Source organism: Actinia tenebrosa, unplaced genomic scaffold (assembly GCF_029948245.1).
Source record: "Actinia tenebrosa isolate PJP-AT-01 unplaced genomic scaffold, QUT_ActTen_1.0 PGA_scaffold1__47_contigs__length_23844297, whole genome shotgun sequence".
NCBI lineage: Eukaryota > Metazoa > Cnidaria > Anthozoa > Actiniaria > Actiniidae > Actinia > Actinia tenebrosa.
This window is the reverse complement of record NW_028292578.1, coordinates 17,271,316-17,393,211: the sequence shown is the minus strand read 5'-3', so window position 1 is coordinate 17,393,211 and position 121,896 is coordinate 17,271,316. Positions and strand designations below refer to the sequence as shown.

At 37.8% G+C, this 121,896-nt stretch overlaps 11 protein-coding genes and 3 long non-coding RNA genes across 21 annotated transcripts; 8 read left to right on the top strand and 6 right to left on the bottom strand.

Moving 5' to 3' along the window:
• Positions 1-1,334: 1,334 nt before the first annotated feature.
• On the top strand, positions 1,335-15,029 carry LOC116308024 (uncharacterized). Its single transcript, XM_031718373.2, has 7 exons — positions 1,335-2,070; positions 3,889-4,000; positions 4,284-5,831; positions 9,483-9,579; positions 10,733-10,770; positions 11,146-13,137; positions 13,495-15,029. Exons 2-7 carry the CDS (start codon positions 3,961-3,963, stop codon positions 14,253-14,255), a joined length of 4,476 nt encoding a protein of 1,491 aa, XP_031574233.2. The 5' UTR covers positions 1,335-2,070; positions 3,889-3,960; the 3' UTR covers positions 14,256-15,029.
• Positions 15,030-15,386: 357 nt separating this feature from the next.
• Positions 15,387-25,416, bottom strand: LOC116308036 (uncharacterized). Of its 3 annotated transcripts, none has more exons than XM_089032991.1 (17): positions 25,289-25,416; positions 25,044-25,137; positions 24,261-24,312; positions 23,962-24,003; positions 23,213-23,376; positions 22,771-22,809; positions 22,071-22,326; positions 21,621-21,790; positions 21,023-21,181; positions 20,610-20,676; positions 19,765-19,843; positions 19,215-19,278; positions 18,656-18,900; positions 18,037-18,209; positions 17,429-17,521; positions 17,245-17,342; positions 15,387-17,035 (listed from the first exon to the last, which is right to left on the bottom strand). In XM_089032991.1, the coding sequence occupies exons 1-17, from the start codon at positions 25,372-25,374 to the stop codon at positions 16,988-16,990; spliced, it is 1,929 nt and encodes a 642-aa protein (XP_088889117.1). In that variant the 5' UTR covers positions 25,375-25,416; the 3' UTR covers positions 15,387-16,987. The 3 variants fall into 3 exon arrangements, with proteins under 3 accessions (XP_088889117.1, XP_088889118.1, XP_088889119.1); XM_089032992.1 differs by having other exon boundaries at positions 19,765-19,831; XM_089032993.1 differs by lacking the exon at positions 22,771-22,809.
• Positions 25,417-26,388: 972 nt separating this feature from the next.
• On the bottom strand, positions 26,389-50,020 carry LOC116307714 (RNA-binding protein Musashi homolog 1). 2 transcript variants are annotated; one of them, XM_031718015.2, is made up of 16 exons: positions 49,863-50,020; positions 49,652-49,692; positions 49,394-49,475; positions 49,174-49,258; positions 48,795-48,836; positions 42,245-42,337; positions 39,192-39,240; positions 37,465-37,547; positions 37,045-37,138; positions 36,899-36,970; positions 36,547-36,645; positions 36,006-36,167; positions 34,189-34,409; positions 33,263-33,285; positions 32,767-32,794; positions 26,389-32,132 (listed from the first exon to the last, which is right to left on the bottom strand). In XM_031718015.2, the coding sequence occupies exons 1-14, from the start codon at positions 49,913-49,915 to the stop codon at positions 33,280-33,282; spliced, it is 1,182 nt and encodes a 393-aa protein (XP_031573875.2). In that variant the 5' UTR covers positions 49,916-50,020; the 3' UTR covers positions 26,389-32,132; positions 32,767-32,794; positions 33,263-33,279. The 2 variants fall into 2 exon arrangements, with proteins under 2 accessions (XP_031573875.2, XP_088888489.1); XM_089032363.1 differs by having other exon boundaries at positions 37,057-37,138; positions 49,863-49,930.
• Positions 40,923-43,367, top strand: LOC116307717 (uncharacterized). The gene is made up of 3 exons (XR_004198438.2): positions 40,923-41,158; positions 41,254-41,311; positions 43,144-43,367. It is a non-coding gene; the product is annotated as an uncharacterized LOC116307717 (long non-coding RNA).
• On the top strand, positions 43,595-45,667 carry LOC116307715 (uncharacterized). Its single transcript, XR_004198437.2, has 3 exons — positions 43,595-43,783; positions 43,958-44,055; positions 44,918-45,667. It is a non-coding gene; the product is annotated as an uncharacterized LOC116307715 (long non-coding RNA).
• A 2,125-nt stretch (positions 50,021-52,145) lies between the features above and the next one.
• Positions 52,146-54,366, top strand: LOC116307718 (uncharacterized). Its single transcript, XR_016120277.1, has 3 exons — positions 52,146-52,168; positions 52,236-52,284; positions 53,602-54,366. It is a non-coding gene; the product is annotated as an uncharacterized LOC116307718 (long non-coding RNA).
• Positions 54,367-59,293: 4,927 nt separating this feature from the next.
• On the top strand, positions 59,294-63,238 carry LOC116307723 (diamine oxidase [copper-containing]). Its single transcript, XM_031718022.2, has 2 exons — positions 59,294-61,245; positions 62,047-63,238. The coding sequence occupies exons 1-2, from the start codon at positions 59,509-59,511 to the stop codon at positions 62,686-62,688; spliced, it is 2,379 nt and encodes a 792-aa protein (XP_031573882.2). The 5' UTR covers positions 59,294-59,508; the 3' UTR covers positions 62,689-63,238.
• A 2,054-nt stretch (positions 63,239-65,292) lies between these two features.
• Positions 65,293-69,106, bottom strand: LOC116307720 (uncharacterized). The gene is made up of 8 exons (XM_031718019.2): positions 68,915-69,106; positions 68,397-68,615; positions 67,483-67,580; positions 67,332-67,396; positions 66,830-66,944; positions 66,620-66,681; positions 65,845-65,969; positions 65,293-65,671 (listed from the first exon to the last, which is right to left on the bottom strand). The coding sequence occupies exons 1-8, from the start codon at positions 69,098-69,100 to the stop codon at positions 65,360-65,362; spliced, it is 1,182 nt and encodes a 393-aa protein (XP_031573879.1). The 5' UTR covers positions 69,101-69,106; the 3' UTR covers positions 65,293-65,359.
• A 1-nt stretch (position 69,107) lies between these two features.
• On the top strand, positions 69,108-75,225 carry LOC116307719 (putative tRNA (uracil-O(2)-)-methyltransferase). The gene is made up of 11 exons (XM_031718016.2): positions 69,108-69,537; positions 69,886-70,018; positions 70,463-70,700; positions 70,796-70,864; positions 71,082-71,189; positions 71,504-71,575; positions 72,058-72,164; positions 72,382-72,442; positions 72,714-72,836; positions 73,275-73,929; positions 74,410-75,225. The coding sequence occupies exons 1-11, from the start codon at positions 69,165-69,167 to the stop codon at positions 74,649-74,651; spliced, it is 2,181 nt and encodes a 726-aa protein (XP_031573876.1). The 5' UTR covers positions 69,108-69,164; the 3' UTR covers positions 74,652-75,225.
• Positions 75,226-75,357: 132 nt separating this feature from the next.
• LOC116307721 (TBC1 domain family member 10A) lies at positions 75,358-86,165 on the bottom strand. Its single transcript, XM_089032824.1, has 13 exons — positions 85,619-86,165; positions 84,603-84,702; positions 83,900-84,007; positions 81,547-81,650; positions 80,886-80,952; positions 80,366-80,413; positions 79,541-79,606; positions 79,122-79,196; positions 78,953-79,014; positions 78,509-78,561; positions 77,987-78,065; positions 76,881-76,947; positions 75,358-76,790 (listed from the first exon to the last, which is right to left on the bottom strand). Exons 1-13 carry the CDS (start codon positions 85,750-85,752, stop codon positions 76,710-76,712), a joined length of 1,044 nt encoding a protein of 347 aa, XP_088888950.1. The 5' UTR covers positions 85,753-86,165; the 3' UTR covers positions 75,358-76,709.
• Positions 86,166-87,260: 1,095 nt separating this feature from the next.
• LOC116307724 (tyramine receptor Ser-2-like) lies at positions 87,261-94,202 on the bottom strand. 3 transcript variants are annotated; one of them, XM_031718023.2, is made up of 3 exons: positions 94,126-94,202; positions 89,460-89,536; positions 87,261-89,026 (listed from the first exon to the last, which is right to left on the bottom strand). In XM_031718023.2, exon 3 carries the CDS (start codon positions 88,997-88,999, stop codon positions 87,701-87,703), a length of 1,299 nt encoding a protein of 432 aa, XP_031573883.2. In that variant the 5' UTR covers positions 89,000-89,026; positions 89,460-89,536; positions 94,126-94,202; the 3' UTR covers positions 87,261-87,700. The 3 variants fall into 3 exon arrangements, with proteins under 3 accessions (XP_031573883.2, XP_031573885.2, XP_031573884.2); XM_031718025.2 differs by lacking the exon at positions 94,126-94,202 and adding an exon at positions 89,681-89,925; XM_031718024.2 differs by lacking the exon at positions 94,126-94,202 and adding an exon at positions 89,709-89,925.
• Positions 94,203-94,916: 714 nt separating this feature from the next.
• LOC116307725 (citramalyl-CoA lyase, mitochondrial) lies at positions 94,917-99,207 on the bottom strand. 2 transcript variants are annotated; one of them, XM_031718027.2, is made up of 7 exons: positions 98,987-99,207; positions 98,558-98,746; positions 97,825-98,122; positions 96,788-96,841; positions 96,123-96,247; positions 95,455-95,570; positions 94,917-95,373 (listed from the first exon to the last, which is right to left on the bottom strand). In XM_031718027.2, the coding sequence occupies exons 1-6, from the start codon at positions 99,197-99,199 to the stop codon at positions 95,469-95,471; spliced, it is 981 nt and encodes a 326-aa protein (XP_031573887.1). In that variant the 5' UTR covers positions 99,200-99,207; the 3' UTR covers positions 94,917-95,373; positions 95,455-95,468. The 2 variants fall into 2 exon arrangements, with proteins under 2 accessions (XP_031573887.1, XP_031573886.1); XM_031718026.2 differs by having other exon boundaries at positions 94,917-95,570.
• Positions 99,208-101,590: 2,383 nt separating this feature from the next.
• LOC148909982 (uncharacterized) lies at positions 101,591-103,474 on the top strand. Of its 2 annotated transcripts, none has more exons than XM_089032973.1 (3): positions 101,591-102,343; positions 102,508-102,739; positions 102,837-103,474. In XM_089032973.1, the coding sequence occupies exons 1-3, from the start codon at positions 101,801-101,803 to the stop codon at positions 103,250-103,252; spliced, it is 1,191 nt and encodes a 396-aa protein (XP_088889099.1). In that variant the 5' UTR covers positions 101,591-101,800; the 3' UTR covers positions 103,253-103,474. The 2 variants fall into 2 exon arrangements, with proteins under 2 accessions (XP_088889099.1, XP_088889098.1); XM_089032972.1 differs by having other exon boundaries at positions 101,591-102,397; positions 102,837-103,473.
• Positions 103,475-103,695: 221 nt separating this feature from the next.
• Positions 103,696-104,902, top strand: LOC148909981 (uncharacterized). Its single transcript, XM_089032974.1, has one exon. The coding sequence runs from the start codon at positions 103,829-103,831 to the stop codon at positions 104,642-104,644; it is 816 nt and encodes a 271-aa protein (XP_088889100.1). The 5' UTR covers positions 103,696-103,828; the 3' UTR covers positions 104,645-104,902.
• Positions 104,903-121,896: the final 16,994 nt, after the last annotated feature.

The following is a 121,896-nucleotide window of genomic DNA, read 5'->3' as shown; positions in this document are numbered from 1 at the left end:
TGCTGCTTGTGCCTGCATCATTTTTAGCTGAGGTATGGCCGCTTCTAAAATGGTTTATAGTTCTATAGACTTGCGCTAGGTCGCGATCGTTAACACATCCTGGGAGGTAAGCGCATGGCTTGACTCTGAGAAAATGATTCTTGTGTTCGGGGAAGCTAAGTAAGACTTAGAGCAAGTCTACTGTTGTGACTTCATGGTAGTTTTAATGAACTATAAAAGATAACTCAAAGCATTCTTACAAAATTTCCATTTGTATTTGAGAGTGGGTTTGTTTTTCAATTTTTTTCAGTTTTTCTTTTACTTCAGAATTTAATAAGCAGTTTTATACTTTTAGGATTTTCATTTCCCTTTCTCGAGCATTCCTATTTTCCATTCCTAGAAATGTTTTCATTCATTGCGGTGACACGAAAGAATAGATATGGCATAGTCAAGCGATTCAAATTCTTTAATCGCTGGTTCAAAGATCCTTTAATCCACATCTACCAGTTTGAATTAAAAGAGCACGGGTCATTACATCCAGCCTTGTCGAGTGGTTTGGCGCCATGCTGCCAAATCACCCGCCAACTTATCTAAACGATTTCTAATTACTTACTGGCTTTGTCTCTATCCCCTCTAAAAAATTGTGCTCTTTTCAGAATAGGTTTATAGAGATTAAGGTCTTATTCCAGTTTATATTGACGGTAAAAATAGGTTTAAGCCCATTTGGTAGTTAATGCCTTCAGGCCCAAAGCACGCCATCAAAAGAGTGTCGTCAAACGATGCGTCAAACATTAGCCAAGCTTCAGTACTCTGAAGTGTCAGGTCTATCTTGCTGAGTATATATTTATCGTTCGGCCATCAACTGCCCTTACCGTGGTTTAATTAATTTGTGTGTATAAAAGTTTTCAAATGATATGACCTGTAAAACATTTCTTTGGCGCGCGTGGTTTTCTAATGACGGAGATCCATGATAACGACGTCTTTTACTAGTGACGTTTTCCCCCCGACTTTTTTCCCTAGAATTGTTCATGTGCGTTCTTTTAGTTTGTAGATATTACTGTTTTGTAAACTAACACAGCTAGTTACTGGCTAGTAAAAGTATTTTTTTGGAATTGTAAAAGAAAAAAAATATATTTATTTTTATATATTCTGAGAAACGTGTCGAAATGTTGCTTGAAGTTTAATTGCTTCCTGCGTCTAACCAACGTCGTGGAACACCATGTTTCATGTCGGTAATACACTAAATCCACTTCTCGTGTTTTGTTTACTGGTCACACTAGAGACCCAAGATTTAAAACGACCTTTGATGGTCTTCATTCGGTACTCGTAGCAACATTGATCTTCACTTGTTTAAACAAGCCGTCCAGAGGAACTTAACAAGGTATAATGAAAAAGAGACAGAGGGGTTTAAAGGTCTTTTCTATATAGTTGGCAGATGAGTTATTTACCTATCAGGTTCACGGTCGGTCATGCCCCTAGGGACTGCTGATGCATTCTGGTTTATACCAAGCCTGAATAGCGTATCATAGTGTTATTATTTACGGCTGTCCATCAAACAACATGTTGTGGTGATCAGGATCATTGGCTTTGGTTTGCAGCTCGTCACTTGTCTCGTCCCGCGGAGGAAGAAATATATGCTATATCCGAATCCAAAAAAGCTGTGATTCAGCATATAGAGGAAGGTATAACACGCATACCAAGCATTCCAGGATGCATTGCACCCAGTGAGCTACAGCAACATAACTTTGTACATGAAATTTAAACGTCGAGTTTGACAAGCTCTATCTATCACTGAGGAAGACAATTTGATCAAATAATAGTGCATCGAGGAAAAGGTTTCTTTCTTCGTGAAGTTGCTTTATGGATTAAACAAGTGCTGAAAAATCAAAAGATTTGTGCATTAATAAGTTTGATGTCATTTTCAATCCTACGGGGTCTGAAAGCTGATCTCCTTGCAAGAATATTTCGTGAAGGATTATAGGTGAACTTCAACAAGCCACCAGCGGAGGGCATACTAGATTCCTTGGAAAACAATTCTCCTAGCTCCATATTCGTCAACCAAGCTTCAGATATCCATCGCTCAAAGATAAGGTGAGTTGAGATTGAGTTCTTGTCGTAGTTTGTACAGTGATGTTACTGTTCATGTACTTTAGCCATTACTAATTAACCAATTGTGTAACACAGCGATTTTAGTGTCATTTATTGTACCATATGTCAATGAATCCTGCTCGATTCACGAATAATAAATGTTCTAAACCTTGTTTGATCAGATTAATTATACTTTAGTGTGTAATACTTGAAGTTTGGTCGTAATATAATATATATTCGTTGGGCCTCGTATACTAGTCTTTACATAATTATTATGGCCTAAACTTTAAAGGGTCAGAAATCCTACACTCTTTCTGGTTTTCTCGGTTCTGTTCGTTATATAGTCGCAAAGAATTGACCCAACTTAATATCGATAAGCATTTTGACAAGTCTTATGCTCAAGTATTGATAGACTTTGAAAATCACATCTCGTTAAAGGTTTTATTGTGTAATTTTGAAATTAATTATGCTACAACAGCTGTTAACTGAATGTCATCCTAACTTACTCGTTTAACGTGCGACACGAGTTGTTGCACTTTTTCAGAATCTTAAAAAAATGTCTTATAAATCTAAAAGCTTTGAATTGTGAGCTTTCAATAAAGGCTCCCGTATGAAATTTTCTAGCGCTTGCATTTTTTATTGTTGAAGATCAGTAATCGTTATTGTCATAATGTGCCAATCGATTCGTCGTATTGTGCAGTCTTGCTTTACGCTTTAGCAAACCGTGAACTTTGGTCTGTTAGCTAAATTGATATTTTATTGAATTTATACAAATACGTGCAAAACGAATTAGCGCAAACATACGCAAAAAACTATGATAACTGAGTATTTTCGGAGTTAAAAATTTGAGGTGCTTCTGGAATGATATATTGACATGCAGAGAGATTGCTAATAGGTTTTCCGATTTTAGCATTGTTTACAAAGACGTGTAAAGCAATGCTTTGTTTAAAATTCTGTCGATGTTTGGTCGTAAGAAATGACGGAAATGTGTCATATATAGTCTTACGTACTCGTGGACCAAAAAAAAAAAAACGTGGGAATTATTTATTTTACTTAATTATTTATTAAGAATCTGTTTCTGGTTTTAAAGACGTCCTAAAAACTCGACTTGTCTTGAATTTTTTGGAATATAAAACTGAAGAAGAATGCAGGTAGATAATTATTTGCCATTTAAGACTCAGCAAGGTGAAGAGATTTGAACTGGCAAGCTGAATCAAAACATCGTACGTGCTTGGAAACGATATCTTGAGTTCTTTCTCGGAATCTTTTTATTGGTAAAAATCATTGGTTAATCAAATAATTCAAAGATATTATTCCATTACAGAAGTTTGTCTTTCGTTTGACAGCTTAAAGTACATGGTTATCAAACTCAGTTTTACTTTAAAATTCCTTAATTATTAATCTTTAATATTATCTAATAATCTGAGTGTAGGATTCCACAAAGGTACGAAATTCCGTAATAAAACCGGATATTACTGATTTATGTATGATCAAATTATTTCTTAAGATTTCATTGTTTTGAAGACGAAAAAAAAAAGCATTAAACTAAACAAGTCCAAATTAGGAGAAAATAAAGATGAAAATTAAACTAAGTGATAATATTATCATTAGGGAATGTTTATATTTTGATATATCGATGTCTGTGACCGAGTAGATTTTTCAGACATGACGCTTATCTCCGAACAGGAGGTACTACCACGTATTTCAATTAAAAATGGGATAATTCTTCATTTTCGAGGATCAGAAATGTGGTGATACCACATGTTTTAGGTGTTTTCTGATAAGTTTAGGCTCAAGGATTCTATATCTGGTTATTTCTAGGTTTCTAGACAGAGAAAGTGCAGTTCTGCGCAACAGACGTAAACCTTTGAGGAGAATAGTAGTCACGTGACCATGTTCTCCAAATCTACTACAAATTCTAATTTTGACATTGGTAAGTTGAGCAGTTGCAGCTTGTCACATGACTGTACGAAGTGAAGGGAGTCATTTTAGGTGGGGCGCCTAAAAAGAGTCATGAGAGGGGTCCCAGTGATGAACCTGGAAGGAATCCCAAACTAGTGCCTAAAGCTTAGTCTCCTGAGCTTTCGAAACTGATCTGTTCTTAGCTTTCTGATCTGATGTGTTGCGGGTTCGTTACAATTCCTTCTCAAACCGGTTGCCACAGGATATGAGTTTGATGAACTGGATTTAGACTCTTGTTTTTTTTTCTATTCTAGGAAATCCAAAGCCGGCAATTATCAAGAAAAAGGCAAGGAGCACAATTCTTAATGTCCTAAACAAGCGTCAATCACAAGAGAAAGCTTTTACAGTCGAAAAGAAAGGTTCATCCATTCAAGAGCGAACAGCATGGCGCCCCGAACCAACAACTCGTCCAAACGAGCATGGTGGAATGAAAACAGGAACGAGGGACACCATAGGACATTCTCCTAAGGTCGTTACAAGCCCCGTCCAGAAAACGGTCCAGCAATCACCAAGGACACCTTCGACCACCGTCCAACAATTTCCAAATAAACATCAGGGATCGGTGCAAACTCGGAATTCCGATCAACCCACGAAGATTGGTGACAGACAACGAATCACGAAGCTGGTCGCAGAACCAGTTTTGTATAAGACACCGGCAAACACTTTTCAAACTCCGAACTCTCCACAATCGCCCTCTAGTATCTCAAATCTGATACACAAATGGGGGCGCAACGAGGGCTCGAAAAGCCCCGTTCAAAAGACCCCACGCAAATACACTCCGACGGGATACGATAGCTCTCCGAAAAACGCCAGCTCGCCTGGAGCCGTTGACAAGTTATCGCCCAGATCTCCCCGAAGATCGCCAGACGATACAGAGAAGGGTTTTTCGATGATAGTTCAGAGCAGCACGAGTTATCCGCCCCCTCTCCGTCGGAAATCGTCTGCTGATGTGATTCCGTATAATCTCACAGTGAATACCATTAGGATCTACGAGGCAACTCCGAAAATGGTCGAAGCAGATCCTGAACTGCTCTCACGTTTGGAAAGGTACCCAAGCAGAGAACCGCCAGTTATGTCTCCATCGTCTCGGGAGAGATTCTTATGGGAAAAAGATCAGATAACTGGAATAGAAAAGGAAAAGAGGGCAGTGGTTAGAGCAGGGTTACCTATTAAGCAAAACACCGTGGCAAATACGAAGGCAGACGTATCCAGTCCTAAACTTGTATCCGATTCGGTCCAGGTTTCGATCCCGTTTGGCGTGCCCGCATCACCCACCTCTCCACGAAACTCCGATTCGGGATCCGACTCCTGGACGTCCTCTGTCTCTGTCTGCGTGCCTTTCCAAGTTACTGAAGATGACGGCGTCAAAGCGCTTCCTGTCAAGGGTGGTACAAGACCCCAGTCCCTTCCACCTGCGGATGGCACTCTGTCAATTGAGGCACTCAGAGGACTGGGTACAAACAGTGATGCTGGGTCTTCCCCAAACTCGCCAAATCTTGAAAACCTCAGCCATCGGTATGACACCTCTGCGGAGTATGAGGATTTTATAATCGGGAAATCTCAGTCGTATAGTACCAAAGGTACCGGAGACGGGTCCCCCGGGGAGTTCTTCCACGGACCCAAACTCGTGACAGTACGTCGACGACCCGTCGAAGAGACGGTACAGAAGATTATTCAGTTCGACGACTCGTTACTTCAAGGGCAGCCAGAACATAGAGGATTAGATAAAGAAGATGGGATGAGCATGTCAAAGCATGGCAAATATTCCTTTGTCAGTCAGAAATCTGACCAAACAAGACCAGGTATTTTGTTATTAGTTATCTTTTTGTCTTGCGCAGTGTTATCGTTTAATCCTGGTATTACTGCATGTTCACTTCTGCAGTACGCTCTTCCTTCTTAGTTGTTCCTTCTGATCATGAAAACTTAAATCGAGGCTTTGCGGAAACTCTTGAGACCATTAAGAACGTTAGTTCAGTACCCAAAATAATCCTTTCGCTGTTACCAAACTTTGGACGTTCGTCCATTTCGTTACCAAACCAGACCAACTGCATGGTACTGCGACGTAGGTACCAAAACCAGACCAGAACAGACAAGGAATTGGTACAAAATTTCTTACCCTTTTTGGGTACTCAAACAAGCACCAGCTATTCGTACCCAATTCACTCGTACCTTTTACTGGTACCCAATCCAGACCAGCCATTGGCACTCAATACTCTTTATGGGTACCCAAACAAAACAAGCCAATGGCACCCAGAACTCTTTGTGGCAACCAAACAAGACCAGCAATTGGCACCCAATTTGTACCTTTTATGGGTACCCCAAGCCATACTAGCCATTGGTACCCAATCCATACCCTTTGAGTACCGAAACAAAAAAAGCCATTGACACCCAATCTGTACCCTTTGCTTTGTGTGTGCTTAAACCAGACAAAGTATTAGCACCCAATACATATCCTTCGTGAATACCCAAACCAGGCCAGGTAATGGCATACAGTCCATATCCTTCATGGATACCCAAACCAGTCCAGATAATGGCATACTGTCCTTATCCTTCGTGGGTACCGGGAACCCACACCAGACCTTTCTTGGGTGGTACTCAAACAAGACTCCTTGTTTGATACTAAACACTATTATCATTGGTACCCAAACCGTACTCGTTTTGGGTACAACCAACATTCCCTTTGAGAGTACTCAGGGAATTTCCTCCACTGTTAGCTATACTAAACTTACCAAGGTTTATGTTTGTCCACCTATAGTTCTTGTGAGTTATCTTGCGATCTGAATTTTTATACTAGCTATTTGTCACTTGAAGCTAGGCTGGACTCTAAGTATGTCTGCACTCGACATAAAAAAGCAAGCAACGAGTCACTGTCAAAACATCCAGTTGTTAGCACAGCTTTGCCCTTTTGTTTTTCTCTTTAGACAACCTTCCGAACCACGACTCTCTTCGAGATCAAAACTATAAAGACCCCCATCCTGGATACCAAGTTCAAATCCAAATCAAAGCGGAATTTCTAAAATTATCCTAATCCGCATAACGAAAAGCCGGCGCGAAAGCCAACGGATTCATTTAATCAAATTTAAACATTCCTTTCCGGAACCTATCACAACTAACACACCGGCCTGGAACGTTGTCGGTCTAGTCTATTTAGATTAACACCAATTAACCAAAACAAAGAGCTTTCCATTCCGACTAGTATTTTTAATAAGAAAACGCGGCAATGAAAGGTTTTCATTGTATAGTAACGCAATACAAGCCGGTCTAGTGTCCTTATAGGCTGAGGGCTGGTTAATGTGGCTTGTATCAAAGCTATGGGAGCCAACACATCCAAAGGTCAGTCATGATCCTCGTCGAACTACAGCTATTATAATCTTGCGCTTGTCGGGTGCCATTTTTTCGCTGGATAGCCGTTCTTCTCAAATAATGTGTTATTCATTTAGAAGAAAGGATAAAATACAATTCCAAAAAAATAATTGAATCATTCAGCTTTGTCCCCCATTTTTCAAATATTAATTTTTGGCAAAAACGTTTTTGTGTGCTGGATTTTCATTTTCATTTGCGTCAAAGTTCCTTTTCGTATTCCGCGCGCCACTTTGTGATCACTTAGTACACATCCCACAGTATGTAATAAAAGTTCGGATCAAATGATATCGAATGAATAAGCAATTAAGTTTGTTTTAAGATTATATTATTTACATTTTTTGTATTTCTAAACGTGAACGGTTTTTAAGTAGTCCGGCTGTATTTTCACTTCTCCGTGGAAGAATCAAGGAAAAGACTGCAGTGAAAGACGTTTATACTTCGTGTCAAAGAACTTTTGTATATATTTTCTTTTTTATTGTTCATTTAAGATTTGTCGGAACAGTGTACGTACTACAGATTAAATTAATATGAATTTATGTTAAGTAAACGACATTGACAAGTATATTTACTTCCTCTCGTCTTTGTACTGCATGCAAACTCTTCACCGAGGAGCTCTTTCTCCTGTCTTAGAAATGTCAAAACTGGACATTTAAGTCTTCAGCGGGCTGTCAGCTAAAGAATAGTAAGTAATATGCGTTGGAATCTCGATTGACATCTGATCTAAGTGTTTCCAAACACGGTGTAATGGTTTTTGATTGAGATTCCGAACTCGTGGATCTGTGTCCATCTGTGCTCTTCATCTACCGCCTTTGCGGTCTAATCTTTCTTGTTTTTTCCCAGCCTTGAACAGAAGATTACATCTGCTACATTTCCTCCCCTTACAATGAAATTATAAAACATTTCAGAAATTTATTCTTGCATTATTATCTGAGCCAATATCCGACTTATAAAACCATTAATTAGTCAGTGGACTAGAACATCTAGTTCACGATACGATGAGCATAACTATGATACGATGGACTAACAACTCAAATTCTGTTTCCTCAAAACTCTCTCAGACTTTACTTATGTATTTGTTGCTCGGTTGAGAAAATGAAAAGGAGTTTTGTTTCTAAATCTGCCAAGTACTCCGTGACTAAGAACCAAGATTTCATTCCCGAGGGAAGTCCTTCCAGAGCAAGAAACACATATGTCAATGATGCAGGTATCTTTTATAAAAAAAAAATTTCATGTCGCGAGGAACAGCTCCAACCCGGTTTTCGGCGTCAAAACATATTGTTTTATTGCCCTATAAATGGAGATTCTTTTGAGGACTTATAAACTAAAGACAGCCGTGAATGATTATGTTTATAATAGCTTCATAGTTGGCGTAAACGAAAGTTCCAGAGGCGTTTGCACGAAAAACTTCTGAAAATTCCAGCTTCTTCAGTGGTAGAGTTGCCATACGCCAGTGCTTTAAACTTTTCTAACTTTTTTCCTTTGTATCGTAAGCGTTGTTCCTTTATCTTAGTAGTTTTAGTATTATTTACTATGAACTTTATTTCTTATTCTTATTTGCGTATCGTGGTTTTAAAACGGTTGAATGACTTAGGCCGGACGGTGTTTTAGAATTCGTAGTACAGTCATCTTGTAAATACTTTTATTGTTTGTTAAGAGCTTGTATTCAAATGAATACCAAACAAAACGAGCAACTATTTGTTGTCCAGTTTGAAGCCTCAAAAAGAAAGTTCTAATACTGACTCTTAAAACACTAAAAGCCAACTTTATATTTTATATTTAACAGCTCATTGTTTATAGCGTCTGCCAATAATTAAATGTCTTCCTTTTTGGTTTTTGCATATTTTCCCTAGAGTTACTCCCAAACAGTCAAAGATATTCAAATACGAAAAAAGCCATTTAGTTTGCAAAGAAGCCAGTTTAAGTGGAATATCATCACTTTTTTAATTGACTTTAAAAATTTAAATTGAATCGACTTTAACTGCACTTCAAGCATAAATTCATAATCACAGACACCTCATTAATCAATTTTCAAGTATTCTACGACTTTCCCTTAGTATTTATGAACTGATTTAATCCATTTTTACCCCCAGAAACTCCCGACAACTCTTCCGTTGTAGCAAAGTCACATCTGGATAAACCCACAAGTTCAACCACTCCTTCCTCGCCAGGCACGCGTCGTGCGCAAAGGTAAATATATTATCATATTATCAATAAAAATATTTCCACACAATCAGATATTCTCTCCGACCTTGGCATAATTTTTTTAGCCTTGCTTACTCTGTGAAATATTAGAGTATTACGTGTTAAGCATGGTATTGGTATCAGCTGTTCTTTTGTCTTGTCACCTCGCTGTAGTTATATTTAGGGGCGGATGACATCATTGGGCGTCATGTAATAGCCCATGGATCGGGTGTTGATATCATTGACGTGGTCTAGTCATGTAGCTCATTGGGAGCGGCATGAAATCTTGGGGTCAAAAATCACGCTATGAAAGGAATGAAAACACTAGAGCAAATGACGCATGACTGTGAAATACGGAATGGACGACATCTGTTTAACCAATAACAGCCCGCGAGGTCACTTATCCTGCACTTATTATGCACAGATACGGCACTATCACGGTCACAGTACGGAATACACATCTATTTAACTAATAACAGCACGCGAAGTCACTTATCATCCAAGGAGAATGCACAGATACGGTACCGTCACGGTACGGAATAGACGACATCTATTTAACCAATCACAGTGCGCGATGTTACTTATATCATCCAATGAGAATGCTCATTGTCACGGCACGTTTGTATTGTGTTGTTTCATGCAAAATCTACTTTAGAATTCCAGAATTCAAAAAATTATGTTATTTAATTTGCTTGCGCGCGGCTTGATATACACAACACTTGTCGATGAATTTGTAGCTTTAGAACTGGTCTTATACTCGTGCACTGATACTAAACAGGGCATGGCTGTTATGCGCAAATATCAGATAATAGCATATTCAAACCTTACGATCAGAGTGAAGCTGAGTAAAAAGGTGAAGTGATACTTAATAAACGTTCGCGCATAAGCCAGTACTTCCCGCAAATTTTCTTCAACATTTATTCTGAACTATTTGCGCGGCGGCCAATCTCACGGGTTACAGTTCTGTTATATTTATATTATAAGTTAATAATTTGCATGTTCAATAAATACTTATTCTAATGCATGACTTAACGATGCGTGTGCTTAGGAAATTGTGCTGAAATACTAATCTCTGTCTAAGCATTTCTGTGTTATATTTTTATTATTTGTTAATTGTCCGAAAACTGAATCTTTGACTCTTTGTTATCATTTCATTTAGTCACCTACCGCAAAAAGCTTCGACTTTACCAACCACAGGTAAATCATGTTGATTAATGTTGTTAGAGAGGAACGAACGGACGAACAGACTGACAGACGCCTCGTACAAACGGACGAGGAACGAACAGGCGAACGAACGGCGGACAGACGGACTGGTTTCGGGTTGGGGGAGGACGAAGCGAACGCATAAAAAATCGTCAAATACAAACCATTTGCGTGTGTAATAGACCCCTTGTATGTGATTTCAAAGCAGTTCAATTTGGAGGACAAAACAAAAGAATTTCCGTCTCCTGAGAATTGGAAACCTATTGATATGTCGTCCAAATTGGTCTATACAGAAGTTCATAACTATAGTTATGAACTTCTGGTCTACACCTTTCCATGTAATAATAATAAATGATATTTTACGTTCAGGTAAGGCTATCAAGAAGGACGAGATCGAGATGTTGAAAGCCAGAATAAGACAATTAGAAGAAGAACTAGAACAAGAGAGAAAAAGACAAGGACCAAGCGAGAGAATCTTGGCTTCCATTCCAATACTTGAAAAGGAAAAACTACGCTTGCAGGCTCAAGTGAACGAAACTTTACAAGAACTTTCCAAGGCAAAAGAACAGTTACACTCAGCTACATATGCTTCCAATAAACACGAAGCTGAAAAGGATATACTTCAAGTAAAATATAATAAATTACAAAAGGATCAAGACAGAATTAAAGCACAAAATGAAGTCCTGGAATACGAGAGGGACCAGCTTCTTCGGGAGAAAAAGAATAGAGAAAATCGAGCCAACGAGGACGAGAAAGATCACGAAGCAAATCTTATTACGATTCAAACACTTTCGAAACAAAACGACGAGTTACTTGAATCCGAATCTAAGCTAAAAGAACGCATTTGTATATTAGTGAAAGGACTCCGTGAAGTGAAGGAATCTGTGATGAACGTACGAGAGGAGAATGTGTTACTTCATGATGAGATTGTCGACAATGGTGTAGCTATGTCCGAGACGATGAAAAAATGTGTACAAGGTCTTCAGCAAGTCATTGGGAAAGTGAATAGTGGGGGTGAGAACAAGAGCGAGAAGGGTGACAGTAATGATAACGAAGAGATTGCGCGATTAAAGGAAGAACTCGAGGACAGTAAGACGTGCTTTCATGCACTTTTGCAGCGGGTTATTGAACTTGAAAGTGGCGAAGGCAAATCAGGTGATGGCGAAGAGGCGAAGAGTAATCACCGAGTGAACTACGTTGGGTGCCCTAACTGTGCGAAACTTCAGGAAGAATTGAGAGAGCTTAGTTCGCAGTACGAGGAAATGCAACAAGAGTTAGAAAAAATTGAGATCAAACATGAGGAGATGAGCAATGACAACGAAGACTTGCAACAAGAAGTGAAATACCTAAAAAAAGTTCTCTCCTATCGCACAGATGTCATGCAAGTACAAGTGTCGGAGAGAACGACTCGTCAGATGCAGAGGTTAGAGACGAACCTAGAAGAAGCGGAGCGCAAATGCAAAGACTTGGAGGATGAAGTTGGTCGATTGCATAACCAGAAACAATCGTTACTCGTAAATATCTTAAAACTGCATGAAGAAGAGGTGGCGGCAGCACAGAATGGAGAGGAACCACATGAAGATGAGGAGGAGGACGAAGGAAGTGATGATGATGGCATGAGTGACGATGATAATGGAAGATTGTCTTTAAATCGATCGAAATCAAGCGGAAAAAGATCCGTTTATGGGAACAGCGAAGCGGAGTTCAGCTCTGGGGCGAGTTTTTATGAGAGCGAGAGCGAGAGTGAAAGCGATGAGTGGAGCGAACTTGACGATACATCACAAAGATTACAGGACTATGTCAAAGGGATTGTATCTGAGAGAAAACGTTTGCGATCAAACATCAAGGAACTCATGGCTGAGAAACGTAATTTGAACAAACGAGTTGATAAGTCGTCTAATGACTTCAAGTCGGTTATGAAGAGAATGCAAAAACTCGATGCAGAAAATGTCACGCTGAGAGAAAAGGTGAAAAAGGAACGAAGAGATTTAAAAGCCAAGTTGAAGAAAGAAGAACAAGAGGCGGAGAGGTTGCGAGAGAAGCTGAAAGAAACAGAAAGTGAGAAGGATGCTTTGATGAAGTGTATTGAGATGAGGAGTGCAAGTGAACCAGCAGAAGCTGTAGACACAATAGAGGAGTTAGACGTGGATGATGTGAGCAGATTGATCGCCAAGGCACAGGCGTTTGCTCTTGAGGAGAAAAGTAAGAGTGATGAAGCTAGTGAGGAATCGGAGGAAGAGGAAACTGATGGAAAGGACGAAGCAGACGAAGAAGAAGAAGACAAGAAGGAGGAGGAGGAGGAGAGTGAAGAGGGAAGCTCGTCTAGTAGTGAAGAAGAAGAGATACTCCCAATACTTAAAAGTATGGTATTTTCATTATATTGCAGCTTGCGAAAAAGGAGCGGATTTATGGGAGGTACTTTTTAATTGGTGGTGGAGGTTGCGAGGGGGGGGGGGGGGGGGTAGGGGGATAAGATCTTGGGGATTCGCAGTAAACTTTTGAAAAATGGTTGTGGCCCTCACCCAGTAAGAAATTAAGTCAACAAGTAAACAGTTTTTGGCAAAATAAAAGGTTTGACCCTCCACAGTAGTTTTTATTGACCCTCCCCTCTGAAGCCCCACCCCTCCCCCCCCATAAAAAACGTACCTTCCCTTAATTGGTATGATGCACAAACAAGCATTGAAATACCACTGATATATTTTCTTTTATCGTTTCCAGTGAGCAGACCAAGGGCCAAACCACAACCAGTTGACGAGGAGGAAGGAAAAAGTGACAGCGATGAAGAACGTAAGAGGAAAGAAGAACAAGAACGAAAGGACGAAGAGAATGACATCGTGAAAGACGAGATGGATGATTTCATCAAATCCCCGCCACCACCACCTCACGCGCGCTTGCTGCAAAGAAGAGCATCAACTATAGGAATCAATATGGACCGCGTCAGTCGTGAGAAACAACACTTAGAAGAAGAAGTGGCGAGTCTTAAGAAGTACTTGAACAGGAGCGCATTTCGCCGGAGGTACTCTACGGTAGAGACCCCTAAGACACCTCCACTAGGAGCCATGAAGACCCTAGAATCTCTCTTACAGAAGTCCGACATGGAACTGAAGGAGGCCAACGACAAGATCTCAAGGCTCCAGTCAACTAACGCGGACTTGGAGGAAAGAATAAAGGACTTGGAGCTCATGCATGATGATCTACGCCAAGCCGTCGTGATCTCGAACAACTACGCCGCAGAGGAAAGAGAGAAGAACACGGCTCTAGAGGAAGAGAGAGACCAGCTGCTACAAAAGATAGAGCTCTTGAAAAAAGAGAACAGTCGTTTAAAGAAGTCGCGTGCGATAAATGCCGTCTACCGCAAAGGAACCCGATCTGTTAAATCAATGTCAGCCAATGAGGAAGACGTGCCGGATAGCGACGGTGCTGATATTGAATCGGATTTTTCTTCGTCGAGGAGATCAAGCAATGCGAGTGACATTTGACACGAGTGACTTCAATAGATGAAATAGTAGAACTCGCTATAATATCATGGGTCGGGTGGGTGAGCTGAAATGTGACACAAAATCGGAATTCCGCAAAGTGCGCATGCGCATACTCAATATTAGATTTCGTGCGACTCTAAAACACTTACGGACAAAGCCTCTTTACCTTGAACGTATCGAAGCACTGTTATTGGAACATCAATCAGCTTGAAGGCTGAAATTTGTCTATTGAAGCATCATGATGTTCCACATTAATACACAAACTATTCTAGGATTTTTTTTAAAAGTGAACAAAAAGTTAAAGGATAACGTTTTCCCATTTTAGACTATTGCCTGAGTATTATTTCATTTCAGACCATGTGTCATTCCCTATACCAGTATTTCTTTGTTTAATGGTGACACATGAGAATATGGTGCAATTCAACAATGCCAATCTTATTCTTACGAGAGTGACACATGGTCTGAAATGGGAAAATGATATATTGTCTACATGAAGCAGACATACTTCATGAGCGGTTGTGTACAATGCCAACCATTTCCCACTCACATTGAATTTGCTCTTAAAGCAAGCAAATTAGTTATTTCAGTCTCCTTTCCTTACCACCCAAAACTTGAATGAGCAAACTTAATACACTCAGTTCTGATGGTGTACTAAAATCGAAAGAGTTAGCCACTCATGAGCCTTTAAAATCTTAATGTATCACTTTTCTTTATATAAAAAGTGAAGTATTTTACATCCTTAGTTTTTTATGTAAATAAATAAGATTATTTTTATTTCATGGGCAAAAGAACCCAAGGATTAATGACAATTTTTGTATCTTGAAAATCAATGTATTTGAAATATATTTCTTATGATAAATAATTGAGGTCATATATTCAGGCTTGCACTTAATACACCCCTGGACTCCACCCAGCAATTGGACATCTGATTACCCCCCTGGAATCCACCCTGCAAATGGGGCATCTAATACACCCCTAGATTCCACCCTGTAAATGGGGCATCTGATACGCCCCTGGACTCCACCCTGTAAATGGGGCATCTGATTACCCCCCTGGATTCCACCTTGTAAATGGGGTATCTGATACACCCCTGGTCTTCACAAGCCTTTAGAAACCAATATAGTACTTAAAGGCAGTAACAAAAATGCTGTTTATTTTCCATTACTTATTAACGAGATCTTTTAAATATACAACCAGAGACTGGCTAGCAAGGTAAATGAATCTGCTAATGCTTCAATGTCAAACAATATTTTCACTTGAAATAACATATACAATGATTGATTGTGAGATATATAATCCAATGTAGGCTTCATTGCTTACTCCTGATTAACACAAGTCGAAATGTTTTGTTTTCACTCTACATGATTTTTTCATGTTTGTAAAAGTGGTGCTGCTTGGTAAGTTCTCGCACACCAAAGTAAAGTTACTCTATTGTATGGAGACCTAAGTTTGAATTGAATTAGTCTCCTAAAAAACAGAAAAACTCAACCAATTTTCAAAGCTTCCACACAATCGTTGTGTCTATTATTTATACAAACACAATGTATATATAACTTATGCATCTATACATATACAGTGTATTTCAATAATGATATCTACATCTATACAAATATAATGCATGTATTATGCTTTATACATACATACTAAGGTGGTTCATATTATGTGAAATTTCTAGTAAATAATTAAGGTATACAAGAAAACTGCAACAGATCTCAAGGGAATGAGGAGCCATCTCAAAAAGGTCGCAATGGACTAGTTTCCTTTACAGCTGCTATTTGTGTTGTTATTCTACTAAGTGTTTTGAATGTTACTAGTTAAAGAGCATTCCATGGCCATTGTTACAAACATCATCCCTGGTTAGATACGAGGGTAAAATAACGACTCGGCATCATAAATGTCCAGCCAGAATTGGCATTTATCCTGTCAAATCTTTGAAAGTCATTTTGATCAGTAAAGCATCTTTCATTAGGTCTCACATGGCAATTGTGTTTTTGTTATTTGACTCTCTTGGGAGCACTTGCAAATCATTATTTACAGAAGTACATTAATACCTCGGTATATTTGGGCCTTAATCTCTATATTTCATTCAAATTTCAATTCCATTTTTTCCTTCAAAATAGAATTCTATAACTGTTACATTAAAACAAATATGACCTATTGGTAAATATAAAAAATATTAACTTAGTTTAGAATCAAAAAATTCAAGTTTGACTACTACTAATGATATTATTGAATGACTCCCCAGACTCACTCAGACCTCAACTTCAGGTAAAGATCTGTGTTGCTCTGCAAACATTTCTTTTTCTGTGACCAATGCATTTTCTCCTTGTAGGTCCTCTATATTTAGTTTGTGTGCTTCCCTCTGAAGCTACAGGCATTTATAAACACCTTTTTCCTATTCTGTCTGTTCTGTGTTATCTCAGGACCTCCAAATTTAGCTGTTCCTTCTGCAACCTCTTGCAAAAATGAACTATTCTTTCCTTTCTCTGTCTTCTCAGACCCCTTAGTGCACTTGTTAATACACTGATTTAAATAGCTAAATGGTCGAGCCACAATGGAAGGGATACTGTTTCATCTAAGTACATATAGGTACTGGTATCATAACTGTGTATCTTGGATACCCCTTATAGCTTTGTTAGAGGTACATGCTAAAAAGCTCTAATGTCTATTCTTTTTTTTTCCATCTGTTTATAACCAGATTGTAATCTGTAGCCTGAACAGTCCTCCAAGGCCTATTTGACTTCCACTTCAGACATACAAGCTAATCTTATACTTGCCTCCTATAATAGTATGCAGAAAAACAAGTTAGTACTAATGAAATATTAAAGAAATATGGCTTATTTTACTTTGGCATAATGTTTTCCATCTCAGACCACATCGTAATAATATTCTTTCTTATTGAGCATAATAATTTCTGGTAAAGAAATGCAACTAGAAAAAAAAAAAGAGAAATGCATAAATGGGAAATGAGATGATTTACTGAACTTACCCAAGCACCTAACAGAGAAGTGACTGAATAAAACCCTGGCATTCTTCTCAACTCTGACAGTAATTGACTACGAATCTTGAGAAGAAATGGTGTTGTCTCTGTGAATTGATAAAACATGACAATACCATCAAAATTTGCTTAGAGCCATCTTTATACAATTATTGATATTCAATGTAATACTTACCATATGCATTAGCATTGCATCCTGGACTAGAATGCGGATAGTTTTGCGGTACTGAAATCTCTATTGGTGGAACGGCAGGCAGAAATTCATCATCTGGAACAACAGGGTTTTTTATTACCAATATTTTTGAAAATTCATATGAGTGTTTTTAACCTTTCATTTTATTGAACCCTGAAATGACCTCTGGGCTTATTTTAGACAGGGCACAGATAACTTATAGATCAAACCCTGGAACAACCTCTGGGCTGATCTTAGACAGGGCACAGATAACTTACAGATAAAACTCTAGAACAATCTCTGGACTGATCTAAGACAGGGCACAGCTTACTCACAGATCAAACCTTGAAACAACCTCAAAGCTGATCTAAGTCAAGGCATGGCTAACTCACAGATCAAACATGGGTAACTCACAACCTTAATTTATCTTGGTAGCTTTTGTCAAGGAAGGAAAACCATAGGAGTTGAAGAGACATAGGATTTGAAGAGAACCACCAACATATTCTGGGAGTTTACTTCTATTTTTAAAAAAATGAAGCTTAGTCCCCCCCCTCCAGTTTTCACTAAATCCAAACGTGGGTTTCCTGTGGAAAAATGAAAGAATTACTTACGTATGGAACATCTAAGTAAAGTAGACCTCTGGCTATTACCAGTGTAGATCTCTGGTTTGATGGTGAAGCGATCACAAAGTCTTGCAAGTTCACCTTGAAGGGTGTGTGGTAGAGAACACTTCTTCTGGGTCACTTGAGTCAGGCGTATCTTCTTCGTGGGTGGCGGGGGAGGACTGGAAGTAGTATGATATTTAATATTATAAGTAGACTCAGTATTAACACACTACACTACACTACATCATCCAATACTATGGCACTCTACACTGTACCACATTACATCCCAGTATACTTCTCCAGATAACACCCTACCACACCATAACACTAACACTACAACACTACATCATAGAATACCACTACACTACACCGTACCACACTACATTACATCCCACCATACTTCACCACACACCACACCACACCACACCACAAGACACCATGTCACACTAACATATCATACACAGCTACGATAAACTACACTACAACATAAAAATTATCACAATATACCACACTACATTACACCACATCACACAACATGCTACCACACCAAACCTACACTACACCAATCAAACAGCCTAGTACATAACTTGACTGTGTGTTCCTGATATTATGGGGTTAATCTTACCAGATAGGAGGGCCTTCCATTGACTGTACTACAGGCGAGAATGTCCTCTTCAAAGTATGAGAAAACAAGGGTGACTTAAGGTGCTTGACGACAGTCTCAAAGAGTGCCTGACCACTAATCTGGGGGTGGTCTTCTGACGAAGGAAATGCCTTGTTGGATGCTGTAAGGGCTGCGGCACTGGCCTTTGCTACTGCAGTGCTCTGTGTTGCAGTTGTTGGTGATGCTGTTTGGGTGGTTGTTCGTTGCTGTTGAACATGTTCATCAAATTATATAGTTTTGACTTGATTCATGGCTTAACAACTACTGTGAAACACTAAACAGCATTTCTACTGATAATGCCTTGTTACCAACATAATTAGCCATTCCAAGGGTGAGGGAAAACGTGTGTCGAGTTGCAGTGCTGTGTGCAGTTATAAAGAACTTGGAGATTGGCAGAACACTCGCTGTGCTTCCCCATGCATTTTATAACAGCATGCAGAAAATGTCTGTCTAGTATTTTCTTCAGCATATCATAAATTATTCATCTGATTCTGTCTGAATAAAGACTGTATCTACTCACTGGAGGCTTTAGATTCATTTTCTTTAAGACTTGTTCACACTTTTCTAAAACAGCTAGTGAAAGTCTGGGTAAAAAATTGTCATAAGAATGATTATCAGTAGTTAAACATAATGATGAATATATGAAAATGTTAATGATTATCATGTTAATATTTTATATCTTGTAGTACACTCAACGAAATTACTCAACTCTGATTGGTCGAGAGGAGTACAATTATAGCGTTAATTGTACTCCGATGTCAAAACAATTATTTTCTATCATTTTGTACTTAAAAAACATATAAATAAAATTTTAAAGCCGTAAGAACTAATCTTTTTTATGCATTTCAGTTGCACGATGGACTGAAAATCGGCCGCCAAATAGACAAAGATAAACGGCGTTGCTTCACATTTTTTACTGAAATTTTGTTGAGTGAACTATAAACAAAAAATCGCACAATCTTCTTGTACAGTTTGGAATTAATAGACACTTGTAATGTTTTGAAATTTCTTTAATTGCACTCACCTAAAGGCTCGTGCGATTACTACTAGTCAAGTGTGGAATATATTACCTTTTGGAAGGATTTGTTAAGATATCCAAGAAATTTTTCAACTTCTTCAGGTCATTGGTACTGTGCTCTGCAAATTTACCTTCAGTTGTATTAGAACTCGTGTTATTGATAATGTAGAAAATATCTATAAGGGGGCATGGTTGTGAATGAAGATATCAAGTCTGGAATAATATAGCCAATAAGGAAGCCATGAAAACTATTTAGTAAGGGGACCAATTTGTGGCTCGGCAATGTAACAGTCATACTGTAATATTAATAGAGCACAAACAATAAATCCATGAAATAAAAGCAAAATTGTTATTGAGTGATTTAGTGATTTTTTATCCTTTAGTGACTATTAACTATTCTCACTCATCCAGAACAGTCATTATTATCAACGCGAGATGACAACAAACACAAAAGAGAGAGCTAGAATAGAACCAAGTAAAAATGACAACGACCTGTTTCTTGTGTATTTGACTGTTCTGGTTGACTAACAGTGACTAGTAGCCACTAAATAAAGCTGTTTTAGCACCTATCGATATTAAACGGTAGATATACAATAGCCACCACCCGGCTAGCTCAATTGGTAAGAGCGTTGGTCTGTTGTGCGGGAGGTTGTTGTTCAAGCCTCGGCCAGACCAACACTCAGGGTCTTAAAATAACTGAGGAGAAGGTGCTACCTTTGTAATTACATCTGCAAATGGTTAGACCTTCACGTGGTTGGGATGATCACGTTAATGGCGGTCCCATCCTTAATTAACTAGAGACGTTAACAGAGGACCACAAGTTTATCAGTTGAATTACTGTCAAGTGTTATCCTCTATAAACAAAGTTAATTATTATTGCAGAGAGTTAACTAGTACCTTGATCTCTGTTCATCTTGTTAATCATTCTGTTCAAGGGCTCTATGTACACTGATAACTGCTTGTGCTAAAAATAATGGATTCAAAATAATGGTAACATTATGTGAATCTCTGCTGCATTTCTTGTTGTTGATCACTGATTATCATTTATTTTATCATTTATTCATTCTCACATTTCTTTCTTTTCATCATGACCAACAACAAACCCACCCATCCATCTATCCTCCCCTCTATTCCAAATCTTCAGGTTCATCTATTTCTTTATTCCTAAGTTTTCTTGTATCATTTGATACAACCAGAATAGAATACAAACACTTAAAAATCAAAAGAGATTGTGTTTTTCTGTCATCCAAAATGGCTGTCAGTCACGATCGTACAAACACCCTATTCTCCCAGTCCAGTCATATCATTACCTTTTCTAAGTACGCCTGTTCTTCTGCTGCACTTAATGGAGCAGGGCTGGCAGCTGGCGGTCCAACTGAAGCTGGGTTTAATATTGACGCAGGTGACTGAACATTTAGAGTTCCTGGAGTCGGCACGGATGATGTGGCAGGAGACTGTGGTATCATATGCTGTAAATAGAAGGGGGAAAAATGACACATCTCACTCTGAGCATAACAATTCCATATCTTTGCATTTTACTGTCCTGAATCTTGTGCGACACAACCTTATTCCATGAAAGAGAGATAAAGTATGTACCTTATTATAAGTGACACAGTGTCCCAATCAAACAGGGTCTAAAATATCAACCTTCAGGCCTCAAGTTTGACACACTAATTAATCGGCTGCTACGTCTCTCATATTAGCCACACCAAGGTTGAGGAAAAAAATGAGTCAAGTTGGCATTGCAGTGCAGTGTAGGACAGTTTGAGGAAACAAAATATATGATCCCCTAAAAGTCCCACAATGCACTGCAATGACTAATCACATTTCACAGCACTACCACACTACAATATTTGTATATTGCATATATTAATATGAAGAGGAAAGTAAGAGACCCAGGAAACCAACCTGTTGTGGGGAAGGTGTCATGCCGTGCTGTACCCCAGGAGCTGGAGACGGGGTTGGTTGGTAGGCTGGTGAAGGAATAATAGGCTGACTGGTTGCAGGTGAAGGATGCGATGCTGGTGTCCTCATTGCAGGTGACGGCACAGTTTGCATGCGAGCTTGCATCTGCGACACTAAAAATAGTACCAAATATGAATCTTATTAAATGGACAATACAAGCCTTTTGTTTTCTTTAAATCGTCCTTGTTTTATGAGGGTAGCACTTAACAGCCAATGGCTGATAAACCTATGGCCCTCATTCTATGATTGAATTGGAATTTAGAAGTTGATTTTTGTAGAGGGAGAAAAACCAGAGAACCAGGAAGAAAACCCTCTAAGCACAAAAGAGTTAGTTTCTGTAGACTCCCCTTATTTTAAGGTAAACAGGGCATTTCAATAACCTGCACTTTATACCTGTGGATGATACAGCATGTGACTGCTGTCCATGTTGTGAAGAAACCATCTGAGGAGAAGGATGCGACTGGTTCATAGCAGAAACAGTTGCAGGGTGTCCATGGACAGGCTGTTGCTGAACCGGCTGAGATGTCACCTGCATTTGCTGTTGATTTGGAAGGTTGCTGGTGTATTGCTGATGTTGTTGCATGGCTTGTGTTAATTGTGCCATTGTTTGTGCATTCATCGGTTGCTGCTGCTGTTGTTGCTGACCCATCTAATAAATAACAAATGCTATTCAATGCTGGATTTCAATCAGTAAACAAACGTATATTAATACTCCAGTTTTGAATTCTCTGTTGTACAGGATAAGTCTTGATTTCGTACAGGATTACTTTCATATGGTATGTTTTGCGCTGTCGAAGTTGTGCCTTCTTTACTATACTGTTAGTATTTGTGGAAATATTTTGACACTGTAATAAGGCTAATCCAGAGTAAATGAGGCTATGATCAAAGATTCTAAATTGTTCTATTTTATTATCTGGTCCGAATAGTGGTCAAACACTTCCACCATGTGCTGTCATTCCAAAAGAATTCTATTGAAAACTTGTGGTTCAGCTGATGAACATTCTGCACAAGACAGGAAATTACATCAAGTAAAACCCAGCAATTGAACTAAGCTGTGAGGACAGAAGAATTCCCCAGCTTCCTTAGCACCTACCATACTGTAGATAAGTTTTGTGGAAGCCATGTTGTTCTCCTATGGGGAACAAAGTTTCTTTTAAAATCATTGGACTGTTTTGGTGGTAAAATCCCTCTGTTACAGAAGTTACCCTGCTAAAATTATACATTAAGGTGGTTGCCTACTTTAGAAAACTGAAGCAACTGTGCATGCTCCTATGCAACAATAATGATGCCATTATTTTGAGCTCATGATGTGCGGGCGCACTAAAACAGCTTAAAACAGCCAATGATCTTCAAACTTTTATTGAGGACCCATATTTTATTGAGGACCCATATTTTGAGATACAACATGGCAAAACCCAAACATTTTGAACAGATTTGGGTTCAAAGAATTGTGATTCAAAACCTTTTTCATGGATTTTTTTGTAGTAGCCAGCCACCTTAACCTGGAATCATGAAAGGTATATTTGGAGACTTACATTTCTGAAGGTCATTTGATGGGGTTGATATGAGGCGTTACTGACTGACGTCATTGGAGCTGTACTTATTTGTGGCGTGTACATTGGTCTCATGCCTGACACTTGGTTTACAGTCTGCATTTGAACTTTGGGAACCATTTGTGGCATATTCTGACCTGGCTGACCTATCAATTATACACAGAGGTTATTGACCAAATGTGAGGTAAGGTTGGGAGATATTATTCAAATATAGTTATGTGATTCATACAAAAAATTATATCAGTTCTATATCTACTGAACCAGAATGGTCAATGTTTTATTGTCTTAGCATCGACTTTACCATCGTATTGATCATAATTATTGGTTATTATCAGTATTGTCATCATCATCACTACCTTTACAAGCAATCTCCTTCTCATCAGCATCAGCATCATCATTAACATTACTAACATCATTCTCATTGGTCATCATCATCATCATTGGTATCATTATCAGCCTCTCCATTATCACCATCATCATCATTACCATTGCCATTACTGTCATCATTATCCTTCATCAGCATCATTATCCATCATCAGCATCATCCCTATCACCATAATCATCAATACCACACCACACCATCATCAATATCATCATCACATAGCAATCTATCATTTTCAGTGTCATTATCATCCTTGAGGAAATAGCCATGTGAAAAATAAAACCATCAATGTTCAAGTAAACAAAAATGCTATTCATGTACAAGAGTAACATAGTTATTAATACTTAACCTGGCTGAGGGCCTGGTCTACCTGGTTGACCCCTTCCTGGCCCTGGAATAGAAATTAAGTTGCATATCAAGGTCAAAAAGTATACTTTTTTGGTGCATAGATTTGAAGTGATACAATGTAGGCTAATTGAATGGTGACCACTCTTGAGCGCTAAAGCAGATACTGCTGATTTGGGCAACTTGTGTTTAAGCTGATACTCTATGGTAAAAATCCATCATCTTCCGACCCTCCTAAGTTTTAACCAACCCTGATGGCAGGATCAAATAAGAGTGGTAGTATTTGTTGGTGAAAAATCTTACCTACGTCACGTGCAAACACCAAAACACGGGCAACATAACACATGTACTCATCCTAAAAAATAACAAAATAATTTTCTTTAGTAAGATATCTTTTAGTACTACTATCTTTGTTTATGGAAATTCCCAATGGTTTATTGATCTTCTATGAAGGAGAGGTATTGTGAAGAAAGAGAGTAATTGGAATTTCTGAGTGGTGAGGAGAGGATTCCTTCTCTGAGTAATGAGGCTGAAAAATCTAAGGGATGTGGGATAGTTCTATCCACCCTTCGTAGAACTGGGCCCAGACAACCAAGTATATGGAAAGCATTCAAGATGAAAACGACATACTGTATGCAAATGCATGACATATGCAAATGAGCAATGTACTGAATAAGTAGTTTTCATTTAATTTGAGGCATTAATCGTGTTGTTGCCTATGATCATCTAATAAACACCGAGTTAATAAAAAAGAAGTGCCTTCTCACATTTATTGATAGTCACTTTGGATCGACAAGCTTTTCCCACAGAAAATTTCCAAATCAGTCTCAAAATAATGAATAATGAAATTTTGAACAAGTCATGGTCTTTAGGAGTATCTTTAGAATGATTATCTTAGGTTCCGACTCAAAACTCGACTACTCTACGAGTTTAGCACTATTTATTAGCAGTAGTTTATTAAATTTAGTATTTGTATTTAATGACAGAACCCTTGGTCGGTTGTGGATAGCATGTGTCGAGAGATTTAGGGACAAATAAAGGTTTTATGGCAAAGAGGGATATATATCAGAGAGAAAAATAGTTTACCCTAGATTTCGCTTTAGAAAACACATCTCTTTCGATATCAGCAGCATTTCTTGTCATCATTTGTGGGTTACCAGACTTCCGCAAAGCATCGTCACTGCAAAGGAAGTTTAAAAAACAACCTCCTAAAGCACAACATTGACAACAAATTTTACACATATTCGTGGTTCATAGCCCAGTATTCAATATTCCTACTGTTTCCTTATTCCCTTATCTCACATATTTCCGCCAAGAATAATCTGACTTACATTTGGCTTGTTACTTTTTGGCGAAAATGTGGCGACCGCCAATCTTCTGTTTCGCTGTTCGCCATGATGTCTGCGACGTCATGCATGATTCAAAGCACAACACAGGGATCCCATAACCAATAATACGACACTTTCGAACTAACGGAGGAGTAAATGTATGTAAATATATGTCGGACTAATTTTTAACTCCCACACATCAGCGACCAAGCGATACATCGGATTTCTGGGTTTGCTGTAGCCTGTTGCAAAATCAGCCGCCCTTTGTTTATCTTGACTCGCCAAATTCTCGCTTCGCTCGAGAATAAAAAACTGCTCGGGAGACAAGACATGTCGACTTGTGGCAAGTCCAGGTTTGCTGGACATAGCAAGGGGTTTATCATATCTCCGGCATAGCCGTATGTTCCGGCTGCCATTGGACGCTTCAGCACTTTCCTGCGGAGCAGCCCACAGTAATCGTGGGGTTGGTAATCGTCCCCCTCTGAATCCCTACCCCACAATTATTGAGTGCCGCTCACCTGGCTACTTTACCACTCGACGACTGGAAGTATTGTCGCTGTTCAGAGGCGGATTTAGGGGAGTAGGGAGGCGAAGGGACCGCGCCCCACGTTTAGTCTACGATGCATTTTTCCTACCCTTATTTGTTCAAAATATCCCGAGAACGCAGGAAATAGCATTTCTGAAAACCATATTTTAAGAATTTCATTGGGATCTAGCCTGCGTGCAGCCGAACGTAGCTAACTGTTATAAGTCCGGCTGCAGGCAGGCCAATTGGGATCATGTCCCGGGAACTTCTGTTTTTTTTCGTCAGTTTTCAGTCAGCGGTGAGATTCGTCAACTGAAAGCTGAATTTTTACGGCCCACTTTCGTACGTTCCTGAATACGGCGATTTCACGTACCTCAAAGTACTCTCGTGATATATGTGATTGACAGCACTTTAGCTAATGCCAATTACCCTGTGAGACGATTTGTCTGGATCAGCGTGTGGCAACCTCCCCCCCCCCCCCCCCCCCCCCCCCCCCCCCCCAATGGTAAGAGCCCTGCATGGCTCATCCGTCCTAAATGTCGAGCCTCAAATATTAAGATCAAAATCTTCAAAGATATATATACAAATGTATTTTATTTCAGTCAACGGCCAATATACACGTTCGGAGGACTAGATTACCGACAACTGAATAGTAAGGTTTGACAAAAGTAGATTAAAACTAAAATATCCACCATGCCCCTGATTATGATATGAGGATGGTTTGGAACCAGGTTTTGTACCAGATGTATTCTATAGCTCGAGATTATTTGTGTAAGGTCTGATGGCTACAGTGTTTAACTTCATCTATCTTGTGGTTTTATTTGCGAGAAAACGAAGACATCCAATGCGCACATCGCTAGTGAAAGCCACTTTAGTGCTAATCGCGCCTAAGGTCGAAGCCACTTCAGTGCTACGCGTGCCTTAGAGGAAGCTACTTGAGAGCAACGCTTCCCTTAGGTGGGAAGACACTAAAGTCTCTTGCCCTCGTTGTAGAAGCCACTCCTGTGCTCCAAGCGCCTTAAGTGGAAGCCACTTCATTGCCACTCGCGCTTGAGTTGGAACCCACTTCAATGCCAGGCACAACTTAAATAGTAGCGCAAAATAGATAGATGAAGTTCAGTTCACTCTAGCCACAGATATTCTACCATATCCAAGTTCTTAATAAACAAACATTTATCAAAGAAGAAAACGAAGAACTAAAAATTTACAAGAATTTATCAGAACCTATGTGAGAATTGAAGTGGTCTCCTGGCAACATGGTTTGAAAAAATCGTTTACTTCTTCGATAAACATAGAAAACTAGACTAAGGTATCAATAAAAATTTAACCCTAACTTCGTTTGAATTTTTCAGAAAACTTTGAAAATATATGCTCGATTTGTTTTGGAATAAAATATCCTTTATAAGCTTTGTTTGTTACCAAATGGTTTTTCCCTCATGTGAAAGAAGTATCAACAAAGGTAACCCAAGCATCGAATTTTGTAAACATGCTTGGGCTACCTGTACCCCAAATAGGATTATTAAGGTTTTTAATGGAGCAGTACGTTGCTGGTCAACAGTACTTCTTTCACACGATGCCACTAATAAACACTCGTATATTTATTTATACATTATATATTGATAGATACATAGATAGTTATAGGAATGTTCTCGGAGCTACGAAATATCAAATCCAAGTTTTAACTAATGGTAATATTTTGAAGTTTTAATCTATTGTCACAGTATCAATGCATTTCTTACACCGATGCTGTAGCTTTTGAATAACAGCAGAAAACCGGCGTAGGGAGTTGAAGCTAACAGTTTTGTTCCGGTGGTGTTCTGTTTTTACCTAACGGTAAAGGAAAACTACTAACCATACAGTAGATTTAAACGAGTGTGGAATGCAAGGTAACGGTACTCTAAGACTTTAAGTGTGGACCAATCAGAAGCGAGTAAATAAACGCCGTCCAATAAGGAAGCCATTAGAAAGCTGTGCTTTTCTCAACTCGTATTCAATCTACTGGGTTCGCATCCGAACTTTGGCAAGTTAGACGAAGACAGAACATTTGAAGTTTCAGAAAGATCCAGGTTAGACTTGAATCTTCAGCAAGAAGCAACAGTTATACGAAAGGAGGCCGTAACTATGCTAAAAATACCACGACCTTGACCTTCCTACCGATTGCTTCTGTTGTCGATTTAGAGGCATTATTTACCCAAAATATTAAGCAGAAAAGTTATCACTTTCACTACCTGTGTAAAGTAATCCGAAATGATCGGCTCCAACCTCAACTAGAGTAGAATCTGGGTCCTTGTTACCAAGGTTACCGCCTTTTTTCGGGTTACTTCACATAGTGTGATACTACAAAGATTTCAGATAGAGATTGTTCTGTGTGTGACCAACCAAACGATTGTTAATAGATTAGCGAATCCTTATGTGGTCACACCCAGAACGCACCTCCCTTTTCTACGGATTAAGAGCGAATTAAATTTACTTCGGACTAATGATTCAGCTTATATAGTTAATCAATTAGATATTGGACTGATAGGTTAATCAAAAGCTACAGATGGTGCATTCCATAGGGAAAGCACACCCCCTTGAAAGTACAGTAAACAAGAGAGGTTAAGTGGGGGGTGAGGTGCGATCGACATGATAAGGAATCAGGGGGAGTTTTTCAGTTTACTATCTCTAAATCCATTGCACTTCAACAGAAAAGTGAACCCTAATTTCAAGTTTTAGATGCTTATTTTAGATGTTAAAATTCTAAACTTTTTTAAACAGTGCCGAGTACCTCGTCTGTAAGATTTGCGTTCTTGTAATATCAAAAAGTAAATGCTAAAGAAAACAGGGTTAGCAATTAGGACACCTTTCCAAGCGTGTGTTAAGGCTAGGAGAAGCTAAAGTTTATGCATATGAATACTCTAAGATACATTATTATGTCGACCTTATGTAAGATTAATCACGAAAAGACAAAGTTACCTCACCCGCCAGGAGAAAACTAGAGGCTATCACTGACTACGACACTAACATTTGAAGAGATACGACAACACAAGCTACTCCTACAACCAAGTTGATTGTAAAAATCGTCTTTTGCAAAAATACAAACTTTCTTTCTTGTTTATTCTTCTTCTTACGAAGCTTTTATTGTCAGTGACCATCTCGTTTGGAGCCTGTTTATACTCGCATTGGGGCGAGTCTTTAAACTAAACTAGTCTTTCTTGGAAAGATAGCTCTCGTTAGTCGACTCACTGACATATGAATGTAATCATCTTGGGCGCGAATAAGTGATTGTTAATAAGGTATAATAAAGGAACAATATTGATAAATTATTAGGCCTTTAATAAGCGATCAAACTCTAGAAAGAAACATGCGTCGACAGCTTGTATATAACCCCCTCGCAGTGTAACGAGGGAGTCCTCGTTTATAAGTTAGTAAGCACTTGTTCACAACTTATAGGAAGAATTGCAAACTGCCTAGAGGATTTTTGCGTTGAGCAGATAATTTCATTTAAAAAATGCATGAAGTGGAAATATGATAGAATTTGTTGAAATCTCTGCAATGCGAAAACTACTTTTCAAATGCTCCAAAGCCACACCCTCTACGAGTGAGGTCTAACCTACGAATATGGTTGCCGAGCTGTGGCTTTGGCAAGATGGAATACACAGGGGAATAAACAGTAGAGTTTGATTGTTTATAAGTTGGGCCAAAGACTATGGGAAGAAATTATTGGAGGGAAGATGAATGAACGTGGAATCATACACAAACATGCGCGCCGTGCAATAATCTTATATACACATGCAATACTGGCTAATATAGTGCATGCATGTCTGTGTATATGACAAACGTATGGTACGTATGCGCATGACGTCGAGAATCACGTGACAAGGCTACTTAACTCATGGTCAAAGACAATGCTTCGATACCATTATATATCTCGTGCAATATAGTCAAAATAAACGATAAAAACGATAAGACAATAGATAATTGAAGAATAGAATAATAAATATAATACACTCGGCGTATGGAGTGCACATTTCTTAAATTCTTTTCTTTGGGATGAAGAAATATTGGTTAGCCAGCCAGGCCTGACTGGAATTGACTGACCCTAGACAAGGCCCGGCCCTGACAATTTATGCCAACTCTATGAAAGATGCTACCATACTAGTTCCAAGCCACTTGTACTGCACCTCTATCTATTAGCCATTTCGAGGTTGAGGAGAAAACAAGGTTGTAGTACATTGTGGGACTGTTTCAAGGGACATATCTTCGAAATGGAGTCTATTTTGTCCCCTAAGACAGTCCCAAAATGTACTGCTATGCTAATTCGACTTTTTCCCCTCAACTTTGGATTGGCTTATTGGTTGCATATAATGGTGACATAAATTCCAATTTATAGTTTTTAACGAGGTGTCTCAGATTTATAAATTATCAGGGCCCGCCCTGTGGACAGACAATGGTATCCCTTTCCACCACTTTTAAATATCTACACCAATGCTGATAACTTATTAGAGTGGTGTGTTTGGTGAAGATTGATTCACATTCTCTCACTCTCTCTCTCTCACTACATTCTCTCCTCTAATTCATTCACTCTCATTTGTTTTGCATAATTTTCTTGGCCTGGCTTTGTATATATGTTGGGGTTCATTAATTCTTCAAATTGAAATTTTCTTTTGAGAAAACTTAAATACTCTTCCACAGACTTCTACACTAAGAAAATATCCATGCCTAGTCTTGTTTAAACATGTACCCAGCCTGCCTGCACTGCTATACTGGAGTGGTGTTCCCTCACATTGTGGGCAACTTCCTGTAAGTTTTCTCAAATAAGCAAGAAAGGGCACCACCAAACAGAAATATCTACACAATGTTGACAAAATGTTGGTGGTAATGCGATTAGCCAAATGTATTTACAATTGAAAATATCATTTGGGCTTCCTGTGCTACGCAGGGAGTTTGGTTTATTTTTTCCCGTGCATGTAGATGTTGCTGTTTGGCGATTCCTTAGCTGCTTTATAATCCTAGGAAAGGTCAGTTTTTGAAACTGACAAAATAATGATATGACATAATTATGCACAACACACTGTAATGAAACATATAAACTCTGAGTTTAAGAGAGACTGAATGACAAAAAGAAGCATTTGATGCTTGACACAGACATGCAGATGAACAGACAGACAGACACAAAAAAGACTGGAAGAGCCGGGGGTGTGAGGGAAGATCTCAACCCTATATTTATATATATATATCTAGTCCTACGGCATCTACTTTGCATTTTTACCTTATGGAGGGACCATGCTTACCAAAACATAACTCTCACCCTCGTCAATGACAGGGAAAATTAGAGTGGACAGACAGACAAAATCTTAAGCCATGGAGGCTAATTCCACTTACACTCAAACTTTTGAGGATATTTGATAGGGATTTAGAATATGGGTGAGAATCCATCTACACAAGGAAGCAATGGTTAAGTGAGATGAATCAAGGCATGATTTTGGCAAGCACATGGTCTAGAATATTATCTAACAATGACGTTCCATACACCAAAATTACCTTAAATTGACTAAAATAAGTTTGTACAGTGATTACTATAATTTTCAAAATACATTAGACCAGAAAGGAAGATTAAGATTCGTTTTCCACATCCAGGTTTGGCTTTGAAAGCATTTACTAAAAGAAATTGAAGTTTTCTATTGCTTAAATGGGGCTAGTGCCATGGAACACACTCGTCATAGACATCTTGAATCCTGCTGTCTGGTTTGGTGACAAAGGATAAACATATTTCATATACCAATTCATGTCTTCTTGAAAGAGACTGAAATAAAATAACGGCATGACAGCTTCTTTGTCAAGTATGACATCCAGACAAGCTTTATTGTAGTATATCAGCAAAAATTTGCATAAGAAACAGACAAAAGCATTGTTGAATCAGCCACCATGAGCTTTTAAGTCTCGTATCATGTGTTTCCACAGCACTAGCTTTGAACATGCTTTCAAGACCAAACCATCAATAGCAGGACTAAAAACTACGCTAAAATTTAAAAGCAATTTGCCTTTTTCTACAATAAATCAATTTAAAATCACTAAAAATAATAATATTGTTGGCTGTAGACCAACCTCATGTAGTCAAATAACATGCCAGCCAAGTGTAACATATAAGTACAAACATAAAAGAGAACCTTAATTTAAAATTGGACAAATGTCATATTGTATGACTTAAAACAAATTGGTTTTTGTGGGTGTAGGCCATCTCACCTGAGGCTGGATAGTTTGACTGTGGTCTCTATTGGGTTTGGCGTAACATTTGGCTCCTCTTTTCAAATAATACCTTTTGTTTGTCTTGAGTTTTCACTGAAACAAGACATAGAGGATATTACATGGGCGCGCGAAGATACGAAATTTATCTTCGAGTGTTGAAAAGATCTCTCGCGAGTGAGCGCAGCGAACGAGTGAGAGATTTTCAACACGAGAAGATAAATTTCGTATCTTCGCAGCGCCCATGTAATATTCTGTTTATCATATAATTATCAATGAAGTATGTTATGGCTTTTTCAGGCAATTCTTTCCTTGTATTTTTGAATAGCCATCGCAATGGTGTTATTTTCACGTGTGAAGATATCAATTTTTCGAAAAGGAGAAAAATAGATATTTCATTGGTAATTATATAATAAATAACAATATCACATGATAAGAATGGGATAAAAATAGGAATAAGGAAGAAACATGAAATAATTGAAATGGGAGGAGATCTGAGCCTGACATTTATTAATAAAAATATATCAAGATAGAGACCTTTTTCAAATTATTTTTGAATGACACTAACAAGAAAATACAAAAGGAATTACACTTTTTCATGAAAGTTGTGCCATTTCTTTTGTATTTTCTTCTCACCCTTGAATCTAAGATAACTAAGATAACTTTTGAAGGGGACTGTAGGGCAGTTAAACTGTTTATTCCCAATAAACTGTAGTCTTCTAGCACTTACTTTGAAGTCAAGAAATTTTCATTCAAATCTGGAGAGATAAAGAAGATTGTTATTATACAATTGAAAAATAATTAGTGTTAGATCCTTAGGCAATTTGTTATTGAAAACCTTATATAATCATATAATTAGAATCCTTCAAAAATAGAAAAGAAAATTTCCCCATTCAATTGGTTTTATTGTTGTCTTATTTCAATAATTGTGTAGTTCCAAAAATCATCCATACCCCCTCATGGAGGAACTTTTTAAAGACACCACCCTACCCCCCGGAATTTCCAATTTTCTTCCATACAAACTCTGTAATTTTTGTTCTTTCTCTGACCCCCCTACTCTTCCGAAATTCAAAATTCCTCTGTGGGGTGGGTATGGATGATTTCTGGAACAACACATTGTATCATCATTATCATCATTATCAATGAAATTATTAATCCTAAAATATTTATTATACTGAAACAGTTTGGTTTGGTTGGTTTCAAAATCATCAATTTTTAACACTTACAGTAGTGATTTCTTCTTTCAAAACTGAAATACAAAAATTATTAAAAGATGGTTAACTATAAAAATCCTGGTTATAATTTGGATCACCCACTTGTCTTGCCCTTCATGAGCCATTATCAATGAAAGCATCAAGGTGTCTTCCTAACAAGGGGTCTGCTTAATACATTAGTCAATTGAAACTCTGACCCCTTGACCCCTGCGACAAGGTGGGGAAGTTAACATTTACATATTGCTGTTAAAAACTGTTGAAGTTGTTGATGTTGAAATTGTTTACAGTGAATTTCATATAACTTTTGACAAACAGGTTCCAAAGTTTGTTTGGATGTTCAGAAGTTTACCAACGAACCTCGTATATTCGTTAAGAAGTTTGAAAATAATTAATAATTTTTGATTAAATAATTTAAGAAGTTTGAACCAAATTACTGAAGTTCAAAATGATGTTCAGGATGTTGGTTCCAAGGTTGGAAACTTTCATAAACATGCAAACTCTGTAGCTGCAGGCTGCTTGCTGAACTTTTTTTTTTTTGCTGCTGCCAGTCAAAAATATGAAAGGTACCGACTGATTTGTCAGTACTATACAAAAACTGGGTAAGTCATTCATATATGGCACACTACACCATTTGCATATTTGATTATAAAGCTAGCATTAAATACTAAAGTTACAAGTTCAAACAGATGGTTAAATAAGTACTGAACTTACAAAAAAAAAAAAAAAAAGTAAAAACAGAAATATGAAAAAACAAAAGTGCAAAGGGTGCAGCTAAACAGAATGTGTAATCACCAATTAATGATATTAGAGGTTTTCCATTTTCCATTATGATATTCTAGTCTGTTTTCTTCTTTTGTAATAAATAGTTTTGTTTGGTAAGTTTTTTGATCATTGCAAGAAATGATTCTCAGTTATTTTAAGACCCTGAGTGTTCATACCTGCAAGCCTGGATTATATGCATTTGGCTGGGGACTAGTAGCCGTGAACCCAAGCTCACCAGCACCACTTCCTCCAGCTGCTGACATATAGTTCATTTCTTGACCAACGTTGACTGGACCAGGACTGGTGGCTGCTGCAAAAGCCCTTGATACTGGTGAGGTAGGAGGAGGTCCATATCCATGCTGACCTTGGTGATATCCATTTAATGCTTGCATCCCACCTGACAAGCAACATGTTAGAAAGTTTTAGTGAGAGATACAATGACTTAAAGTAATTTTGGTTGAGGACTGTTCATTTTTTTCTTGGAGGGAGGGAGGGGGGTTTGTGGGATTTGCTTGGTAACCCATACAACAAATCTGATCCCCCTCTCTGTTGTTTCTTAAATATGGCCCCTCCCTTGTTTTCCATTCTTGGTGTGCATATTGCTTTTTACTTGTATGGTCCCCCTCTTGAGCCTGATTTTTGTTAATGACCTCTTTGTAAATCCCACCCCCCACCCCCTCCCCAATAAAAAAATGAATTTTCTCTTAATGGTTTACTCCAGTTTCCAGTTCTCGGTTGCTTAAGGTTAGCCTTCAGAATATTTACATGTTCCAGTACACATAAAGTCAAAAAAAGATCTTTCCTTTGACTAACAAATAAAACAGTTTTTTCCATGCTCTGTTAAGTAATAAAGCACACAGGAAGTGACATAAGCATGAAAGAAATGTAAGGAGAAGCAGTAGCTTTAGGCGAAAAATGAAATGCATCCCGGACAATAAGAATATCTACTAGTAATAAAAGCTTTGTCAGCACATTTTGGCTCAAAACCAACAGAAAAAAATACAAACAGAACAAAATACCAGGCATATTATACACTTTGTATAAAATTTTCTTCATATTTTCAGGCTGCACAATATTTTTTACTTCCTGGACCATAAGAAAGAGTATATCTGTAACTAGCCAGTGTTGAAAGGTTTGTCAGCACATTTTGGCTCAATACCAACAGAAAACAATACCAGTAATAATGTAAATTTTCTTCATAGCTTATCACACTTTGCTAATTTGAAACTGTTTTTATTATAATGACCTTTTTCATGTTCTTGCCAAGATAAGACAAGGTCAAATCCTCTTTCAAATTTATCCCTTTCAATTCTTTCACCAGAGAACATAAGCTATCACCTCACAGATCAACCCTGAAGATTGACATTCCACATGTTCATACAGCTAGCTAGTAACAAGAGAAGCGTAATACTATATGAGAGTACCACATACACAATGTACTATCCTACAGGCCTAATTCATCTTGGAGACCAAGTGTCATTCCAAAGAGTATCATTCTTTTGTTTAACAGTTGCAAATAAGAAGGCAATATTTCTTTTCATATGCAAACTACATTTGTAAAAGATAGCAAGCTGAGCAGTGAAATTTTATTTCAGCCATTCACAGCATGTTTAGCTGTTTTTGTGCTGGCCCTCATTCCCAGGCTACTGCAATCCAACTTTTGCATATTTTTCTGTTTTCTTTTGACTAAAACAATATATGTGCCTACAAGAAGCAGAAATATGGAAGGGAAGGATAAAGACAATCTCATTTTACTGACAGGTTTGGTTTGTTTTTTCAAGCATAAAAAATGCTTTGGGCCAGTCATTTTGTCCACTTATGCTTTGCATGCCGCATTGCACTGCTCAGTTGGAAAGTTTTGATATCAAAGTAACACAGCTGGTAAAAGAGACACTGGTTTGCATACCAAGCTAATCCACTGGAAAAGGTCTTGATTTCATCTGCCCAAATGAGTAACCTAAGCAAGTGTCATAATCATCGTTTATATAATCACCTCCATAATCCTGATAATCAGGTATTGTTTCAAGCTGTTGAACTTCATGTCGTGGGTTATTTCCCCTTGCTCCTGAGTTACCAATAGCTGCATACTCTGCATAGTATTGCCCTCCGGCTGGTCGTCGCTGGTCTCCTTGGTTTACAACATAATTTGGAAATCCTAAAATAAATTGGTAGTATAATAACTGTCTTAATTCATGGGAAACAGAATGATGAATTAATGTATTACTTATTATAAAACTCATAAATAATCGTGGTTGTATATCTGATACAACACGGCTACTCATATTGTATATATTACATAATGATAACGATAATGATAATAATAGTATTGATAATGATAATGATAATGATAATATTCATAACCTTGGCTGTTGGTAAATAGTACCAATAAACTATACTAGTTTTGCACCCTGATTGGCTAAACTACTCATCTATTTCTCAGAGTTCATAGAGGATAGAAAAAACAAACATGCAGTCTTGAAATCCCAAGATTTAAAATATCAAGATAAGTATGAAAAATAGTTTCAGTAGCTTACCAATAGCTCCTGGATAGCCAGTGATAAATCCCCTTCCTCTACCTCGGCCTCTACCCTGTGCAGCAAAGGCTGCATAAGCTGCATAGGCAGCATTATAACCTGCAATAACATAAAGGAAAAAATTGATTTTCTGGCCGGACTTTGGTTCTTTATAAAATAAATTTAAAACATGGGGTGGTATTATCAGTTTTCATCAGTTATCATCAAAGAGGTTTCATTGCAGCAATGATGGAGGGTTCTATATAAAATAAATTTGAAACATGGGGTGCTATTATCAGTCTTTATCAGTTATCATCAGCAATTATTTAAGCCATGCAGTATCCATTAAACCCCTCTAAATAGTTCCATATACCTTGAAAGGGATTTGCACCTAGTCCGGGTACTGGGAATCCTTGTGTTCTGCCATAACCAGGAAGTGGATAAACTGAAGACGAAAACACATAAAATCAATAAGCTATAGCACTGACCACATTTATATCTATTGGCAAAAAAACTTACATATTCCCCTACCAAACATTCCTCCTCTTGCACGCCCTCTTCCTCCTTGAAGACTATACATCACTTCCTTGGGCTGTGCCTTCTTTACTTCAACCTGGATTTTTGAAATGCAAGGTCAATTCTTTTTGGATTCGTGTAGTTCAAGGAAATATTTCTGTCACCCCCAGCCCCCAGCCTCCCCCCCCTCCATTATCAAAAAATATTTAAATCAAATATTGAATGGGTGGGAAGAGAGTGGGAAGTATATTGGTACTATTTATGATGTGGGATCATCCATTATTTTGAATTTCTCACGAGAAATTTATTTCCCTGCTATGCATCATGGTTTCCTACGCTTCTCTGTGTTCTCTTGGCATCCTGCATGCTTAAATCAGAGTATCTAAAACGGAAAACTGTTATATATTTTTTAAATTTCCTAACCTTTTTATTGTTGATTAAATGGAACTGGTTCCCACATGCATCATCCGCACTGCTTTCTGAATCAAAGGTTACAAACCCAAACCCTGAAAACAAATAATCAAAACCATTTTACTAAGCATACAAGAGAAAGCTAAAAAAGTTTTTCAAATGCTCAGAGCATTAGATTTAACTATGTATAGACAGCAGATCTTGTATATGTGTCTGTATTCAAAAATTTATGTCATGCATATGCCATACCCAATCAATATTTTTTATCATAGCAAAAATTCAATAAAGGGGGAAAAACAAACAAGCGAAAAGGGCATTATAGTTTCAGAAATTAATTTCTGTAGTTTCTCATTAGTACAATTTGACTTAGTTTGACTGGTCTCCCACGCAATTAGTCTATGAGACACCTGATGGATGGATTTTTGTTAATTTATTCACTTTGCTTTTCTTCTGCACCTTTGTGATTCCTTACCAATGCAACTTATTTTCAATTTTATACTTTGAAACAAATGAATGGCTTGATTTTGAGTGGGGGGAATTACACACAACAGCGTTTGATGTTGGCCCAAACAAAATTAATATTAATGATATATAGTAAACTGATGGATATAATATAAAAGGATATATGAATAAGGTAAAAATATATCAACAAAGCAAATAAAAGTGCAATAATTTATTACAAGGTTGGTGATGACTTATAGACTGATGGATGCTTTGAATGTTTTACTCAAAATTAAAGCTAACAGTAAAATGAACTGTATAATAACCTAATTGCCCTTGAAGTAAACCATAATGATTTCTTAGGCATCATTCTCATTTCTTTTATTTTAAGATTAACTCTAAGCACGTTTTTATTTAGAATATACTCAAGGACAGGAATTTTGTCCTTCAGTACCTTGGAACTTTTTCTCTAAAGTCCAAAGAAAGTGCAATTAATTTCTAACATCTTTTGTATCATTCTTGACAACCACAGTTAACCAGTACTTTATTTATTTCCAAACATTAGAGCAGTTTTCGTATGACTGTGAAAAACTTGGTGCTGAATGTGTACCTTGCCGTGAAGTAATGTTTTCTGGAATTTTAATTGGCTGATTTTTTTTCTTCGGCAATGTCATTGGTGTGGCAGTGACATGGCTTTGGCATGGCTTTCACATGGCTTTGCTATTTCATAAGTGCTACGCAGTCCACATATTCTTGTGTTCCGGACATTTTATTGCATGGAGTAAATTCTTGACCAATGTGATTGGTCTGGCATATGCCTTGTGCTTTTGCCACTGCATTCCTGCCACAAGCTTTTTACAGCCATATGATCTTTACATCACTATGGATATTCGTACTGTTGGTGCCAATGACTATTAAAAGCCTCTTTATTCCAGTCATATATACCATGCCATTAGGCACATGTTGTAAATGATAAGACACCTTTTGGTAAAGAGAATCATGTGTGCCACACCCCATTGTCAATACAGGTACATATGCAGGAAGATATACGACACCTATGCCTACATATATATATACATACATAACAAAAATACTACTACCCATAAATACAAATAATATATTTGATAATATATAATTTGATATTTTTGTAATAGCGCACATGGTATTTAACCCTAGCCAATAGTTATTTCTTCAATACTGCAGGTGGTACATAACGATTAGTCCTAGACACCCCTTTGACAATGAAGAGAATTGTCTTGATTTTATTTAAATTAGGTATAATGCTCAACAGTACTCACCTCTGTGCCGCTGAGTTGCTTTGTCAAACATCAACATCACTTCTGTTATCTGAAATCAATGGAAGTCAAAGTTACCCACTAGTATTGTCTAATAGTAAGATTAACAAAGTAAACTCTCCATGTGCCCCATGTCTGGGCTAGCATAATAGGAAATTTGATGACAGTTAAGCCTCATATCAAGACAGATATAATTAAGTTGCAATGGTGCTGTCTGGAAATTGGCCAAGAAATTCCAACCTTTGCATAAAGGGATGGCTATCTGTAACTTTCATTTAAAAAACCTTGAATCCAAATGTCATCTTGCCTAAAGGTGAACCTTTCAGCAAGTGCTAGTCAACAATACTATTGCCAATGATTACTTACAGAAATATACAGGAAAGTCATTAACATAAAATATCCTCTGGTTTTTCAGACTGATTGTATAACTTTACATATTATTGCAATTTATAGTTATTACGATTGATTATTGATGGAAATAAATAAAAATAGAAATAATAATAAATAACAAAAGATGGAAATAGGAATGATAATAATAAATAATAGAATAATAATATTATCGTTATTTTATTGATTAAGAACAAACCAATGTTACACATAGGATAGAAATAAAAAATATATAAGTAAATAAATATGCGCAAGTAAGAAAATTACAATGTCGATAAAAACAAGTTAATCTTATATTGATATAAAAAAATTAAGAATATAATAAAGATAATAAACATGAAAGTATTGTAAAAGCATTATTTGGTAATGCTAAACAAACTACAAACAAATAAATGGTTGAATAGATGGACAGAGGCATGGATGGTTGGATGGATAAATAGATGGATGGATAAACGATTGAATGGAATGGAGCATATAAATGAATGGAAGGGATTAGATGGGATGCAATGAAAAAGGGATTAAAAACTATCATAAATATATATACATGAACACATAAATGAATTTGGAAATAAATTTGACACTTCCAAAGAAAATACTAACTAAAATTTCTACTATTAGGATTGTCAATCTGTCATGTGCTTGGGTTGTGACATAAGACACCAGAAAACAATGCCAAATAAACAGGAGATTATCAGTAAAAAGGTTGGGATTATAACATGGCACCCATTATAAATGGTCAAAGGTCATGACAAATTTCCTTGAGTTCTAAATTAAATAAAACTATCTTGTTATTTGAAATACCAACTAACCATAGGTCTTGCCATGGCAACTGTTTGTCAAAGCTACCTTAAATTTACATTCACAAATTTACAGAAGCACCCAAAGTATGTTTGCATACACTTTAGATTTTTTTACTTTTTATATATATTAAATATCAATATATTTTTACTCCCCTTTTGCATAATACAGTGCATAGATAAAATAAAATAAATCATCCAAAAGTAAGGATCAACACAACTTGAAAAACTAAGAGATGCATCCTATGGAGAAGCGAAGTGTGACATCATCAAATTGCAAATTATGCAATTCAGTTTTGAAATGTTCATAGTTGAAGAGAACACGAAATTGTCTATCAGTTTCTTAAGATGACATCAAAATCCTAAAGGTCTAAAAAATTATTTTGTGTCATTATGGCTAACTTTGCTAATCTTTATTTACTTATCCCCTTACAAGGACACTGCAATTTTTAGCAGTCAACTACATGACAACATTTCTATCTTTTTGGTATCACAAGGTCAATATTGTTACAGACTCCCTAATTCTCTGGGCCTTCAAAGATTTCTTATCCTTTCTCCATGGCTTGACATGTAGGAAGTAAATCAAAGATGCACTTCCCCTGGAAATACCCCCTAGATGCAACAGTGACATACGGACTTCCCCTTTGCATTACAAGTTACACCATTAAGAAAGATAAGCTAAGCTTCAGACAATGCTGAAAACTAGGTTTCAGTCTCAGGATATCCGTCAAAATTACTTTTGAATGATCTAGTGTTACACATTTTTAATTTACTGACAAAAAATAGGTAAGAACAAAAGAAAAGAATATTTATTATTATTTTGTTATTCTTTGAGTGTTGTTCCTGTCAGCAAGTTCAAGCCTATGATTGTTTTTTCCTAGTGACCTCTTCTTCTCCATGTGCAAGACATCAAAAATTTCAAACCTCACAGGTATACTAGTAAGTCGGACTAATGCTGCCCTAAATAAGAGCTATTCATAAGCCAATTAATGTATGAACTTAAATATTGTGGTTAAGTTTCAACTTTGAAGCTGCAGGAGCACAAGACTGCATGCAGAAATTAACGTAGTAGTAATAGAAAATAAACTTAGCGATGTAACTGGGAAAATTACTCTTAAGCAATACAGTAGGTAAAAGACTTATGGCATGCCTTAACTAATGGATTGCGTAGACCCCTTACTGCATATCTGCAGTCCAGGTCAATATGTAGGACAAAAGATGGAATCTAACTCTCTTAAACAATATAGTTCATTGCCGTGCCTCAATATTGAGCTAAACTGGATTCACTCAAAAGGGTCTATACATGTTGAAAATTAGGATACAGAGCTAGTACAAGTACATGCCAAGAGTGACGTGCAATGCCATACATATTGCAAAAAATATCAGTGATTTATATCTGTTCAATATATTGCATATATGCAGCAAACATTCACGGGCTTTTCTAGCTTTAGGTTTCCCTTTACCCAAATTTATGACAATGTGTATTTTAGTAGGAGTTTTAATGGTAGTAATTGTATCAACACTCTATAATCCCATATAAGCAACTATTTTATTATTTTCAAATTCTCTTTCCAATTAAAGATTAATTTGGATCGTTTCCATTTGCATTCTTTAGAGGGAAAACTATGACTTATGGAATCAGTCTAACATTGTTTGGGATGGTATAATTAATCTACAATAGGACTACATGTCTTTGCAAATAATTGAATTAAAAAAACTCCTCTGACTGCCAAATTGGACCTTGGCCTCTTCCAATTTTGTCAGTTCCTCAGAATTTTTTTCATTCAATTATTTCCAAATTGGAAAGCATGCAGTCATATTACCTATACTAATTTGTAATAGTATACATCTCTGCATAAAATTGGGTCATACCGTTCCAAACTTTCCAAAGTAATTTTTCATGTCTTCTTCTGATGTGTTTGTTGATAACCCCCCAACAAATATCTTCTTTGTTGATGTAACCATCTGGGAAAGAATTCAAATCTTGTGTTAATATTAGGTCAGCTTCTGGACCTATTTTTAATGTTGGCCGATAACATTCTGCTGTAATGATTGATATCAGACACCTTTGCCTCACAGGCTTAGCCTCACAATTCATTTTTTTACAAAAGGTAGGACAGAAAAATTCATTTTCTCTGAATTGGGTCTAACCTATTTAACAGGAACTCAACATTTTAAAAGTTGCATTGTTTAAGAATATAAGCCTATGGTTTCTTCTTTAGGTGTCTTCCTTCTGGATATATATACATTCAATTATAAAATCTGCAATCCCTATTTCTTTTATTACATATTTGTACAATTATTGTTAATAGAATTTTGAATACTTGTTACTATATTTCCAGAAAGGTAGATTGAATAAACTGATTGATTGATTGTTTGGTAATGTCTGAAGAGCAGATATAACTGGGTACTGGAAAAGGATTGTATAAAACACACACTAATAGACTCTTTTTACTTGGGCAAATATTTTCCCATTTTATACCATCTATCATTCTCTTGGACCAAAATTCTTTGTCTGAGTTGTATCCATATACGTTTGCCTTCTGATGTGCAACGGTTAAACAATGAAAGGATATTAATTAGGGAATGACACATGGTTTGAAATGGGAAAACATTAGGCCCAAGCTGAAAGGGTCCATTTAAGGGTGTAGAAAAAAAACTCACATGGCAAGGGAGAGAATATGAAAAAATACTATTAACATTTGCATTTGCAAAAATCAAACCAGCAACGGTTAGCTATCAAGAAAATAAGTTACTTTTTATCCTTTTAGTAACATGATGCAATAAAGTCAAGTCATAAACAAATTAAGAGCTGAAGCCAACAGGACATTGTTGGAATTACAGGAAATTCTGGATACGTCACATAACTTCCTTAAAGAGTTCAAATTCATGGACTAGGAAGAATCAAAAATAGAACAAACAAATTACCAGGATTTTTAAGGATTATTTATCTGATTTATAGTTTCTTGAGGTTATTGTGAAATCAAAAAAATATGTTGTAAGTAATGAACAAACATCTTGTATATTTAGAGTCCTGTTGTAATATTTGTCAATCATTAAATGAAATAAATGTTACCTCTAAATTACTGAACAAATTCTTTACAATGTGTGAAGGATACTAATTCCAGATATTATCCTATTCGTTGTGCTACAAAATCCAAAAAAAAAATCACCATGAAGGCAGAGTTCTAGACAATCCTAGTAGATATTATCCACCCGTTTGTAGTGGAAATGACTACAGCCCCATGAGATGACTATTAACCTTTGGTGCTATATTTCACAAGACATGGCGATAATCACGTGCGAAAGGTGAATATGGCTGTCACTTTTTTGGAACTTGAGCAATAATTGATAGAAATGATTGAGCAAACTCAAGATGTATGAAATATGCCACGTCATACAAGGCATAAGGTAGGAAAAAGTCAGTTATTTCAAAAAGGTTTAGTTAAACGTGTGGTATATTTAGTGTATACCATAAAGTGTATACAGAAATATTCAATTCAAAATCTTCTGAATCATGTTGCAGCTGAATATTTATAAAAATGTGAGATGTTATGGCTTTTGGTTTGGTTTATATTTTGAAAGGGGCATGCCAGACATTTTATAATAGTTCAATCAACCCTTGTGTTATCTGACAAGATAAGAAGTACTCTAGTCTAAAGATCAGGCATCTCTAAGTCAAGGTCAGTCACACTACAAGAGTTTCTACAGTGTCTTAAAGCTGTTCTTGCACAATATGAAAATCACATTTTGGTTGAAAGTCCTAATTATTGTAATTAATAAGCTTATAATAATTATTAATGGGTTATTGAAATACATAATTACTTAATGCCTATTTTACACAGTCTACCCCCACAACCACCAAACTATGTATTCTGTGCATGCCTAATAGTGAATATCTTGATAATCTTTTAATACCAATAATTATTAATGGCCTATTTAAATATATGAATACTTGATGCCCATACTACACAGTCTACCCCCATCACAACTAGGATCTGTATTCTGTTCTTGTCTAATAGGATAGCACATTTCTGGTGATTATCTTAATAGTTGATAATATTTAAATAATTATAATAGCTTATTAAAAGACAAGATATACTTGATAATAATTATAATAGCTTATTAAAAGCAAGATATACTTGATGCCCATTCTACTCAGTCTACCACCATGTCACCAATGCTCAACTCCCCCCCCCCCCCCCATTTTTGACACATCACAAAGGTAATGCAGTGCAAATGAATTTAAATGGAGAGAGTTAAAAGTCATCCAAAAATATTGTCTAAAGTAGCAACCATATTAATTATAAACACTATATCCAAGTAACTTGTTACTATGCTTCATTTATCCATGAGTTAAAATGATGCATCACAAAAATACTGATATAAAATTATTAATAGAGACCATTAGTTCTGTACACCTAAAGTAGACTTCCATTACCATGGTCTAAGTACATCTTGAATTACTAACTCTGTGCTCTCATTGTAAATACAGCTACCCAAGCTTAGTATAGACTAACAACAAATGCCCCCATTTTATTAAAGATACTTTATCAAAGCAAGCCAAAGTCCAAAGAAATGGCATATGCTATGTGTATGGCAGCTAGACTGACTCAATGTTGACAGCTCAAAAGAGCTTCTGATACATATGAAGGAAATTAATGACCTGTGAGATCAAGAACATCACAAAGATAAAGAGCTGATGACAGGACAGGAATTGTATGTAGCATTGTAAATAAATTTCAATGATACAGAAATGGGACTTCCTTGTTAATACCCTAAATCTTGCATATCAATCAACAACAGAAATAAACTGTTGACATAAAATAATACATTCATTTTGATAAACTAATTGTGGCTTTGTTTTTAATATAATAAGGCATAAATAACCAATCAATAGGTTTGTTTGAAGTAAATCATTGTGTTGAAAATAAAATAATAAAGGTCAAAAGAGATAGGCTGTGTGCACATACTTTATTCTTGATTCTTCAAATCACTTACCCTGGGTTTCAAAGGGATATTCCCCACAGATTTACTGAAAGCAGCAAAGCTGTAAGAGGTTTTTTGTTTTCATCCTCTCACTGTTTTGCTGCTTACCTTCACAGCTTTGCCGCTTTCAGTAAATCAAGAGAAAAAATTCCAGTGGAACCCAGGGTACAAAATTACTTGAATGAATTTTAAATAAGATTCCTATCAGATACTTATAAATATACTCACAACTTTAAATTTTGCTGACAGCAATGTTACACAGTTACATGAATAAAAAAGTAGATCTGGTTTGACACAATAACATCATTACTGGTTATTAATGCTGCCATGATGGTTGCATGAATTGAACTATATATTTATAGTTAGGCATTATCAACCAATATGTTATTAGACAAAGTGCATTATATTCTCAAAAGTATGTATAATTTGTAAAATTTACAAATTTTGAAGTACAATTAAAATGATGAAATATAGAATAACTTGGTCAATACCATCTCTATCAGTTACTAGCACAAAGAAAAACTGATAACAATGAGGATATAGCTTGGTCCTAACAAGTCCTTCATTAACTTAATAAACGAGCCATTGTCATTAAACTTTATATTGAGGAAAGAGACACAGATTATGGTACACTGCTTTTTAAAGCTGTTAAGACAAAATTTAGCTTTAACCTCAAAACCAAGCATATGTAAAGGAAATTTGAAAATATGCTGGCAGCTGAAAATGTAAACATCAACAGGTACAAAGTATGAGGATTGTTTAATATATGAATTAATTCTGGATGGGGAAAAAGTGGAACTCGAACAGGCAGAAAAAATTTCAATAAATTTTTTCCTATCTTTTTGCATAACAGGAACCTCAGGATAGAGAATGCTAAAAGTGAGCGACTTTGAACTCTACAAAATGCAAGTCAAAAGAACACGTCTTTTCAGTTTCGACTCAAGGATTCATGGGTTTTGTTCATTATCCAATATCTATCTGATCTGGAGAAAAATTTTGCAGACAAATTCATAAAAGTATGAGTGATTTAATTATTCTTTTGGTACGATTCCAAAAATCTAATTTGACAGAAAGCATCCCATTTGTCACATCTAGGGTACAGCCAAAAATAAGTCTTTTGGGAACCAATTTTCATGGCTCCCGAAAAAGTAATGTCGCCTCTAGGTATTCATGGCAGTTAGAAAGACGCTTACAAAGGCATATTACAGTGTCACTATTTGACCAATCAGATCTCAGAAATGACTCAACTCTAAGTTTAGCTTCACTATAGGGGTCTTGATGTCAGGTCAAAGACTCAAGCAAAAGAATTACTAAACAATAGAAACTTAAGCACTGAACAGATCAGAAAATGTCTGAGAAAACAAGCGATCATCTTGCAGAAAGAAATTCTTGAGCAAAATTTTAGAGTAAAAGAAAATCATTCATTTAACTAAAGATAATAATTTGAAGTATGAAAAGTATTAAATTCATGGTAAAGGTTAATATTTTAAATTAATTTCTTTAACAAAAGGCTATCATATCTTCATAACTAAAAAAAATACTAATCCACATATTGAAATTACTTTAGACTTACATTATGGACCAAGGCAAGAGACATTATAGAACTTCATTATATATAATATTACTAATAACATATTACATGTACAATTATTTGGGTTGTAACTAGCTATGATGGAACATGTGAGTTAGAGGAAAATGAAAATATGATACAAAACATTAAATATTATGTTAGCATATACTGGTACTTTCCAACACTTTTTAGGGAATGCAGGAAGCATTTAAGAACTTATTCAGGAAATAGGTATTTAAGTGTATTTACAATCCAGTCACCAAGGTGTCAAAAAGACTCCCGACCGGGCCGAAGAAATATTAACACATTTTAGTAATGGGTTAGTATTGTAATAAGTACCGTACTCAAGAAGGATTATAGATTCCTTAACTGGGATCAATATGAAATGAGGTAGTCCCACTATGAAGAGAAACTCTGCTTTAATTTAATGTAACTCTTAGGCGAATATAAACGATATTAAGCAAGAACAAATATAAGGTATTAGGGGTCTAGTAGGCGAAAGTAGGCGGTAAATGAATTTTCCAAGGTCTCGCCACAAACCAACGACGATATCCTTAACAAACTTTAATTACAATTTATCAAGTTTTTCTTGCTTGATGGAAGTTAGTACTAGCTTTATAGTTATTGTGTCTTGTATCCACATGACGTACTTGGCCGTGTTAGAGCGGCGAGTACTGATCTTATTCAGACTCGGAATAAATTCAAAACTCCGCCATTCAAAATGTTTGTATGCCGACTGGTTACAGCACTTTGTTTTGAAAAAATAAAGTCAATCATTTGCGAAACAATAGAATAACAAACTAACGAAATATGAAAAAAATACCTAAACCCCGGTCCAGGATTCGGACGATACAAAATTCTGGCGGTAAAGATCGGTTTCCCGGTAACGTGCGGAGTGTTGGATTTCGCTTTCATTGAACTTCCTTTCCGATAACCAAATGCAAATCACTGTAAAAATCCACACAACAGGTACGACAAAGCATCACCCGTTCTTTTGTTCTATTTTATTCACCACGAATTTCGAGGGCTCTAATCAACCAATTTAGTCCAGAATAAGGACAGAGCACACATAGATCAAGTCTATTATCTGAGGTCTTTACGGCGAATAATCGACTAGAGCCCGTCGGCGTGCAAAGCGCATTCGCGTGCTTCGATTAGCGGAGTTTCCATAACACTTCTTACAACCGACACGAGATCAAACTGTAATCGAGCTATACTAGCACATTCTCGATTGCTTCATTGCCTTAGTCGAATCAGGACGAGTTTGTTTATTTGCGAGTGGGCGTCGCAAAAGAAACAATGAAAAGTTCTGAGCAAGCCGGCCGCAATTTATGTATGCAGCGGCTTGCTATAGTTCAGTCGAATCAGCTTCGCTTGCCTTTGTGCAACCGCTCAAATAAATCCTTTGGTACCCCAGCTAGCCTCCACACAAGACATTCCCAGACACTAGCAAAGCCCAACACAAAAGCCTATCTTAGTCTTATCACGACTTGAGAATAGAAATCCATATCAGACTCCAAACAATCGGTTATGGTAATGTGTTCATCGCGAGACCAACGGAAACGTGGACGAATCCGTACGTCTAGAGTCTTGCTGCTAAGCTTCGCAGCATCGCCAGAAACCTTAAAAGCACAGGGTTGATGGCTGAGCATTCATAACGTTTGCATGCTAGCACTTGCTTGGCTTCCCAGCGCAAGGAAATATATTTGCAACACTATTACAGACAACCCTGTGCTACCACAGCTGGTTTCTGCCGTCTGACTCGCAATGAAATAAACATACTTCCTTGAAAACAATTATTTCGTGTTAGCAGAAAAAATCTTTTTTGCAATGTAAGAATGAAATCGAGAAATGTCCCCTTACCTTTGCTGGAGCTCGCTTGGGTACGGCGACTTTAGGATCAATCTGCATGTAAATTCAAGAAAGTAAAAATGCTATTAGTGGCAATACGAGGTCACACAAACCCCGGTCAAATCGACAAACTCTCGCTGAAGCCTTCGTTTCTTTGATTACCATACACAATGAAAACACAAACCAAAGCTTCTTTCGATTTGGCAGGATTTCTAAGAGCTAGTAGAACAATAATCACGACTTCCTATGCTCGAGAGGAGATAATATGAATCCTTGTGGAGCAGGCGAGCGTGATGCGAGCGAATCAGACAAGCTCCAGACAGTCCTTTGAATTCACATCAAAGCGAACATTTCTCTTGTACCAAACACACATAAGTAAACGTCTTCTAACCTTCTTCCCATCCAAATCGTGCGGACAGCTATTAAGTACCACATCGACGCAGTTAGGCTCGATAAAAGTTACAAACCCGAACCCCCTGAGAAAAGGAAACACAAAAACATTTCATAAACCATCGCTGTCTTTGCACATTGCTTTTTTCCAGACATGCTATGTACGACAGAAGCGATTTGATAGAGTCTGAGCCAACAAGGCGTAGATTTATTCACTGTACCTTGATCGTTTTGATACAGGATCCCTCATTACAACACACTCCTTCAGTTCCCCATACTTGGCGAAATACTGGCGCAATGCCTCTGAAATCGAGAACAAAAACAAAACCGTTACTAGACGGCCTGAGTCGTTAGGAAATACAGTAGCAGGCCCGCAGGAAAGTACAAGAAATATCCTGATCAAATACATGTACAAGTTTTGGGCAATCCATGGCGTTAAAGTGAAAGTGTACAAGGTAAAAAGTCATGGGAAGTCAAACCTGCTGTGGTTTGCCAGCTTAAACCTCCAATGAACATCTTCCTGAAAAATAAATGGTCATAGAGACATTAAAGACCTGGCTCCCATGAGAGAACGGTTAGTTTTGTTTGCCCGGGGAACAAGAGGTAGGCAGTGAAATAAAATCATAGTTACAGCTGCTTCGAGCTGCACTTCTGACGATTCAGGGGCTGCTTTCACAGCTCGTTACATACCCCGGATCGTTCGAACCATCGTTCTTGGAGCTTGCGGAGGAGTTCTCCTCCATTTTGTCCTACAACTACAACTATACAAGCGATAGGCCAACGAATCCCGACACGTGGATATGATATTCGGATTGGTCGGTGCGTTCGTGTTGGGTGGTAATTTGGCGCCATTTGAAAAGGCTCCTAAGCTGTTGATTGATGTGCTTAATACTGGACGCTGATTGGTCAGGATTTTTACTTCGCGACGGTAACATTAGCCCTCAGTCACCTGACCAGTTTTTCAATGCTACCCGCCTACTCTTTTGTTTGTGACCACGCCTGGGCTTCATTCTCGTGTCTGATTGGCTCGTGGGGTTTTTGATGCACTTGAATGGTTGTCGCTCAAGAGAGCGTGACGGGTTTTCGCGTCCCATTTGAGTTGAAAATCTGTAACTGAAAAAACAACAAATTTAGAAGCAATGTAACAACCAAAATAAAGGAAAAAAAACATAAGATCTTGAAGGAATAAATTTTAAGGTTTCCTTTAATTAATGTAGCGTAAAAACAATGAATAAAGATGACAAAAAATCGAGACGAAACCAAACGTTATTGAGTTTATAACTTCTTAAGAAAACTAAAATCACGCATTTGTTAGGCACTTGAGGTCAGACAATGTCACAGTTAAGAAGTGAAAAGATGAGGAACAAAGTAAAGTAGAAGCTTTGTTTTAAACTCATCTTTATGATTCAATTACTAAGAATCACAGAGGTGTATTCTCAATGTGATCGTTCAACCAAGAAAATAATTTACAATTCTTAGAAGCCGCGAAAAGAAAGATTACAGATCCCAAAATAGAATAAAAACCTTGTTTTCTTTGGAAAACAAAATTATCTATTCAGGTAACGTGGCGAAGAATAACATCTACCAGAAATCTCAAAGATCAACCAGTAATGTTTTGATTCTTTGGCCTTCAACGGGTGCTATTGTAGACAGAATCTGGAGTACAGCACCTGTGTAGGGTTGATAAAAATGAGTTGAGCTAAAATGCTTCCAGACAATAAGATTAGTCTACTTTCTAATGATTTTTGTGTTTGCTTGGACTATTCATAAAATTTGAGGGTTTTTTTTAGTAAAGACAAACTTTCGTTGAAGGTGAGCTAAATCATTGGCTTGCTGTGTTAGTATGTGATTTTTTTCCATACAAATAAAATATATAAAGTGATGTAAGTAGTGGCAGATTAAAAATAATTTTTAGATCCTTAACACCTGCTTTCATTAAAAATATTTTATTTTAAAATGGGCTATGTTAAAATTAGAGCACTGAGATGTAAAAATACAAAGATAGAGTTGTTTTTTTTGACAAGCGAGTTGATTAAAACTACAAATAAAAGTTAACACTTAAGTGGTATTCCAACTGCCACTCTAATGGTATCCCACTTGCCACTCAAATGGTATCCTATTCTTTCATGAAACTGTGAGTTTTGCTGTTCCTCTTCCTTTCTTAAATCAGGTATGGTTCCACAAGCCAATGAAAGCCTTTCAAAGCACAAAGAGGACCAAGAACTTCAAAATATCACGGCTTAAATATTATACATGTATTGAGTTTTCATTTAAAAATGCCTTGAAAGAAGCAACGCCTTGAAAGAGGCAACATAACCTCGCACCGGCTACTTTCTTTTTCCACTTTGAAAAGACGGATGCGAATCAGAATACCTCCATACTCCTAATGAAATAACTAGATATTAAAGGCATCAAAACATTCCACCTATTTGGGAAAGAAGATCCGTAAACAAGAAAAAATACTTGAGAATATTTTTTTCGGAAATGCGAATGTAAGATTTTGCACATGCGCAATAGAAACGCAGTAAGGTAGTTAGTTGTATTCTCCCTATCCTCGACATACAGAAACCCAAAATAATTTGAAATTTTTCATATCTTATCATGGATTTCTGGATGGCTGCATTGATATAGTTGCCTTGATACCGCTCTGACAACTTCAGTTCTCATTCGATTGTTGCGCGGAAGAAAAACGACAAGGAAATTTTCCAAGGCAATTTGGACGTCTACGGGAAACGATCAAGTGAATATTCAGACGGATGTTGGATGACCAGGAAATAAGAATAAAAAAAGGAGGAACTGAATGGATGAATGAAGAGGGCAAGGCACAGGAGCACGAGTCCGTGAATGAAGGAAGAGGGAGACATAGAAGGGAGGGAATAAGTAAGGATGGATGGAATCGAAGGAAGCAAGGGAGGAAGAAGGGACGAAGAATAGGCCATACAATACACGCATGCGCACAATCATTAATATGTAGGCACCTTATCAAGCATTCGAATGTACGTCTTAGCTGAATTATGTTGGATAAGAGTTTATTTGAATCCAAATTTTATTCTACTTTTACAGGTAAACTGGTATCAGATTGATAAAACATTTTGATCGCCGGCAAAAAAAGGTGAGTATTTTTTTTCTAGAGATGATTAAAGCTCAGCTCTGTCCTATTAGCAGACCACATGTGGCCAACTCATAAAATCGTAGAAGTTAATAAGGTAACAATATTTTCCAGCAATTCAACTTATGAAAAATAAATTGCAGATAGAATCTCATTTCTGGTACACGTTTTTTACCCTTTAAATTATCATTATCCAAAATATATATTCAAAGACGTTTAGTCCTAGACTGGCTCGTCTGACGGCTTTTCCTAGGACAAGCAAATATGTCTCAACTACCTATCCAGAAATATAGTCATTAAAAACCAGGGACGAGCACGACAGATCTAAGGGGGGAAGGGGAGGGATGGGCTGAGCCCCCAAGTAGACCATCTTGATGTTATCGAATCCCCAAAGATTAGGACAAACCTCCTATGCTAGAAATATTTTCCTGTTTCCCCCCAATATAGTTTGGTTCGCCAAAGTACACTTCTTTTATTGTCACGGTCCAGTTCGCCAGTTCAAACCCCCTAGTGAAAAGCCTCAAATCTTCGTGATACTAGAAGGCCAATTCAGTGTCAAAACGGCTCGACGTTTTACATAATGCCTGAAAACTATGAAAAAGCATTAAAAACTCATACCAAAAACCCTTTAAGTGCAGGGCTCCGTAACGATCGATGGTTATAATTAAATCTTATAATACAGAACACAGATAGAATACAGAATACAGTTCAGTGTCAGCATTTTACATAATGCCTGAAAACTATGAAAAAGCTTTAAAAAAATCATACCAAAAACCCTTTAAGTGCAGGGCTCTGTAGCGATCGATGGTTATAATTAAATCTTCACACTAGAGGCCAGTCAGTGTCAGCATCAGTCTTGAAATGCATTTTCGATCAATGGCACGAACACTATGGAGACGCTCCAAAAACTCATCCAATAAACCGTTTAAGTGCAGGACTTTGACAAGGGCTTTGATTAAATCCTCAATGGATTTTGTATATGTCAGCTTTCCATTGTGGACTGTTGGTTTAGTTTTCAAGTAATGTCAAGCCCTAGACCAGCATTTCACTTCCATGTCAGGGACTAACTTGAATCAATCAACCAGGTTTTCATTAAACAGCACAGAGTCATTAGACACTAGTCCTCAAGTGACAGCCAACTAGCTTTTGTTTGTTTGCCTCTGACTGGTATTCAGTGAAATGTGATTGCTAAATGTCAAGCTTCCCGACGACGCACTACGTTCGACCAATTATCTGTGGGGTTATAATAGTATCCTGTATTTTTACGTTTGAAATTGGTAGACATTTTAATTTCTGAAGCGAAAACTCTTTATTTTTTAGGAGAATAAGGATGGAAAGCCAGATGTCCCTTGACTAGCCGGTATTCAGTATGACGAACATGCTTCTGGTGAACACGTGTTTTGACGCAGCCCAATCAACACTGCCAAGTAAAGCATACGACTACAAGATTAGAAATGAGGATTTCGAGGTTTTTTTATTTATTTTTAGGTCTGAAGAAGAAAACCTTTACATTCTGATTCCCAGAGTAAGTAAAAATTGAAGGGAAAAAATTTGTTGAAATTTTTATTTTAGCGCGGTTCTGGAACAATGAATATTTTTTGGAAGTGGGCTGTGTCCCCACGCGTTTTCCTCTCGTTATTTACTGGCGACGAATCTTTAGTTTACTCAACTTCTCTTTCTGTCACTACTTTGGTGTCACAAAAAGTAAGGAATTCTCTGTCAAATATTTTCGTCACAAATGCCAAGAAGTGTTGACCTTTAAATGGTTTCCGCAGTGCCCTCAGGATAGTTTGGCCGCCGGAAGTGCCTCAGAAGCCAATTTACTTAACAAGGTCAAAAATGCCAGGAAGTAGGAAAGGAAATCCTTTTATTCCATTCGATCCGTGATTCTATCGTAACTATCCAGTCATTCTTTGGTATTCAAACCGGATGTCGTTCTGTACACTTTTAATAAATTAAAATTTACATCGTCTGATTCGACTGATGTAGCATCGAATTTGCTTTTCCCTTTCGGTGCAGCCACTGCGATTTTGCGTTTTTGTTTTTTGATCGTTACTCAACAGTTTCAAACTTTTTTACACTGTGTACGAGCTTCTTTCTTACTCACTTTGTTGAAAATAAAACTTGTTGTACGGAAATCTTAAATGACTCAATAATAGTAATTGGCATTACCTATTGCGGCTTCTCTGCCTCGGAACATGTATCTATATTTGTATCATTTTTCCCCCTTCGTACTTTGAACTGGAGGCAAAGTTAGATTTAACAAATTTACGATGGTTGAGCGTGGTATGTCCTCTTATTTACCACGATATGACGTCAAAAGTTGGTCAAAATGTTATGGACTCACGAGGCGTAAGCCGAGTGGGTCCATAACTAATTTTGACCAACGTTTGGCGTCATATCGTGGTAAATAAGAGGACATACCACGCTAAACCATCATAAATTTGTTTTTTACTACAAAACTCACAAAACTCTAGGAAATAGACTGCACGAAATCTTGCATGACGCCATTTGTTGGTATGGCCTCTTATTTACGACGTTTTTTAACCAATCAGCGCGCGAGAAAATTTACAATTGTGGTAAAAAAATAAATACATGAAAATAATAATTGGCTTTAATCATTGCAAAATTTAGTCTCCTTTGCAGCCGTCATTAAAACTAATGACTATGTAACTGCTAGGTTTTCTTCCTTTTTGATACTCTATTTTTGATTGGTTAAGTTGGTTTGCTCGTTGTACTTTTGAAGCTCTTATAAGGCTTCCCAACACATTCAAATCCACGTGATTGGTTTGGGAGTTTTTACAGTATTTGATTTCAAATAAAACAGCTTTTTCCGTGCTCCGTTCAGTAATAAAGCACGCAGGAAGTGGCGTAAGCATTCAAGATGTGTTAGGAGAAAAACGAGCCGTAGGCGAGTGCTTCTCACACTTCTTGAATACGCAAAAAGAAAGAAGATCGCAGGATCTAGCAGAACCTTGCGCGCGCGGATGGCGTCAGCACTGTGATCCGTTAACTAATAAAGCACAGTTTTCGACCAATCAGCGCGCGCGTACTATCCTAACTATATAATAAAATAAAATATGCTCCAATTCTTTATTCGGGTGGCTTATGTTTGAAACCTCTAAGTAAGAGATATAAAAAGAAGGTAACAAGGATGGTACTTGAATTTTTCAATTTCAAAAAATGCTTCTTTACTGCTTGAGTGAAATTGTGCACACATAGAAACACGAATGACAAAAAAAGGAAAATCGTAGCAGGAGTTCTTTTCGTGAGCAAGAACTACCCAAGTAACGATTAAAAAAAAGCATTTCCTTCTATTGAATAGGTCTCTTTAACCAATTCCCAGTTCAAAAAATTAGTGTGGTGAGAATAACCAATAATTATTTGCTCTGCACACTAGAGAAGACTCTTTGTTATACAAAAATGTATTGTCTCGTTCTATAAACAGAGGTGTATAAGGAGCTACTGCAGGGGGTCTGGTGACATTTCTGGTCTCGTGCACAATTTATTACTGTTAAAATCTTGGTTTTCAGCAGGAAACATCAAGGATCTACTAAGCAACACTAGTTGAAATGATAAGCAATAACTTTACATCATTTTGGCTTCAGGGAATGAGTTTTTTTACATCCACTGATTGGTAAAAGGTGTATAAGAGGGAAAGTATAGTCAAGCATGTGAAAGATACCACAGCATGTTACAGACATGCCCCAACATCACCGTCAAAACAATATTCAGTGGACCTTATTACTGTTTACCAATCTTAGACCATGTGCTATTCCCTTGAGAATAAGATTCTTTGTCTGAGTCTCATGCACATCTATATATCTTATCACCAATTACTAGAGAACAAAATATCATACTCAAGGGGAGTAACTTGTGCTCTGACACAGGAAAAGAGAACTGATGTATTCATTGACTAGACTACAATATAAGAGAACAAACAGAGAGAACCAAAACTCCATAGCTTGTTCACAAGACAATTTTAGCATTTCATGGAATTCGTACCAATAATGCAAGCTAGGTTTCAAGTAAAAATCGCTTGGTTGGTAAAGCATGCCAAGAATTGCTAACCTACGGCTGTTACGTTTATTAGCAGCAGGCTTGTAAAGTATCGATGTAAAAGGAATGGCTTATAGAATATACAGTTCTCAAGATGATGATGATGAAACTTTTACCATCAGCTAATGGTAAACAGCTGCATGTTGTACAAGTCTGGTCATAAAGATTGAAATGTAATATTATCTGCACAGTGCAAGACTGTAGATTAATCACTAGAGCACAATTCAAGGCCTGGAGGTCAGGAGGACTCAAGGTATTCTGCCCAGTGTACCAGTTCAATTGTATTGATTTCTTTTCAGAGAGACCCTATCTGTTATGTAGTTAGGATAAACATGTCTACTGCCAAATTGCTTTGGATAATATAAATTATAAAATAACTGTTATGAATGTCGCGTTCTGATTGGTTTGGAGCGTGTGCTTTATGAGAGCACATTGCACGCGCTCGCACTTTCCGTTGCATCATTCCTATCTATTATTGTAATTTGTATTTTATAAAAGAAATAAAAAACTTGCTTGCTGTGCTGTGTACTTGGGGGTTGGCAGAACACTCGAGAAGTGTCGAGAAGCACTCCGCTACGCGTCATGCTTCTCCTAACACTTCTCTCGTGTTCTGCCAACCCCTGCGTGCCTTTATGACAGCACACAGCACGCGTGCGCGTTTTCTATTTCTTCAGGATTTACTGCCCACACTATCCTATAAAAGAAGAGAAGTGATATTATCGTTTTTTCCCATTTGTCACGTTTCCATCCTTAGGGCATTTCTTTCTGGGTATGGTCAGGAATCTTGTGTCCAGCTGCCGCATAAAGTCCAGTGTGTTTATCATCATTCTTCTGTCCTGTTGGGTGCCTATACCCAACATGGATACAATACTAGTCCATAATGTTCTAATAAAATGTCATAATATGCTACAGAAGCTTTTATGACAGATAGCTTCTGGACGACTTTCAGTAGATGATTACAACAAGGAAGATAAGTAAAATGGTAATCCAAGCCTTCCAGGAAGAAAATATATACCATATAAGCTGCTATGACAGGTAACTTCTGAACCATTTTTAGTAGATGCTTCCAACAAGTAAAATAGGTAAAATGGCAATCCAAATTTCCAGGAAAAAAAGTGATATGCTACATAAGCTGCTATGACAGAAAACTTCTGAACCACTTCCAGTCCATGATTCCAACGAGTAAAATAGGTAAAATGGCAATCCAAATTTCACTATCTGAAAAGTAGCTTCTATTTTGAAATTGTCCATACTGTAATTTCAAAATGGCTATTCCCACGCTCACATCCATGAAAAATTTAGGCACCTGGGCACCCTAACATCAATTTCAAGTTCCAACATTGTAACATCAGTTTGTTAAAAAAAACAAAAAGACATGTTCTAAACTTGCCGTAATAATCTCAATAGATTGTAGTAGGTCTCTATTACAAGCAAGAGCATACATATTACACTATGTAAAACAAGCCATGAGATCTCTACTGACCTTCTTGCACTCTCACTGATAATAGAATGTGGTGCATCTTTAAGTTTGAAAGTCTTTTCCTCCAATAATTTCCAAATCGTTGCAATACATATTCAAGATTCTAAAGTTTTGAAAATTTGTAGGAATAGATGTCAAGAAGTCTCGTTTTAGGGGTTCCATTTACATGTTCTCTCATCTTATTGGTCATCGATTTTCATTTTTGCTTAACATCCTGGTACAAATTATATGTATTTGAAAGGGTGTCAAGGCATGCTTATGGGGGGAAAAACCTAGCTATTCAAGTGCAGTTTAAATTGTGATCAAATTGTGAGTTTTTCAGAGCCTTAAGCCACCAAGCAATGCAACATATTTTGAACATGATAGCAACCTTAGCTTGATACTTCTCCATGTGCTCACAAGACAATGCATCCATGCACATTGTATACAAGGTATCTGAATCCCTTAGACCTAAATTGCACTTGATCTTTGCATTACACTTCCAGCTAGATTCGTAAACTAGAGATAGATAATATTCCATTGCGAAATCACTATCTAAGAACCAAATAGTTTAATTTGGTTTAACATCAGCTAAATGTTTCTCAAAGATTTGCCAAATTCTGATCGTATTAAGAGGAACACTCCAACGGACAGTCTACATGGAAGGATTCCAAGAGCTAACAACTGATCGGAATTCGCAGTCCAGACAGGCAATCTACAGTTATTAAAGTACTAGCTAAAAACTTAAAGAAGAATAGAAAAGAGCTCTTCTAGGTTTTCGAAGGAACACACCTTCGAGTGACGTTCAACTTTACCTATGCTTTACTACAAGAACAACTTACAGAAGCACAGGTTGCTGAATAACTTTCCATCCAAATAAGCTAACAAAATGAGCAGCATTTAGTATAAACAGAGGCCCAACAAATTCGTTTTTTTTTAATTTATAAAGTAAGCTCATCTCAATCTCGAATTTCGCTGGTTCTGGTTTACGTATTAACCGAAGTGTAAGCTTACATAACGTATCATAAAACATGAAAAAAAGACACAAAACTTACCTGACTTATTTGTTTCTTGTCAAAGAAAGAGTCATCTTTCCATACAGGACATTTTACGACGCTTTAAAGATGAGAAAAAATATTTTTTGAAGGAAAAACTACAGCACCTGACAGAACCCCGAACGACAGTCACCCTGAACCCAGTTCGCTGACCACGCGCGACCTCCGTGACCTGCGCATTTGGATTTTGGCGCCAATTTGATACAGAGCATCATGGGTACTGGAAGTGGCACCTGTTCTTACCACAAGCATTATGGATGGAAAAATAAAATGAAATAAGATGGGGGGGAAAAATGAAAACGAAACTCATTCAAACAAAGATTCAATAGTGCTCATAAGTTTTCTTAATTATTCGTATTTTTGTATCAGTAAGGCGAAAAGTTTGGGGCCTCGTCATCTAGCCTTTCTGAAAACTTTTGGTTGGGAAGCACTTTGATATCATCAAAAGCCACATTTTTTTTCAATCTTGGGGTAGCAGTAATCCCTTTGCGACTAAAATGGTTCTCTCAGAGTATGGTTCTTTCGGAGTTCATGGTATGGGATTCCTTTGTATAGGCCAATGTGACCCAACCTCACATGTTTGGTTGGAGTTAATAGTATTGTACGGGACAAAAGTTCTGATTCTCCCGGAGTCGCATCGCTTTAAAACTAAAGATGGTGTTCAAATCACCGGTATTGCTGGTAAAACGCTTAATAGTCGCTGTATGTGTCCTCAGTGTAGTGTGCATTGCTCTGGCAATAGCACTCTGTGTTGTTCTGGCCACTTCCAGAAGTAAAGCGTCTCTTGAGGAGACTCAAGATTGTGCAACAACAAGCATGGTACAAAGCCAGCCATCCGTGAAACCAAACGGGCTTTCGAATACTTTTGATGACTTGAGCGTGGACGAAATCCTTGCAGTGAGGGACTACATACTAAAAGAACCATCCCTCAATGTGACTCCGATTGAAAAGGCTTCGATTTCTAGTAACTACATCTATCTTATAGAGCTACAAGTTCCACCAAAAGACGAGGTTCTCAATTACCTAGATAATGGAGGTCAAATGCCAATAAGGAAAGCCAAGGTAATTTTACACAGAGGAGGACTAAACATTCCTGTTGTCGAAGAGTACATCGTCGAACCTGCAGATAAACCAGTAAAACATTCCAGGCTAGGACACAGTATTCCCTTCCACAAAAGAATTTTTGATAGCGTCCAGTTAGAAGGAGTTATAGAGAAGCTTGTACTGAACTTAACCAGACAGGCTTACAGGCTTCTTAAAGAGAGTTATGATGGCTTCACTTATCATAACTGTACCGAACGATGCCTTATTTGGAGTCATAGCCAGCCAGGCGTGCTTGAGAGCGGGCAGCACAAGACGTGGATATGGTTTGTTCGCGATGTACAAGGTATGTATGTCCAGCCAGTAGGCTTCGAGGTGCTGTTCGACTGCCCAGGCACAGACGCTTCTCTATGGAAAATTGAGATGATTTATTACAATAACATGACGTTTAACAGCGTCGATCAGCTTATGGATGCATACGACCGAGGGACAGTCCAAAAGATCTTCTACCCTATGCCACAGAAAGATGAGGCCCTTTTTTCCACATATCAACGCAGGGGGGACCCGCAACCAGCCAAACCCACCCGGGGACCACGTCAATTTGAGCCAGATGGTAAACGATACTCCGTTCAAGACCGTCACGTTGAATGGATGGGATGGAGCTTTGATTTCCGTTCTCGATCAACAACTGGAATTCAAATATTTAACCTTAAATTTCAAGGAACGCGGATCGTTTATGAGCTAAGTCTTCAAGAAGCATCGGCCTTCTATTCTGGCTACTCGCCCATGCAAATGTTCACAGACTATCTCGATTCATCCTGGGCTATGGGATCTAGTGTGTTTGAGCTCGTGCGCGGAGTGGACTGCCCAGAATCAGCTACCTTCATTGACCTTGTACACCACGTGGACACTCCTCGACCACGAAGAATGAAAAACGCGGTTTGTGTCTTTGAATACAACACAGGGATCCCACTGCGAAGGCACTTTGAGAACGACTTCAAAGGTGGTTACAAGTTCTATGGCGGGATGCCAACGTACGCGCTGGTCCTGCGCTATGTGTCAACTCCATACAACTATGACTACGTCAACGACTACATTTTCTACGCCAATGGGGTGGTAGAAGTACGGGTGTCTACTTCTGGATACATTCAGGCAACGTATTGGACATCCCAAGAAAACCCTTATGGGGATGAAGTACACAAGAATGTCGCAGGCTCGGTTCACGATCATATGCTGAACTACAAGGTGGATTTGGATGTGGCAGGAAGGAAGAATTCTTACCAGACGATTGACATCGAACAAGAAATTATAGCAAACCCATGGTTTCCTGGTCGTAATCGCACTCAGAAGGTAAGCTTTTTTTTGTGCTTCAAAATATTACAGATTTCGTAGGACTGACGGTAAAGGGGCGGTAAAATAAAAAACATAATTGCGCGTAACCTTATTCTCTTTGCTGCAAAGAGTAGCAGTGAGGGCTTCTACTTCGTGCAACGAATGAAGAAATACAAAACTGAAAATGCGAGCACGTGCTTTATGTTCTCATAAGCACGCGCTCCCAACCAATCAGAACGCGACATTTATAACAGTTAGTTTATAATAAAGCTTATTGCGCGCGGGGTATGACAACGTCGGTGACATGTGAAAAGTAGCACGATGTTTTAGCCTTCGCCGTAACCGTGACGCTCCTTGAGCGCGTTTGTGGAGAACTCAGTGATTTGATCATTGATCTCGCGCTGCTTGTGATGATTGTTTCTGCGCTTGCTGTGTTGTTGTGTTTAGCGCACTGTCCATAACCGACCATAAAATATTAAGGGTAGTCTGGTCGGGATTCGAACAAAACTCAATCATCCAGAAGGAACTGGAAGGTCTGTCGAGATTGATGATGGTGGAAGTTGATGGACCGTAATAGCTGTCGACGACCATCGAGCGCAGAGATTAGTCGATCACCCACTAGATCACCCACTAGAATGGCGATCGATGACAATCTACACTTTCAACGATGATCGATCGCTTACCATTCCAACTAGGGGAATGGCGTACTTTGAAAATCTGTTGGGAGGGGTAGGGGCAGGTTCTTCCTAAACTTGGGTGTTGGAACAAATGAATGAAAATGACCCAAAATTGCATTAATGATGCGCATCTAATATCTAGGTGGTTCGCCGGCGTACCAAAAACACAGAACAAGAAGCTCTTTACAAGTACAACTTCGACCATCCTAAATATCTCAACTTCATTAGCGACAAGCTGACCAAGAATGGAATCCCACGTGGCTATCGCATTCACATCCGTGACGTCATGAAACAAATCTACCCGGAGTCCATGCCTTTTATGAATTCTGCCAAGTGGTCCTTGAACCAGATGGCAGTCACGAAATACAAGGAAAGCGAGACCTGTAGCACCAGTATTTACAACCAGATAGATCCCTACAGCCCTGAGGTGAATTTCCAAAGCTTCTACCAAGACAATGACAACATTACAAACGAGGACCTCGTTGCCTGGGTAACCGTGGGTTTAATGCACGTGCCACATACTGAGGACATTCCTAATACTGTAACAGCGGGAAACTCAGCCAGCTTTTTCCTTCGTCCGTATAATTTCTTCGAAGAGGATCCGTCGATGGGCTCAAGTGATGCTGTGCTGATCACACCAACTGATAAGGAGTTCAGTGGGATTAAAGTGGATCGGTTTGGGACGCCGCAGGGTCCATCTTGTAAGCCCAAAGACGTGCCCTTTAAGTTCACTGGGGCTTATGGTTTGCTTGATTTAGTGGGTGTATGGTCGGATCTGGAATGAAGTTCAAGGACTCTGTAGACAGCTGCAATCTTGGTTGATTGGCTATCATGCTTTCTATTCATGTTGAGATAATCTCGTGGATCGTGACATTACCTACTTTACTCAATCTTCAGATTTTATCAATACCCTGAAAAAACCTCTGGGCTGATCAGTCAGCGCACGGCTAGCTCAGAGGTCGAATTGGAATTTTGTGTTAGGTTTTGCGGAGGGAGGAAAACGGAAGTTCCGGAGAAAACGTGCACTACCGCAACACTGACCTCCTTGATTCCCAACCAACCATCTAGTGTGTATTTTTTTCTTTAAGCAGAAATTCCAAGGAAACTAGTGCAGGTGCAACAAAAAAAGCATGAGAATTGTGTTCATTGAAAAAACACTTTGAATTCAGGTGTAGGTTTTTGTTTTTAATTTCAATATTTTAATCTATCAAGTAAGTTACTAATGTAGTGTTGTCATCTAGAGTTGCTCCAAGTCTCGCTCGTGATTTTTTCTGTTGGCGAGTCGTCGAATTCAGATTTCGGGCACTTCCGGTTCCGACAGATTTCCGAAGGGAATGGCCAAAACCAAATGAAAAGCTCGCTTTTCATTTGGTTTTGGCCATTCCCTTCGGAAATCTGTCGGAACCGGAAGTGCCCGAAATCTGAATTCGACGACTCGCCAACAGAAAAAATCACGAGCGAGACTTGGAGCAAGTCTACATGTCATCTAAATAAAAATCTTATAACCATACATCTGATGAAGCAGTTTCGTGTTACATCTATTTGCGTCTTCTCGAATACTTAGGGGAGGCAAAGAGATATTAGAGTGGGATTTTTTGTATAAGTGGGAAACGGTAAAACGATACGGAAAACCCGTAGCCATACTACACCTTTTGCTGTTCATTAACAGAAAATGTACATTCATTTGTACCAATAGTTGTATCAATAACGTGTAATGTACTTTCATCAACACCATAAGTAACATCATTAGCGCGGATCAACTTTCAATAAAGACAATTGAATATGCGTGTACATTCATGGGCATCAATGAACAATCAATAGCGCGTTTGTACATTCATATGCGCGGATTGTATTTTCTTGTGCGCGAAATTCAACTTCAATAACACCAAATGACAAACAATAGCATTTATGGACAATCATTTACCCAAAAGTGAAAATTCATTAGTGCTATTAGCATAACCATTGACAATCTATAATGCGTTTGGACAATCATGAAGGTCAATGTTATATTCTATAGCGTGGTTCAACAAACATTTGCATGATTCGAATGAACAATAAGAGAAATAAAACAATCATTAGCGATTTTTTATTTATTTTAGCCTTTAATTTCTTCGCCATTTATACATCGTGGCAAATACGTTTGCATATAACTGAACCACTTACCACATTTAGCGATAGTGATAGTTGCCACATTTCTCTAGAACCCTTCCATTAGCAACTGCGTTCTGTAGTGACCTAGAGCAATCCCTTGTCGTCTTGCCTCAGCCCGATCGTTCGTATGTTGTTGTATCTCTGGACGGCTGATGTCGTCTTTGATTGCTGCTTTAAGTGAGCTAATTGCTATTCTCCGACGCAGCCGCTATTATGGAAGCAGTTACCTGAGTTTTTTATATGTTTTAAAGTGATTAAAAAAAAATCGCTAATGATTGTTTTATTTCTCTTATTGTTCATTCGAATCATACAAATTTTTGTTGAACCACGCTATAGAATATAACATTGACCTTCATGATTGTCCAAACGCATTATAGATTGTCAATGGTTATGCTAATAGCACTAATGAATTTTCACTTTTGGGTAAATGATTGTCCATAAATGCTATTGTTTGTCATTTGGTGTTATTGAAGTTGAATTTCGCGCAAACGAAAATAAATTCCGCGCATATGAACGCACAAACGCGCTATTGATTGTCCATTGATGCCTATGAATGTACACGCATATTCAATTGTCGTTATTGAAGGTTGATCCGCGCTAATGTTACTTGTGGTGTTGATGAAAGTACATTACACGTTATTGATACAACTATTGGCACAAATGAATGTACATTTTCTGTTAATGAACAGCAAAAGGTGTAAACTACACCGTATCTTTTCGTAGCTATGACTATATACATGTTGTGAATGGATGAATGTTTTGAAGAAAATGGAAAGCCATTACAATGTTACGACATGTCGTTTCCCATTCGTACAAAAAATCGCTCTATTCAAGGAAACGGCCTTTGGCTGACAATTTCTCTTGTTAAATGCAATCTCTTGAATGATTACGAAACTGTTTGCAGGCATTGCTGTATTGATCGCTACATTCCTCTATTAACTATGATTGCATCAAGTCCATCCTTGACCTGGAGTGTCACCATGGTTTCATAAATGCTCAAGCAACATTAAACATCATTCGCGGAGGCAGGAGAAATCAAGGGAGAGACCTGATAAACCCTTCTCACATGTGATGCTGAGTCCAGGAATCGAACCTGAGTGCACTTACAACAAAACCCTATAAAGGTCTATATTGCCAGTACTTTTGCTTGTTAGTTTGTTAACCATGGGAGAAAAGGAATCTAAGAGATATTTTGTTCAAGGCACAAACATCATACTGTACCAGATTAATGCCACACTTTGCATATGAATTTCTTTAATACTTTAACTTAGGTAATATGTACATCCTGGATATGAAACTGTTCACTAATCCCGTGGGGTGAGCAACACATAAAAATAAGTAACAACTGTCATACAAATCTGTAAAACTCTCCAAATCCTGACCTCATATAGAAAATAAAGGAGAATTGAACCAATCCGATCGTAAAAGGTTGGAATCATTGATGAAGGGGTAGAATGAGATGTCATAGAATGATGTGTAGAAATAACCATGCTTCGCACTAAGAATTCTGTATAGACAAATATAAAGACGAGGCGTATAGTGAGTGGGCTTATCTGAGGTATTGATGAACTTGATTGATCATCTATTACTGTGTCTTCAAAATCTTTATCTTCATCCTAAAGGAAATTAAAGTGAGTAGACTATTGTGCGAGAGGTCGTGGGTTCACTTCCTGCTGGACCAATACTCAGGGCTTTAAAAGTAGGAGAAATTATATGAGTAGGAGGTGCTGTAAATGCTCTAAAAATATTTGCAAATGATGATGATGATGATGATGATAACAAATTTTACCTTTGCTTGAAACTGCTTGATAATCCATATGAGGCAGATGACACTAAAAACCCTGATAGCTGCTAGCATTAGATAAGTTGGTGAGACCAAGCTGCTTAAAATCATTTTCGCTTGACCAAGATGACCTCAGGTAAAAAAATCAAATAAATATCTTTTTTAAAAATTATAACCCATATTGCGAGCAGGATATTGGTAGGTTGCTAAAAGGATGTTGCTGGGCTGCTGCCAGGGTGTTAGTGGGTTGCTGGCTGGGTGCTGGTGGGTTGCTGACAGGGTGTTTTTGGGTTTATGACAGGGTGTTGCTGGGTTGCTGACAGGTTGTTGGTGGGTTGATGACAGGAAGCTGGTGGGTTGCTGACAGGATGTTGGTGGGTTGCTAACGGGGTGTTGGTGGATTGATGACAGGAAGCTAGTGGGTTGCTGGCTGAGTGCTGGTGGGTTGCTGACAGGGTGTTGGTAGGTTGCTGGCTGAGTGTTGGTGGATTGCTGACAGGTTGTTGGTGGGTTTCTGTCAGGGTGTTGCTAAGTTGATGTTGACTTCAAGCAGATACTGATAACGTTACATATTACATTTATGGGTTGGTCAGTTAGCTGATAACTAACAAAAAGGAAAAGAAAAACAGCAAAGTTGCTTCCTTGTTGTCATCATTATCAAGAAGCCTGTAAACAACATCTATATTGACAATTAACATGGAGAGCTAAACCCCCATTACAGGAAAAGGGTAACCCATTTCCCTTTCAATACACATTGATATCATACAGCGCATATACTTACTTAAGCTACAGGATGCCATGGAAGTAAGAGCCCACAGGAATGACTTCCCACCAACAAGAGATCTAAACAAAATATTATTAGGATTTAACATCAAAGGACATTGAACCTTTCATGATCACAAGCACTGCAGAAAATAACTCTAAAATGTAGGCAGGGAGTGCTTAAAATACAAATTTAATAAGAGATGGGGAATATCCCTATAATACTCACTCTGTCCATTGTTTTGGCATATTCAAGGGGTTAGTTGTCATGATCCGTTCCTGCTTCATGGCCCATAGTATACACACCATCATAAGAGAGACTACTGATGCATCTGATATGATTCCTACCATGTAAATGAAATGAGGTTAAGGAATACCAATCATGATGGTAGAGTTGGGTAGTGTTGATAGACGTGGCCACCAAGAAGTCAAATATCATATAGTCAAAGCTACATAAAGGTATAAACATTTGTAGAATGTTTAAGGCAGCCCCTTCTCTTCAGTTATTTTAAAACCAGGACACAAAAGTAATTTTTAAACCCACTAGCAAAACCTCGCTAGTAAGTTTTGTTTTCATTGGCAAAAATTTCAAAGTCAATAGCGATCAGACGCAGTGAATAATAAGCTTTACTTGATGCATGTCCTAAACTTTTCAGTCCTTCAATTTCTGGACTGTGGTCATACTCTCAAAGCTGGGAAAATATTATGTCTAGATGGCTTGGGTCCAATACCTTCTTCTTGGATCAAACAGATGACAAGAACAGACACAGATACAGCAAGAACAGCAAGCAAAATCCTATATGAACATAATAAAGAAGCAATTAACCCATAACTTACAAGCTTGTAAATTTAACAAAGAAAATAAGAGTGAAAACTATTTACCAGTTTTCTAGTGGAATCATGTTTTCATCCATAAACATATTAAAGGTGATCCAAAGCACAAGACTGTAAGACACAAAAGCCACTCCTATTATGATTGACTGAAATGAAAAAATAATTATATTTCTTTTAGTAATACAAGGATAAGTTTCCTAATGAAGTGTGAACTAGGTGTATGTATAGTTGTAACTAGGAATTATTTAGATGTAAGTGGCTAGAGTAAATAAATAGATGGGTAGACGAATGGATGTAGATTTATGGGATGAAATGGAATGGATGTATTGTTGGATGCATGAATGGATGGATAAAAGGATAGATGGATGGATGGATGATAGATGTATGAATAGATGGGTGGATGGATGGATATATTGATGGATATGTAACATTGCATGGCTGGATGGATGGATGAATATGTACATAGATGGATACACTCAATTGAAGAATTGTTGTCGGGTTCAGAAACATAGGACATAGAAGCTAAGACTGAAATGGCACATGCGAAGCCGTGGCATCATCCCACTGTTTTTAATACGCATTTGGCATTCTAAACCGACTGCATGGATGGTGCAAATGAATAAATTATGACATAATTATGTCATTTCCCATGTGCCATTTTGGTCTCAGATTTTATGTTCTATGTTTCTGAACCCGACAACGATTCTTCAATTGAGTGTATATGGAATGGGATGGTTGGATGCATAAAATATGAGATAGATGGATGAATAGATCTCTTCTACCTGAGCTATCAAAGACAATAGAGTCTATGACAATAACAGATGGCAAGAAGTGCAGTGGCCTAAGGCCCATTTCCTGCTCCATGTTATCTTCAATCATAGTTAATATTAACTATGCTTCAATCTAACACTTAGATCAGAACTGATTAGCCCTTGTTTTGATTGGCACATATTTTCACCTACCTTTACAAAGCCTGGATTGTCTTCTATTTGATCCACTAAAGACTGACTGCCATCCATAACCAAAAAGACTACCAGTACTGCCTCTACTATTGAGAATACTGGCTCTGCCAACAGGAGAAGCTTCTCATAAAACCAGACAGCAATGAATGGAGTGACATTAATGGGTAGGAAAAGCAGTAACATGAATAACACAAGCTGGACCATTGGGATGAAAGATTTCTGTAAAGTATTAAATGAAATTTGGTATCATCAGGTATAGATAACTGATAAAATGCATTGATGAATAAATTGGATGAATGGGTGGATTGATGGAAATGATATTTATTAATAAATGAATGATTGGAGAGATAAATGGACAAATGGATGAAACTATGAAAAACAAGTCAACAAAAGAGGAATAAACAAATGATGGATGTTATAGTATAATAAAAAATACAAGTCATCAAACCTTTTGGTGAGTTAAACATTAAAAATAGACTTGGAAAAATTGTTTAAAGAAAAAACGTAAGCCTACTTACAACTTGCTTGGGAATACAAGCCAAAAGAACTGAATGAACGCAGAGAAGCAGTGAAAACCTGACGGCAGCTTCAGTACCACAAAATGAGAAATACAGTGGCAATAAAATCGTTCCAGTAATCCCTAAAATAACGTTGCTTAGGGCATAAAAAGTGCAAAGACCAGAAAACCATAACAACACCGCCATTTTGGATTTCCCGCTGCTGAAAGAGAGAGACTGGGAACATGGACAGGGAGCCCAATATATCAAAATGGCGGACGAAACAAGCAAATCTGATATCGTATGGAAAAACGTTCAAGAAACCGCGACGAAATGCTCAGTTTCTGATTTCTTTGACTCTGTTCAAGTCTGGATAGACAAGCCTCAAGTTGTGAATCGTAGATTGAGTGGTTCTTTGGATGTTAAGCATGCCTTCTTACCAAGTGAAAACGTGGACAAACTTTACAAATTGCTACATCATCAAAGGTCGATCTCTGCTTGGTGTAGGTTGGTTGAAGAATTTGCGATTCCTGCGAGTAGTCATGAAGAGGAACATGAAGGAGGACGAGCTGAAGTTTTATTGAGAAGAGTTTTACCTCGACAAATAGCCAAATATCGAACTTTATTTGAACTAGTCATCAAAGGTAATTAATATAATAATCATGCTTACAGCATATGACTAAGCTTAACTTGAATGAAAGTGTTTGACTGTCAATGACTTTGGTTCAACTGCATGTGCAAACCGTTGGATAAACTTATGTCTTCACCACACTCAATAGACCTGTTGGTATTGAACAAATAAAAGTCTCAAAATTTATTATAAACTGTTTCTAATAGACTCCCCCCCTCCCCCTCCCAACCCCCCTCTCCCTCTCCCTCTCCCTTTCCCTCTCCTGCTCCATCTCCCTCTCCCTTCTTGGCGATTTAAATAACTCAACCAAATTTGGTCATTGTATGCTCATCTATTCAACTTTGTCACATTTTTTTGTCAGATAGAAGCACCAGCAGCATTTCATTCATTCCAATTTTTATGGAGAAATGTGAAGAAAATGATTCCAGTGAAAGTGAATGGGAAATGACAGCCTATAGATTTTTACATCTTCAAGATATCAATAATAAACCAAAGTAAGTCAACTAAATTTGATGAAATTTCCCTACTTCATGTAAATACCATATCATTGAATCAATGGCTTCATAGCAATATATAGCAGCAGCTCCAGTAGTAGCAGCAGCAGCAGCAGTAGCAGTAGCAGTAGCAGTAGCAGTAGCAGTAGTAGTAGTAATAGTAGTAGTAGTAGTAGTCGTCATCGTCGTCGTAGTAGTAAACTTTATATTGTTTCTCCTAAAAAGCCAGTTGTTTAGAACAATTAATAATTTTTGATATAATATTCTAATATTATAATAATATTTGATAATAGTTAAGGTAAGTGTAGAAGTCTCTCTTTAGTAGCAGCAATACTAGTAGTGGCAGTGGTAGTAACACTGGTAGTAATAGTGGCAGAACTTAGTAGAAATAGTAATAATGGTAGCAGAAATGGTAATAATTTCATTTATTTTCATTTACTTTAGGATTTCTTTACAAGTTTCCTGCAGTGTAATAGACAGAAGAGTACAGGATATTAATAGAAGTGATTGTGTTGTTTGCCCATCTATCCAGTGGATGAAAGATCACTTGTTGCCCAAGCTAAAAAAATGGGCAGAGAATCCACAAAAACAGTCCAAAGGCTCACTAAGATTAATTTCCTTGGAACGTTATACATTGCTCTATCAAGAATTGAAAGACAAACATGGACTTGAACTAGTTAAGGTACTAGTATACTACGAGAAATATTTTTCTATATATTGTCACTCAATAGTGAAAGTTAAATCATTATTTTTATTTTCAATTGATATTTGCTTCAGAATTGGCCTGAAAATACAGATCCTCAAAAGTTTGTTTATGAAGACATTGCCATAGCAACATATTTAATAGTAAGTAGAATAGCGTTGAAATTAAAAGGTGGATCTTTGTTCATCTTTATGACAGTGACTTTTACAACAAAAAACATTTAGGGGAGGGGAGGGTAAAATATGAGAAGCATACGAACAGATAACTATAGACTCTAATATTATATCTGGAATGTTGAATTTTCCTTGGATAAAAGAGGAAATCTTGATATGATTGACAAAAATAAGTCTATCATTTTAGATTTTATGGGAAGAAGAAAGAGAAAAGAATAATTTAAAAGAAAAACAGAGTTTTGTTGACTTGGGCTGTGGTAATGGTCTGCTGGTATACATCCTCAGCAAGGAAGGGGTAAGTTCAACATACGTCCCAATGGCCAATCCAAAAAAGGGGGACTTCCAAAATGGGTACATAATGCAAAAAAAAGCTGGCGCAGTCAGCTTCACAAAGGAGGGTTCCAATTAGATTTTATTTGTTGCTATAAAGAACATGATTGGTTTCACAAGATCTTACGAAGGAGATCCACCCCTGGTTCTGCTATGCAAGGAATTGACCCAAAATGCTTGAGCTTTAGTTTTTACACTTCATTTATTATTCCTTCAGTAAACCTATAGAGCATTTTTCTCTGTTATCAATATAGTGAATTTATTTGATTTGATTTCAAGCATCCAGGTTTAGGTATTGATGTAAGGAAGAGAAAAATTTGGGATTTTTACGGTCCAGGAATAAAACTGGAGGTTTGTATTAATGATAAGTTATAAATTCAATATTAGCATATCATTGTCATCATCATTATTACATCATCATCTTCATCACGGTCATATTTTCCATTTTCATTGTCATCAGCATTATCATCTCCATTTTCAAAGTCATCCCCATCATCATCATGGTTATCAATCATCAGCATCATTACCATCATCGTTATTCACCATTATCATCATCAGAATACAGTACCAGTCTTTTCTAACCAGTCTTTTCAATCCAGGTCTTTTTGAACTACCTAATATACACTTTCGATCCACATACATACACATTCCATCCAATACAGTTATGAAATATTTTATAGATGTTTAGTGTTTTCTTTCAGAAATATTACAGAAATATCATAGAAGAAGTGAATTAATCACCACCATCATCATAACAATTGTCAATCTTGACATCATGATCCTGGAATCTATTACTTCATTATCATTTAAACAAATATTTATGCTTTGAACAGGAGCGACCTTTGGATCCAACTGCATCAGGACTCTTTCCTAACGTTGACTGGTTGATAGGCAATCACTCTGATGAACTAACTCCATGGATTCCAGTCATGGCTGCCAGGTAAAGGGCAATATTATAAACTCTAGGATCATGCATTTGAGACTTTTTATACAACTTGATAAGGAGTATGGTGCAGATGTAATCTTATTCAAATCAAACTTGTATGGTTTTCTTCTCATCTTGGAGTGATGGCTTTGACAAAATCATATCATGCTTTAAAAAAAGGTCACAATAGTTTTTCACAGTATGTGTAATAAGGTTCTTTTGACAATGACAGGTCATCATACAGAACCAGATACTTTGTTCTTCCGTGTTGTTTTTATGACTTCAATTGTAAGGTAAGTAAGTTTTAATTTAATTCAAGCTTTACTGAACTTCCTCACTAAGAAGATTCAAAGATGAGTCAAAAAAGTCATTTTTTTGCTTCTCCAGAAGTAAAAACAGATACTGTGTAGTTGTTTGTAGGACAAGATTTTTTTAAAATTCCACGGGAAAACTGCTGCAACGGTGATTGGTTTGCTATTGTCCGAGGGGGAACAATGAACACTGCCCCCGTCACTGAGGTTCCTTTATTCCTCTTAAATCATATACATATTTTTTGAACCCCAGTATGTTCGTCAAAATAATAAGACATCACAGTACCGTGGGTATCTTGATTATGTGCACAAGATTGGTGTCGTTTGTGGCTTTGAAGTAGAAGAGGACATGTTGAGGATTCCATCCACTAAAAGGGTAAGCAGCTGATAATTTCAGGGAATCCAAAGGTAGCGTAGTAGTAGTGCAGTCACCTTTCTTCTCCTCTTGGGTTCAATTCCAGCATCTCATGTGAGTAGAGTTTGTCCTCTGGTCCCTTGCTTTAAGGGTTTTTCTCCAGGTTCTCTAGTTTTCCTCCCTCAGCATAACCTAGTCTCCTAAATTCCAATTTGATCTGTAAGTTAGCCATGCCCTGACTTTGATCAGCCCATAGGTTGTTTTAGGGTATCGATAAACTTGTCTTTGGTATTTATGGGAAGAATGGGTGCATGGCATAGTGAGTGCACTTACCTTTCACGCCTTTCACCTTTGTGACAAATGATCTAAAATGAAATTTGGCCAATTGGCATAGGGGATGGAGTTTGAAGCGTGCATATGCACCAAATCTTTTATCATGCTTATTTTCTTTGATGACAGATTTGCCATATAGGACAGTCTAGAACATATCCTGAAGAAGACCATGAAGAAATGGAGATCAAAATAAAGGCTATGATTCGTGAAAGAGGATGCAACATTGATGAAGGACAACAACCTCAAACAATGGTCAACACAACAAGAATATCAAAACAGGCTAGTGGTGACCATTCTACTGAATATGAGAATGACAATAATACTGATGGTACGAGACATCTTTTAGATCAAAGTGATCGAGCATATGAGAGTAATGGTGCAAGGGAAGACACAGGAAGCCCAGCAGCTAAAAAAATTGCTCTAGAAACTGAAGCCCATCAAATAAAAACTTCAGATTTCAAGCCAAGGGAGCAGACAATTACTGTTCGTAACTGCTCGCATCTCAGCAAATCTTTGAAGGAATTTATAGTTAACAGTGTTGCAGAGGCATTGCTTCAGGAATCTGATAGTGAGGGCCCTAAAGATGATAAAGACAAATTTGAGGGTACAAGTTTGAACAGGTTCACAAGTAAAGGTGTTCTGCTGGATTTATGGAATAGAGGTAGAAGCTTGAAATTACCTGATGTGGCTAAATTGTTTGATAATGAAACATTGAAAAAGATGAAGAATGAATGTGGTGGAATACAGACATTATTAAGAAACCATCGGCATATATTCCAAGGTACTAAAGCTAATTTAATGATCAATGGCATGAAGGGCATAGGTGGAATTTATACTATGAAGGGGGTCACTCCAGACTAACATCTACAAATCATCCATCCCTCCCATCCCCCAAAATGCATACATGTTACAGACTCCCAATAGGAAGGAGGGGCCTCAGGCATCCTACAACCCTCTGGATATGACTCCCATTACATGGCTTAAAATAATGGCCAATAAGTTGCTGGTCATGATGATGGGCCAAATTAGTTTTAGTTAAGCCATACCTCATTTCCGACTCCACATTACTGGTCAAAATGACCAGCAAGGCAAAGATTTGACCAGACTAATTCCAATTCATGAATTGATTACTAAGAAAACAAAATTCTTTACAACTAAAAATAATTGATTCCTGGAGCCAGAGAAAACTGACTCAAAACAACTCATCAAGGAAAATCATTAAGATCAACATTAAATGTTTTTCTTTTTTGTTTTTCTCCAGTGGTGGGTGGCGTTGTACAACTCAGAGACTGGAGAAAAGAAACCCCAGGACCTAAACTAACACCAAATGCAGATGTGGAGTTTTTAAAACGAAGATTTGACGCCCTTGGAAACACATCAATGTGCTGGTTTCACTTTAACCATCCTGATGGTTGCACCTTGTTAACAGAACAATGTCCTTATGCACACAGTGAAGATGAACTTGTAGTCAGACCAACGACACAGTATCTCAATTCCTTATGATCGGCTATCAATATTTGTTTTTATTTCTAACTTATCTTCAAGTTATACTCTTTTGTAGCCAGTGGACCTTTTTAGCTTGGGTTTAATGTTTGCAAATTTTTGGGGTTCAATTGAACACAAAAAATCTAAGCAGTAGATAAAATGAATATTATATTCTTTTTATCTACTGCTTTTTTGTGTGTGGTGATAAAGTTTGCCATGGCTAAAGTAAAATACAGATAAAGAATGAAGATTTGGTCACGTTTTCCATTTTGTAGGAAGAAAAAAATCACCTTAAAACTCTAATATTGACATAAGTTTATTATTAAATAATCCAATAAAAACATCTGCCTTGGGTAATAATTAAAATAATAATTATTAATAATAATTATCTATCAAATAAAATCAGTGCAAATTTTTTTTTCACTATATCTTTTTTTCATTCCATCTGGGATCTTTTAACCACTTGAATATTGATCAACAATTTCAATAATGAATAAAATAATTGCTATAAATAATTAACTTTTACAATAAATTGCATAATTATAGAAGCAAATGTTTGTTAAGTTCCAGAAAAATAGTTCAAGCACATTAAAGTTTTGAACTGACCCTATTTGTTTGAAGGAGTTTGACTATTTTCTCTTTCCAGAAAGAGTACAGTAAAGTGCAAACAATATAACCGTGAAACTTTAGTAATACTAAATAGCACAATTTCATGCACACTCCATTGTTTTCTATTGTTTAATTAGCACTATTTTGTACTATTTAGTAATTAGTGTTTCACAGATTAATTGTTTGCACTCTAGTAAAATAAACAAATCATTTTTAAATCATCAAAATAATGTCATACCACTATTAAAACCCTCACAATGAATACATGAAACCACCAGTCAAAAAATAAAGAAAAATTCAACCAGTCCAAAAAATCATGCCAGCTCAAAAACAAAATCAATCTTGAACTTCAATTACCATACCTTGTGAGAAAGAATAATTGCAAGAACTAGGAAAAGTATTCGTTACTTTTATCATATTAATTTACAGGGCAACACACAAATGTATGACAACGTTTGAGCTTATTTGGTAAAACCAGCAAAAAAAGCCCAAGCATAGAAGTATGTGAATATATCATTGATGGTTATACTTTTGCGCGTTGCCCTATAAAAGTCTATTAATTAGACTATTAATTTATCATCAATGGGAAGAAGATAAGGGAGGAACATCTGAGGAGTATCTACCATAAAGGTGTATCTACCTTTATGGGGAGAAATGGGTGCTTTCTCAAACATATTTTGTAATTAATTCAAAGAAAACCTTGCTGTTTAAACCTGCCAGGGCTTTCACAACAAAACATTCATATATATATATTACCTATTCTACTTGCAAAACAAACCCAAGTCTTTTAATGAACTGTTTATAATAACATCATGCATTTATTTTACTACCACTACTTAAATGTCTTAGGTCTGTGTATTTCTCCACGTTCTCTGGTTTTTCTCCCTTCTGCAAAACATCTTCACATTATCCAGTTATCCACCCTCCACAAAACCTAACATAAGTTAAATTCCAATTTGATCTAGTAAACATGACTTTGATCTGCCCTTTCAGGGTATCGTTAAAAGTCAAAGTGTTGTGTTTTCTTATGAAAATGGTATGATAACTGAAACTAATTGACTGAACAAGAAAATGTGCAAGGGATTCCAGTAGTGGTAGTAAATGATGCTATCATTAAAACATCCTCTTTTGACTTCATCATTTACATTTACATTCAGATCAATTTCATTTCATGGAGCATTTCATATAATCTCATGTATTCATATTCATGCATCTCGTATTCAATTTCATAATTTGTGCAGTCCTATGTATGTGTATGTCCAGTCTCAGCAGTTGTCCAATATAACTCAATGAGGCTGTCTTCAGTCGCAATATTGCCCAATGAGGCCAACAAATCACATGACCCAATTAGTGCACCTTATTAATGTTGCTGTTTAAACATTTCTAATCACTTGCTAGATCAACGACAGCCATAACCTTGCCTTGATTGCTGGCAATCTACCCCCAGTGTCAGATCAGAGGTTACGGTCATCTTGGCTTGGACTGTGCTGATAGGTGATATTCATGCTCTTTACGCAGGAGTTTTTCAGATATTTTGAGGGATAGTGACTAGAAATAACAACATACAACATCATGAAAATCTAGAAGACTCACAATTAGCTATGATATATACAACTTATAGAACATAAGGGTACTTACTACTGGAATGAGTACATCTTCTTGCATATTCTCTAAATGCCTCAGTCTTTCATTGGTTTCAAATAACCTGGTGGTTTAAAGAAAGCCAATTTTAAAATCTTATTGTTTTGATCTATTTTTATCACTAAAAACAATACGGAAAGAGAGCACACGCAGCAAATTGATGATGCAGGGGAGTAGGATAAGGCGAAATTGAAACTGCATCTGGTTTCAAAAAATAGCCCAACCGGGAATTTACATGGCGTGCGTTATTAAGAAGTTTCCCTCTCTTATTTATGCTCTCTTGGTTAATTATAATACATGGCGCGCGTTATTAAGAAGTTTCCCTCTCTTATTTATGCTCTCTTGGTTAATTATAATAGCAATAATAATAATGATGAGGAAGAGGTCAGGAGGTTATTGATATGACAGAATTTAAGTAAAACCCTGGCTAAACAAGGAAACATCTTTACCATTAACATGTGTGACAGAGTCAAAAGACACTATTTTGGACAGTAATTATTTAGTCATAAATCTATATTTTTAATTAGGAATGCCTCGTGTACACATAGGAATGTAATTCTTTAGTTAACTGTTTGCGTGGAAAATGCGTAAGCAAGAAATAATTTCCGCACGTAATTACATTACAGTGAGTCATGCCTAGGTTTGGCGCTTGTTTACGTAAGTTCGTGTTTGGGACATCCTGTTTGCGCCTAGGGCGTGCAACATTGCGTAGGATGTGTAAGGTCTTAAGAATGCAGGTTTTCCCATTCCCATAAAAGTAGGCCCAAACTAAGCTTAAATCAGTGTAGTAAAAGTTCTTGAAGACGTTGCGTTGTCTACGGATATTTTCACATATCAAGACAAGGAATTCTCTTCGATGTAAAGAGATATCCTGTAATCTCGTTCCCGTTTTTTTTCCCGTGTATTGTAAAGTTGTGTGAATTTTTCAATAAATTCTTTTGTCAAAACCACTTGCAATCTGATTCATAGCTGAGCGCCTTGCCGCCGGTTACACATGCTTCCTTGATGTTTCACAGTTTAGCCATGAGCATAACATAATATCGCTGCAAGAGACAAATTGTGCTTCCAAGTACGCAAAATATGTTTCTGCATATGTTTCTTACCCAGGACACTGAGGCAACTGTTCAGGGGGAAGTAATATCTTGACCATTGCTACTGAGGTTCTGAATATTACCTTCACTCCTATCAAACAAATAAACAAAACTGTAAAAGATGTAGACAGCCAAGCACCAACTGCAATGAAGTGTTCTGTCATAATTGCACGAATACACATCACATATACACTTTTTTAGATGAAAAATGATTTTCTATTATTTTTTGCCAAATATTTTACCGTGAATCAAATGCAATAAATAGGTTGCAACTGTCCCTCAAAGCAAGGGAAATCACATTTTCGAAAGCTTCAATTTCAGAATTTTCTGGGCCGGGGGAGGGGGGATAGGGGAAGAGGAGCATTTTCTGGGGGGGGGGGGGGGGGGGGGGAGCATTTTCCTGGAACCTCTCTTATTAGTTCCCCCAATCAAAACTATGCTTTGCAGTTCCTGATCAAGGATTTTTTTAGTTGACTTGATATCAGCATGTTGTCTGCATGGACTCAATTTGTTCTGATGAAAATGAAGACATACCTTCACAGAAAAACATATCCCAGACACGAAGCACTGATGAAAATGGAATATTTCTAGAGGGAGAAAAATGATACAGAGTTTATGACTACAGCTGTTTTACTATGTTTGAGTTTGCTACCCAAATGAGTATTTTCTAATATCTTCTTTCCATCTTACCAATCTCCTTTTGGTCCATTTCTTTGTTCATTCATTGTTCATTCATTCATTTGCTCATTCAATCATTCATTCATTTGCTCATTTATTTAATCATTCATTCATTCATTTGTTCATTCATTCTTTCCCAACCCTCCCTCCCTCCCTTTTTCTTTTCATTCATTGGTTCATTCATTTGATCGTTTCTTCATTGTTTGTATATTGGTTCATTGGTTTTCATTTCAATGTTTGTTCACTCGTTCATTCATTACTTCCTACCTTCCTTTCTTATTTATTAAAATATTAACGTACCTTGCTAATATACACATGAACCATTCAGTCATGTACATTAATGGGTCTATCCTATGGGTTTTCTGATTGATGAAAAAATAATGTACAGAAAAAACATTAAGAAAAATGTTGGTGGATTTCCTTATTCAATAAACCACAGGAAGCCCAATTCAGAATAAAATTGTCTTACCATATGTTTTGCTACTTGTGGTATACATTTTTCTAATAATCCACCAAATATTGCTGCATCCAGCTTGACTGCCTCCTATCACAAGTTACCAATTACTTCATTTAATATACATTTTGTTTGCTTAATTGAATGAAGGAAGGAAGAAAGAAAGTAATGAATGAATGAAAGAACAAAGGAATGAACGAACGAACGAACGAACAAACGAACGAACGAACGAAGGAAAGAAAGAACAAACAAATGAAAGAAAGAATGAACAAACAAACAAACAAACAAACAAATAAATGAACAAACAAATGAATGAAATAAATGAATAATTAAACAATTGACAGATGGATGGACAGACAGATGGACAGATAAATCATAATAATATCAAATGTCTCTGTTTTGTAATCAACAGAGAAACTTCTTTAGGTACTTACTAGTTTTGGTTCATAATATTCAGGGATGTATTTTTCACAAATCATTACAAAACACCAAAATGCATCCTAAAATAAATTAAAGAACATTTAAACACTCCCAATCACACATTCAGTAATAATCTCTGACCATTCATGGTGTACTTCATTATTGTGCATAACATGAATAAGTATACACATAGCCTTGTGATCCCTCAAAACTGTGGACTAGCATTTCCCCATACCTCTATACACCCTTCTCATAATGGCTGATGAATGCACGGAAACGAGGTCACCCAGTCATCTTGCAAGGTTGAACCAAGCAGCTCATTCAAAATAAAGGCTGTTAGTGCTAATTCAGATCAAAACAAAGGTCATTTTTTCATACTTTTCTTCTTTAAAGTCATTTCATGTAATGTTATATCTTTTATCATGAAATAATGACTGGGTGACCTCGTTTTCATGCACTTGTCAGCCATTATGAGAAGGGTGTATTCACTTTAATAATAAAAAATAATAATGAGAATAATAATAATAATAATAATATTTATTTGATATATCGCTTTTGACTAATAGCTCAAACGCACTTTACATCCAATCAATGAAAAAAAGAAAAAATAACACTAAAAAAATCCTAACCGATACAAAAAAAGAAGTATATTTCAGAGTCAGGCCAGGGGTGGTTTGATGGTTGAAAGGATCACCATCCTCCCCCCACCAAGCCCCTCCACCTTTGTAGGAGTACAGAATGATTTTTAGCACTATTTTAGTTTTTCAACTACTGAGAGTATTGTTGCACTATGATAATACAAGATTGGATGATGGCTCATAAATAATTCAATCACTAACCTCTAATGTCATATGCATTAGGAGTACAGCTGCAACTGGAGCCATTGCCTAGCAGAAATATAGCAAATGTTTTGCAAACTTTTCAATTTTTTTCAAACATCAAACTTTCATCAATCTATATTCCATATGTAACAAAATCAGTGTTTAAATGTTTCATTTCAAATTTTCAACCTTTAACTCTTATTTTTGTTCCTGAAACAAGCTCTGGATTGATCTAAGTCAGAGCATGGCTAACTTTGTACAAGCACCTTTTCTGTTATGTTCAGGAAACAGGATCTCAAGAGTTTGAAATTCCTTTTAGAGAGATTGCAAGGGTGGATCCAGGATTTTGTTCAGGGGGGTGCTGCACACAAAGTTAACACAGGGAGGGGTGCACCCCTTAGAATCAAAGGGAAAAAACAGCATTTGGTTATCTTCGAAGTAGGGACACAAGGTCGAACCAGGGAGGGGTGCCCACCCCCTGCACCCCTCCCCTGGATCCACCCCTGGATTGGACTATTACATGTGTAGTTTCACTAACCTGACAATATCCAGTTTTTGGGTTATATATTGAATATGCTTTCAACATTCGAAACAAGTCTGATTGCCTGGGAAAAATGAAAAATGGGAGAAATGGGAAATGAAAAAAGAATTAAACTAATTAAACCGAAATGGAATTGTCAAAATGAAATTATCTAACATTCTTAATTACAAAATACATATGGTTATCTATATTCTAATAATAAATTATGACCTCAGGTAGTCTGGCTCTATAAAACCTTTTTTTTTATAATATGAAGCTTTTTCTTATGGTTTGTGATTATGAAAATGGAGATAACTTGCTATTTCTTGGTATTTACTGAGAATAGTGGGCTACTAGTCTGTGATTCGTAAAAATTGTCTCTAGGCTAGAAAAATGTGCAAACTACTATCCATTGCTCAAAATGGAAAAAAATTGTAGCCTGCCATAGCAGATAAAGGAGGTCATTCCAGTAAATTTTTTCCAACCATTCTATTATTCATTTGGTATTCCATCGTCATTTTTGCCTGCCAAACCTGAAATTTGTCCTGTCATTTGGCCACTGGCAGGCCACTATTTTGAGCCCTGAATGGGCCAGTAGCTGTTCATTAATTTGTAATAGTTTTAAAAAAGATGAAGTACTGTGAATGATGGGTGAATATGATGGGTTATGTATACTAACCCTTGTCCTTGATTATCAGAAAACATTCCATGGTAGGGAAACGTTCGGCACAGATCTTTCTTAATGTCATTTTCCCACTCTGGTGAACTTGCAGCATCTAGTCTCTAAGGTAGGAATATATATTCCACAATTAGTAGATATAAGGATTTAATCAAACAGCCTTTGGCGAACTCTTGGATACTAGTTGCACTTTTTGGAGATTGGGCTCCCTGTGTCATTGTTATGCCTGTTGACATTCGAAGGATTCAAAGTATTTCGCTCGATTTCATACTTTTTTTAAATACTCAACTTAGCTGGTAAAATCAGTAATAGTTCTTTTATTTTATTTTCCTTTCAACACCTAGTTTTTTGTTATTTTGTTGAGTTTGGAAGCGAATTCTGTGATGAATTAATGGTCTGAACTTCAATTACAAGAGACGGCTTCGACTTCGATGGAGTCAACTGAGTCAAGTATAGAGTATAATTGGAAGAAGATCTATTTGCAAACGCTTTCTCTCAAAACTGAATATACAAGATAATCAGCCGTTTATGATACAATCGGGGCGATCAACAAAAAGCGTTGCGTTATGCGTGAGGTTGATTTACATTACTACTTTATATCTTGACCTTCAAGGGTCACGGCTCCTACATTTTTAACATGAAACTATATTTTGATAGAAATTCATTTAGAAATGCTATTTATTTTGTCTTCATCCAAGTCTGTAAATTACTGATTATTTATTGGAGCAGATTCTTGTTATACCTTCGCACATTTCAACATTCAAGAACATTATTGCTTTGGCTGTTTGTAATGTGCAGCGATCAAACTACTTTTCATTCAGAAAGGCTTAATATTTGAATGACAAAACTGGCCGAACTTCCTTCAAAAATCCAATGGAATTGTTCTTTTTTTCGTCTTTTTCTATTTTTTTCTACGATCTACATCTACATTGATTATTTTCTTAAGACGTCACTCAGTAAATACAACTGTTCATATCAGTAATAAAACTTCGCTCGATCGAGCTTATAAGATTTTTTTGCGAAATACCGTCGTGACTTTGAGCTGTCTCTATGGAGAATAAAGTCCTCTAGAGCTTGAAATCAGACTTTCTCCTCGGGTTCTAATTAAAATAGCTTTTTTCGATATATAGCCGGCTCGATCTACGAGGTCTTCAGAAAAATCGAAATGTCGACTTTGTACATAAGTGTTTTTGTTTACTTTTAAATGCATCAGGAAAAAAGGTCTAACTCATTGAAATTTTATTTCAGGCGTTAATTGTATAATTTTACTTCAACTTGCATCTTTCCTCGAGTCTTTTAATATCAATAATCCGAAGAAAAAACTATGTGCGAGACTGCGCATGCACAGTGGGACCCCATGGCGTTCACAAGTGCTAGAAACTATCCCACATGGATCATCAGTATTCCATTTCCTCATATAAAATATCAAAGTAATCTATAGTGTATAACAGCTTTGTGCCTGTTAGTGTCATGTAACGTTCGTAATCAGATGACGTAAGACGATTGGTAATCGTTTAAATATCGATCTGCTAACATCTTAGTGAGTGAGTGAGTGAGCGAGTGAGTGAGTGACACATTTGCATATTCAGACCCCTCACAATAACTCATTTCTGCACTTCACATATCCACGAGTTAAAAATAACTTCATTTATGGAGTGATTGAAACATATTGGGAGTGCACTGCCCAGAAAACCTCAAAACAAGGAAAAAACCTAACAAACTTTGTTCACGTGTGATGCTAACTGCAGGAATCCAACCTGAGACCCCAGAGGTGAGAGACCTTGAATCAGGGGAGAGACCTAACAAGCTAAGCCTAGTAATTGAACCTGAGACCCCAGAGGTGAGAGACCTTGAATCAGGGGAGAGACCTAACAAGCTAAGCCTAGTAATCTAACCTGAGACCCTAGAGGTGAGAGACCTTGAATCAGGGGAGAGACCTAACAAGCTAAGCCTAGTAATCAAACCAGAGACCCTAGAGGTGAGAGACCTTGAATCAAGGAAGAGATCCAACAAGCAAAGCCTAGTAATCAAACCAGAGACCCTAGAGGTGAGAGACCTTGAATCAAGGAAGAGACCCAACAAGCTAAGCCTAGTAATAGAACCTGAGACCCCAGAGGTGAGAGACCTTGAATCAAGGAAGAGACCCAACAAGCTAAGCCTAGTAATAGAACCTGAGACCCCAGAGGTGAGAGACCTTGAATCAGGGGAGAAACCTGATGCCAAGGCAGGAAATTGAATTTCCTGTGACCCCAGAGGTGAAAAGCATTTGGTTCATTTGCATCAAGGGATTTTGTCAGGCTTCGATGAGATAAGAGTTGTTGAAATGTACAAAATGTCATGGGTAATTACTAACATCAAACACTCCTTGGTTTTCTTTTGCCTTTTCATTGCTTCCTGACAATTGTTGCCATGCTTGTCCTCTAACAGAAGGTGGGATTCCCTTACGACACCTTTCTTTGACCTGAATGCATAATCAAAAGTCTTCAATTCAGTATTGTTGTCATACAGTCATTTGCAACTAAACGTGAACACCAGACACTAAAACATTTCTAACTGGCGGCCAAAATGTTAAACGTCGCGCCCAAGCGTCCAACAAATCATTACAAAACATACATTTTCCGGTTGACTAACTTCAACGTTTCGGCCGCCAGTTAGAACATGTTTTAGTGTCTGGCATTCATGCTTAGTTGCAAACGACTGTACGTACTACAGTTATGGTACATAGTCATACTTTATTACATAATAATGTTTTTTATCCCCAGTCTTAAATGTCCATCCAATTTGATATTTCTTTAATAATTGACAAGATTTTGAAAGACAAATTTTTGCATCATAATATTTTTCATTTTCTAGTAGGGATATATTTATATTTAAGGTTTCTTTATGTGCATAATCTTCCTCTATGGTTACGCTGGCTTCTCATGTAATCAATTTTGTCATTTTTTCAATCATATCACCCTATTCCCTGATGATGGATCTAAGATCTGAAAGCTCAGGAAATAATCAATATATGTAGATGAAACAACAACTGAATATTTAATGTATTTATACTTCACCTTTTTGAATTTTTTCGATACCCATTTATCCCAGTGTTTTAACATTTCAATCCATTTCAGCTCTCGTTCACGTAACACTTCAACAGGTAATGTTGTCTCCCTTAAAGAACAATGCCAAAGAATAAAAAGATAAAAAAATAGTATTTAAGCTCTAATTTGATACAAAGAGCAAATAAAATTATATTCTAAAGTAAATTCCATAAAAATTCCAGGGATTCAAAACGATTTTTAGTTGGGGGACAAGATGAAACTTAGGTTGTAATCAGACAACTGCCCCCTCCCCACCACCCACACATCCCTACTTTCAACATTCCTGTTTCACTTTTCTTGAATAAGGTCAATCTGAATCAGAGCATAATATATGACAATACAAACTTAAGAATTACACCGGATCACATTTGCCCAATTAAAAGGACAAAATATTTTCAAAACGTCTGCTAACTGTCAAAAAAATTTATTGCTCTCATAAAGCTGTGACCACTCTATCAGTATCAAATAGCCTTATCAAACTCTAGCATTAATATTAAATTGCTAGGCACTCAGGTGTGAACATAGATAATATATACAGGTACACAACAACTCGACATTTAAAAGTATTTATTGCATGCTAACCTCGTTCCTAAAAAGATTAATATCTTAGAGATACAAGAAAAATGAACCAGTTGGATTATATGTCTTTAAATTAATAAGTCTCTTACTTCCTGGAATTAAACAGCATTTTTTTTGTGATGAAGAATTAAAATGAATAAGTTTAGAGCTGAACTGCTGAATTTTATTTATCCAAAATATGATGCAGTAGAATTGGAACATTTATTGTCACAATAAGAATTATGTACGAAATTAAATTAAGTTAAAAAATTAAATATTTTTTGTAAAAAAGATTTATCCAATGTTATGTTAAATGTACACGAACGACTTTGAAATGACACGAGTAAATGTAAACTATAAACCAGTAGAAACGTTCCCTAATTTGTTAAATATTTGAACAGTATGTAGATGGATGTTTATATACTTACGAGGCTTGTTTATGGTTCCCTACAAACCCATATCTATCGAGTTCAGGTCCACTTGGTTCGTCTTCGTATCGACTGTCAGGATCGATCCGCCTCATAGCGTTCAACCGAACTCCTCGAGGCTCGTAAAATTCCATTTTCGGCTCGAGTTCGCGGTCAAAAATAATAACAATAATCCCTGGTTAATGCATCAAAGAAATGAAGATCTGGTTTCTTGAGTGCCACCGCAAGTCTTGGCTGGTGAGTCTTATTTTTGGGGATGTCTCCATTGAATGTTCAAGAGATGTGCTGTCATCGTCGTCTCAGTTAGGTTCCTTTAGCGCTCACGTTATTTCGATTCCAGCGCTTGCAAAGGAAAATCCGGGCTGTCTAGCTGGGGTTAAGGCTTCGATTGTTATTTGAGACGAGGTTGGAATTGAAGTTGAGTAGTTTTGACCGCAATAAAGCTTTGAAATCCTCTCGCCAGGTACACGTCCCGGCGAAGCAAAACAAAAACAACAAACGACCACCTTCGTCATGAGCCGTCCATGGTGTCTACCGCTGGACTACATCAAATATGGGAAGTGAGAGAAAGAGACGGGAGGGACGGGAGAATTGTAGTTTTTCCCTCTTTTCCACAATTAGCCGTGTCCTCCTCTCTAATCTTGTTAAATTCCCATCCACCAGAGTATGTGGTCTGAGAATTGTCGAAATTATGAAAGATGAAAGTCGAACTTATGTATTTCCAGGCGGATATTTTGAAGGAAAAAACTGACAAAGCAAAGAAAGGATGAAAGAAAGCAAAACGATATACAGACAGACAGACAGACAAACAGACAGACCTAAAGGAAGAAAGTAAAATAACTTTCCACTGATGCACATCTTACTGGCCATTCACATTCCTAACTGCTGTCCAAAGTAGGCCAACGGACTCGTGAAATGGTCATGTGATTATTAGAGCAAAACGCCTATTCGAAACCATTCCTCTTCGTCTTAAAATACGAACATTACTCGCAGTCGCTACGAATATACACCGTTCTCATAATGGCTGACAAGTGCACGAAAACGAGGTCAACCAGTCATTAAATAAAAGTTTACAATAGTTTTTGTGCGCTTGTCAGCCATTATTAGAACGGTGTATACCGGCGCTTTGCATGAAACGTTTTTGAAGCGGCACAGTGAAATCGATTGGAGGACATCAAACAAAAACGTACAAAATGGTACTTTCCAATGTGACGTTAGTTGTATGTACGAATAAACGACTTCCGGCTCCAAAATGAAAAGTATCTTTCCAAAATTTTTCATGCTTTGTGCAAAAAGAAGTATTTAAATTTTTAAGTAATTTGAGTATTCTTAAAAGTGTTAAAAGGAGGTAAATAATTTTCATAGCAGGAAAAAGTTTGTAGTTTTGTTGTTTCTGACGGAGGAGGGTTAAATTCTGATAACAATTTTCTTCGTTTTATTTCAGCGCCGTTTTCAATTATGAGCAATTAGCTCGAGAAGTAGTCAAATGTGGAAGAGAATGGGCGACACAGAAATGATGCGCATTGCACACTTCGTTCTGACACAAGGAGCCCAAGTCAGGTCTAGTGTTACAGTACCCGTAATTGCGATAAAGAGCATAAAATCTAAGGTTCATATTTGCATTTACATCCATTACACAATCTTTAAGCCTACAAACTTTGCTCTCTTTTATTAACATATCGTTTTTTTGTGGTATTTATTACTAAGTGATTATAGGCTATGGGGCTGCGGTGACCCAAAAGTCACTGAAGTCTTCTAAGGCACTATACCAGTAGGTAGTCCATTGTCGCTATTTTACAAGTCAATTTTGTAGTTATAAAATACACGACTACTATTTACAAACTGCATATTTTCCTCTTGCTATCCCAGTCAGTTATTTCAAACACATTTCGATATAATCTTCATGTCAGATATCGACATGCGAGTTGTCTTTGTCAGGTGTGTATTCTTCGTATGCGTGATGAGTGTTGTGAATTGAGTCCGCTAGCCAGCACCACGGAAGAGCCCCTTCGGGAAATTTTCGTTCACCTGTAAGAAGATATTCAAGTACTGAGCCTTTAATGAGTACATGGCGCAACATTTCTATGAATTTTTCGAACAGCAGCAAAAGATTACAATCAAGGTATGACGAAACGCTTTCCTGAACTGACCATTTAGCAAAACATAAATGACAGGGTTACAAAGAGCGTTGAAAAAGGCAAGCCACATAGAAATAAGGTCAAAATACTCGGGTCTTGGACCAGCGTGGCCTATAACTTGCTGAAAACTAGCCACTGCAAAGGGCATCCAACAAATGTAGAAAGCTAAGACAGTAAACAAAAGAATCTTTACTAGTCGCTCTTGTTGTACGACTCTTAGTCGGTTAACAGAGGGCTTGTGAAACTGTGCTTCATCTGCATTTTTGAACTCTACTTTCTTCTCTTCTTTTGATTGTTTTCGCTTTGGATGAATTTGGACGTTTGAGACATCCAAACAAAGTCCTAGGGAGGGTCCTCCTTTTGACTCCTTCGAGATTTTGTGAGCTGAATTAGCTTTCGATGTTGTTCCTTCTTTTAACGGCGATGGATGTTCCTCTGGAATGCTCATCACGAAGACTTTCCTTACGTTTTGACGGGTTGGGGACGTGCTCCGCGCACGGGGCGGACATACCGACTGACTGGAGCTTGCGTCATATGCAATGGAATAACCATCCATATTTGTGTTAGACTGTGGACTTAAGTTCATCCTTTTTCTGTTTTTACTCAATTGTTTTTTGTGGTGTCGGACGAACGTAGATATTTTGTAGTAAGAAAACAATAATATTGTCTGTGGGATGAAAAACACTACCACAAATACAGTAAAGCTGAAACTTTTGTCAGCAGTCCAATCCAAGGTACACGAATAAAAGCTTGGGAAGTACAAATACTTGCCCCATCCTATCAGGGGTAGGGAGCTGAATGTCATTCCCACCAGCCAAATTGACGCTATATAGATCTCCACCCCTTTCCAAAGAGTCGAAATTGACAGTTGCTGTCTCGAGGTGATCATGATGTATCTGAAGACGCTGTATCCTAGCAACGTCAGAAACGTCACATTGGACATAGTGACAATCAAAAAGGCTTGAAACTGGCATAAAGCGTTTCCAAACATGTAGTGTCCATCTCTCATGAAGGTTATGATCCCAAATGGCATACAAAGACATGCGCCCACGACATCTGTGATAGCGAGGTTGACGATGAAGACGTTGCCTGGCAACCGACGTAATGATTTGCACATTGCTACAGAAACGAGCACCAAAGAATTCTCTAGAAACGCAGCAAGGGTGATGAGGATCATGGGTATTGCCTTGGCAACTGATGTCGCGGTCACGTGGCCTTCGTCGACGTCATGGGTGTCGTTCATGACGAATGGTTTTGCCAAGAGGAGTTTCTGTTGAAGAAATTATATGATTACATTTGACGCCTTTCATGTTATTGCCTTTTCCATTTAGAATAAAGCAAACAGGGACTATTCCTTATTTGATCAGCTTATTTGACTGTTGTTCAACTGAAATTATGAATACATGATTTTCACTTCAACATTGCAGATGTCGTTTTGTTCTCGTTGAGGCCTCGCAAAAAAATCTAGAGGGGAATCTATGACTAAAAATATATAAAAACTGCAAAAAATATGCATATTCTATTAAGAAATTTTAAAGACCGTTTTGTGAAGAAATGAAAATGTTACAGCTTGACCATGAATCGAATTGAAACACACACACATTTAGACTAAATTAGGATTGTTGAAATTATGTTATAATTAAACCAAGAATATCGCAATTTTCACCTACGATTTAACTTAAAGAAGTTTCAATTTATATTACCTCTATTTTTAACAGTTGGTCAGTCTTTCAGTCCTAGAAGCTGATATCGATACTGATACTCCCACACTCAGTATTTCCTAAAGAGAAAAAAAAAAGAAAGAAATTTTTCCAAATGAAAAAAAGAGCGCCCTCAGTAGCATTAAATGAAGTTAACGTTGCCTTTAACGAGATTAACGTTTGACAAACTCGTGCTTCGCTCCACACATAAATTATCAAAGTACCTGTCGCAAAAGTGGTCAATTCTTTTACCTCTTAAACTTGTAACGTTCGTGAATAAAGGAATTGATAGAATCAAGCTAGATTCTCGCCTCTAGAAAGTGGCAGACATGTCCAGCGTTTGTGTCTACAGCTTTGAAATCTATTGACTTCAGTGGAGCATTTTACCATTGAATCCTTCTCGTAGATTGATCCAAACATGCCTCGCCCGCGCCTCATTTACTTAACTCAAACACGAGCCTCGCTAGGACGCGCAGGAAATTGACAGTACTGCCATAAATATGTCTTTCAACCAGCATTAAAATAGATTGAACACGGAAAAAATCAACAATCACGCCTTATACTTTTTTACTCTGTGCACGGTACTTTACTCTTGATACTAAGAGGTATTAAGAGGTTGACGGAGCGAGTTTGGTGTTAAAAGAAATTGCAGTCTGCATACAAAACATTTCATAGCTGTGAAACTGCTCTTCTTCGAGTACAAAATGATATCCTCCACTCCATTGACAATCGTTCTTGTGTTGCCATGCTACTCTTGGACCTATCTGCTGCATTTGACACAGTTGATCATCAAATTCTTCTAGATCGTCTCCATACAAAATTTGGCATTTCTGGCATAGCTCTTCAATGGTTTAAGTCCTACCTCACTGATCGCTTTCAATTTGTTTCCATTGATGATTTTTCTTCTGAAGCCCTTCAACTTGATTGTGGCGTACCTCAAGGTTCTGTACTTGGTCCTTTGTTGTATCTCCTTTATACTTCTCCAGTAGCTGATATCCTCCGAATACACAGAATGTCTTTCCACCTTTATGCTGATGACACTCAATTATATATTCCTTTCTCCTGTAATGATGATTTGTCCCTTAATGATTCCATGAATCTGATTGAAAACTGTCTATCTGATATTGATGCTTGGATGACTACAAATAAATTGAAACTAAATAAAGGCAAAACTGAATTCCTGTTATTTTCTTCAAAGCACAGCCCACAGTTAACTCTTCCTTCTCTTCAATTTGGTTCTGATGTGATAATGCCCTCAATGCATGCTCGGAACATTGGTGTCATATTTGATACGCATCTTACTTTGGTTCGTCATGTGAATAATATTTGCAAGTCTTCTTTTTATCATCTCAGAAACATTGCTAAAATAAGAAAATACATCTCTTTGAAAACAACTGAAACTCTCGTCCACGCGTTCATATCCTCCAAACTCGACAACTGTAACTCTCTGCTCTTTGGCTTACCAAACAAACTCTTAGATAAACTACAATCTGTACAGAATGCTGCTGCCAGAATAATCACTCTTTCCCATAAACATGACCACATTACACCTATCCTCGTTAATCTGCATTGGCTACCAATTGAATCTAGAATCAAATATAAAATCCTATTACTTACTTTTAAAGCTCTTCATGGCCAATCTCCTATCTATATCCGGGAACTCATTTCAGTGTATAAACCGAACCGTAATCTTCGTTCTGCATCACAAGTTCTTCTATCAGCACATTCTTATAATCTTAAATCTTATGGTCATCGCTCCTTCTCTGTGGCTGCTCCTGAACTCTGGAACTCACTTCCAATATCTCTCCGAAATGCATCAAGTCTTGCCTCATTCAAAACTGAACTTAAAACTTATCTCTTCAAATTAGCATATTCTTTGTAAATTATTTTATTTTGTCGTTGTCTTTGTCGTTTGTTTACTAGCGCTTAGAACAGATTTGTATTTGCGCTTTATAAATAAATATTATTATATTATTATTATTATAAAAAAACACAAGTTAGACCTTATAAAAAAATCTGTCACTAGCTTCAAAAAAACTCCTTCACTTCTAACTTCTAAAGATAAGTACAACATGACATAGGTCCGATGACATGCGAAATCATAAAAGTCAAGTATATTTATCTAACTCGACATTATTTACTTTTGAATAAAATGGATTTCTTTTTTTCTCACCAACTTATACAAACATGCGTTGCCGCATTCATTGGCAAATGATTTTTAAAGATCAAATTAATGCGACTTGAAAATCACGCTTTTCCTTTTTTTTCTTTTTATTCCCAATATTTCATTATTTGTTCCCTTTCATTTCATTATTTATCTTTCCATTTAACAATCAAGCCTCAGTGTCAAAGCCAATGACGTCAGTTCCATTATCGATGGTACAACTTTTCGGGTATCTTTAATGGATATCTATCGGCGAACTCCTTTGAACGCGATCCGCTGCTAGTTTGATTTGATTTTGTTTTTCGTTTTTCTCACTAAATATCATTGAATTGAACGAAAATAGAGCGATATCCTGTTTAGGTACAACAATATCAAACCAGCTGCTACTTTATACACAAAACATGGTATAATTACATGATTATTCAGGTAAAATGATTTGGGAGTTGAGGTTTTGATGCTTCGTTTATCTTATTGAATCTTCCTTGTTGACTGACAAGGTGAAATAGTCCCAATAAAAGATTAATTACTTTTTTTACTTAAGCTAACTTCACCATTCAGCTTATACTGGTATGTTGCGCAACTGCTCAGAACAGTCTTAAAGGCTGAGAAGTCTCACCAAATTCTAATTAAAAGTCATGCTTATACCATTATCAGTTTTCTATTTGACAAATCTAACTCGGTTTGCGGTATCAAAGCGTCAAAACTGAGTAAACTCACATGGCAAAACCATGTGTATTTGCTGTCTTGGGATCAAATTTAGAGCTGGAACCAATGTTGCGGATCAGCTCCGGTTCGCGCGCATCAAGCGCCAGAGAGAGAGAGAGAGAGAGAGAGAGAGAGAGAGAGAGAAGAGAAAGAATATCCACGCGCGATGTGGATATCATTACTCGACATCCGAGTGCTGATTCTGTTAGTTGTAGCGCGGTACATACCCTGTCTTTACCGGCGAAGCAAGCCAAACGCAAACACAGAGATGGAACTTATATTTTTTTTCAGGCTCGGCGGGTGCCGGGATTTCTTCATCGAAAAAAAACATTCAAAAAAAACTTCCAGACTGCATTATTTTGCGCTTGTGCCTTAAGGTTGTGTAGCTAGTAGTGAAAACTAGTCTACAAAGAGAATTCTGAATCGCACCGCGACAATCATGCATAATTACTCGAATCAGTAAGAAAATCATCCAAATTCATGTTTTTCATAGTTTCAATTCACAGTGAAATAAAAACACCTGATGTTATTTTTAACCATTCAGGAAGTATTACAGGCAATTTTGGGCGACAGACCTCTACGCTTAGATAAAGATGTCCGAGATATATTAGGGAAAATGATAGCAGTCATTAAAAATAAGTCTTCCTTTGTCATAAATACGCATTTTCATTTTAAAAACTTGATTACTTTAAAATTTGAACTCAGGATACGAATTTTGCGTTGCAGTATGTCTACATATTAAAAGAATGAACAAAGAATTTGGTGTCTGCAGAAATCAGGAATCAAATGGGTTTTTCTTTTTCCTTTTCCGAATTTCATATGTGTAAAACAGGCTTAATGGTATGCCAGACTGTTTTATCTTGTTTATATGGGGGGAAAATTAAACTTTAATGTCAGTTTATTGAAATTCTCATAATCCAAATTAATAGCTGAAATATTTGCCTTTTTGCTTGTACACCTAAAAGTTAATCAAAATAATAAAACCATTTGGGACAGTCGGTACAATAAATCAGTGAAGCTTATCAAAGGGATTTTCCTTGAGTCAATAACGTCTTAAAATTACTTGGGAAGAGAATGCTTTCCTCAAACATGGGATGTGAGGTGTATGTTTAAGTTGCTTGGTGTTTAAAATGTCGTTAGTAATTCATTAGTTAAAAGTTATGCACGCGTCGACACGTTGAACATCTTCATCGCTAGAACAGGATTAACGACGTTCAGTTGGTTGTTGAAGGGAGCATCCAGTTTTCATTCAAAATAAGCTTCATTAAACGTTATTTGTCCTTAATTTTTTTAGCTAGTGTCGAAACAGGAAACAATCTCTAGGCTGATCAAAGTAAGAGTACGCGCGTCTAACTCTCACAGATCGAATTGAAATTGAAATTTAATGGGAGGAATCGAGTTAAAACCGAAGAAAACCTTCACATTTTATCAAATTACTTTGGAAAGGGTTCTCAGTGACCTCTTTCTTGCAAACAAGTATTTATTATTGGAGAAATCAAACAGTACCCTTCTATATAAAGAGTTGTGAGGCGACCAATACAGGTCCTGGGCGAAGATTTTTTGGGAAGAAATAAATGGGTTAAATCGCCGAAACTCAAGTTTCATATAAAATTTAAATATAAAGTTTTCGGGTGACGCGAAGTAAGGTTTCAAACTGCATTAGATTGCTCGTTTTGAATGACATTCAAGATTGAATATTGTGGGGTGAAGATACTACCCGATATGGATACCTTGCCTTCTGAAAATAAAAGAATATTTTTGCTACCTTTTTGAACAATGAAGTTGAAAATATTTTCTCACCTGCAAGCTGTCTTGTCTCCAGGTTAAGTGACAGTATCTTACTTGCCTCTTCAACCTTCACAGCCAGTTTGATAATAAACTCATCGATACGACAGGCCTGGTGTGTTGGTAATTCAAATAGTTAGATAACAGTAATGTTGACCAGTCTTTAGGCTATATCTCTGGTTTATTATTGCCTTTTAAGAGGTCTTCATAAATAGGATGGAAGCTGTCAAATTGCATTTGAACTGTCCGTAACAGTCACGTTCTATTCTTCTCGTCGTGTAATTATTTCTTTCGAGGTGTAATGTGGATTTTCTAGGCTACGGAACTAATAAACAAACCAAAAGACAAAAAAAGACAAATTTCAATGTTGAAAAGAAAAGCCAATTATTCTCGGTTTTAATTAAGTTTTTTCCCCAAGCCCGTACAAATCAACGCTTCAACATATTGTGCGAGCGACTCTTCCGGCCCCCCTCGCTGAAGATCAGCGCAAAATCATCTTAAAGATGTTTTACTCAGAGTTTTTTTCGAATAGCACTGCTATTCCTAACTGGCTTTTGCTCCTCTTCTGCAATTATATATTTGTATATATTCATGCAATTAAACACACATCGAAAGCTATTTCGTGGTAAAATACTGAATGCGCAACAAAAGACATGTAGAATATGTACTTATGTAGAAAAGAGCATTGTTAGGAAATGGAAACTCTTCATTTTAGTAATGGTATGAAATGCAAATTTCATTTAATATATTTTATTAAACTTTAAAACAATGTAGCTTTACTCGCGCTATAAATACAGAAAGGAATGGGAAATTGCAGTTGGTTTAATGTGTCTTGCAAAAACAGGTTGCAGAAAGTTTTAAATGACTGTTTCAACGTTTATTTGCAACAATGAGAATAAAAGACGCTGCAAGCTTTTGCTACAATAGAATCTAAGATTGCGATGGCAAAACTGGAATACTTGTATCAGTGTTATTGGCAGTTGCTGAATCATATTAACATTCACAGTTATTTTTTAAATAGATATAAATCGGTCTGGTTTGGAGCTTGCATTTGTTCTAATTCTTTTAGTTCCCTGAGTTGATCTTTTCTTTAAAATTTACAATGAACTTTTCCCTGTAGAGTCTCTCCTCGTTCTCTCGCTTCTTGGGCGGCAGGAAGGATGCCAAATGCAAAATAGGATGGGCCACAAAGAAAAAATAGACTTTGACGAACAGAATTTACACTTTCTAAACTGACCATAGGAAGGACGTCTTCACAAGAATCTAAGTATTGAATGAAGGAAATAATTTGTCGAACTTAATTTCGTAAGCTACGAACCATGTTTCCTACTGATATTTACAGACCTCAAAGGCTTGTATTACGAAGTCGATGTTTCCATATTTTCAGCTAAAGCTATGACATTTCTTGCTTGTAGAACCAACGGCATGTCAATCATACTTCCCTGGAAGGTGATGGCACCCTTTGAACGAAACAGAACAGTTAGAAAAAAGGCACGTACTATTTGCCACTTGTGTATAGTTTTCTATTTGTACAGTAGAACCTCTATAAAGCGACCACAAAATCTAAATTTATCGGCCATAGCTGTCAAAGTCGCAAAGGAGGTTTTTGCGCTAATGTGCCTCTATTTAGCAGCCACTTGACAATCCCCAAGGAAAAAATAAAGACAGAAGTGTGAATGCATTCCTAACATTCATACATATAAGTAATTTGACAAAGCATTGAAATATGTTTCTTATCTTTATAATTTTCCAAAGCAGTCAGTTTCTAAGGCTCAGGTCAAACGTCAAACTTCACATGAGCCGAACCTAATTGATATAATGGGTAACGAGGCGGTCTTCTTTGACGTCATTAGGTTTGTCTCATGCAAAGTTCGATGTTTGACATGAGCCCAACCTGCTTAGCAGTGGATAAAGAGAATGTGTACTAGACTTTTGTGTTGTGGCAACTAAAAGGTAAAGGATGGGGAATCTAAGAAGAAAAAGGAGGGACATTGGCCTGTTGGAAAACTTACCTTGCCTGTCTGTTCTTTCTGTTCAAAAGCATCCAGCAACTCCCTTGCCCATTTGATCTTTTCTTCACTTGGTGAGAAAGCTTTATTGACAATATCTATCTGTCCAGGGTGGATTATCTGTTTACCTAAATGTACGAAAGGAGATATGAAATTTATTTTCGAGTGTTGAAAAGATCTCTCACAAGTGAGCGCAGCGAATGAGTGAGAGATTTTCAACACGAGAAGATAAATTTCGTATCTCCAAGCGCCCATGTAAAATTCTGTTTATTATATAATTATCCATAAAATTAACTTAATAAGCTTTTTATTATTATAAAAAGTTTTTATTTATAAACTATAGCTTAAATACACATGGTAACACATGGTAACACATGTGAAAATATCAGTTTTTCGAAAAGGAGAAATACAGGTATTTTATGGATAATTATATGATAAAAGGAGTTATTAGGTCTTATTAGAGGTAAAACCCCCAGGGGGAGGGGGGTTACTTGCTTTGTCCAAGTGGTAGGGGTGATTGACTGTCCTTTTAGGGTTGTAAATATTTCCTTTGTGAGCCTCTTAGGTGTTTTGACTCAAAATTAATTTACTTAACATACGCATTACAGCTGCAAATACTGGGTTTGGTTCAATAATTTCATACATTTGATATTCATTTACTTTCCTACCAGTAAAGCCCGTTCTTGCTCCTTCTTCTGACTGCCTCTTAAGATCATCCAGGTCTAGAAAAAAGGAGAAATAATTTGCAATTCTTAAAAGGAAGTTAATTTACTCTTCATCATTGTTAAATGGAGCTGGTGGATCTGGGCATTTTTACTTTTGACCATTTGTTTAAATTTAATGACTTTGTCACTATGCAAATATGCCAGGCACCTGATGTTGGTTAGCAGCATATCATATTTAATCATTTAAACGCCATCCCTGATGAAATGCCGCCCTACAATAAGTCCTGCACCTAAGACCAAAACCATCATAAAGCACCATTCCTTGAATAAGGGCTGCCTCCAAAAAAGCATCCCCTTTATCCATACAAAAAAATAAACCATTGGTATTTTGTAGTTTTTAAACCTTTGTATTCACTTTGAATTAAATCATGGGTTACACAGTATGTATGTGGTAAACATATTTTTTTCAAATGAGCGCCACCCTTGAATAAATGCTGCCCCAAATATAAATCCTGAATTTTACAAGAAGACTGGCGATTTTTTGCTTATAATACACTCAATAAAATTGACCAACTTAATTGGAACTCTGCAGAGTAAAATTTGGTATTTAATTATTGATCCTCTTGTCCATTCCAGTAATTTTGTTGAGTGTATTATAAGTACTATAACTAAGTTTGAATGTTTTGTGATCTAGGGAAAGGAAATTTAATATTTTTGTAAATTCAAAATTTTATAAGGAAAATATTGATAGTATGATGCAATACTAAGCCCACTTGCAATATATTCTTTGTAAAATTTAGAATTTTCAAAAATATTTTTTCCTTTCATGTTATAACACAAAACTTTCAAACTTTGACTATTGTCATAAATTGATGTGCTCTTTCTAATTATGAATCTTTTATGAGAGCTGGTTTGTTGGTCAGGTTATAACGTTCAAACTTGGCTATTGTATCATAATTTGAGGTGACACTTTCTGACTATATGGTCCTGCAAGAAGGAGTATTATAAAAAGTCTAATTTATTTATTTACTGATACAAACCTTTGTAGTCAATATGAACCAAATCAATAGCTTGCAGTCCATAGGCCTTTGCATGAACGACAACAGCTTGCCGAGCATAAATCAATTCCTTGGCATCTTTTGTTCTTGTTCCTCCAATACTGACCAGAAAGTCATCTGAGCCAAATATGATGGCATGAAGAATGAATGGTCTGTCATTACTTGTACCATAAATGCAAACATCTCTTAGGTTGAGTAGGCTTATTGCACTTTCAGCTTGTGTAATAAGACCAATTTTTTCTGTTCTTTCTTTCATTAGTGTACTGATTTGGTTACTTATCTAAAAAATAAATATTATTAAGGCATGGATGGAAGGAGTGATGGACTTGAATAATCAATATTCAATAATCAATGGATGGATGGGTGGATGGATGGATGGATGGATGGATGGATGGATTGATGGATGGATGGGTGGATGGAAGGATGGATGGATGGAAGAATGAAGGGAGAGAGGGAGGAAGGGATGGATGCATGGATGGATGGATGAATGCATGCATGCATGGATGGATGAAAGAATTAATGGAGGGAGGGAGGGAGGGATAGATGAATGCATGCATGCATGGAGGAATTAATGGTGGGAGGGAGGGAGGGAGGGAGGGAGGGAGGGAGGGAGGGAGGGAGGGATGCATGGATGCATGGTTGCATGATTTAACAAATGGCTGGATGGGTGGGCTGATTGAATTGCTGAATGACTGGCTGCTTGATTGACACATACCCATCTCATGTCTTCCAGAGAGTCAACCTTTGGTACAACAACAGTATGAGGAAGTACTTTTGCTGTAAGGATTGCCTTTAGATCTTCTTCAGCTAATCCACTGCTAATTGAATTAATACGAGCACAAACCTCACTTCTACCAAACTGTAACTCACTCATAAGACAACAAACTGTGTTTCTGGCTTCTTCCTAGTACAACAAAGAGCATTAGATAAGACTATCATGGCCATGTTGATGGTATTTAACAGAACATCCATTCTCATTAGCTACCACCAACATTGCAACCATGCATTTGTCTCCATCTCTCTTGGGGATGGTTGAAAACCATCAGCTTTCAAAAACTGTCTATTGCATGGCTTGTTTTAAAAGCTTTAATTACATTTAGGATAATCACGAAGCTTTATAATTCAAAATGTTGAAAAATTTGACCTTTTTGTTAAAGGCAACTGCATCTTCACAGTCCAATACAACACAATCTGCAGTTAAAGTTGCAGCTTTTTTAACTTTTCTCTCGTCATTTCCCGGCATATAAAGAAACGATCTCCTCGGGATATGATTGCTAAGACATCTTGTGATTTGCTTTGGCAAGATAAATGATTTGTCTAGTTTTTTAGTAAGAAAAGTACACTTAGACAACAACATCTTCCAGGCGTTCGTTCTGAAAGTCTTTTGACCGTGGAAAGCTGAACACTAAACCACAGGAAGACCACCATAATAAAAAATAAATTATTTTAATTTTCGATAGTTTCTCAACTGAATGAAATTTTAAGCGATTCAACGTATTCAAAAGTTCAAGCAATTCTCCTTAACTTAATAGATTTTAATTTGATACATTTTTCTTTCTAGGGTACAGAATCGATTTTTTTACCCCAGATTTCTGGGGTTCCGGTTTGTGGTAGCCTCCTTTGCAGCCGTTCTTAGGGTCGTCACGCAACGCTACGTGACGTCCCTAAGAACGGCTGCAAAGGAGGCTAGGTTCGTGGGAGTCCGCTAAATATTTCATTACAGGATCATTCTTATGGGCATTTTCTTAAAACTAATATCAGCGAAGAACAAACGCAAATAGAAAAGCAATTTTATGAAAAATTGGAAAAGAATAAGAGTCCTATTCAATGGTATGGACCGAGCCAACGAGGTCAATGAGACAATCTATGATATGGCAAGGCAATGAGATACAAAAGAGGCAGATATAAACGAAAAGTTAACTCGAGAACTGCATTGAAAGGTCTTCCTGCACGTGCTACAAGTCATGCAAGTTTTGAGTTTTAATCTATTATTGAATGACTTTAGCTATAAGCTTAGTTAAATTCTTTTTTTTTTAATATATATTTTTTATTGTGTAAATAGTCATACATTGGTATACTCACACATACATAGGCATACATAATTATAAATAGCCATACAAAGCCATACATGGCCATATATATACATAGTAATACATATCATAGCGCCACTCCTCCTCATCTATAATGGGACACACTGAAGTCTGGCTTTCACGACAGGGACGCAAATAAAATCGTCAAGCAAGGCTCCAGTGTGCGTTATTCTCAGTGACGCAAGGAAATTCCACACTGAATCGCCTCGAAACGATTATTGCGCAACTCTAGTTCGAACGTACGGCTAATAATCTCAGAAAGAAATACCGTTCACTCTAAGCGCACAATGCAATGTTATATATCGGATATATTTTCTTTTCATTTGGGAATAGAGGGTGGGATAGCGGTATTCACCCCCTATGGATACTTATATTTCAACCAAGCCATACTCCTAGTTAAGGTTTTAATTAGCGATAGCCTAGGACAGGTAAAGGGAAGTTTAGGTAAAAAATACTCCAAGTTGAGATAACGCAACTATTTTACGAAATGCTAATATATTTTTAAACTTCAAGCATCGATTTAACTTCAGACATAAATGTATGTTATCGAGACAAAATGTCATTAAACGTCCTCTCAAACTTGTTGTTGTTCGCTTCGCCCATGATGACTGTAACGGTTAGAAATCCATCCTTATTATCCTCAGCTTCGTGTACGATTGCTTGATGATACAAGCAACTAGAATGATAAAGTATTACAGGCTTGGATTTTGACTGAAGGTTGTGTTTTGAAGAAAAGGCTACATCCCGGGCGTAGAGTGCATTTCCCAGCCCCCTCACAGACCAAATTACATACATTTACTGTATTTTATGGGGGTCCCTCTGCGCCCGTGATGTAGTCATTATATGTATCGTGAATGCTTTACGTTTAAGACTCATTTGGAGGCCACTGATCTTTTAAACAACTTTTAGTTTGAAAAATCATAAACCGTAGAGTCGGTATTATAAGGTTAAAAAACTCATTGTATAGCATAATGCAGTTCCAAACTCCATTTCAGTCCGATACAACAAGATTAAGATACAAAATTCTTTTTCGACTAATAGAAGGTCCTTTCAGTGGATGTTAAATAATCATGGTCTAATGAAGTTCACATCCAGTGAAAGGACCTTTTCGATTATGAACAAGGTCCTTTCAGTGGATGTTAAATAATCATGGTCTAATGAAGTTCACATCCAGTGAAGGGACCTTTTTGATTTATGAACATGGATAATTGAATCCGTTCAATTTCGACCCGTGTTATTCGATAACTGGATCTATTCGATTTTGACCTGTTTTATTCGATAATTGGATCCACTCGATTTTGACCCGTTTTATTCGATAATTGGATGCATTTGATTTTGACCTGTGTTATTCGATCTTTTGAACTATTCGATTTTGACCCGTGCTATTCGATAATTTGACCTATTCGATTTTCACCCGTGTTATTCGATCTTTTGAACTATTCGATATTTTGATCTATTCGATTTTGACCCGTTGTATTCGATATTTTGATCTATTCGATTTTGACCCGTTGTATTCGATAATTTGATCTATTCGATTTTGACCCGTTATTATGGCAAGCCATACCATTCAAAAGTGATTGAGTTTGCAACTGCCTGTTGAGAAATCGACTGATGATTGAGAATGACGGATTGCTAGGATTAAGAAAGAAGACTGATGATTGAGAGTCACGATTGAGGAACGAGAATCACGACCGAGGAACGAGAATTACGACTGAGGAACGAGAATTACGACTGAGGAACGAGAATTACGACTGAGGAACGAGAATCACGTGATCTTACCTTGGAGATCTGGGTACGAGAATTTTTCCCGCCAAAAGGCTAGTTTACTCTGCGCATGCGCCATATGGAAATAGCCTTCCAAGACTAAAATGGCTGCTGATAATGGTAAGAAGATTGTGGAGGAAATTTTAGGAAAAGCTTCAGAACTTTCTTCCTTACTTGGAGGAAACCAAAGTTCAAGTACTAGTACTACACAGCAGAGTACACCTAGAGAACCTCCAAGATTTCAGAGACGGTTATTTAGTGGAAACTCGTCACGTCAATCAGGTCGAGGAAAGTTTTACAGAGGGCCCGCTAAAAAGGCAATATCAGGACCATTTATGAGAGATATTATTCTCCTTCCATGTCCAGATGTGTCTAGCGTACCAAGGCAAAGTAAGAGAGTATGGCTAATGGAAAACGGCTATGTTATTTCAGCATTCAAACTGATGAAAGAATGGGCAGAATGTGAAGTTGAAATGAATTTGAGGGAGGCATTCGACAGCAAGCTTCCAAGAGATGTAGACATCCAAATATATATGCCTGTTCACAGTTCATTAGTAAAGCCACCAGTTGCAGCAGGGCAGACTTTGAACGGCATAATGGTTCATAAGATCTTCAAAGAAAAGCCTATTTACATTTTGCCAAATGAGGTATTGTGTGATGAAAGTCCATTTGTTGGTGAATCTTTAAAGAAGGTCCTTAAGGTAAGATAAACTTTATTTTTTCAATCTATGCACCCCCCCCTCCCCCCTCCACGACCTTGAAACACGATCATCTAATGGACACTTGTTGTTCATGTTGATATATTTAATAGATAGACATAGATGATCTTGGTGATGATGATGAGGAAGAGTTACAGCAAATGATTGAGTTTGCTGATAGCGTAAGTGTTCAACAGTCTATAACTGAGGCAGCCCAAAGTACCAATGGTCTATCTGCACCTCAACCCACTGTGCTAACATCTTCTATAAGTACATCTTCTATCAGTGTAGTGGACCCACCATCCTCTAGCAGCAGAAGCAGTGAACAGCCCAATGAAAGCACAAGTAACCAATTTATGAATTGTTAGATCCATTTCGTTTTATTATTTTATTCCTATGGCCCTCTGTACCCTAATTTTGTCATTCTCTTTTCGTTTTACAGAGGCCAACATTAGCAATCCCCACATGAACTGCTCGGCTACACCCAGAGTGATTTGTGAGAAATGTAGCTGTACATTCCCTTTGGGGGAACAATGCATACGTTGCATACAGAATGAGGAGTTTGAAATGTCATTGGCTAAAGATGCATCGCCACCCTCAGTTCCAGAAGAAGAAGTCTATGCTGAGCCTGATGTTGCACAATTGAGGAATTTTCGCCTTGCTCACCTAATGGGTGTTGAGAATACTTCAGCTGTCCAGGAGCATACAAATCACCCTGGATATGAAATCCTGAGTGATCCACCAGAAGTGCAGGAACCAGCACCACAGGTCCTGAAAATTCATCGTATCAGGAATTCTTACTATTCATCAAAGAGTAACATTCAGACTGTGTACTTTAGTATACAAGGCCCTTCATAACATGGCCCCCCAGTATATTAGTAATATGTTTAAGCTGAAATCTTCAGTTTGTAATAGGATAACTAGAAGCATTGCAAATAATGATTTATGGCTACCTAAAGTTAAGTTATGCATCAGTAGAAATTGTCTGCCCTATAGTGGGGCAAAGGCTTATAATAATTTACCTACTGCTTTAAGAAATATTGAGCAATTTAAGAGTTTTAGAATGGAACTCTACAAATATATGTTAAATAAATCATAATTATAAATAGTATCTTTTCTCAATAGTTTAGTGTATATTTAAATTTTGTAGTTTAGATATTTATATTAGCTTCACATATTTTTGTATTTTTATATTTCTTGATGACCCAATGTAAGATTAGCTTTGCTAAATTGGTTTTTTATCATCGTTAAATAAAGTTTATTATTATTATCAGTATAAAAGCAGATCTTATCAAGGAATTTAAAGATCCAGGCATTTTGCATAGAGAGATAGAATTTAAAATTATTAATGAAAGGGGTGATCTTGAAGCAGGGATTGGTGTTGGTATTGCTCGTGAAGTTTACACACTATTCTGGAATGAATTTTCCATTAGTATGACAATAGGTGAACGGGAAAGGGTACCATTCATCAGGCATGACCACTTCATTGAAGAATGGGAGGCAATAGGTCGCATTTTAGTGAAAGGGTATAACTCTGTGTCCTATTTTCCTACATTCTTTTCCAAAGCATTTATTTGCTTTTGCCTATTTGGCACAGAGGTTACTGATGATTTATTTATTGGTTCCTTCAAGCGTTATTTATCACAACTAGAAGAGGATCTGGTTGAAAGTGTCCTCAGGAATAATGACCTCCCTGGTGAAGAGGAAGAATTTCAAGATTTCCTAGAAAGGTTTAATTGCAGGTCCCACATCAAAAAAGAAAATGTCATCAGAGTTATCCTTGAAATCGCAAGGCAGGAGCTTGTCCAAAAGCCCCACCTTATGGTTGCAGCATGGCAGCCAATTCTGCAGCAAGGATTGAAGCCATACAAGCAGTTTCAATCAATAGCAGCAGTTTTAGAACTTTATGAAGCACTTAATCCTACACCCAAAAAAGTCCTTGACAGCCTGTCATGCAACCCAACCACTGATGCAGAGAGAGATGTTTTCAAGTTCTTACTTCGTTTTATTAGAGGTCTCGACACTACTAAGTTGGTACAGTTCCTGAGATTCACCACAGCAATGGATGTAATGGGGGGACACAAGCTACAGGTAGCATTTGTTAAGACAGAGGGTTTTAGTTCCAGACCAGTGGCACATACATGCACTCCATTACTAGAGCTTCCATCAACATACAATAATTTTGTGGAACTCAGAGAGGAATTTACTAACATCCTCAACCGAAACAACTGGGAGATAGACATTATGTAGACTGCCATTAGCTTTAAACAATAATTAGTTTTCAAAGTATTATTACTGCTTTTTGTTTCTAAAAACCTTGATGTTTTCATCTCCCTCAGGAAACTCTTTTCATAGACCATTTCAGGGTGAGCACTACTCAGTGTAATGTTGTTGCTTCTATATATATATATATATATTTTAAAGTAAGCTTTAGTAATATAGGAAATTACCACTTTATTATCAAAGAATCAATAAGAAATACCATTTTAATGTCCTCAAAGTGGCCTATTAAACATCATCATGTTCTTTTTCACTATAGTTTCTTAATAACAAAGAAGGTGGTATTTCCTTTTTAGAGACTGTATATTTTTTTCTCAGGAAGGCGATATTTGGATTTTCAGCAGAAAAAAGCTGACCACCCCCTCTTCATTGTCAACTTTTTACTTGTTTTGATGCTTTTCATTTTGTAAGTACTGTGTGACATGAATTTTTGTGTACCCTGCTGTATTTAATTTTTTGCTGACTCCATCAAATCCTGCCCTTCTAAAGTAAAAAAATAAACAGTTTGATACCAAATCCTTTAGCACAAAATGTTGGGTTCCTTTCAGTTGGCCATGCGACTCCATTAATTATGTTGCATTTAAAATTAATTGACTGTTGAGAAGTTATAGAAGTTATGTTGACAGTTTATACCTGTTAATAACAAGTAATAATAGTTATAGCTTTTTTTAAGGGATATGTTTAGAATAAGGCAAACCCTTGTCAGTGTTGTTCACTGCATGTCATTTCTAATGCCTTTTATAGGTTTGTTCAATAGTGGAAAGGGTACCTGCTGTAGTTCAATATAAAAGTATGTGTAAAGGGTTGACATTTTAGTAAAAAGAACAGACACTAAGAATCATTGGTAACATGCACAGTATGTGAAGCAATATTACAACACTGCTTGTACTATACTTTTAGCATATATATCCATTGTTGCTTTCAATTTTGAAACAAATTATATCAGTATGACTTTTTGTTCCAGTTTAGCAAACCTATGAACAAATATAAACTTCATAGGTAAAATAGTATGTGAAAGCAGAGCAGAATTTTAACACTGCTTATACCTAGATGATTGGACTACAGGTAATGTTCTTTCACTCGTTAAAAATTGTTTGACATGTTAAATAAAACAAAGTGATGTCAGTATATAACATTGTCTTTCATTAATTAATTTGATATTGTTTTGAGAAAATCACGAACTTTGACAAACATGTCTATTCCTGAATTACCATCATCCATCAAAGGGTCTGGAACAAGGTTTTGCAATAAGGTCATTTCTTGAACTGTGAGGTGCATTTCATTGTCAGGAACTACAACACTGTCATCAAGGTTCATCCCAGATAACCCTGAATCAAAATCAATTCCATACAACTCAGGTGTACATTCCTGTAAACATTCAGGGTTATTCATCATACCTGTCTGCCACAAGGCCATTGGCGAGTGGAAGTTTTCAGTGCGTAATCCATGGTAGTTCCACTGACCCACAAATTGGTGCAGTGAGCGCTGTATTCTATGAAGATAGATGTAATGCAGGGCAAAAAGATCTTGCTCACTGTTGGAATCCAGCAGGTTCAGCTCTTCGAGGAAGCAAAACAGGTCTTTGTAATACCTTATGACCACTCTGTTCATTTCTCTCCAAAGTCTTTCTATCCGAACATTATGCACACTCCTGCCTGCAATGAAACTTCCTCTGTTTTCACCCCTGTTATGAACCATGTATCGTGCAACATCCACATTCTCCCCTCCATGATCCCCTCTAACTCGAAGAGGCAGTCCAAAATCTCTTACACCCTGAATAAAGAAATCAAGTACTGTGGATGCCAAATTATTGGTAGCACATTTTAGATAAATAACTGTCCTACTGTATCCATCTATACAACCATGGATAACAAATCTCCAAGCAATGATCTTATGATTACCATCAATGTGCCACAAGTGATTAGGGGCCTCAACATTGTAACGGCGCCTTTGGATTACAGTGCTTCTTCTCAGTGCTCTACTAATAGGATCAGCCTGTCGCAATATAGCTCTTATTCTGCATCTTTGAACAAAAACACCTTTAGATCGTAGAGCGCCACTAATATACGATTCTCCTGCATAAGGGGTCTGCCGAAGTATGTCTGTTACTGTTGACATCAACTCTTCGTTAGAAATATCTGCATAGCTTTCTTGCAATCCATAACATTGTCTTCGACGATAAAGAGTGCTCTCGCTTATACCAAGGCAAACAGATATTTCTTTCCAGTTCATTCCAGTTTCTCTAAAGTTTTCAATCATCTCCTTACTGATGTCGTACATAGGTCTTCCGCCACTACTGCTCAATGTATTGGGCACCACAGATTTTACCTTTCTTTCACAATGCTGCCTCTGTTCTTTTTCCTTGTCTTTTTCTTTTATGAGCTCCTCAAGCACCCCAAGAAGGTTTTGAAATAACATAAAAAGGTCGTTTTCTTGGTCCACATTGTTTTCGCGTAAAGTAACAAAAATGGCCGAGACGATCTGGAAATGCCCCTCTAAATTATGCTCTATGTATTCAATTGGGATGCTGCCTCGGTTACTAAGACATTCCTGGACCTTTTCAATGCAGCGAATCAAAGAATAAAAGAATTCCTCTAATTCTTCTTGGACACCAGCATTAGACGCCATGTTTGTTGTTTTGGCCTTTTCCTTTTGGCGGGAAAAATTCTCGTACCCAGATCTCCAAGGTAAGATCACGTGATTCTCGTTCCTCAGTCGTAATTCTCGTTCCTCAGTCGTAATTCTCGTTCCTCGGTCGTGATTCTCGTTCCTCAATCGTGACTCTCAATCATCAATCGTGATTCTCAATCATCAGTCTTCTTTCTTAATCCTAGCAATCCGTCATTCTCAATCATCAGTCGATTTCTCAACAGGCAGTTGCAAACTCAATCACTTTTGAATGGTATGGCTTGCCATACGTTGTATTCGATAATTGAATCCATTCGATTTTGACCCGTGTTATTCGATAACTGGATCCATTCGAATTTGACTCGTTTTATTCGATAACTGGATCCATTCGATTTTGACCCGTGTTATTCGATATATGAATCTATTCGAGTTTGACTCGTTTTATTCGATAATTGAATCCATTCGATTTTGACCCGTGCTATTCGATTTTGACCCGTGTTATTCGATCTTTTGAACTATTCGATCTTGACCCATTCTATTCGATATTTTGATCTATTCGATTTTGACCCATTCTATTCGATCTTTTGATCTATTCGATTTTGACCCGTTGTATTCGATAACTGGATCCATTCGAATTTTACTCGTTTTATTCGATAATTGGATGCATTCGAATTTGACCCGTTTTATTTGATAATTGGATCCATTCGATTTTGACCCGCAAACGTCTTGTTAGTTGGTCAGTAACGCTTAAAAATCCATCCTCATTAGCCTCGGCTTCCTGTAATAAAGAATAACGGGCTTGGTTTGTGGTTGAATGGTGTCTGTTGAAGAAAAGGCTACATCCCGGGTGTAGAGTGCATTTCCCAGCCCCCTCACAGACCAAATTACATACATTTACTGTATTTTATGGGGGTCCCTCTCCGCCCGTGAGGTAGTCATTATAAGAATCTTGAATGCTCTACGTTTATAACTCATTTGGAACCATTTTTTCGATTTCGTCTACTTTTAGTTTGAAAAAATCATAAACCGTAGAGTCTGTATTAGGGTAAACTGAACGCTCAATGTACAGCGCAATGAAGTTCTGAACTGCATTTCAGTCCAGTACAACAAGATGAACAAGACGTTCTCGAAGCGTGCACCTGGGTTGCCCAATGTACGGGTTTGCTGGAGCTTATTTTTTAAAAGGACACCAAAGTAAACTTAATTTTTCTTAGATATTACATCAACAGAAGGCGTCCCTCTGAAGCGTGTGAAGAAGTGCGGAGTAGCCCGAGTTTTACAAAGATCACAACACTCAAAAGGACACCAAAGTAAACTTATTTTCTCTTAGATATTACATCAACAGAAGGCGTCCCTCTGAAGCGTGTGAAGAAGTGCGGAGTAGCCCGAGTTTTACAAAGATCACAACACTCAAAAGGACACCAAAGTAAACTTATTTTTTCTTAGATATTACATCGAAAAAGTATTAAAGCGTCCTCTAAAACAGCGCATCATGCAACACGTTCTCAACTGAACCGTGGAAAGGCTATTTCGGGATTATATTTGTGTAGAATGTTAGGTTTTGCGAACCCGCTACGCCAACCTTGATTCCCATTAATCTTACATAGTTAACCACTGTCATCGACCCTGAAAGAAACCCTATTTACCCTATTTATTTTACATTTCTTAAAATATACAGCTTTTTAAAAAAACATTTCTCTTACCCGACTCCCCTCAGCTGGGAATCACACCCAGTCCTCAAAACTACATCCATGCACAAAGTACTAGGATACCTGCGGTTTGGAGTAGTTATGCGTGCATTCTTACACCACTGAATTGGGTGGGTGGGCCGGGTAAGTTATAAGCGCGCTATACGTATATCTAAAGTGAACGGTTATTCGTAATAACTGCCATGTTGCTATATCTACCAGTATGACTTTACATTACTTCATATATATGCTTTGCCTCAAATCTTTTAGTTTAAACTGATTAATTGTCCCAAAGTATTACTGTTCAACTCGTTTTTGCCTGTACCGAAAACGGAGACCAATCAATTTCAAGCATACTGGTTGCCATGGCAATTACTTCCCCGCTACGCCACGTGGAGGCTACCGTTCTTCGTAGCGGATTTTCCCACTCTGTATAAACCAACAGAGGGGTGTCCAATTGGGGTGTTGTGAAGCCGACAAATCACAAGGCTTAGAAGAATTCATGCAAAGTCGTATTGACTGCCTTAAGAACCAAACACTAAGTTTTCAGGGGATCATCACCATTAGCTGAATACAAGCGGTACCAACTAACAGCGGCAAGGTAGGGGTTACTCCACAACTAACCGACACACACACTCGAAGGCGCGCGCGCAAACGCTGTCTTTATTTCATTTTTATTCATCAAAATTCTGTCTAAACCCTTAACCCACATTAAACCCAGAGCGAAAAAAGGGGAAGAGCCACCAAGCCATAGGGAACTGACAACTGCCTGATTACAACCATTCTAAACTATCTATACTGTCTAAATACAATACACATGCTACCGAAAATCAGCCGAAAAGAGTCCTTAAAGTCTCCCATTGAAAGCACTGAAAAATGGCCTAAGAAAGATCTCCAAATACTAAAAAGAGCTCAACCTAAAGCCGAATCATAAAAACTCCTATCGACTCACAGACAATGGAGATATCCGAAAAAATATTCCGCAAAAAACTACGCCTAAAGAGATTCGAAAAATGTCTGAGTAGTAAATTCGTATATTGAATCCACACACAACACGATCATGCTAGAGAAAAATCGCAACCAAAAAATGCCAAATTCGTGACCGAAAAAAAAGACCGGAGAAATGGAAGCCAATTGAAATGAAGGCCGAAACAGCAACAAAAACAATGAATTAGAACAGACTCACAGTTTTCCTTGAACTCCTTGCAGACTCGATGACCAGACAGGAACCATAAAGGTGAATATACAACTTCTTAGAAGGATGTCATTTCTGGTATCCAAGCATGTAATGTACAGTTCATTGTCTCTTTATACAGGAACCATTAAGGTGAATATCAATCCTTAGAAAATTCTGGTACAAATAGTACAGTTTATTGTTTATGATACTGGAACCATATAAGGTGAGTAAATCAATATAAACTGGGAACAAGTACTGACTCCATACCATGTCCAAGTGAGCAGCCCTGAAACATTAACATTTGTAGGATCAGTAATGGTGCAATGTGGTACTGTTTTGGGAAAATGCCATTTTGGGAATATGTCTTCTATGATAGTCCCTTTAATTAATATTGCACAGATAATAATAGCTGAGCAAGCTAATCGCTTCCGAAATATCTGGATACAATCAGAAATAACACCTAATAGCATCAAAAACCACCATTAAAACACTAACAAGCATAAAGTCATGATTTACCTCTTCAGAGATAGTAGAAATAAACTTCATTCAGTATCAGCATGACAGACTCCATCACTCACCCATTCTTATAATCTGAAAAACAAATTAAACATAATTAATCCTTTCTCTAGATTTTCTTCACTTATCCATCTACAACTATATGACATCAAATATATGCATACTATTAGACATTAATATATATGAAACAAATAATTACCTCAATATACTTTATAGTTACTTTTTTCATCTTGGACGAGTCCTTGTTCTGAAAACAATAACTGCATGGGAAAATAATGGGGGTATCCAATAAATAGGGGTTTGAAACCCCATTGCTTTGATAACAGATGCTCACTGTCAAACACACCTGGATCTCTGATAAATAGAGATTTGAATCCCCATTGCTTAGATTAACAACTGATGCTCACTGTAAAACACACCAAGAACTCTAATGATCAATAGGGTTTGAATCCCCATTGCTTTGATAACTGATGCTTACTGTCAAACACACTTGGAACTCTGATAAATAGGGTTTTGAATCCCCATTGCTTTGATAACAGTATCCCACTGTCAAACACACCTTGAATTTTGATAAATAAGGGTTGAGATCCCCATTGAACTCTGATAAACAGGGGTTTGAATCCCAATTGCTTTGATAACTGATGCTCACTGTCAAACACACCTTCAACTCTGAGAAATAGGGGTTTGAATCCCCATTACTTTGATAACTGAGGCTCACTGTCAAACACACCTGGATCTCTGATAAATATGGGTTTGAATCCCCATTGCTTTGATAACTGATGCTCACTGTCAAACACAACTGGATCTCTGATAAATAGGGGTTTGAATCCCCATTGCTTTGATAACTGATGCTCACTGTCAAACACACCTGGATCTCTGATAAATAGGGGTTTGAATCCCCATTGCTTTGATAACTGATGCTCACTGTCAAACACACCTGGATCCCTGATAAATAGGGGTTTGGAACCTCATCGCCCTAAAAGCTGATGCTCATTGTCAAACACACCTGGATCTCTGATAAATAGGGGTTTGAATCCCCATTGCTTTGATAACTGATGCTCGCTGTCAAACATGCCTGGATCTCTAATAAATAGGGGTTTGAATCCCCATTGCTTTGATAAGTCAGATGCTCACGGTGAAACACACCTGGATCTCTGATAAATAAGGGTTTGAATCCCCATTGCTTATATAACTGATGCTCACCGTCAAACACACCTGGATCTCTGATAAATAGGGGTTTGAATCCCCATTGCTTTGATAACTGATGCTCACTGTGAAACACACCTGGATCTCTGATAAATAGGGGTTTGAATCCCCATTGCTTTGATAACTGATGCTCACTGTCAAACACAACTGGATCTCTGAAGTAATAGGGTTTGAATCCCCATTGCTTTGATAACTGATGCTCACTGTGAAACACACCTAGAACTCTGAAGAAATAGAGTTTGAATCCCCATTGCTTTGATAACTGATGCTCACTGTCAAACACACCTTCAACTCTGATAAATAGGGGTTTGAATCCCCATTAGCAGCAGTAAGGGGGACTCGCGAATCGCCGGCAGGGGTCAAAAAGAGGCCCAGCCCCCCTGGGCTTTTTCGGGTTTTACAAGACCCTACAGGGGGTCTTGCGCGATCGGGTGGCAGCGCGAAAAGTCCCTTACTGCTGCTCTGTTGGGTACCGCAAACGGAGGTTAAGATATTCCTTAGATATAGATGGACGCCATCAAGAGCATACGAAACAAAACTGTGCGTAAGCTAAGAACTCAGGTGTTGGATCGCCTGGACGCCGACTTTGCCTTCACAACATTTATGGAGGGAGATACACATAAAGACACACATAAGGCCGGAGCCACCATAGACAACATCAAGAAGTTAGAGACTGCCTTAGAACGCCGCATACACGTAAAAGATATCACTGACGGGTTCATTTACCCAGGTACGCACAAATACGGAGGTAGAGGTGCCCCCATAATCATTTACCAACACAATGGACACGCTTGGCGAGAACTTAGGTTCCCCAAAAAGAAGGAAACTAAGGTCTATAAAGCTTCTCCGTTGATAGAATTAGTCCACGAAAACTCCGTTTGGTTGATGGATTCGGAAGGAAGTCAGTTTATGACGCAGGATGGTACTCTTTACCGCCCCGAAATTGAACACCAACGCATTCAAAGTGCCTGTGAAACCTTAGGGGAAGACTTCTCAGACGAGGTCCTTAGCTCTCGTAGTTTGGACTTCTTAGCCGCAAAGAAGAGGAACGGATGGAAGTCCACGCCTAAGGAATTCGCCGACATAGCCAAAGCCTGTGTAGAGCATGGTCATGGAGGTCTGTGGAACATGGAGTATGACGAAAACGAATACGTCTCCTTAGACATGAAACACTGTTACCCCGCAAGTTTTAAAGGATTGGGGGATTGTAAGGAGTATTATGACCGCTACGGACATCCAGACTCACAGTTCTTTCGTGTGTCCTTAGACGGCAGCTATGACGCCCCAGCTACGGGGTTTGTAAGATTAACCTCATGGAAGTTAGCAAAGGGCTTACACCCCATAATTTACGCGTGGTATGGTAAACATTTACAGGAGAAGGAATGGATTCCCGTGCCGTTGTTAAAGTTCTTTGAAGAGCATAAACTTATGACGTACACCGCCCACGAAGCCATATTGTGTCACTCCTCCTTCACAAAATGGTTACCTGAGCATAACCCCACCGCGCGGGTCGTCATAGGAAAGTTCACTCAGGGCGCAAAAGAAGGCGAAAAACATATGCAGCGACGCTTAATAACGGACGAAGGAGAGTTAAGCTTCCTCATAAAGCGCGCACATGATGATGGATCGATGGTATCTGTGGAAAAGTGGAACTACTTCGTAGAAGGTCAAAAAGAACATAAGTGGAATGCACTGTGTTACTACCAAGATCACAGACCGCAATATTACCATTTACGCGCCAGTATGTTAGCATATGCGCACATTAACCTCCTTGCGATGCTGCTACGGTTCGACAAAGAGGACATACCACGTGTAGCCACGGATTCCTTGTACGTAAAGCCCGAAGTGTTAGAAAAGATGCAGGAGTTCTACACCGAAGACGAGTTAGCGGAAAGTGGTCAATGGCGCGTTAAAGACGAAGAGATAAAAGCCTGGAGAGAACGTGTGGAATATCATGGTGGACACACAAAAGGCGCCATTACCCCCACAGAAGAGCCATTACCGTTAGTTACGGACCCCATTTCCTACCAACGCTTCTCTTACCTTTACGGAACGGGTGGTAGTGGTAAGACCACCAGGGTTTTGGAACTCTTTCCAAAGATAAAGGTGTTAACTCCTACGCATCGTTTGGGAAGGGAATTAACGGAGATGGGTTACGACGCGCAGACCTACCACAGCTTCTTTCGCTGGAATGGCCAAAAGTGGGTACCGGAGGCAGTACACGACATACCTCCGGTAATACTTTGGGACGAAATTTGCACCGTTCCCTTGGAAATACTGCAGGAGTTCGTAGACTTCCTAAAAGGGAAATGCCAGGTGATATTTGCTGGGGATCCATGCCAACCTCCTCCAATAGCCGGAGAAATGCCCCACGAATGGTTAAAAGGAATGGTAGACCACTGTGAAGAAATCAACACCGACTACCGCAGCAAAGACCAAGTACGTAAATTAAAGGCGGAATTAAGGGGCCTTAGCGACGCGGAACAAAACAAGATACTACGTAAGCACATACGAGCGAAGAAATACGAGGACTTCCTTTACGCATGGCATCCAAAGGATCTGGTGCTGAGCAGCAAACGCGCAGCACAGTCTCGCATACAGAAAGACTTACTCAATATACACCGAGAGCGCTTCCCTACGCATCCCGTACCTGTTTGTTATAAACCCCACGACACCCGCATGCAAAAAAGAGACGTCTGGGTACCTGGTACCGACATCCAACTGCAAAATGCGGTAACGCATGATAAAGCCTGGGTGCCCATAGAAAAGGTGGAAAGAATTACCTCCCATCCAGATTGGCGCTTGGGCTATTGCATGACAGTCCACAGCGCGCAAGGGCTTACCATAAAAGAAACCTTATGGATCATAGACCAGCGGCTGTGTTGGAGCAACCTTATCTACACCGCTGTAAGCCGTGTGGAGTATGCCAAACAGTTAAAGAGAGCCTGGGGTCCGCAATTGCGTTACGATAAGACGCCAGAAGATATAGCCAAAGAGAACATTGCTAAGAAACTCCTTCGCTACAAAAGACACGACGAAGAAAAAAATATGACGTTCGACCTATGCGTGGACGACGTCTATAAGAAAGGGGCACGGTGTGCCAAGTGTAACATACCTCTACTATGGAGGTTTGACCCAAATGACGATCAGCAGTTCTCCGTGGATCGCATAAATAATAAGCGCGGGCATTGCAGAGGCAACGTAAGACTGACATGCCTAGAGTGTAATCGGGCGCGTGGAGCAGCACTACTCTGAGTCTTTGGGGACCATGAGCAGCTCTTCCTTGACAAATCCACGACTTGGGCCATTTAGGTAATACAACACGGGTTGCCCTTCCTTGGTGACGGACTTCGAAATCTCATACGTTTCCAAAGACCAGTTAGGATCCGTGGCTCTCTTACTGCCACCTTCGAGTTCCCCCGGCTGATAGAGGTATCTGACCACTATGTCGCGGGGGAGCTTTTTTTTCCTTCAGTCCGACCGCCCTCGAACTTCTGACGTAGGACTTGTGTTCCACGTGTTTCTTCTTCATAGCATCCTTGGGTTTCATTCCCGTAGCCCTGGCCGCCTCGTTGTTCAAAGCCGCGACGACCTGGGGGAGCCTCTGAGTCCATTCCCTGTTGCGTTTGGAGGGATCTTCCAGCTCTTTCCAATACTGGTACCCAAAGAGACGCTCGGCCAGAGTCTTATTGAATCTTTCGACGATGCTCTGACCCCTGTGGTACTCTGCCTCGGCTCTCCTAATCTTGGTGTCGTGGTCTTTCAGAGTCTTAGTAACCACGCCCATGAACTCTGTCCCCGCATCCACTTGCAGCAGCTTAGGCCATTTCAAGACGCGCTTATAAATCCTACCTAGGGCTTCTGCGACTTCCCCAGAATCCTTGCTGGTTATGGGTTCGGCGTCCTTATATCTGCTTGCGATATCAACTACGGTCAAAGCGTACCTATAGGTCTTTTTTCTCACCTTATCGTGCGGTAAGAAAAGCAAATCCGCCTGATGAACTTCATTAGGGGTATTTACGGTAAAGCTGGGCCTGGGAATGTACTTCGGCACGGGAAGATAAACCTGCCAGAGGGTTTGTTTTTTTAACCAGTTCTTAGCCGTTTCTTCTGATACCCTGGCCGCGGTCGCGAGTTTCTTGATAGCTGATGCTCCTTTCCAATAGCCTTCAGGCCCATAGTAAATCCTTTTAAGTTTGTCCTCTACGCGGCCCATTATATGAATTCCAAAACAAGATTGATCTTACGTCCGTTAAAATCCACCGTCTTTCCGTCCACCTTAATGGTGATGTTTATGCTTTCTACCAAATTAGACAAGTCATAGCTTAAAGAAATGGGAGTGTATTCTACCAGGTCAAATGGATTACCCTTAGGTAGGAATTTGGACATAAGAGAAGACTTTTCTCCATTGTTGTAACTATGAACCAAGTCGCAATAGACTTCGTAAGAGGATGCGACTTTCCATTTCACGTCAAGTTGACCATTGATCGTGGTACTAGTAAGACCTAGGAGTTCTACCAATGAACTGTCCTTTAAATTAGCGCTCCCACTATTTTTCTTGAATTTCATTTCATGGGGTAATCCTGTGGTAAGAGTATATCCATGCTTTGCTAGCTCCTTAGTCAGTGTTATGGGGGTGTAATGGGAATCTGGTATTTTTGGTTTGGTGCCGGAAGTTCCGATGACAAAGCCATTAATTAAATTATACCAAGAATTGTACAAAGAACAACTAACCAGCCGGACCCTTTCCGCGCGGATGGGAGGATTCAAGTAAGTGGTAAAGTCATTCTTGTCGCTTTCCAAAAAGACGATCATTATATTAGATACGCCAAAGCCAAGCCTCCCGCCAGCCCTGCGACTCCTACAAAGACCAATTCATTGTCTTTTTGTTTCTTAGAAGGCTGGTAGTAATTCTTAAACTGAGGCTTTCTCATTCTAAAGTCGGGGTGCGCCTGCGCATAGAGCTTAAAGGCGTAGTCTGTGTTTTCGAAGTTCTTATCCGCCTGCATTTTGTCTTGGTAGTTCTTATCCAACCAATCCCTGTAAGCTTGTCTTTTTTCATTCCAAGCTGCCACGTCTCGCTGATATTTCTCCAGCGCTAAGTCGTGCCTCTTCCTTTCGGCGTTAGATTCTGCGTTTCTATCACCGCTAACTAATTTATCCAAATACTGACCACCATAATTAGCTCCAGTGAATGCTAAAGCTGCAATAACTCCACCTGCGACCACGCTAACCATTATATGTTAGGTAGGTACTTTTCCTTCTGTAGGTAATTCTTTGCCATGATAGCCCCGCCTACGGCAGCGGTCATCTTAGCAAAATTAGCGAAGCTCTTGCTTGGGTCTTCAGTAAAGTCTTCTTTGAGCACTTTCTTACCTACCCAACCAATACCCGCAACGATGGAAGTAATGATAGCTGCTTCTTCAACAGTTTTCAACAACGCGGTCGACATTATATTACAAAGCGAGAAGGTTATTCCATTTCAGGGATCTTACTTTTTCTAACAGCCTGTTCCTGCACGGGCGCGTGATATGTTGCGGCCTCCCACTTTACTTTTGGCTTCGTAGCCCGCCATTGTAAGTAGAGGCTGCCTGCTGCTATAGCAACTCCTAACGCGCCAATGACGTAGCCGGGATTCCAAAAGGATCCCTCTTCTTTTTCCTCCACCTTTTCTTCTTTTTTGGCTTTGTTCTTCTTGTTCATCTCCGCGAGCTTCTTCCCCGCGGCAACTCTGCCTGGAGATTTAGCCTTGGTAATCTTCTGCTCCTCCTGAGGTTGCTCTGCCTTCGACTCTGGTTCACTCATTTATATCTAAGGACTTGAAGGACTTGATAAGTACTTGAGAATGACTTAAGGATGACTTGACAATGACTTAAGGACGACTTGACTAAGTACTTGACAATGACTTAAGGACGACTTGACTAAGTACTTGACAATGACTTAAGGACGACTTGACTAAGTACTTGACAATGACTTGACTAAGTACTTGAGGTGACTTGACTAAGTACTTACGAATGACTTGACTAAGTACTTGAGGCGACTTGATCAGGTACCTCAGTAAGTGCTGCCTGGAAGACCTTTTCGACTTCTCTGTCCTTCTTGAAGTCCTTCCAAGATGTTCCGAAGGAACCTAGTACCTCCTTCAAGTCGACATGCTGAGCTACGTGCAAAGCCACAGAGGCAACTGCCATTAACTTACCACACTTTAAAGACAACCACCCACAGGTTATCTTAAGTTCTTGGGCGATGACATAGTCATCGCTTATGTCCTTCCGCAGTTGCTCCACGTCGTCTATAGGCAGCGCAAGTCCAAGCAATTTAGTTGCAAGTCGGATAGCGGAGTCTGCTACGGCGTCCGTGGTCTTACTTGCAAGGGCGGCCTCGTACCTCTTATGGAACTTCTTAACTTCCTCTTCTGACAACTTATTAACCTGCTCATGGGTAAGTTCCTTGCCTATCATTTCTTTGCACTTCCCAGAAGACACAAGGATGTTAAGTTGTTCCTTGAGGTTACTTTCATCTAACTGCGTGGGGACTTCATCTAAGAGCTGCTCAATGTCCATATATGTTAATGGAATACGGAAACCTCAAAGAGAAGATCATCTTGGAATGTTGGTGCGTCTTTAAATGCCGCATGTATTCGTGTAACTGTTCCTTGCTTATCTCACCGCCGTAGTCGCTTAAGATGGTTTCCAGGTCACTCCGGCTCGGAGTATAAAATACGACAAGTGAACCTATGTTTTCCCTAAAAGGCTTAGAGACGCTGGTAAGCTGCTGCGAGAGCAACCAAACGCTGATATTGTCATGCCTACCGCTGAAGGCGAGTTTAACGAGCTCGGAAGTGCGTCTTTTTACGTTGTCCCCGCAGGCAATGTCATCCAATATGAGGAGTGTCTGTGTATTCTTGGGGAATTGCTTGTGCCAAAACTTCAAATGGCTGGATAACTCATTAGGGTCTAAGATATCCACAAAGAAGTCGTCATCTTTCACTCCTATGCCTTCCCAGGTGCGGTTATTCACGTAGGTGGGGCATAATAGCACAATATAGTCGAAACGGTATCTAAAGGGTCCTAATAGCTGCTCCACTACGAATTGGGTCTTTCCGCAGCCGGTGGGTCCTACTATCAGAGCATTGCAGGGAATATGGTTCGGATCCATTATATATACGATGGACCCAGTGGAAGCAGTAAGAAGGATTGCCGCCGACGCAAAAGATAAAAGAGACACCATAGAAATGCAAAGGGAGGAGATCGATCGGCTGCGGGAGCGCGTGCAGGAATTGTATGATGAAATGTGCAGCCTGAAGCGCGCGGAGAGGTTTGGTGCGCTTTTGACGATGGCCGGTTGGGTAAAAGAAAGCGTGCAGGACTTTATGCGATATCCGCTGTAGAGCTGTTTAAAAGACACTTCAGAATGTTGAGTATAAGGTTGTTAAATTGTTAAGGATGTGTGCGTGAGCTGTTTAAAAGACACCTTAGAATGTTAAAGATAAGGTTGTTAAATTGTTAAAGATGTGTGCGTGTGCTGTTTAAAAGACACTTCAGAATGTTGAGTATAAGGTTGTTAAATTGTTAAAGATATATGCATGAGTCATTTAAAAGACACTTCAGAATGTTAAAGATAAGGTTGTTAAATTGTTAAAGATGTGTGCGTGTGCTGTTTAAAAGACACCTCAGAATGTTAAAGATAAGGTTGTTAAGGATGTCTTGCATGTTACTTCTAAAAGACACCTAAGAATGTTAAGCGTATGGTTGCCAAATTGTTAAAGATGTATGCATGCTACTTTTAAAAGACACCTCAGAATGTTAAAGATAAGGTTGTTAAATTGTTAAAGATGTATGCATGCTACTTTTAAAAGACACCTCAGAATGTTAAGGATAAGGTTGTTAAATTGTTAAAGATGTATGCATGCTACTTTTAAAAGACACCTCAGAATGTTAAAGATAAGGTTGTTAAATTGTTAAAGATGTGCTGTTTTCATTAAGAATGGGATTTACACAAACCTTATTCTGAGACATCTCTTAAAATAGTAGTCTTAACAATATAACAACCTTATACTCAACATTCTAAGGTATCTTTTTTTCTTTTAAACAGCATCCTTAACAATATAACAACCTTATCTTTAACATTCTAAGACATCTTTTTTTCTTTTAAACAGCATCCTTAACAATATAACAACCTTATCTTTAACATTCTAAGACATCTTTTTTTCTTTTAAACAGCATCCTTAACAATATAACAACCTTATCTTTAACATTCTAAGACATCTTTTTTTCTTTTAAACAGCATCCTTAACAATTTAACAACCTTATCTTTAACATTCTAAGACATCTTTTAAATGACTCATACATCTTTAACAATATAACAACCTTATCTTTAACATTCTAAGACATCTTTTTTTCTTTTAAACAGCATCCTTAACAATTTAACAACCTTATCTTTAACATTCTAAGACATCTTTTTTTCTTTTAAACAGCATCCTTAACAATATAACAACCTTATCTTTAACATTCTAAGACATCTTTTTTTCTTTTAAACAGCATCCTTAACAATTTAACAACCTTATCTTTAACATTCTAAGACATCTTTTTTTCTTTTAAACAGCATCCTTAACAATTTAACAACCTTATCTTTAACATTCTAAGACATCTTTTAAATGACTCATACATCTTTAACAATTTAACAACCTTATACTTAACATTCTAAGACATCTTTTAAAAGACACACGCAGACATACTTAACAATATAACAACCTTATACTTAACATTCTGAGGTGTCTTTTAAACGCAGCTGTATGCTCCCGTAGACCTGTTTTAAAAGACACTGCAGAATGTTAACAATAAAGTTAAAAATACGTTATATTGTGGTTAAGATACACTTAAGTATAAATGAACTGTTCAATGTGTAAAAAGGTGTTCAGCACCAAGCAAAGACTACAATACCACGTTCGTCGTGGCGTTTGCACAAAGAAACCAATTAGTAAAGTTTGTAAGGATTGTGGTAAAGAATTCAGCACCGTTCAAAAGATGCGACAACATCAAGACAAACGCATTTGTGGGCTTTGCAAGGGCTGTAATAAGGAATTCCCTAACACCTCCGAGCACCTGAAAAGGGGCGTCTGTGAACAAAGCAGACAGTGTAGTTTCTGTAATAAGATACTAAGCAGTCGTCAACGTTTACAGACGCATCGGAAAACACATGAAGTCAACTATCGATTTCTCTTTGGGAGCTACGACTTAGAAGGCGTGGATTGCTACCAATGTGCGGATATGATGTGTCGCTGCCCGCATAAAGAGGATTACTTAAGGAATCGCATAGATTACCATAAGAAGATAGTCCGTACTTACCCCTCTTTTGAACGCGCCGAAGGCGTTCCGTGGACTAAAAGGGAGTATTGGAGGCAAGAGTGCGATCGTTGTGGTTGCATCAGAGAAGAAGAACATATCTTCAACTGCCTCGACAAATAAACGTCCTTAACAATATAACAACCTTATACTCAACATTCTGAGACCCTTTTAGAATGGGGTTTGCGCAAAGAGTCTCAAACCCCATTCTTATTCTCATTTATTATTATTAAGGATAATGAATAAAAATAAGAACCCCTTTTAAAGGTATATGCTAGCCTACGCAGCCGCCTTTCTGGGAGGCATTCTAATTACCCTTTCAATATATGGACTGTATTACGTGCGAACTACCAGCCGATTGCATTACGCCCACTCCTGCACCGCGTAAAAAATACACCTGCCTTCATTGCGGCAAGGTATTTCTTGAAGGATCCCATTGGTGCTCCGCGGAGCAGCGGACTTTAGCAGACGTCCTTACGAATGCAGAGGACTCTCAGGCTCCCAATTAACCACGTCAAATACCCACCTGCCATCCTTTTTACCATGACTCATAACATGGGTAACATCCTGCCCTTCGATGGCGTACCTTATCTTATCGGGCGCCCAAAGGGTGTATGTTCTTTTTTTATTCTTTAAGACCAAACGCAGGCGGTCCAAGTCTTC

Coding starts and splice junctions, on each gene's coding strand:
- LOC116307723 (XM_031718022.2), top strand. CDS start 59,509: ATGGTGTTCAAATCACCGGTATTGCTGGTAAAACGCTTAATAGTCGCT. Junction 61,246..62,046: donor GTCGTAATCGCACTCAGAAG/GTAAGCTTTTTT, acceptor TCTAATATCTAG/GTGGTTCGCCGGCGTACCAA.
- LOC116308036 (XM_089032991.1), bottom strand. CDS start 25,374: ATGCATGACGTCGCAGACATCATGGCGAACAGCGAAACAGAAGATTGG. Junction 24,004..24,260: donor GGTGTTTGCACGTGACGTAG/GTAAGATTTTTC, acceptor TTTCTATTCCAG/GGCCAGGAAGGGGTCAACCA. Junction 19,844..20,609: donor CAAGATGAACAGAGATCAAG/GTACTAGTTAAC, acceptor ATACAACTGAAG/GTAAATTTGCAGAGCACAGT.
- LOC116308024 (XM_031718373.2), top strand. CDS start 3,961: ATGTTCTCCAAATCTACTACAAATTCTAATTTTGACATTG. Junction 10,771..11,145: donor TTCGACTTTACCAACCACAG/GTAAATCATGTT, acceptor TTTTACGTTCAG/GTAAGGCTATCAAGAAGGAC. Junction 13,138..13,494: donor GATACTCCCAATACTTAAAA/GTATGGTATTTT, acceptor TATCGTTTCCAG/TGAGCAGACCAAGGGCCAAA.
- LOC116307720 (XM_031718019.2), bottom strand. CDS start 69,100: ATGGCGGTGTTGTTATGGTTTTCTGGTCTTTGCACTTTTTATGCCCTA. Junction 68,616..68,914: donor CTTGTATTCCCAAGCAAGTT/GTAAGTAGGCTT, acceptor AATACTTTACAG/AAATCTTTCATCCCAATGGT. Junction 65,970..66,619: donor CATGGCATCCTGTAGCTTAA/GTAAGTATATGC, acceptor TTTTTACCTGAG/GTCATCTTGGTCAAGCGAAA.
- LOC148909982 (XM_089032972.1), top strand. CDS start 101,801: ATGGCTGCTGATAATGGTAAGAAGATTGTGGAGGAAATTTTAGGAAAA. Junction 102,398..102,507: donor CTTTAAAGAAGGTCCTTAAG/GTAAGATAAACT, acceptor TATATTTAATAG/ATAGACATAGATGATCTTGG. Junction 102,740..102,836: donor ACAGCCCAATGAAAGCACAA/GTAACCAATTTA, acceptor TTCGTTTTACAG/AGGCCAACATTAGCAATCCC.
- LOC116307724 (XM_031718023.2), bottom strand. CDS start 88,999: ATGAACGACACCCATGACGTCGACGAAGGCCACGTGACCGCGACATCA.
- LOC116307714 (XM_031718015.2), bottom strand. CDS start 49,915: ATGGAGGAGAACTCCTCCGCAAGCTCCAAGAACGATGGTTCGAACGAT. Junction 49,693..49,862: donor GATGGTTCGAACGATCCGGG/GTATGTAACGAG, acceptor TTTATTTTTCAG/GAAGATGTTCATTGGAGGTT. Junction 37,139..37,464: donor ATTTAATCAACAATAAAAAG/GTTAGGAAATTT, acceptor TCAAAAATCCAG/GTTGAAGTAAAGAAGGCACA.
- LOC148909981 (XM_089032974.1), top strand. CDS start 103,829: ATGACAATAGGTGAACGGGAAAGGGTACCATTCATCAGGCATGACCAC.
- LOC116307719 (XM_031718016.2), top strand. CDS start 69,165: ATGGCGGACGAAACAAGCAAATCTGATATCGTATGGAAAAACGTTCAA. Junction 71,576..72,057: donor GTCCAGGAATAAAACTGGAG/GTTTGTATTAAT, acceptor TGCTTTGAACAG/GAGCGACCTTTGGATCCAAC. Junction 72,165..72,381: donor ATTCCAGTCATGGCTGCCAG/GTAAAGGGCAAT, acceptor TGACAATGACAG/GTCATCATACAGAACCAGAT.
- LOC116307721 (XM_089032824.1), bottom strand. CDS start 85,752: ATGGAATTTTACGAGCCTCGAGGAGTTCGGTTGAACGCTATGAGGCGG. Junction 84,703..85,618: donor GGGAACCATAAACAAGCCTC/GTAAGTATATAA, acceptor TTGTTCTTTAAG/GGAGACAACATTACCTGTTG. Junction 80,953..81,546: donor TCTGATAATCAAGGACAAGG/GTTAGTATACAT, acceptor CATTTTTCCCAG/GCAATCAGACTTGTTTCGAA.
- LOC116307725 (XM_031718026.2), bottom strand. CDS start 99,199: ATGTTGTTGTCTAAGTGTACTTTTCTTACTAAAAAACTAGACAAATCA. Junction 96,248..96,787: donor AGCAAGAACGGGCTTTACTG/GTAGGAAAGTAA, acceptor TCGTACATTTAG/GTAAACAGATAATCCACCCT. Junction 95,571..96,122: donor AGAAAGAACAGACAGGCAAG/GTAAGTTTTCCA, acceptor TTTCGTTCAAAG/GGTGCCATCACCTTCCAGGG.